Source organism: Elgaria multicarinata, chromosome 3 (genome assembly GCF_023053635.1).
Source record: "Elgaria multicarinata webbii isolate HBS135686 ecotype San Diego chromosome 3, rElgMul1.1.pri, whole genome shotgun sequence".
Lineage (NCBI taxonomy): Eukaryota > Metazoa > Chordata > Lepidosauria > Squamata > Anguidae > Elgaria > Elgaria multicarinata.
Genome location: NC_086173.1, coordinates 165,332,414 through 165,443,457, shown reverse-complemented (window position 1 = coordinate 165,443,457; position 111,044 = coordinate 165,332,414). Strand labels below are relative to the sequence as shown.

Below are 111,044 nucleotides of genomic sequence, written 5' to 3'. Positions count from 1 at the left end.
AAATTTCACTAATCTGAGATTACATGCGGGCCAGTACTGGTACTGCAATTGAGCCTACTATCAGTTTTATATTATTATCTTGTGTTATTCTTCTGATTGCGGTGAGATGGTGTATGGACATGCTATTATGTTATTATGTTAATATGTTATTTTGCTACTATTTTATCTGTTTGCAATTGGCCTAGTTGGCTAACAAGCAATAAAGATTGATTGATAAGACGAGAAGTACAAGACGTCACAGATACCTTCACGTTCTTACTTTAGTTTTAGTACAGGCACATACACATTTGAACCAATCAAAACGGATTTGAAAAGATTTCCACATCCCATGAGCTTATATGGTTGGTTCCATGTGGGTTCTTTGATGGAAATTCCGCTTTCCTTCTGACTGAAGCTTTGGACATGCTCCGATCCTTTGACAATCCTCAAGGCTTGTATGGAGTTTGCCGCTCTTCCCGCATTTCTATAGTTTCTCTCTTATATGAATGCTTTTGTGTGATTTTAGTCTCCTGCTATCACTGAAACCTTTTCCACACTCAGAACATTCATATGGTTTTTGCCCTGTGTGGGTTATTTGATGTACCCTAAGGTGTGATGACTGATAGAAGCTCTTTCCACACTCCATGCATTTAAATGGTTTCAACCTTGTATGGGTTCTTTGATGAAAACTAAGGTCAGCAGTCGTACTGAAGCTCTTTCCACAGTCCAAGCATTTAAAGGGTTTCTCCTCTGTGTGAGTATTTTGATGTAAAATAAGGGTTGAACTCACATAGAAGCCTTTCCCACACTCCGTACATTTATATGGTTTCTCCCCTGTGTGGGTTTTCTGATGCATCTTAAGGTTTCTCTTCTGACTGAAACTTTTTCCACACTCGATGCAGTTATATGGCTTCTCGTCTCTATGGGTTATTTCATGTGCATGAAAGTTTCCCTTAGTGCTGAAGCTCTTGCCACACTCCTTACATTGATATGGTTTCTCCCCTGTGTGAGTTCTTTGATGAAAAGTAAAGCTTCCACTACTGCTGAAGCTCTGTCCACATTCCTGGCATTTAAATGGTTTCTCTCCAGTGTGGTTCCTTTGATGGAAATTAAAGTTTCCCTTCTGGGTGAAGCTCTTTCCACACTCCAGGCATTTATATGGTTTCTCCCCTGTGTGGGTTCTTTGATGTACAGTGAGGTGTACACTCCGAATAAAGCTCTTTCCACATTCCAAACATTTAAATGGTTTGTCCCCTGTGTGGTTTCTTTGATGTAAAGCAAGGCTAGTGCTCAAACTGAAGCTCTTTCCACATTCCACACATTGATATGGTTTCTCCCCTGTGTGGATTCTCTGATGTCTTTTAAGGCTTCCACTATTGCTGAAGCCTTTTTCACACTCGATGCATTTATATGGTTTCTCTCCTGTATGGCTTCTTTCATGGATAGTAAGACTTCCACAATCACTCAATCTCTTTCCACACACCATGCATGTATATGGTTTCTCTCCTGTGTGGGTTCTCTGATGTCTTTTGAGGCTTCCAATATTGCTGCAACCTTTTCCACACTCCATGCATGTATATGGTTTCTCCCCCGTGTGGGTCCTTTGATGTATGGTAAGGTGAAAACTTCGAGTGAATCTCTTTCCACACTCCAAACACTTAAAAGGTTTCTCTCCTGTTTGGTTTTTTTCTTGGGCACTTCTACAGATCTTTCCGCACTCTATGGATTTATGTTTTTTTTCTCCTGTGTGAATTTTGGAATGACTATTTAAAGTTGATTCATCTGTGAATATCTTCCCCCATACTGGACGTTTGCTCCTTCTCTTCCTTTTGTGATCTTCTGGGTTCAGGATATCGTAGGCATCAGTAACCTGAGAAGTAGAGGATTTTTTCCTACTCTTCTTTGATTGGTTTCCTTTATACCTCTTTTGTCTGCTTTGATTTCCAGGTGTATGTTCTCTAACATTGTCCTTGGTTGTTTCCAATGACACCACACATGGTTTTCTATAAATTCCTGTCTCTTTCCCATCATCTGTTTTGCGGGAGAAAAGAAACAGAAAATTGTGTTAGGACTTCAGACTAGAAACTGAGGGTCTGATCAATGATCAAGACCAATTAGCTCCTCTTTATTTTGACATCAACAAAACTGGTATCAAAATAGGAGATCCAGATCAATTAGATGCTTCTCTAACAAGCTGAAAATAAGCCAACAGTGCGATATGGCTGCAAGAAAGGCAAGTGCTATTTTGGGCTGCATTAATAGAAGTATAGCTTCTAAATCACGTGAGGTACTGGTTCCTCTCTACTCGGCCCTGGTTAGGCCTCATCTAGAGTATTACGTCCAGTTCTGGGCTCCACAATTCAAGAAGGATGCAGACAAGCTGGAGCGTGTTCAGAGGAGGGCAACCAGGATGATCAGGGGTCTGGAAACAAAGAACTATGAGGAGAGACTGAAAGAACTGGGCATGTTTAGCCTGGAGAAGAGAAGATTGAGGGGAGACATGAGAGCACTCTTCAAATACTTCAAAGGTTGTCACACAGAGAAGGGCCAGGATCTCTTCTCGATCCACCCAGAGTGTAGGACATGGAATAACAGGCTGAAGTTACAGGAAGTCAGATTCCAGCTGGACATCAGGAAAAACTTCCTGACTGTTAGAGCAGTACGACAATGGAACCAGTGACCTAGGGAGGTGGTGGGCTCTCCCACACTAGAGGCCTTCAAGAGGCAGCTGGACAGCCATCTGTCAGGGATGCTTTAGGGTGGATTCCTGCATTGAGCAGGGGGTTGGACTCGATGGCCTTGCAGGCCCCTTCCAACTCTGCTATTCTATTATTCTATGATTCTATGAAGAATATGGCTAGGTAGACATTTTTCTCCCTCTCTCATAATACTAGAACCCAGTGGGGTCATTGCATGAAGCTGATGGGTGGTAGATTCAGGTCAGATAAAAGGAAGGACTTCTTCACACAGTGTAGAGTTAAACTCTGGGACTCACTACCACAAGATTTCGTGATGGCCATCCATTTGGATGGCTCTAAAAGGGGGTTGGATGAATTCCTGGAGGACAAGGCTTTCAATGGCTACTAGTCCTGACGGCTGTGTGCTACATCCTGTATCAGAGGCTGTAAGCCTTATGTAAAACAGTTGTTGGGGAACATGGATGGGAGGATGCTGTTGCACCATGTCCTGCTTGTGAGTGCCTTTTAATGGAAATTGTTTTATTGTAAAGTGCCAGGATGCCAGAAATGGCAAGGTGGCGCTATAAAAATGTTTTTAAGTAAAATGAAAATAATAAATAGTTGACAGCTGTTTGGCCACTGTGTGAACAGAGTGCTGAACCAGAGAGACTCTTGGGCCACAGCTAGACCTAAGGTTTCTCCTGGGATCATCCAGGGTTCGCCCCTGGACGATCCAGGGATAGACCTTAGGTCTAGCTATGGCCCTAGATGAACAGGTTTGACCCCTGGATGATCCAGGGATAGACCTTAGGTCTAGCTATAGCCTTGGTCTGATCCAGCAGGGCTCTTCTTATGTTCTCAAGAAAGAGGCAGGGTTCCTTACCCCGCGAAGCCACATTCCCATAATTCTCCAGCATGACTTCTTCATCCAGCGGCCTTTGGCCTGGGTCCAGCACAGCCTCCTTGTCCTCTTTGAAATGCACAGACATATCCTCAAAGGCCACGAAATCCTGGGAAAAGAAGAAAGAAAAAGCTTTTCTGCTCAGCAAAGCTCTGGGTGATTGTGCTGCACTCCTGGCAATATGCAAGCAAACAGAAAAACACTGCTATGGAGAAATCACCAAAAAACGCAAAACGATGAATCTTTAATTACAGATTAGTGGTGGTGGTGGTTGCTTTTCTCTCTTCCTTACAAGGGACTTGAGTTCCAAATAGTGCCTGAAACAAGTTGGGAGAGGATGATCATAGAATCATAGAATAGCAGAGTTGGAAGGGGCCTACAAGGCCATTGAGGCCAACCCCCTGCTCAATGTTGGGTTATTGCCAGAACTTTTCTCCTTCTGGAACTCTGTTTGTGCTCAGAAAACAAACACACATCACGCAGGTCTTACACAGCAGAGCTGGTTTATTTCCTTCAGGCTTCTGTGCAGTTCAATTCAGATCAGTTCAGATCAGCACACTGAGGCATACACAGAGAGCAGTGATCATAGAGCAGTGATCAGTAAGCAGTGATCAGTTCCATTTTACACAAGTGAGAAACTATATACACATCTTACACAATTCTTATCTACATTACATACAGCTGTGATGAGGCTAACTTAGAAACTTGGCAAGGTTCCCAGAACAGCCTCTATCTCAAGGTAATTGCCCACAGATAGACTTTCTCTGTTTAACCCTGAGATAGCCATACACACACAATTTTAATGACTAAGCAAGTATTTCTTTTCATATACTTAACAGTCCTCCTCTTGCGCATGTTGTTTAAATTGTGTTACAATCTGAGACCCAGCTTTAAAAGCATCTCTTTGTGTTTTACCATTGATACTGGTTTTGTGAATAAATCAGCCAACATCATTTCAGATGGACAATATTCAAGCTTAATCCAGCCCTTCTGAATTATATCTTTCACATGAGAATAACGAACATCCACATGTTTAGTTCTTGGTTTACACTTTTCAGATGTAGCCATACTAATACATGCCTGATTATCCTCAAATATGGTTACTGGTGTCTCAATTTCCAACCTTAGATCAGCAAATAATTGTTTATACCACTCAATCTCATTACAAGCCAGAGATAAGCTGATATATTCTGCTTCTGCACTAGAGGTTGCTACACAATTTTGTTTTACTTTGAATACCCATTTACAGGTAATGGCTTTACGACCTTCAGGTAAAGGTACTAGCTCCCACGTTTCATTTTTTTCCATTGCTCTGATTTCCTCTGACATTGCTTCATGCCAGCCCTGAGCTTCTGTAGGTTCCATTTCCTGAATTTCCTCAAATGAAGTAGGTTCATAGGCTATTAGTAAAGCTCTATGAGAAACCTGTTTGCTTTGGTATTCATCTGAGTAACGAATTGGAGCTTTGCGTTCCCTTTCTGATCGTCTTGGCATAGTTACAGGCATAGTTTCCTCCTCTACAGTTTCTTCCCCCTCCCTCTCTTGCTGAGATTGTTCAGGAATTTCTTCTGTTTCTACAGCTTTCTGTTCTACAGGCAAACTTACATACTGTTTTGTTTCCTGCATTTGTTCATGAAAAACTACATCTCTGCTCACAATTACACTTTTGTGATATGGAGACCACAAACGATAGCCTTTTGTTTGTGTATCATATCCCAACAGTTTACATTCCAAACCTCTTTGAGCTAGCTTTCCTGGTCTGTTTTCTTTCTGAACATGAGCAAAACATTTACTTCCAAAAACCCTTATATGTGACACTCTAGGTTTTCTTTTGTAAAACATTTCATATGGAGTTTTTTCATGTACAGAGTGGTAAAGCCTGTTTAACAAATAATTTGAGGTGGACAAAGCTTCTGCCCAGAACAGATTAGACAATCCTGACTCTTTCAATAGAGCTCTTAACATGTTCTGCAAGGTTCTGTTTTTCCTTTCTGCAACTCCATTTTGAAATGGTGAATATGGAGCAGTAAGGTCATGTTGTATACCCTCATCACTGAGGAATTTTTTAAATTGGTTGCTAAGAAATTCACCTCCCCGGTCCGTTCTTAGATTAGCTATAGGTTCTTTAAATCTATTTTTACTCCACTTAACAAAGGCTTTAAACTTTCCAAAAGTTTCACTCTTCTGTTTTAACACATACACAAATCCAAATCTACTGTAATCATCAACAATAGACAAGAAAAATCTGTTTCCTCCTTGACTTGTCTCAAAAGGACCTGCAAGATCTGCATGAATTAATTCAAAAATTCTTTTTGTTGTTCTCTCACTATGTTTTGGAATGTTTGACTTATGACACTTGGTTTCACTGCATACCTTACATTCTACATAGTTAGAACATGGTTTGATTTTCACCCCTTCACACAATTCTGGAATCTTAGAAATTGTTTTATAGTTAGCGTGACCAAACCTTTTATGAGTTAAATGGATACACTCTTGGTGTGGTTTGCAATTGGCTATTGTTTTTGTTGTGACTTTGCTGGCTACAACTTCATTTTCTGTACAAGTATTAATCACATACAAAGATTCTTTCATTATTCCCTGCACACACACCTTGTTTCCCTGTTTTATAGTACAATTTTCTTCAGTAAAACAAACCTCATACCCCATTTCTGTTAACTGAAACACACTTAGAAGGTTTGTTTCTAATTCTGGTACATATAAAACACTTTGTAGTTCAACTCCCAGACAATCAAAATATACATTACCCACACCACAAATCTGGATTTTTATTCCATTTGCAAGGGTAACACACTTTTGCTCTGAAGTAGAAGTTTCCAAGGTTACAAATGAAAGTTTGTCTTTTGCCATACTTATTGAAGCCCCAGAGTCCAAAAACCAAGGATTCATTGTCTCTTTGACTCTTGCTAGAAGACACTTCTTTGTTGATTCAGTTTCATTCATGTTGTTTTCTTCTCTCCACTTTGCTGTCAACAGCTTTTTCTTCTTGTTGCAATCCCGCCTTAAGTGTTCTGTGGAACCACAGTTAAAGCATTTCCTTGCCTTTAATGCAGCCACCACATCAGAAGATTTATGGCTTTGTTGAAATTCAGCCACAGGATGTTTAAGGCTCTGTTGTTTTGAAGCTTGTCTTCTTTCATAGGTTTCCAGTAGTTTTCCAGCTACATACTCGAGGGTTAAATTTTTCTCCTCTTGACTTTCCATCATGGTGACAACCGCGTCGTACGATGAATCAAGGCTTGACAAAATCACATAGACTTGGTGTATAGTTGTAAACTCCATCCCTCGTGCCCTGAGTTGATTGAAGATTTCTCTCATGCTTTTCAAATGGTTTGACATAGACTCCCCTGGTTTCAGCTTCATTCCATACAGTTTCCGGGTTAGAATTACTTTACTGCCCGCTGTTTCTCTTTGATATACAGCTTGTAGCGCATTCCAGCACTCTTTTGATGTATTCAAAAACTGAATGAAGGAAATCTGAGAGTCTTCCACAGCTAATGCAATAACTGCCATTGCTTTTGCATCGTCCTTAAACCATTTAGCATTCTGTGGATCTGCTCTATCTGGTGGATCCTCTGTGACTACATACCACAGTTCAGCCTGAATCAGATACATTTGCATTTTGTAAGACCATAATGCATAGTTAGAGTCATTCAGCTTTTCCAACAATTGATGCAAACCAGACATATTAGCTCCTGCCATTTCCTCTGCTTTAGGAATTGGTATCTCACCGTCCTCCTGCTCAGAGTCCTCCTCAGAGTCAGCCGACTGAGATTCTTCCTCACTTTGCAGCACTGGCTTTAGCTTGATGTCTTCCTTCATCAACAGTTTTCTGTTTTAGCAGACTCCTGGTTCTGGTTCTGATACTGCACCGTTCCCACCAAGTTCTGGTTCTTCTGCCTGGATTAGGCTGGCGTAGGCTTCCTGGACTGGACTGGGCCCATAACCTTTGTTGGGTTATTGCCAGAACTTTTCTCCTTCTGGAACTCTGTTTGTGCTCAGAAAACAAACACACATCACGCAGGTCTTACACAGCAGAGCTGGTTTATTTCCTTCAGGCTTCTGTGCAGTTCAATTCAGATCAGTTCAGATCAGCACACTGAGGCATACACAGAGAGCAGTGATCATAGAGCAGTGATCAGTAAGCAGTGATCAGTTCCATTTTACACAAGTGAGAAACTATATACACATCTTACACAATTCTTATCTACATTACATACAGCTGTGATGAGGCTAACTTAGAAACTTGGCAAGGTTCCCAGAACAGCCTCTATCTCAAGGTAATTGCCCACAGATAGACTTTCTCTGTTTAACCCTGAGATAGCCATACACACACAATTTTAATGACTAAGCAAGTATTTCTTTTCATATACTTAACACTCAATGCAGGAATCCACCCTAAAGCATCCCTGACAGATGGTTGTCCAGCTGCCTCTTGAAGGCCTCTCATGTGGGAGCGCCCACAACCTCCCTAGGGAACTGGTTCCATTGTCGCACTGCTCTAACAGTCAGGACGTTTTTCCTGATGTCCAGCTGGAATCTGGCTTCCTTTAACTTGAGTCCATTATTCCGTGTCCTGCACTCTGGGAGGATCAAGAAGAGATCCTGGCCCTCCTCTGTGTGACAACCTTTCAAGTATTTCAAGAGTGCTCTCATGTCTCCCCTCCATCTTCTCTTCTCCAGGCTAAACATGCCCAGTTCTTTCACTCTCTCTTCATAGGGTTTTGTTTCCAGACCCCTGATCCTCCGGGTTGCCCTCCTCTGAACACGCTCCAGCTTGTCTGCGCCCTTCTTGAATTGTGGAGCCCAGAACTGGACGCAATACTCAAGATGAGGCCTAACCAGGGCCGAATAGAGAGGAACCACTGCAATGCAGTACCTCCCACTCCCAACTCAGACAACCTATCCAGAAGGATACCATGGTTGATGGTATCGAAGGCCGCTGAGAGGTCCAGGAGAACCAACAGGGTCGCACTACCCCTGTCTCTCCCAGCAGAGGTCATCCCACAGGGCGACCAAGGCAGTTTCCGTTCCAAAACCAGGCCTGAAACCCGATTGAAATGGATCTAGATAATCCTTCTCCGTGAGCCCCTGCCAAAGGAAGTGAGGCACTAGGAAGTGGCTACTAGGAGGAGGGCTTTCTCCGCTGTGGCACCCCAGCTGTGGAATGAGCTCCCCAGAGAGGTCCGCCTGGCGCCTACACTGTACTCCTTTCGTCGCCAGCTGAAGAACTTTTTATTCTCTCAGTATTTTAACACTTAATTTTAACTTAAATTTAAATTTTACTGTTTTAACTCTGTATTTTAATCTTATATCAATTTTGCTTCTTGGTTTTATCCTGGTTGTGCTTTGTATACTGTATTTTGTAATTGTGCTTTTAACCTGTTGGTTGTTATATGATGGTTTTAATTTTTGTGAACCGCCCAGAGAGCTTCGGCTATTGGACGGTACAAAAATGAAATAAATAAAGAAAGAAAGAAGTAAAATAAGTTTTCATGGACTATTGCTCACTTTATTAGAAATATTAAAGGAAAATTCTTACATACTTCTTTCAAATAAATCAACCTATCAAATATCCGAAGTACTTCGCCCTTCACTGAGTCTCCATGGTCTATTATGTGACAAGGGAGAGCGTCCACTCCGTTGTAGTGCACGGATTGTGGCCCACACCACCTGCCTCATAGAAACGCTGCCAACCACATATTCTTTTTGGTGCCAGGTGGGGTTACCTATTTGTTTACCCAGGTGTTTCAAAGTGGTTTATTAAGCTGGTGAATGTGAGAATGTCAGTGCCCCTCCTCACCCCTCCACTAACAGGAGGGAAACTGAGGGTGGTCTTTTGAGATGAAAGTAGGGTGACCCTATGGAAAGGAGGACTGGGCTCCTGTATCTTTCACAGTTGCATTGAAAAGGGGATTCAGCAGGTGTCATTGCTATGCAGGCAGCATCTGGTGAAATCCCCTCTCTCTCACAACCATTAAAGCTGCCTTCGTTTGTATGTGGTCACTTTAGCATAGCTCCTGCAGCTTTAATGGTTGCAACTGTTAACGATACAGGAGCCCTGTTGGCTACAGAATCGGACTCAAAGAGTGCTTATCAATGGAACCTTCTCAAACTGGGGAGAGGCAACGAGTGGGGTGCCGCAGGGCTCAGTCCTGGGCCCAGTGCTCTTCAACATTTTTATTAATGATTTGGATGAGGAGGTGCAGGGAACGCTGATCAAATTTGCAGATGACACAAAATTGGGTGGGATAGCTGATACCCTGGAAGACAGAAACAAACTTCAAAGTGATTTTGATAGGCTGGAGTGCTGGGCTGAAAACAACAGAATGAAATTTAATAGGGATAAATGCCAAGTTCTACATTTAGGAAATAGAAACCAAAGGCACAGTTACAAGATGGGGGATACTTGGCTCAGCAATACTACAAACAAGAAGGATCTTGGAATTGTTGTAGATCGCAAGCTGAATATAAGCCAACAGTGCGATATGGCTATAAGAAAGGCAAATGCTATTTTGGGCTGCATTAATAGAAGTATAGCTTCCAAATCATGTGAGATACTGGTTCCTCTCTATTCGGCCCTGGTTTGGCAGAACACGGAATAATGGGCTCAAGTTAAAGGAAGCCAGATTCTGGCTGGACATCAGGAAAAACTTCCTGACTGTTAGAGCAGTATGACAATGGAATCAGTTACCTAGGGAGGTTGTGGGCTCTCCCACACTAGAGGCCTTCAAGAGACAGCTGGACAACCATCTGTCAGGGATGCTTTGGGGTGGATTCCTGCATTGAGCAGGGGGTTGGAGTCGATGGCCTTGTGGGCCCCTTCCAACTCTGCTATTCTATGATTCTATGATTCTCATAGTGTCACCCTTGATGAAGGCCACCCAAGGGCAACTGTCCTCCACCTCTGCCCCAGGGCACCTCCGCTCCCCAGGGGAGGGCAAGAAAATCGTGCCATGGGGAGAATGACATTTGGGGGCAGGGGCTGGATCAGCGTGGCTGCTTATTTTTCCATTTGTTGTTCGGGAGTGCTGCTTCTTCCCCTCCCCAACGCAAGGCTGCTTCCTCTGCACCGGGGCGCCCCCGACCCCGTATCCCACCCGGACTGGGCTGACCGCGCGTGGGGTGCTTCGGAGAAGAGCAGGCAATAGAAACCCACGTAGCTCTCTGCAGCTGGCTTGCATGGATCAGCCCCCGATTCCCAGGAGGGCGTTAAAGAGGTGTGTGTGGGGGGGGTGTTGTTCTTCCCTCTTTCCCCCACCAATCCTTCCTTCCAGGAAACCAGCTCCTTGCCCGCCCCCTTCCATCACCCCAACCTTGCACCTTTACCGCTTTGCATCGTCCGATCCACGTATCTGCAGCACCCACGACGCCTCCCCATCTCAGCCCACCACTTTCCTTTCCTTTCCTCCTCCTCCTCCTCCCACTGTTAAGATTTCCTGCCTCTCTAGGAACAGAGCTCAGTTCTCCATGGGAGGGAGCAGGGGTGGAAAGTGCCTCCCCCTCCCCGCTTCTCCCCTCCTCTCCTCTCCCCTCCCCGCTTCTCCCCTCCCCACTTCCCCCCCGCTTCTCCCCTTCCCTCCCTGCTTCTCCCCTCCAAACTTCCCCCCGCTTCTTCCCTCCCCACTTCCCCCCCCCGCTTCTCCCCTCCCCTCCCTGCTTCTCCCCTCCATACTTTCCCCCCCGCTTCCCCCCTCCCCACTTCCCACCCGCTTCCCCCCTCCCTGCTTCCCCTCTCCCCACTTCCCTCCCTGCTTCTCCCCTCCAAACTTCCCCCAGCTTCTCCCCTCCCCACTTCCCCCCCGCTTCTCCCCTCCCCTCCCTGCTTCTCCCCTCCATACTTTCCCCCCCGCTTCCCCCCTCCCCACTTCCCACCCGCTTCCCCCCTCCCTGCTTCCCCTCTCCCCACTTCCCTCCCTGCTTCTCCCCTCCAAACTTCCCCCCCGCTTCTTCCCTCCCCACTTCCCCCCCGCTTCTCCCCTCCCCTCCCTGCTTCTCCCCTCCATACTTTCCCCCCCGCTTCCCCCCTCCCCACCCGCTTCCCCCCTCCCTGCTTCCCCTCTCCCCACTTCCCTCCCTGCTTCTCCCCTCCAAACTTCCCCCAGCTTCTCCCCTCCCCACTTCCCCCCCCGCTTCTCCCCTCCCCTCCCTGCTTCTCCCCTCCCCGCTTCCCCCCTCGCTTCTCCCCTCCCCTCCCTGCTTCTCCCCTCCCCGCTTCCCCCCTCGCTTCTCCCCTCCCCTCCCCTCCCTGCTTCCCTTGCAAACCTTTCAGCTGCCTGCATTGAATCTTAGCAAGGATTCCGCGAGCTCCTTCCTGGCTGCTGCTTTTGTCTCCCAAAAATAAAGGGGGGGGGGACAAGCTGGAAGGGAAACTTCCGTCTGCAGGGGAGGGGGGAAAGACAGCACCAAACCCCCACCTACCCACCCACCCCACCCTCGGCTCAGAAGCCCCGAAAGGGAGACGCCTGGTCGGCCGGTTCTTCTTGCTTACAACTCAGTTTTCTTCCTCTGAATTTCCTAAGGCGGATGCTTTGGACTACATTAGGGTGACCCTATGAAAAGGAGGACGGGGCTCCTGTATCTTTAACAGTTGCATAGAAAAGGGAATTTCAGCAGGTGTCATTTGTATATATGGAGAACCTGGTGAAATTCCCTCTTCATCACAACAGTTAAAGTGCAGGAGCTATACTAGAATGACCACACTTAAAAGAGGGCAGGGCACCTGCAGCTTTAACTGCTGTGAGGAAGAGGGAATTTCACCAGGTTCTCCATAAATACAAATGACACCTGCTGAAACTCCCTTCTCTATGCAACTGTTAAAGATGCAGGAGCCCTGTCCTCCTTTTCATAAGGTCACCCTAGACTACACTTCCCACAATCCCCGTCCATCGGCCCTTTCTGGGAGTTGTAGTAGAAACCCTACAGTGCAATCCTATGCACGTTCCCCCCTCCCCTGGTCTATACATGTATAGCATTGCACTCTATGGGCATCAGCTCCCCCCCACCCCATTCTAGTGATGACATCATTTTGAGAAGGGCAACCAAGGCTACTCCTGTCAGATCACAGAATAGTAGAGTTGGAAGGGGCCTACAAGGTCATCGAGTCCAACCCCCTGCTCAATGCAGGATATACTGTTGTTTTATACTTTGAATGGTTTTAATTTTTGTGAACCGCCCAGAGAGCTCCGGCTATTGGGCGGTATAGAAATGTAACAAATAAATAAATAAATAAATAAATAAAAATCCACCCTAAAGCATCCCTGAAAGATGGTTGTCCAGCTGCCTCTTGAAGGCCTCTAGTGTGGGAGAGCCCACAACCTCCCTAGGTCACTTATTCCATTGCTGTACTGCTCTAACCGTCAGGAAGTTTTCCCTGATGTCCAGCCAGAATCTGGCTTCCTGTCACTTGAGCCCGTTATTCCGTGTCCTGCACTCTGGGAGGATCGAGAAGAGATCCAGGCCCTCCTCTGTGTGACAACCTTTTAAGTATTTGAAGAGTGCTCTCATGTCTCCCCTCAATCTTCTCTTCTCCAGTTCAATTTCTCCTTCCAGTTTGCAGCCACATAGGCAAGATTTGGGACAGGAGAGGAGGCCGGTCAACTAAACACGGGAGTGGTGGTATGGCCTTGAGTTTAACTGGCGCTGCTGTAGCGTCTCCTCAAAAGGCAAAGAGGTCGTGGCAGGCAGTGGCACAGCCAGATTTCTCCGCACCAAAGTAAGAACGCAAGAAGGGCCCTGCTGGATCAGACCGAGGGTCCATCTAGTCCAGCACTGTGTTCACACAGTGGCCAACCAGATGTCGACCAGGGCAGGACATGGTGTAACAGCACCCTCCCACCCATGTTCCCTGGCAACTGGTGCACACAGGCTTACTGCCTTGCATACTGGAGATAGCACAAAGCTAGTAGCCATGGATAGCCTTCTCCCCCAGGAATTGACCCTGGAGGGGTCAATTCCCATCCCAATTGGTGGCCATCACTACATCTTGTGGTAGTGAGTTCCGTAGTTTAACCCTGCGCTGTGTGAAGAAGTCCTTCCTTTTATTTGTCCTGGATCTCCCACCACTCAGCTTCGTGGGATTGACCCCAGTAGGTCATGGGAAAGGGAGAAAAATGTCTCCCTGTCCACATTCTGTGCACCATGCACCATTTTGTACACCTCTATCGTGTCTCCCCTCAGCCTCCTTTTTTCCAAGCTATTAGCCTCTGTGGTGGGACCCAAAAGGGCGGGTCCCTGTGGTTCGCCGAGTGGTGGTCACAGACTCTCAAGACACAATTTCTCTCACTTTAGAAGGTTTATTACGAGCAGCACTGCAGGGTGACAGTCTAAGAAGACCTGAGGAACTGCCCAATCATTTCAGGAAAGGCTAACATATTTATAGGGTCAGTTCCCCTCAGATACAATGGCAGAACCTTCCCACCAATCATAATACAGTTCTGCGATACAATAACCAATGAGAAGGAAGGCATTTAGGCATGTACAGAGTGCAAGTACTTCTCTGATTAGAAAAACAATACACAAATGGGTATTGCAGTAGTTACAGGAATCAAATCTCCATCTGTTTCCTTTTGCGGTTAGCTTGCCTTGGAAACATCTTACTCCACCCTCTAGCTGCCGGTGTTGACACCGTCTTGTGACATGATTTCAACATCAGCTCTGAGTTGTGAAAGTAGTAATTAGAATGTAAGCCTATGCGGCAGGGTCTTGCTATTTACTGTTTTACTCTGTACAGCACCATGTACATTGATGGTGCTATATAAATAAATAAATAATAATAATAATAGTTGCAGTCTTAAAAATATGTTGTGGTTACGCAGGAAGCCATGAGCTAATGATCTATAGAGCCATTTTCCTATACCTGTGGGCATGGGTAAAAGAACCACCCAGCTTGATTTGGACACCTCCACTCTGACAGTGGCAACAGTACCTCCTGCTATACTGTATTTCTTTGATTCTAAGACACACTTTTTCCCCTAAATAAACAGCTCTAAAAATGGGGTGCGTCTTAGAATCAATGGCGTCTTAGAATCGAAGCAACATGGTAGATGCAAAAAGGCTCTCTCCTATTAAAAAAGGGTCTGAAACATCCATTCTCTCTAGCTTTATTGCTTTTAGAAAGCTGAGCAAGCAGGGCTTTTAAAGATTGCTTTGCAGGCTGATTGGGGCCTACAGCGCGCCCCGTGCAGCTCTGGCCCTCGTCAGCCGTGCCGGGAAGACACGCGGCTCCAAGAGTCAGGAGGCTCAGCCCCCCCAAGCACCGGGTCCCCCCCAGCCGCCGTGCTGGGAAGCGCACGTCCCGCCTGGAACTCCTCACACCCGCGGGTGCCTACTCCGAGAGAGGCTCGGAGTGTGGCAACGAGAGATAGGGTCTTTTCGGTGGTGGCCCCCAGACTGTGGAATGATCTCCCTGACAAGGCTCGCCTGGCACCAACGCTGCTATCTTTCCGGCTCCAGGTTAAGACTTTCCTCTTTGCCCAGGCATATGGCGGCACATCCTAATTACCCACATGTTTAGTTTTTAATCGGTTTTTAATGCTTTATGTGTGTATGTTCTGTGTTTTAGAGTTTTAAATTTTGTATACTTGTTTTTACCTCAATTTTTAGAATTTCTGTAAACCGCCCAGAGAGCCCTGGCTATGGGAGCGGTATATAAGTGTAATAAATAAATAAATAAATAATAAATAAATAAATTTTATCAACAGCACCCTCTCACCCATGTTCCCCAGCAACTGATGCACACAGGCTTACTGCCTCAAATACTGGAGATAGCACACAACCATCAGGGCTAGTAGCCACTGATGGCCTTTGCCTCCAGGAATTTAGCCAACTCCCTTTTGAAGCCATCCAAATTGGTGGCCATCATTACACCTTGTGGTGGTGAGTTCCAAAGTTTAACTCTGCGCTGTGTGAAGCAGTACTCCCTTTTATTTGTCCTGGATCTCCCACTAATCAGCTTCATGGGAAGACCCCGGGTTCTAGTATTTTGAGAGAGGGAGAAAAATGTCTCCCTGTCCACATTCTCCACACCGTGCATCATTTTGTACCCCTCTATCATGTCTCCCCTTAGCCTACTTTTTTCCAAGATAAACAATCCCAGCTGATGTCACCTTCCTTCATAGGGGAGATGCTCCAGCCCCTTCATCACTTTAGTTGCCCTTTCCTGCACTTTTTCCAGCTCTATAATATCCTCTTTTAGGTGTGGCAGCCAGAACTGTACACAGTATTCTAAGTCTGGTCGCACCATCGATTTCTATAAAGGCAGTACGATACTGGCAGTTTTAGTCTCAGTTCCTTTTCTTATAATGCCTAACATGGAGTTTGCCTTCTTTACTGCAGCCGCACACTGACGCTCCCACTACATCTGAAGACCAAACACTTCTGCCTGCTCATTTGGGAACCCTAAGGGATGCCAACCTCCCCCGTGATGTAACGACATTTCAAATAAAAGTAAATCCAACCTTCAAATTAAACAGGGTTAGACCAAACGGGGCTTTGCAACATCTGAAAGGAACCTTCCATTTGCAGCTTCCTCGAATTTTAGAGATTTCCCTATTCTCCCACTTCATATCAGAGGATCCCTGTTGCGCACTCTTCTCTGGGTCCAGCCCAGTATTCAGGCGGTTTATACAAGGAAACGCAGAAAAAGAATAAGGACTTCCCAACGTTTCAAAGCAATGTTTTGCATTGGGTTCGCGAAAACTAATAAACAATGACCAATTTCAGTATTTATTTTTTGCCCTTTTCTAGCATAATAAAAGCGCAATCCTACACATGTTTCGACAGAAAAATGTCCTACAATTCCCAGCATGTGCCAGCAAGCATTACGCAACCTGGTGCCGCCCAGATGTTTTGGATCTGAACTCCCATCAGCCCCAGCTGGTATGACCAAGGGTGATGAGTGCTGGGAGTTGTCATCCAAAACATCTGAAGGGCCACCAGGTTGGGGAAGGATGGATTAGAGTATTTAATCATCGCAGCGTAATCTCACAATTTCTTGTGATTTGTGTGGGGTTTGAAACTTTTCCCACACTCTGAACATTTCTAGAGTTTCTTCTCTGTATGAATGCTTTCGTGAGATTTTAGGTTCTCACTATCACTGAAATGCTTTCCACACTCGGAGTATATGGCTTCTCCCTTGTGTGGGTTCTTTGATGTACCCTAAGGTGTGATGACTGATAGAAATTCTTTCCACACTCCAAACATTTATATGGTCTCTCCCCTCTGTGGGCTCTCTCATGTACAGTGAGGTGTTGATTCTGACTGAAGCTCTTTCCACACTTCAAGCACTTAAAAGGTTTCTCTCCTGTGTGAATTCTTTGATGGGTAAGAAGACGTACGCTGTCTCTAAAACTCTTTCCACAGTCCACACATTTATATTGCTTCAACCCTGTGTAGTTTTTTTGATGAAAACTAAGTTGAACGCTTGTACTGAAGCTCTTTCCACATGCCAAGCATTTAAAGGGTTTCTCCCCTGTGTGAGTGCATTGGTGTAAAATAAGAGTTGAGCTCACATAGAAACCTTTTCCACACTCCATACATTTATATGGTTTCTCTCCTGTGTGGGTCCTCTGATGTATATTAAGGTTTCTCTTATGACTGAAGTTTTTTCCACACTTGATACATTCATATGGCTTCTCATCCCTATGAGTTCTTTCATGTGCATGAAAGTTTCCACTAGTGCTGAAGCTTTTTCCACACTCCTTACATTGATATGGTTTCTCTCCTGTGTGGGTTCTTTGGTGTGAAGTAAGGCCTCCACCACTGCTGAAGCTCTGTCCACATTCCTGGCATTTAAACGGTTTCTCCCCAGTGTGAGTTCTTTCATGGAACCTAAGGTTCACCTTCTGACTGAAGCTCTTTCCACACTCCAGGCATTTATATGGTTTCTCTCCAGTGTGAGTTCTTTGATGTGCAGTAAGCTGTTGACTCCGACTGAAGCTCTTTCCACATTCCATACATATATATGGTTTCTCCCCTGTGTGGGTTCTCTGATGTAAAGCAAGGCTGGTGCTCACACTGAAGCCCTTTCCACATTCCATGCATTTATATGGTTTCTCCCCAGAGTGCGTTCTTCGATGATTAGCCAGATGTCCATTATCACTGAAGCTCTTTCCACATTCCATACACTGAAATGGTTTCTCTCCTGTGTGGGTTCTTTCATGTAAAGTAAGGTGTTGATTCCGACTAAAGGTTTTTCCACATTTCATACACTGAAATGGTTTCTCCCCTGTGTGGGTCCTTTGATGTGAAGCAAGACTACTGCTCACACTGAAGCTCTTTCCACATTCCACGCATTGATATGGTTTCTCCCCTGTGTGGATTCTTCCATGTAAAGTGAGATGCAGACGTCGACCAAAGTTTTTCCCACATTCCATACATTGAAATGGTTTCTTCCCTGTGTGGGTTCTTTGATGTGACGTAAGACTCCCAGGATCACTGAAGCTCATTCCACACTCGATGCACTGACAGGGCTTCTCACCTGTATGGGTTCTCTGATGCCTTTTAAGACTTCCACTACTGCTGAAGCCTTTTCCACACTCGACACATTTATATGGTTTCTCCCCTGTGTGGGTTCTTTGATGTGAATTAAGACTCCCACTGAACCTCTTCCCACATTCCATACATTCATATGGCTTCTCTTCTGTATTGATACCTCTAAGTTCAGTAAGTTGACTGAAGCGTGCTGGTTCCCTTTGATTTCCAAATGTATCTTTTCTGACTTCATGCTGGTTTGCTCCCAATGACACCACAGATTCATTGTCCTGCCTCTCACCTGTTTTGTGGGGGAGGGGGGGAGAAATACAAAATCCTGTTAGAAATTCAAGGCAGAGACCAAAGATCTTAACAGGGTTAAGATCTAGAGAGCTTCGGCTATTGGGCGGTATAAAAACGTAATAAATAAATAAATAAATTTGGTGGGGATGCGAGAACCTCTTCTTGCTGACGACCTTTAAATCCTGTAAGTCGTTTCTTTTAAAGCCCTCTCTGTCATGCTTTTCTGCTCTCAGGTAATGACATTTATGTTTAGTCCAGACTCTGGCTTCTCAAGCTGACATATATATTTATATAGTTAGTTGGGTTAGTATTATCTTATCTTTTTTATTTTATTATCGTTGACATTAAAAAAAGTCACTGACTTTTAGAAAATGTTTTATTGGGTTCTCCTTTTTTGTTGTCAGTCACGTTGCATGGTGTATAATAGCCCCGTTCAGAAGGCACCTTAAACCATGGCTTCAATCACGGTGGTTAAGCCAAAATGCCAGGCCGTGTTCAGAAGACACCTTAAACCATGGCTTTAACCACAGTGGTTAAGCCAGAAAGCCAGGCCGTGTTCAGAAGACACCTTAAACCATGGCTTTAACCACAGTGGTTAAGCCAGAAAGCCAGGCCGTGTTCAGAAGACACCTTAAACCATGGCTTTAATCATGGTGACTAAAGCAGAAACCCTTATTCACCATGGTTAAAGCCATGGATTAAGGTGTCTTCTGAACAGGCCCACAATGTTTATTTTATTTATAAACTGAAAGAACAGGTACATACAGTCTCACTATATATCGATGAACCTACCTGTCAGTCTCTCCAGGACAAACACCTCTTCTTCCTTTGCTTCAAGCCAGGAGATGAGATCAGGTTTGGGCATCAGAGGCCCTTCTTCATGGGAGAACAGAAACCTATTATTACTTATGGCACTCGCGACTCCAAAAAGTATTCAGTAAACTCAAAATACATTCACTTTGCTCCCCACTCCGCAATCCGCTCAACCCACAAATACAATGAAAGCCGGATATTTTAAAACAGGGAAGTAGCAGGAGAAGATAGGATGGGCCTGGAATCATTCATCTGGTGGCTGAGGCTTTCCGAAAAAGGACTGAAACACATAACTATATAGCGCAGGTGAATTCAGCACTGTTCCAATTGCGGCTGTATCTCAGCACAGAGAAGAAAAGATCTAGCTAGAGAGATCCTGGCTCTCTTTTGGAGGAGGTGGGATGCTGTAAGCCAGCATCTGCTGCCACCAATCGACGCTTGGCTAGGGTGACCATACGGGAAAGGAGGACCGGGCTCCTGTATCTTTATCAGTTGTATAGAAAAGGGAATTTCAGAAGGTCTCATTTGTATGCATTTATATGCCAAGTGTAGGGTGACCATATGGAAAGGAGGACAGGGCTCCTGTATCTTTAACAGTTGTATAGAAAAGGGAATTTCAGAAGGTCTCATTTGTATGCATTTATATGCCAAGTGTAGGGTGACCATATGGAAAGGAGGACAGGGCTCCTGTATCTTTAACAGTTGTATAGAAAAGGGAATTTCAGCAGGGGTCATTTGTAAGCATTTATATGCCAAGTGTAGGGTGACCATATGGAAAGGAGGACAGGGCTCCTGTACCTTTAACAGTTGTATAGAAAAGGGAATTTCAGCAGGTGTCATTGTTATGCATGCAGCACCTGGGGGGAGTTCCTCTTCGTCAAGACAGTTAAAGCTGCAGGAGCCCTGCCTAGCATGACCAAATACAAAAGAGGGCAGCTTTAACTGTTGTGATGAAGAGGGAATTTTATCAGGTGCTGCATGCCTGCAAATTACACCTGTTGAAATTCCGTTTTCAATGCAACTCTTAAAAACACGAGAGTCCTGTCCTCTTTTCCCATATGGTCACCCTACACTTGGCACAGGGACCATGAGGTATGCAAAGAGCCCCAAATCCCTGCAAAGCCAAAGGAAAGGCAGTCTAGGTTTAGACAGAACCCAGGCCTCCTTGGTGGTGAGAGTAAAGAGACTAACATGAACTCAAGGCATTCAGCATCTGTCGAGAAAAGGGAAAGAGTTCCTTACCCAGTGAGGCCACGTTCCCATAATTCTCCAGCATGACTTCCCTGTACAGCACCCTTTGGCCTGGGTCCAGCACAGCCCACTCCTCCTCTGTGAAATGTACACACACATCCTCAAAGGACACGAAACGCTGAGAAAAGAGACAAAAGCATTCTCTGCTCACCAAAGCTCTTGGTAATTGTGTTGCCCTCTTAGCAAAAAACAAAATATACTAAAAATTCAAGGCTGGGGAAGAAAGAAAAAAACACCATTATGAGAAACCAACAAAAACTCACAATGCAATAAATCTTTATATACCAATTTTTTCTTTACTTCGCTCTGGGAGGGCTTGCTGCCTTTCTATTTTCATGGGTGGGGGGGCTGCTTTCTGCCAGCCAAAACAAGGCCTCTCTCTGCCTGGGATGCTTGGGTCTCATCCCCAGGAAATACCCTGCGAAATTTGCCTCTCTTTGTGGATAACTTCCCCATGAGGCCTACAGGAGATGTGGGGGCAGAGGTTCCCTCTTCAGGGTATAGAATCCTAGAATAGTAGAGTTGGAAGGGGCCTATAAGGCCATCAAGTCTAACCCCCAGCTCAATGCAGGAATCCACCCTAAAGCATCCCTGGCAAATGGTTGTCTACCTGCCTCTTGAAGGCCTCTAGTGTGGGAGAGCCCACAACTTCCCTAGGTAACTGGTTCCATTGTCGTACTGCTCTAACAGTCAGGAAGTTTTTCCTAACGTCCAGCTAGAATCTGGCTTCCCGTAACTTGAGCCCATTATTCCGTGTACTGCACTCTGGGAGGATCGAGAAGAGATCCTGGCCCTCCTCTGTGTGACAACCTTTTAAATATTTGAAGAGTGCTCTCATGTCTCCCCTCAATCTTCTCTTCTAAAGACTAAACCTGCCCAGTTCTTTCAGTCTCTCTTCATAAGGCTTTGTTTCCAGACCCCTGATCATCCTGGTTGCCCTCCTCTGAACACGCTCCAGCTTGTCTGCGTCCTTCTTGAATTGTGGAGCCCAGAACTGGATGCAATACTCTAGATGAGGCCTAACCAGGGCCAAATAGAGGGAACCAGTACCTCATGCAATTTTGTAGCTATACTTCTATTAATGCAGCACAAAATAGCATTTGCCTTTCTTGCAGCCATATCACACTGTTGGCTTATATTCAGCTTGCGATCTACAACAATTCCAAGATCCTTCTCGTTTGTAGTATTGCTGAGCCAAGTATCCCCCATCTTGTAACTGCATTTGGTTTCTATTTCCTAGGTGTAGAACTTGGCATTTATCCCTATTCAATTTCATTCTGTTGTTTCCAGCCCAGCACTCCAGCCTGTCAAGATCACTTTGAAGTTTGTTTCCATCTTCCAGGGTATTAGCTATCCCACCAAATTTTGTAGCCAAACCACTGAATAAACGAAGGGCATGTCTACACCTCCCAGCGATCCGGGAGGAAGAGGGCAGGACCTCTCAATACGCTGATTGCGAGATTCTCCCCGTGTTCACACACGGTGCGTTATGTCCAGGGAGGAAGGAGGACATCGTGCCCGCCATTTTAAAAAAACCACAACCACAGGACCTGGAACGCACCTGAACAAAAACTCAACGTTACTGTAACAAAAACAATCTTGAGCAGATAACATAAAAGTTATAGACAACTGCAATGTTGTACAATTGTAATAATAATCAATAGTAGCTGCTCATTAAGAATCTGTTTGAGGCGTTTGGCCGGGTTTTCAAGAGATTGCACATGGAGTGGTGGTTTGAATTCTCCCCTTTTTTTCCACAGCATTAGCCCTATGGTGTGTCTTTGATGAAGCAACTCGCAAAAACAGGATTTTTTAAACCAGTAGCCTGTTAAAAAGGTCCATAAAGACGGAATAGACTGATTTGTGATTTTACATTGTAGATTCCTTTTTTTAAAATTTATTTAAGATTTTTAACACTATACACAAACATCAAATTAACTAACACATACACACAATCAATAACAATACATAATTTTAATAATAAAATACTAATGAATAATACACACTGTAGATTCCTATTGTAACGACATTATATGGTATTGTTCATTAGGTTTTTGAAATATTGAAAAGACCTATTTGTGTCTCAATACTGTTGATTATTATTTATTTATTGCATTTGTATTCCGCCCCATAGCCTAAGCTCTCTCTGAGCAGTCCACATTATTATTACAATTGTACAACATTGCATCTGTACGCCGCCCTGAGAGTCTGTACACTGCCCTGAGATCTTAGTGATATAGGGCGGGATAAATATTTTAAATAAATAAATAAATAAATAAATGTCTATAACTTTTATGTTATCTGCTCAAGATTGTTTTTGTTACGATAACATTGAGGTTTTGTTCTTGTTATAAAACCTTCGGTTTGTTATAACCGTTCACCCCATCTTTGACTTTCATATTTGTACTATAGTAGTTATGTGCCTTGGGCACTGTTTTGGCTGTATCCAACGCACAATCTTCTCGGTGCTGGGTCAAAACGTACGTGTTTACCCAGACGTTTTAAAGTATTTTACTAAACTGGAAGACCGGTAAGTTGACGAATCTCTCCGGGAATGCCGCTGCCCGTTTGTGGAATGGCTTGCCGGGAGAGATTCGTCAACTTAACAGTCTTCCAGAATTTAAGAAAGCCATAAAGACTGATCTCTTCCGTCAGGCCTACCCTGTTGAATTTTATGATGCCTTTTTTAAGCAATCTGCTGCTTTTAATGATGCACTGGTTTTAAATGTTTGAATTAGTTTTATGTATTTTATGCTGTTTTCATTTGTGTTGTACCCCGCCTCGATCCAGAGGGAGAGGCGGGTAACAAATAAATTTATTATTATTATTATTATTATTATTATTATTATTATTAACGTGAGTAATGTAAGGTCTCCACTTTGTGTATTTCCTGCGTTTGATCGCTGTAGTTAAAACTGAGGGGTGCCAGATCTGTGGCCTTGCAAACCCAAGATGGGCAAGGCGGTTTGGTGGTCAGTGTCCACCCCCATCCTTCTAATAACAGGAGGGAACCTGAGGATGAAGGAAACCCAAGGGTGGCTCCCCTCCACCTCTGGAGCATAAAAGCAGGGCACCTAAGAAAAGGGTGTTTCCTCTACACCCGCACACCTAAGGGTGACCTGATAGCGTTTCCAGAGGGGAGGGGAGGGAAATTGTGCCGTGCAAATAATGAAATGAGGGGGTGTGTGCGCGCACACACTTTGCATCTGCATAAGCTTGGCTGCTTTAGGGGGGCCTCTCCCCAATTTGTTTTTTTGCACGTGCTTTCTTCTTCTTCTTCTTCTTCTTCTTCTTCTTCTTCTTCTTCTTCTTCTTCTTCTTCTTCTCATTAATATACCGCCCCATAGCTGAAGCTCTCTGGGCGGTTTACAAAAATTAAAAACAGTGACCATTAAAAACAAATACACAAAAATGTAAAGGCATAAAATACAAACAAAACCAGACAATCTCCGCCACTCCACCCGCTGAGCGAGGCTGCAGGCTGTGCTCCTCATCCCGAACACGGGCCCCATATCCCACCCGGACTGGGCTGATCTCCGGTGGGGCGTGCGTGGCGTGCTTCAGAGAAGAGCATATAACTAGGGTGACCCTATGAAAAGGGAGGACAGGGCTCCTGTATCTTTAACAGCATTAAAGGGGTGGGGGTGGGGGTCTGCCCTGCCCCGCCCTCTTTTCCCCACCAATCCTTCTAGAAAACCAACTCCTTGCCCGCCCGCTTCCACCATCACCCCAACATTGCACCTTTACGCACGTAACTCTCTGTGCCCCGCTTTGCAGCTGGGTTGCATGGCTCAGCCCCCCAGCCCGATTCCCAGAAGGGCGTTAAAGGGGGGGGGTTCTACTCTCTTTTCCCCACCAATCCTTCCAGAAAAGCAACTCCTTGGTCCCCCTCCATCACCCCAACGTTGCACCTTTAGTACCTCTCTTTGCATTGTCCTCTCCATGGATAAAACACAGTCCCCCCCCCCACACCCACCCCAGGCCTCTTTCCTCCTCCTCCTCCTCCTCCCACTTTTAAGATTTCCTGCCTCTCTAGGAACCAAAGCTCAGTTCTCCACTGGAAACCTCCCCCTGCGGGAGGGGGGGAGGAGAAAGTGGGGGGTCAGGAAAGCCCCCTCCCCACCCCATGCACAGCAGCCCTTAAAGGGAGACGCCTGCTTGCCCACTTCTCCTGATTTCCACCTTCCCCTTTCCTCCTCGGAACTCCCTAAGACAGGAGCAAGCAAGGTCCAAATGCTTTGGACTACAACTCCCACAATCCCTGCTCTTTGACCCTGATGCTTGGGGATGACGGGAGTTGAAGTTCAAAACATAAGACGCATATGGATTTAATAATGTGTACTATGTTTTCTAATAAATTTTATGTATTTTATACTTGTTGTTGTTCCCCGGCTCGATCCAAACGGAGCAGCGGGCAAGAAATATTATTATTATTATTCATAATAATAATAATAATCCCGTGCATGATTCTTTTGCAACTAAGAATCTAGTGCCCCTCCTCCCTCCCAATCCCCTTTCCTTTTGTGTTACTTTTTTTTTTTCAGATTGTAAGCCTGTGGGGCAGGGACTGTCTTAAGAAAAGTTTTTGTAAGCCACCTTGAGAGCCTTTTTGGCTAAAGGGCGTGATAAAAGTGCTAAAACAAATAAATAATAAATTAGGGTGACCCTATGAAAAGGAGGACAGGGCCCCTGTATCTTTAACAGTTGCATAGAAAAAGGGAATTTCAGCAGGTGTCATTTGTATGCATGCAGCACCTGGTGAAATTTCCTCTTCATCACCACAGTTAAAGCTGCAGGAGCTATACTGCAGCTATACAGTGACTAGATTTAAAAGAGAGCAGCGCTCCTGCAGCTTTAACTGTGGTGATGAAGAGGGAATTTTACCAGGTCACCCTAATACAACTGTTAAAGATGCAGGAGCCCTGTCCTCCTTTTCATAGGGTCACCTTAATACAACTGTTAAAGATGCAGGAGCCCTGTCCTCCTTTTCATAGGGTCACCCTAATACAACTGTTAAAGATGCAGGCGCCCTGTCCTCCTTTTCATAGGGTCACCCTAATACAACTGTTAAAGATGCAGGAGCCCTGTCCTCCTTTTCATAGGGTCACCCTAATACAACTGTTAAAGATGCAGGAGCCCTGTCCTCCTTTTCATAGGGTCACCCTAATACAACTGTTAAAGATGCAGGAGCCCTGTCCTCCTTTTCATAGGGTCACCCTAATACAACTGTTAAAGATGCAGGAGCCCTGTCTTCCTTTTCATAGGGTCACCCTAATAATAAATAAATGATTAGGTGGCGGGGGGGGGGGACCCTGCAACTCCCAGCATTTCTCAGGCAGGCTGGGAAATCTCAGATTTGTTTTCCTGTCTGAACATACGTAGGGTTGCCCCATTGCTATTTTATTGTTTTACTCTGTACAGCACCATGTACACTGATGGTGCTATATATATATATATATATATATATATATATATATATATATATATAAATAAATAAAAAACGTAAGCAGAAACATGCTGGACTAGACCAAGGTTCCAGCTAGATATTCTAGTCCTACATTGGCCTACGTCCATACTACCTTGAACACGCCCGATCTCGTCTGATCTCGGAAGCTAAGCAGGGTCAGGCCTGGTTAGTACCTGGGTTAGTCCTAGATTGGCCAAGCGTCTGCCTGTGAGAAACCCCTAAGTAGGGTATGGGTGCAATAGCACGGCTAGGTCACGCAGCCATCATGCTCTTCGCATTGATTGTCACTGGCCCCGTTCAGACCACACGCTAAACTTCGCCCCTTAACCACAAAATGATTAAGGGAATGCATTAAGGTCAATGCATTCCGATAACCATTTTGTGGTTAAGCAGCAGGGTTAAGCGTGTTGTCTGAACAGGGCTGCTATGGCTGAACCCATGGTGGCTACCTAGTTACGGTTTAAGCACACTCACTAACCTAGGGTGACCCTATGAAAAGGAGGACAGGGCTCCTGTATCTTTAACAGTTGCATAGAAAAGGGGATTTCAGCAGGGGTCATTTGTATATATGGGGAACCTGGTGACATTCTCTCTTCATCACCACAGTTAAAGTTGCAGGATCCCTGCCCTTTTGACCAGATACAAACGAGGTCAGGGCTCCTGCAGCTTTAAATGCTGTGATGAGGAGGAAATTTCACCAGGTTCCCCATATATACAAATGACACCTGCTGAAATTCCCTTTTCCATGCAACTGTTAAAGATACAGGAGCCCTGTCCTCCTTTTCATAGGGTCACCCTAATAAACCATTTGCTGCAAAAGGATTTCTGGCCTACTACCGTAGCTTAGTGTGTTGTCTGAGCAGACCCACTGTTTGCTCTTAAAGAGCTTTTCTCTCTCTACGATCTGGTCAGGGTGGCGGTATAAAAGGCATGAGCTCCAAAAAATAGACAAGGTGCAAACCCTGAATTTCAAATCGATGATGAAGAAATATGCCCCCCTTTCCTTGTAGTGTAAAGCTCTTTTTGCCATTCGCTAAGGGCATGTCTAGACCATGACTTATCCCAGGGATCGCCCCGGGATCATCCCGGGATCATCAGCCCCGGCTTTAATCCCGACTTTCCCCACGGTCTCGGGATCATCCTGAGACCGTGGGAGATGTGGGCGGCCATCTCAGTTTCGTCCCAGCTCCTTGCGAGTGAACACGAGGAGCCAGGAACCGGGCACAGAGCTCCTCAGGCACTCCGGACCCAATTCAAAGTGCTGGTATTAATATTTAAAGCCCTAAACAACTTGGGGCCGGGCTATCTGAAGGAAGCCTCCTCCCATATGTACCTGCCCGGACCTTAAGATCATCTACAGGGGCCCTTCTCCGTGAGCCCCTGCCAAAGGAAGCGAGGCAGGTGGCTACCAGGAGCAGGGCCTTCTCTGCTGTGGCACCCCGGCTGTGGAATGAGCTCCCTAAGGAGGTCCGCCTGGCACACACACTATATTCTTTTAGACGCCAGGTGAAGACCTTTTTATTCTCCCAGTATTTTAACAGGCTATAAATTAATTTGAACTTTGCTGTTTAAAATTTGTGTTTTTGCATTGCTGCTGATTTTATCTTGGTTGTGCTTTTGTATTGTATTTTATATTATGGGTTTAGACTGTCGTTTTATACTTTGAATGGTCTTAATTTTTGTGAACTGCCCAGAGAGCTTCGGCTATTGGGCGGTGTAGAAATGCAATAAATAAATAATGCCCATCGCGAGGGGGGAGTGTGATCCTTTTTTTAATTTTAAAAAATTACTTTTCCGTTGGAGCGCTCGTGCACTCATCTTCTGTAACAAAAAGAAAAAATAAAATAAAATGGTGGCCACGACATCCCTCGTTCCTCCCGGGATGTCGCACGCGCCATCTGTTCAAAAGGAAGGATTTCGCAATCAGAATACCGCAAGATCCTCGACCCTCCTCCCGGAACATTGAGAGGTCTAGACATGCCCTAAGTCTTATGAGGAGCATTGGACCTTGGCAACATTTCATTTACAAACAAACCTTTTCGTTTATTTATTTATTTACTTTATTGTGAATTTAACCAGAACAGAACAGAAAACAAATCGGGGTGGTGGTGGTGGATTTACAAATGTTACATGCATAGGAGACACCATTCATAACAAAAATAAATAAAATAAAAGTGAGTTATGCATAGGTTTCAAGAAAAGCAGACCCAGTATCCATGTATTTATCCACTCGGATGTGGCGTCTATATGCCACCCGTTCAAATGTTGATAGCGTTGTTTGGGGGGGCTGTTGGAGCTGTTCTCTGTATTGTGGTGCATGGTCCTTCATCCATTGTTGCCTCAAAGTTTACGTCTCCCGCCCCCATAAGATTCAGTTTAAAGCCCTCCTGATCAAGTTCTTCATGCTGTGGCCGAACACATTCTTTCCAGCCCTTGTGAGGTGCAACCCATCCCTTGCCAGCAGTCCATCTTCCAAGTAGCGTAGCCCATGGTCCAAGAATCCAAAACTCCCAAGTCGGCACCACCTTCGTAGCCAGTCGTTCACCCAGAGAATTTTTCTTTCCCTTTCTAATCCTCTTCTAAGAACTGGGAGGATGGATGAGAAAACTACCTGGGCCCCAAAGTTCTTCAGTTTCCTTCCCAGAACTTCAAAGTCTGAAATGATTTCTTCGTAGCTCTGCTTGGCGACATCATTTGTTCCCACGTGGATGAGAAGAAAAGGGTATGTGTCCGTGGACTTTATGAGTTTCGGTAACCCTTCAGTAACATCTCTAATCTGTGCTCCAGGGAGACAGCACATCTGGCGAGTCCATGGGTCTTCACGACATACTTTGGTTTTAATCCCATGCAGCAGGGAGTCTCCCACAACGGCTACTCTTCTCTTCTTCTTGGTCGACCGACCTTCTGCCTCTTGTTCACTGTTGCCTGGTGTCCCCTCTGCAGACTGTCCTCCAGTCTCAGTCTCCAGTAGCTGAAAGCGGTTGCTTAACTGCTCTTATTTATTTATTTATTTATTTATTACATTTTTATACCGCCCAGTAGCCGAAGCTCTCTGGGCGGTTCACAAAAATTAAAACCATCATAAAACAACCAACAGGTTAAAAGCACAAATACAAAATACAGTATAAAAAGCACAACCAGGATAAAACCACACAGCAAAATTGATATAAGATTAAAATACAGAGTTAAAACAGTAAAATTTAAATTTAAGTTAAAATTAAGTGATAAAATACTGAGAGAATAAAAAAGTCTTCAGCTGGTAACAAAAGGAGTACAGTGTAGGTGCCAGGCGGACCTCTCTGGGGAGCTCGTTCCACAACCGGGGTGCCACAGCGGAGAAGGCCCTGCTCGTAGTAGCCACCTGCCTCACTTCCTTTGGCAGGGGCTCACGGAGAAGGGCCCCTGTAGACGATCTTAAGGTCAGGGCAGGTACATATGGGAGGAGGCGTTCCTTCAAATAACCTGGCCCCAAACCATTTAGGGCTTTAAATGTCAATACCAGCACTTTGAATCGGACCCGGACCTGGACTGGCAGCCAATGAAGTTGTAGAAGTACTGGCGTAATGTGATCTCGCCGGCCAGTCCCTGTTAGTAAACGGGCTGCCTTGTTTTGTACCAGCGGAAGCTTCCGGACCGTTTTCAAAGGCAGCCCCACGTATAACGCATTGCAGTAATCCAAACGAGAGGTTATCAGAACATGGATCACTGTAGCTAGGCTATCTCTGTCCAGATAAGGGCGTAGTTGGTATATCAACCTAAGCTGATAAAAGGGGCTCTTTGCCACTGAGTTCACCTGTGCCTCAAGTGACAGTCCTGGATCCAAGAGCACCCCCAAACTACAGACCCGATCCTTTAGGGGGAGTGCAACCTCGTCCAGGACAGGGCAAATATCAACTCGCCGGACAGATGAACCACCCACTAAAAGTACCTCTTCAGTGAGAGCAGGAACCCAAAATCCCACAAAAGCATTCATACAGAGGAAAAACTACAGAAATGCTCAGAGTGTGGGAAGTGTTTCAAAGCCCCCACAAACTTTTGAGATTATGTCATGATGACTAAATACTCTAATCCATTCTTCCCCAACCTGGTGCCCTTCAGATGTTTTGCATGACAACTCCCAGCACTTATGACGATTGGGGCTGATGGGAGTTGAAATCCAAAACATCTGGGGGGGCACCAGGTTGGGGAAGGGTGGGTAATGCTTGCTGGCACATGCTGGGAATTGTAGGACATTTTTCTGTCAAAAAATCCATAGGGTTGCACCCTTACTGTGCTAGAAAAAGGCAAAAAGTGATTTCAAGGATAAAAATAGAACTGTATGAAGAAAGTCCTACAGACACAACTTCTCTTCTGGCAGTGTGAAAAGCAAGTATATTTATACACAGCAGCGTCTTAACCAGTTAAAAGTTAGCAAAGATCTAAAGCGAAACAAAGACAGTTCAGAAAAAAACTTCTTCATTATACCTTATCAACAGGTGGCCCAGAATTCTACTAGCAATGTCAGATTGAACTGGATGGTCAGTCCTCCTCATTAAGCTAGCTTATTTGTCTTCTACTAAATGAGGTACTGGTTCCTCTCTATTCAGCCCTGGTTAGCCCTCATCTAGAGTATTGCGTCCAGTTCTCGGCTCCACACTTCAAGAAGGATGCAGACAAGCTGGAGCGGGTGTAGAGGAGGGTAACTAGGTTGATCAGGGGTCTGGAAACAAAGCCCTATGAAGAGAGACTGAAAGAACTGGGCATGTTTAGCCTGGAGAAGAGAAGATGGAGGGGAGACATGATAGCACTCTTCAAATACTTGAAAGGCTGTCACACAGAGGAGGGCCAGGATCTCTTCTCGATCCTCCTGTTAGAACAGTACGACAATGGAACCAGTGACCTAGGGAGGTTGTGGGCTCTCCCACACTAGAGGCCTTCAAGAGACAGCTGGACAGCCATCTGTCAGGTACGCTTTAGGGTGGATTCCTGCATTGAGCAGGGGGTTGGACTTGATGGCCTTTTAGGCCCCTTCCAACTCTACTATTCTATGATTCTAAGTGCTTTCCATGCTCAGATTGTGTATATGGCATCTCCCTTGTATGGGTTCTCTGATGTCCCCTAAGTGATGAGGATTGATTGAAGCTCTTCCCACACTCCAAACATTTATATGGTTTCTCCCCTGTGTGGGCTCTCTCATGTGCAGTAAGGTATTGATTCTTGGTGAAGCTCTTTCCACACTCCCAGCACTTAAAAGGTTTCTCCCCTGTGTGAATTCTTTGATGAATATGAAGTTGAAATCTCATACTGTAGCTCTTTCCACACTCCAAGCATTTAAAAGGTTTCTCCCCTGTGTGAGTACGTTGGTGTACATTAAGGACTGAGCTCGCATAGAAGCCTTTTCCACACTCCATACATTTATATGGTTTCTCCCCTGAGTGGATCCTCTGATGTATTTTAAGGTATCTCTTATGACTGAAGCTTTTTCCACACTCGCTGCATTGATATGGCTTCTCATCCCTATGAGTACTTTCATGTACATTTAAGTTTCCACTATTCCTGAAGCTCTTCCCACACTCCTTACACTGATAAGGTTTCTCTCCTGTGTGGGTTCTTTGGTGTTTAGTAAGGCCTCCACCCCTGCTGAAGCTCTGTCCACATTCCTGGCATTTAAATGGTTTCTCCCCAGTGTGGGTTCTTTGATGTGCAGTAAGGTTCGCCCTCCGAGTGAAGCTCCTTCCACATTCCATACATATATATGGTTTCTCCCCTGTGTGGAATCTCTGATGTAAAGCAAGGCTGGTGCTTTTGATGAAGCCCTTTCCGCATTCCATACATTGAAATGGTTTCTCCCTTGTGTGGGTCCTTTTATGTGATGCAAGACTACTCCTCACCCTGAAGCTCTTTCCGCATTCCATACATTTAAATGGTTTCTCCCCTGTGTGGGTCCTTTTATGTGACTCAAGACTACGGCTCACCCTGAAGCTCTTTCCGCACTCCACGCATTGATATGGTTTCTCCCCTGTGTGGATACTTTCATGATAAGCTAGACTTCCACTATCGCTGAAGCTCTTTCCACATTCCATACATTTAAATGGTTTCTCCCCTGTGTGGGTCCTTTTATGTGAAACAAGACTACTTCTCACACTGAAGCTCTTTCCGCACTCCACACATTGATATGGTTTCTCCCCTGTGTGGATTCTTTCATGTAAAGTGAGATACATTCGTCGAGCAAAGTTTTTTCCACATTCCATACATTGAAACGGTTTCTCCCCAGTGTGGATTCTTTGATGATGAGCTAGACTTCCATTTTCACTGAAGCTCTTTCCACATTCCATACATTGAAATGGTTTCTCCCCTGCGTGGGTTCTTTGATGTCTACGTAGACAATTATTTTTACTGTAGCTCTTTCCGCATTCCATACACTGAAATGGTTTCTCCCCAGTATGGATTCTTTGATGATTAGCTAGACGTCTACTATCACTGAAGCTCTTTCCACATTCCATACATTTATATGGTTTCTCCCCTGTGTGGGTTCTTTGATGTGAATTAAGACTCTCAATACCACTGAACCTCTTCCCACATTCCATACATTCATATGGCTTCTCTTCTGTATTGATACCTTTAAGTTCAGTAAGTTGACTGAAGCGTGCTGGTTCCCTTTGATTTCCAAATGTATCTTTTCTCACTTCATGCTGGTTTGCTCCCAATGACACCACAGATTCATTGTCCTGCCTCTCACCTATTTTGCGGGGGGGGGGGGGGAGAGAAACACAAAATCCTGTTAGAAATTCAAGGCAGAGACCAAAGATCACAACAGGGTTCGAACCTGAACAGCTCTTTCTCTTATTTCAACATCTCCAAAATTCTACCCTTTCCTTGCTGAAATCTCATTTAGGTTTCAAATACCCTAATTTCTCAGGCAATAAAATGAATTCCCTTTGGGACCGTTTCCTGTTTGAGTTCACTTGGCACAGATGTGCTTGTTTTTTCGCCTCCTATGGTATCAAGTACCATATGATTTTGCAATGAGAAATTCTGTAGAGATGTGAAGACCCAGAAAAAAACCAGAAAAATCTGGAGATAACCGTTTCCCCCCTGATTTTTTCCTGAAGTCTTTTTTGTTTTCCCCCCCCAAAATTGGAAAACATAAAGAAAAATTGGATTATGGGATATTTTATTTCAGCATGATGAATGAAATGTTTAAGACAAGGTGTTCAGATATTTACTTCTCCAAATGATTTCTAAAAACTGTACAGTATCAGATTATTACAATGTCTGTGCACCAAGGACAAGCAAGTCCTAGGTTGCAAACTGAGACTACAACTCTCCAGTGCAAGAGCAAGATGCATTTCTGCCTCTAGGGGGCAGCACTGCCACTGAAGCAGAGACTAAAACTGATAGTGATAGCTGCAGCTCAGGAAATGAGTCTGATTAAATTTCATACATATTCATTGAATCTTGGTCCCCCGCTTTTTTTCAATTCTTTTTATGGGAATGGGTGCTTTATGTCTGCTTGACACTGTGGAGACATAAATAATTTTCTTTGTTACTAATGTTGATGGTTTCCTCTGTTGTTGTTGTTTTAAATGTTTTTTGCCTGCTCATAAACTGGCAGAACCAAAGAAGTCCCTTACAGTCCAGGTGTTCCTAACAGTTCAGGAGCTTGTAGCTCCATTTGTTACCAAAAAATTAAAAAAAGTTTTAAAAAAGTAAATTCAATTTGTAATAATTATTTGAATACACTGCACTTTTAATATACCAAATATAATAATTTTATGCCAAACTAACTTGGACATAATTACATTTTATGTTCGGAAAGTAACAAAGTGACTTTCATTCTGTAAAAAGTGCTAATATTGCATTATTTCAATTTTTCCAAAAATCCCCCCCACCCCCAAATGGGAAAAATGGGGGTTTTTTTCCCCCCTGGCTTCAAAATTTCTGGAAATTTTACATCTCTAGTATGGTGTGGGCTCAGAAAGGGAAGAAAAATACCAAAATGGGAAAAACCCTGAGTCCCTATTAATTAGTTGTAGGTGGTCAGATGGTGGTTGTTCAACCGGTTCTGGATGGGGTTGCATTCCTCCTGAAGCAGCAGGTTCATAGCTTAGGGGTTCTTCTAGAACCATCTCTGTCATTTGAGGCTCAGGTGGCCTCGGTGGCACAGAGTGCTTTCTACCAACTCCGTTTGGTGGCCCAGCTATGCCCCTATCTCAGCCTTCCTCAACCTGGGGCGCTCCAGATGTGTTGGACTACAACTCCCAGAATTCTGGGAAATGCAGTCCAACACATCTGGAGCGCCCCAGGTTGAGGAAGGCTGCCTATCTGGACAGGGATAACCTAGCTTCAGTTGTCCATACTCTGGTAACCTCCAAAATCTGAATAAAATCTGAATAAAATATATTTAATCTAGCTTTTGGAGGGGATCCTGATTTCATCTCTTTTTCTTGCTGATGACTTTAAAAGACAGTAAGAATTTTCTTTAAAAGAAAATGTTTTATTGTATTTTTATTGTTGTAATCCATTTTAGATGTCACTTCTAGTAAGCTGGGATATACAGAGCAGTATCCACTGGTAGTCCTACACAGAGTGGGCCCATTGAAGTGAATGGGCCTGGTTTACATAGGTCTATCACTGGATACTGCCAAAACGGAAATAATACACACACATGCACACACACACTCATGATATATCTACGGACTTACCTGTAGTTCTCTCCTGGAGAAACCATTCTCCCTTCTCTTTAAGCCAGGAGATGAGGTGATTTTGGGGCATCAGAGGCCCTTCTTCAAGGGGGAACAAAAACGTAACTTGTTATTTATGGCATTTGCGACTGCAAAGATATTCAGAAATGCCAAATGACGCCTTCTGTGTCCTCCAACCACCATCCCAAAGAAAAGACAACGTCTCAGTTCAGACAACACGTTTCTCAACGGTGGTTCTAGAACTCCATGGCGGAGTTTTCACACCACCGTTGAGAAATCTGTTGTCTGGCGGGGAAACTCCACGTAATGGTGGAGCGTTTTTGGAAAACACTTCACGCGGAATATCCACGCTGTGCAGAGGAGAGTTCCTGCACAACTGTTGTGTGGTGGGCTCCATGGAATTTTCCGTTGCGTTGACTTTTCCCACTGACTACAGAGTTCCCTGGCAAGAGCGGCGAAAGGAGCAAGTGCCGCTCTAGGAGAGCCGCTGGGACTGTTTTTTTGCAGCAATGGCTGATGGGATACTCTCTGGAGGACCGTGGGAGGAAAGAGGGTGGAGGAACTGTCAATCAAACATCACGATGGATTTTACTCAACTCCATGGGAGCTCACAGTCACACAACGGTGGAGTTAGAATGTGTTGTGTGGAGAGCACCCCCTATCAACTCAACCGTTGAGTGGAGTTTTCACACTGCGTGGGCTGACGTGTTGTCGCAACTGAGCCAAAGAGAAGCAAGGCAAGATATTTTAGAATAGGAAAGCAACAGGTGGGGAGGGTGCAGGATGGACCTGGAATTCTCCATCTGGTGTTTGCTGCATGTCCGGCTAAGACTGAAGTGCCAGGTGGGTAACCGTGTAGACGCAGCCTTCCTCAACCTGGGGCGCTCCAGATGTGTTGGACTACAACTCCCAGAATGCCCCAGCCAGCTGGCTGGGGCATTCTGGGAGAGGCAGTCCAACACATCTGGAGCGCCCCAGGTTGAGGAAGGCTGGTGTAGAGGGAAGCTGTGGCATTACCCCACAGTTCTGTTCCCTTAGGTATGTCTGGGCTTTGTGCGTCTAGTGAGTGCAGAATGTTGGACGGAGTGGGTGTGGCTGATGATGCTGTGAAAGGGGGAGGAGTCTAAATGGGGGAGTTTCGTTGGTTAGTGGGTGGGGAGTTGGGAGTGTCAGTGAGCATTGTCAGTGGTGTGGAGAGTGAAAGGAGATACGATTTTAAGAGACTTAAGATTACTGTCTTTATTAAAACTAGTAGATTAAGCAGGTTAACTTGAATTTGGAGTATCTAAGAGCTTCATCACATCGGCGTTATACTGTGCAATCACGGCGAATTGTGTGCAAAGGACTCTGAAGGGAGGGCCACTGGCAATGGCCAAGGGAGGGTCACTGGCCATGGACGCCCACTTTGGCCACAACTTTACTGGTAAGTAGTGAGAAGAACGGGAATTCAGATCTTTCAGCCTCTATCGAGAAAGGGGAAAGGGGGATCCTTACCCAGAAAGGCCACGTTCCCATAATTCTCCAGCATGACTTCCCTGTACAGAGCCCTCTGGCCTGGAGCCAGGAGACGCCACTCCTCCCGGGAAAAATGCACTGCCACTTCCTCAAAGGACACGGGAACCTGGAAAAAGAAGAACGGGTTCTCATCACCAAGCTGAAGGGAAGAGCCTGGAGAAGAGAAGACTGAGGAGAGACATGATATTTATTTAATTATTTATTACATTTCTAGGGCCAGGATCTCTTCTCGATCCTCCCAGAGTGCAGGACACTGAATAACGTGCTCAAGTTACAGGGAGCCAGATTCCGGCTGGACATCAGGCAAAACTTCCTGACTGTTAGAGCAGTGCGACAATGGAACCAGTGACCTAGGGAGGTGGTGGGCTCTGCCACACTAGAGGCCTTCAAGAGGCAGCTGGAGAACTGCCAGGCTAAACAAGTCCATTCCTTTGAACGTTGTAGCAAAGAAGGAAGCCCTCAGTCCGTCCCTTTCAGCTCCCCGCAACGATCCCTCCCTTACCTGAGCTGGGGTGCCAGGAATATTGAGTCTCCTTACAAGAAAAGAGTCCAGGCACCAGGACCCTCTTGGCGGCCAGATCTGGTTTTCTCTCCTGGGTGGGAGAGTTGGCCTTCCTGCCTGCGGAAAGGAGGGTGCTCCTGTCTGGGACGCCAGTCGTGTCTCCTTCCCAGGAAGTAGCCCAGCAGGAGCAAATCATAGAATCATAGAACAGCAGAGTTGGAAGGGGCCCACAAGGCCATCGAGTCCAACCCCCTGCTCAATGCAGGAATCCACCCTAAAGCATCCCCGACAGATGGTTGTCCAGCTGCCTCTTGAAGGCCTCTAGTGTGGGAGAGGCCACAACCTCCCTAGGTAACTGATTCCATTGCCGTACTGCTCTAACAGTCAGGAAGTTTTTCCTGATGTCCAGCTGGAATCTGGCTTCCTATAACGTGAGCCCATTATTCCGTGTCCTGCACTCTGGGAGGATCGAGAAGAGATCCTGGCCCTCCTCTGTGTGACAACGTTTTAAGTATTTGAAGAGTGCTCTCATGTCTCCCCTCCATCTTCTCTTCTCCGGGCTAAACATGTCCAGTTGGTTCAGTCTCTCCTCCAATGGCCAGGCCTGGACATCTCCTTCTCACAGGGGAATTGCCCCCATTGCCGGACGAAGGGATGATGCTCTCTACTTGGGAGGTGGGGGTGGAAGCTGGGCCGCTCTTTGTGGCCAGTTCCGGTTCTCCCCTTCATGGGGCCCACAGCAGACATGCAGTAGAAGCTTCCCTTATCAGGATCATAACAACTTCCCGGTAAACAAACTCTGAGCCCCTCTGCTAGCGTGGTATAGAAGGTTCGCACTGTGAAAGCCCCCTTGCTTTGAAGCAGGCAGGAGCGGAGCTGAGGAAGCCTCCTTCCCTTGCAAGGGACCACGCCAGACATCATTTGCATAAGCCCGCCTCCAGAGCAAACGGGAGGAGGAACCCACCCTTGGGTCACCTCCGCCGCTGAAGGACAAGTCTCCCTCACCTGAACTGAGAGCAGAGCAGTTCCTTCCACTTCACTGCAAAGAGGAGCGGATCTGGGACTCTTCAGAGACGTTTTTCTGCTGCCTGTGATGGTGAAAAAAAGTATACAGTGGGTGTCATGCCTGGCCCAGGGCTACGATGATTCCACCCAGATGATGCAGCATTTGAAGATACCTACAGCGTCCCGGGAGAGGCCACACAAGGGCTTGTCTGTGGACGAGGTTCTGGAAAGACCAACACAGGGCTTCCTGCCTCACCTGCACCTGCCTCACCTGCAGCATCGGAAGGGAGACCAGCCCCAGATAACGTCGATCGCAGAAGGTGCAGTTGCCGGCAGCCACCCGGCAACAAAACACGCAGCTCCGGGCCCAGAGAATATAAGAAGAACCATTCTAAATTTATTATTATTCCTATCCAGTGGAATTTTAGGATGTTTTTAGGATGTTTTTAGGATGTTTTAACAATGTATATTATGTTTTAATTCAGTTTTATGAATGTTATATTTGTCGCTGTTCCCCACCTCGATCAGAATGGAGAGGCGGGTAAGAAATATTATTATTATTATTATTATTATTATTATTATTATTATTATTATTATTATTCTGGATCAGACCGAGGGCCCATCTAGTCCAGCACTCCGTTCACACAGTGGCCAACCAGCTGTCGACCGGGGACCAACAAAGCAGAACACGGTGCAACAGCACCCTCCTACCCATGTTCCCCAGCAACTGGTGCACACAGGCTTGCATAGTTTGGATAGGGAAGAGTTTGGATAGGGTTTGTGAAGAGACAGGTACTGACTAGGATTTGTGTTACGGGATTAAAGTGGTAATTAAGTCGTGGGGAGAGGATGTATTAGCTTTTAGTGATTTATTTACAGTTTAACATCTTAATGCTGGAAGTAATAACTATTTCTATGTTTTATAAAATCCTATGCCAACAGCTCGTGACTACAAAAGGGCAAAGTAACAGGGACGCTATAGAGGTTAGAATAAAAGCCATTGTGTCCTCACATCTCATGAAATAAAGGTATTGGGTGAGGTAAAGGTCCTGGTGGCAGCGGTACTGTGCGTGGTGAAAGGTGTTGCATGCTGTGGGAAAGGAATTATGGAGAAGATATTCTCACTGGTAAAGAGACAGGAATGCCACAGGGACCTAGCAATGTCCAGGATTGAGGCAGGTGAGACCGAGAAGTGTGTGTGGGGGCTCCTCTCCACATCTCCTCACACACAGCTTGTCCTCCTGTTTGTCTAGGACTTTCAACACTCTCCCCTTAGATGCCACAGGGTGGCCAACCCTTGACAGAGAAGCCCTTATGTGTAAAACAGACTCTCTGCAGGAAAAACAACGGTGAGGGACCAGGTTATCTGAAAGACCGTATTCTCCCTTATGAGCCTGCCCATGCTTTGAGATCTTCTGGAGAAGCCCTTCTTTCAGTCCCACCATCTTCACAGGCGCGCTTGGTGGGAACATGGGAGAGGGCCTTCTCGGTGGCTGCTCCAGTGCTCTGGAACTCTCTTCCCGGGGAAGCTAGACTGGCTCCCTCCTTGGTGGGCTTCTGGAAGCAGGCAAAAACTTGTTTGTTCCGACAGGCCTTTGGAGAATAATCTGGCCCTCCATCTATGTTAAGATCTTGTAAAATTGTTGTGTGTTTTAAATGTTTAATGTTTTAATATTGTATTTTTAAAATTTATTTATTTAAATTGTTGTTCATTTCTTTCCCTAGGTTTAAAATGGATATGTTTTTAAATTTTGTAAGGCCGCCTTGAGCAAAAGGCGGGATACAAATAAATATTATAATAATAATAATAATAATAATAATAATAATGTGAAACCACCAAAGACCGCCTTGCAGGACACTTCAAGATTTCACATCATCATCATCATCTTCATAAATAATAATAATAATAATAATAATAATAATAATAATAATAATAATACAATATAATATTTATTTCTTACCCGCCTCTCCCTTTGGATCGAGGCAGGGAACAACATTAGTACAAGAATCAACACATCTTAAAAATTCTCGATTTCGCATTCATTTGAGGAGGCCTGCCGGAAAAGGCAAGTCTTCAAATCGGTCATTATGAGTTACGTAAAACACATCTGTGGAAACCGACCCGCCTGCTCAGGGAAGCAGGCAAGAGACATTTTCGCCACAAATCAAAGCACATTGCCTGCTGGTCCATGCCGGGCAAATTGCTGCTCCTCTTCTTCCAACCAGGAGATGAGGCGAGGCGGAAGAAGCAGAGGCCTTTCTTCACGGGGAAATCAAAAGAAACATCCTCGTTACGTTAAATTGTTAGGGATTCCAGACTAGCCTGTCTGAGCTCCACCCCATAAGACAGGATGCGCAACTGCGGAGATCCAGGAGCTATTTTTGGAAGGGGGGGATTAAAATTAAATCACTCCGTAGTCCTCAGTGGCGCTAAAACAGATACATTTAGCTTGTTTGCAAGTTAATAGTGTCCATTTCAGCACTCCATAGGTGTAGGGTGACCCTATGAAAAGGAGGACAGGGCTCCTGTATCTTTAACAGTTGTATTGAAAAGGGAATTTCAGCAGGTGTCATTTGTATATATGGGGAACCTGGGCCAGATCTACACGTCGTTGTGAAGGCGCTTGCGTGCGTCTGGAGTGCGCCCCGAAGCTCATCGAGACACACAGGCTTACTTTCAAATCGCAGTTTCCCGGCTTTTGAGCGCTGTTATTTACTCCGTCTTAAGTGAATTTAAGGCGTTCCTTCTTCCGACGTGTGTAACAATTATTCGCTCTTTCCTCCCTGCCCTGCTCCGCCCAGACTTATTTTGTTGCCTTTCGACTTCCGATACTATTTCAGGTGCGAACAGCAGCATTCATCTTTAATCATCAACTTTCCCGCGAGCGAGGAGAGGGCAGGTGGGTGGGTTCCATTTTCCTCATTCCTTTCCTCTTTTGCCTTTCCCATTTTTAATTTTTTTTTAGTTGTTAATAGGGATGCGCATATGTGCTTGATCGGTTTACTCTTCACCTTTCCCGCGCTCGAGAAGAGGGGAGCTGTGTTCTCATTAACTTTTTTCTTTAGAAGAAAATGCCGATGTTTTTATGTCTGCTGATGAATGCATGTTCTCTTTTTAATGTATTCTTCCCCCTGCCTCATGGCATAATTTCTTAAAGTAAGAACAGATACTTCTGTTATCCCCCACCCCCCACCCTTTTCAAAAACTGCACTTTTGCACAGAATTTTTCTTAGCAGAACTGCTTTTGCTGCCTGGTCAAGCTCACTTCACTTCTGCATGTTGGAATGTAAATAATGTTAAGTTTCTCCCCTCCACACACAAACCCACCAGACCCCTCCTTAGATTACTCTTTAATGTCAATGTTTTTATGTCTGCTGATGAATGCATGTTCTCTTTTTAATGTATTCCCTCCCCTGCTTCATGGCATAATTTATTTAACTCTAACGTGGAATGCAATGCTTGCTTATAAACCTTTTGCATGCCTTTCTTCTAAGTAGAACAGCTTGTGTACACTGCTGTCATTTTCAATTTCATTTCTTAAAGTAAGAACAGATACTTTTGTCACCCCCACACACACCTTTTCCAGCCCATTCCACCCCACCCCACCCCTCCTAACATTACCCTTTATCAAACATGTTTTCTTAATAGAACTCCTTTTCTTCACTGGTCAATTTCCTTTTTCTTTAAATCACAGTGTTCCTTTTTGGCTGCTGAAGTTTACATTTATCTCTTAGAAGTGATATTTCAGTTCAGGACTTTACCTATTCTGTTAAGTCTCCCACCCACCCCCACTCCTCTCCCAACAACCTCCCTTGCATTTCCCTCATGCTTGTAATTGTTCTTCATATTTTAGGTAACGGTTGTATGAGGACAGTTATTCCAAGTACAATAATTTTTAACGTGAGTGTGGTTTTATTTTTTGTGACATATTTAAAAACTTCATTCTGTTAGCAATACTGCTAAGTTATCATTTACCTAACATTATAACCAAATAAAGGAGTTAAAGAGTTTCAGCAGGAGATATATTTATAAATTAATAATATTGTCAATATTTTTATTCTTCGTAATCCCTAGATCTGAGAATGGCAAGTGGCAGTAAGGGACGAGGCACCTCATGGCGTCACCCAGAAATTCTGGATTTGCTTGATGTATGGGGGGGGGGAAAAATTCAGGAGCAACTGAGGGCAAGCCATCGGAACATTGATTCATTTGAAGCCCTATGAAGAGAGACTGAAAGAACTGGGCATGTTTAGCCTGGAGAAGAGAAGATTGAGGGGAGACATGATAGCACTCTTCAAATACTTAAAAGGTTGTCACACAGAGGAGGGCCAAGATCTCTTCTCGATCCTCCCAGAGTGCAAGACATGGAATAACGGGCTCAAGTTAAAGGAAGCCAGATTCCAGCTGGACATCAGGAAAAACTTCCTGTTAGAGCAGTGCGACAATGGAATTAGTTACCTAGGGAGGTTGTGGGCTCTCCCACACTAGAGGCATTCAAGAGGCAGCTGGACAAGCAACTGTCGGGGATGCTTTAGGGTGGATTCCTGTATTGAGCAGGGGGTTGGACTCGATGGCCTTGTAGGCCCCTTCCAACTCTGCTATTCTATGATTCTATGATTCTATGATAGCACATAAACTACAAAAGAGGGGGCACAACCGAACAGCTGTAGAGTGCAGGAGGAAAAGCAAAGCTATGAGACTTGACTATCGTAGAGTGATCATGCACAATGCAAAGTCAGGTAACAATGCAACCACCTGTCCCTACTTCTCACAGCTACACAGCATTCTCAGGGGTGATGCTACAATGAGACCGAAGCGTGTAGTTTCAAGTTTAGAAATTACAAGGACCATGGTGTCATCAGGCAGCTCATCCGGAAGTTCCTCGAACATGAGTTATGGTTCCTCACAGGAAGAAGATCATGTCCCTGTTGAAACTTTGAATACTGAGGACCTTTGCAATGGCGAGTAATGTTATTTGTATTCGTATATTTCTCCCTTAACGAAAGGAAAACTGTTTATTAAGTATTGGTTGTTTTTGCTATTCACAGATGAACAGGTCAGCTTGGATTCGGATGCAAATATCAGCTCTACATTGACAGATCAAGAGCAAGCACCAAGTACTGTGGATCAAGGGATCCACAACCTAGGGAGGTTGTGGGCTCTCCCACACTAGAGGCCTTCAAGAGGCAGCTGGACAACCATCTGTCGGGGATGCTTTAGGGTGGATTCCTGCATTGAGCAGGGGGTTGGACTCGATGGCCTTGTAGGCCCCTTCCAACTCTGCTATTCTATGATTCTATGAAGGTTTGCATATGTTAGAGATGGGCTGCCAAAGATTTAGGTTTTCAACCTGTTAGGGCCTGGGTAGCATTGGCTGCGAGTAATCATATGTTTGCCAATGCAATAATGATATTTATTACTTATTTTCACAGAAACAGCATCAACCAGCAACACTGCAGCTGATGGACAACAGCAACCATTCCAGCTCCCTGAAAGTGGTAAATCTAAAATTATACCCTCCATTATCACTTATGGTGCAGCATTTACTTTAAAGTAACAGTATTGGTTGAATATGCTGGAAAAGCACTTGCTAGATACCTTAACATGAAATTTTTATAGTAATTTGAATTATTCTCTTAACAATTTTCTAAGTAATGATAAGGCCAACTAACAGACGCTGACTGCAGCCAGGAAATCAGAAGGCTTTTACTTCTTGGGAGGAGAGCAATGACAAATCTTGATAAAATAGTTAAGAGCAGAGACACCACACTGACAACAAAGGTCCGCATAGTTAAAGCAATGGTATTCCCCGTAGTAACCTATGGCTGCGAGAGCTGGACCATAAGGAAAGCGGAGCGAAGGAAGATAGACACTTTTGAACTGTGGTGTTGGAGGAAAATTCTGAAAGTGCCTTGGACTGCAAGAAGATCAAACCTGTCCATACTCCAGGAAATAAAGCCAGACTGCTCACTTGAGGGAATGGTATTAAAGGCAAAACTGAAGAACTTTGGCCACATAATGAGAAGACAGGATACCCTGGAGAAGAGGCTGATGCTAGGGAAAGTGGAAGGCAAACGGAAGAGAGGCTGACCGAGGGCAAGATGGATGGATGATATTTTGGAGGTGACAGACTTGACCTTGGGGAAGCTGGGGGTGGTGACAGCCGACAGAAAGCTCTGGCGTGGGCTGGTCCATGAAGTCACGAAGAGTCGGAAGCGACTGAACGAATAAACAACAAACAATACCTGTAAATTTTCTTTTTCTTTTTCTTATCAGACCCTGGGATTCCAAATACACAGGCCACTTTGTTGCCTGCCACAAGGCTTGCGATGATTCGAAATCGCAAAACCAGACGTTCAGCTAATGATATTGCTCAACGTTTAATGCAGCATTCTTCAACAGAAAGTGCAAAAACAAGAGCTATGATGCAAAAAGATGCTACTTTTTTTAATGATTTTTTACGGAAGTCGGTGACAGCAGATAAGGAATATAGACAGGACAGGAAGATGCTTATCAACTCCATAACACATCACGCATCAATCTTGGAACGCCTTGTCGATAAAATTCCTGATGCCAACAGCATGTTGTGGCAGAGGAATATGCAGGCAGCAGAAATTGCTGAGATTCAATCTGCTGCTCTAAATCTAGATGTTGAGATTCTTAACAATGATAAAAATATTCCTAATTACGCCTCATCTGTTACATCTACCCCAAAAAGAGGTGTAGCAGATGCTGTACGTCCCAGAAGGCTGATTAAACCTCCAATTGTGTTTTCACCATAACTGTGAAATTAGTGAGCAAATCACTTTAAACTTGTTAAATGTTTATGGAGTTGGTTACTCCTTTGGTTAAACGGTTGTTCTACTGTAAATGTTTTAAAAGTTTTTGTTTCAAGTTTAAAGTTAGGGTTTTAATGGCTAGAAGTCAAAAGTGTTATTGTTACTCTTTACAACTTATCCATAACGAGATTGTAACTACCGTATTTCTTCGATTCTAAGACGTACTTACCCCCCCCAAATAAACAGCTCTAAAAATGGAGTGCGTCTTAGAATCGATGGCGTCTTAGAATCGAAGCAATACGGTAAGAGGAAAAGAGGAAGCTCCTGCAGCAGCCGCGAGCCATGCAAGCGAGGAGGAGCTGGGAGGGTAAGCGCCTGGGTTTTTGTTAGTCCTGAAGGTGCTTCGGAAATCCTAAATTTATTCAGAAGTCCCATCGGTTTCCACGGGACTTACTCGCGTGTCGTCGTCCCCTGGTGCACCGACAAGTAAAGAGCCGGATCCTATGGAGAATTTGGAGCGCCTTAAACGGAACCGATCGAACAGACGCGGGACTGGAGAGAGAAGCGTTTTAGCTCCTTAATCGCGTCTTCTCCTCTCTCTCCCCACCTGAAAATATTGTTTACTCTTTGTTTCTACACCCCCCCTCTTCCCGCGCAAACGGCGGTTTCTTCTCGCACAGAGGGATAAAAGAAAAGGACACAACCATTAGAAGAAAGCACGGAGGGCGGGGAGGAGGTTGGCTGGGCGGGGAGGGAAGTAGTATTTCTTCGATTCTAATACACACTTTTTCCCCCAAATAAACATCTCTAAAAATGGGGTGCGTCTTAGAATCGATGGCGTCTTAGAATCGAAGAAATACGATATTAAAACTTCAAAAAACGATGAAACAGCTTTATGTTTTGTTTGCAACAATATCTTTTTTACTGACTGGAAATATAATTTTTTTTAACTGGAAGTTTGATTCATTTCTTTATAATCACATAATAAAGTTATTTTTTAAATAAAAAAAACATACAATTTTTTTTAACAAATAAAATATGATGAAAAAATCATTTTGGAGGGGCTTGTGCTTGTCCACCCGCTTGCAAGCCGATGGCCCATCTCAGTTCCAGCATCTCCTCCTCTAATATTGTGATTCTCCTTTCCAAGCGACGCACTATGAATAGAGTAAGTAGAATCGTAACTATTCCATGCAGGAAATAGGTTATTCGCAATTTACACTTTAAAATCGTTTATGAAAAAGCGTATTTACTCGTTTTGTGAAAAGACGCCTCCAGCCGGAGCACAGCCCGCAACACTTCCTGATTGCTTTGACTCCCTGAGGAGTCCCCAGACTGCTGAGCTGCAGGACGTTGGATTGTTGCTGATGTGGACTGTTTGCCTGAAAGGGGAAGCATGTACTTTTAGCAATGAAATCAAGTCATCATCAGTCATTACCTTGGTGTGTTAAATTATTCTATAGTTTATGGGATTCAGTGATAGACCTGGGTCATCAGGAACTGGTGGTGACAGAGGATCTTCCCCTTCCTCTGTAGCTGCAGTGGCTTGCTGCTGGCGGCGAGCTGGCAGCATGTCTGAAAAGTAAACAAAGTAGTAGTACATTTGAGTGCAGGATATTTATGAATTTTCATGTTTTCCACTAGCAGGAAGGAAAGGAACCTCTCGTGCAAGCACTGAGTCATTACTGACTCTTGGAGGGACACCAGCTTTCGCTGACGTTTTCTTGGCAGGCCTTATAGCGGGGTGGTTTGCCGTTGCCTTCCCCGGCCGTGATTCCACTAGCAAGTCATAGTTAAATTATTATAATTTTTAAAAAATAATATAGTAAAATATATTTATATTAACACTAATAAAAAATTCAAATGCACTTTCATAACTAAAGAGGAAGCACATAACTTTAAACTATAATTTTTTTAAAAAATTGTTGTATTACTTTATCAAATTTACACTGCTGTTTTTTAAGGTACTTTTAGTGTATATATTTAATATAATGACACAACTCTATAAATATAGAATTATCAATGGCCGTAACATTACACTACCTAGTTTGTTAGAGTTATGCTGTAACAACTGCTGATACAGTCAGGTTCATAGACACATCTGAAATATTTATTTAACAGAATTAAACTGCAATGAATGTAGTGCAGGGAATCTAACTAGTTTTATGAATAAACTTGGAAGTATTTTAAAATGCAAAATGGGTTTATATTCCTTAACAATAAAAACTTACTTGCTGGTCGCCTTTCCATCCAGCCTGGCTGCCTTGCTTGCAGCCATAGCTTGTGCAGGGCAGCGTAATGGGGGGGGGGTCTCTGCCGCCTTGGGGGTGCCCCTTGATGCAGCTCCATGGCCTCAAAAAATTTAGCCTTCAGGACTTTGAACTAGGTCTGGGCCTGAAGGGCACTTCTGGGGTACCCTTCCGAGGTAAGTGCTGTAGCTGCTTTTTTAAATATGGAGATAGTCTCCAGGTTCAAGCTCCTCATAAGGCACTCAGCCTTCCCTGATTTTAGGAGCTCTTCAAGTAAGAGCTCCACTTCCTCTGGTTGCCAGTAGGCCGCTCTGCGAGGAGCCATGTTTGTTTTTTCCCTAACAGAGAAGGATAAGGTTTACTTCCTCAATTGCGCCCCCTATAATCCCTAAAAATTAATTGCACATAATCGGACATGCGCATTGATATTAATTGAAAAGGGAAGTACACCTGCCAATACAAAAGTTTTTAATTCTATATGAAACAACGTAACACATAACATGAAGTTGCGAAGAGAGTGAACGAATACACAGCAACAACATTTCCGTTATATTACACTTTAATTTTAGCGACGCAACTCCCTATTATGCCACAAGTATGTTCAAATAGCATCCCTAACTTCGATTCCCTCCGCTCCTCGCTCGTTTTCATTATCAACATAGGGTTGTCCTAGGGTCGCAAGTGTTACTCGGTTTTGTGGTCCGTCACTGTTAATGATTGCGTAACCTCTGGCTTCACAGATTTAGCTTAGAAGAAAAAAAATTACCTTCCGAACATCGCCAAGACAGACTGTCCGACAAAGTAGAACTAGCTCCATTGCCAAGCACACTTCAACGAAGACTTCGCCAACTGTCGAACGGCCAACCCCAAACTGCTCTGCTGCATTTTTATAGAACCCCGGGTTAGCCAGCTTCCAAATAGCAATCGCAACACGCTTTGTGACGGAAAGTGGCTCCCTCATGGCCGCCTGGTTCCTCTGGAGTGCTGGAGTCAGCTCAGCAACGATTTCAAACAGTGTGGCTCGACTCATCCTGAAGCTCTCGATCCACCTTTCATCGTTCCATACTTTCAGAACTAAATTCTCCCACCAGTCCTTGCTATTGGGACGGACCCAGTAGCGTCTGAAAACAGCAGGGAGACGAATGAACTCGGTGCCTAACACCCAAAAGTTGGTGTCCTGCTCAAGCTGCTGCAAGAACAGCATCCTCCGTCTGCGGTGAATTTTGATGATTTTTCGGAGTTGCGCCCGGCGATGCCGGTACTCATCCTCGAGCACAGACAGTGCTCGAAGAGCACATAGCAGTAAATTGATAGAAACAGCCATGGTGCTGACTAATTCCGTTTAGCTATCCATGGACTCCATCTTCTCCACAACAAGCACAGCGACCCAAACAGGGAATTCTGGGATTTGAGGAATTTAAAAAAAGGGGGGGGAGCAAGGGAGAACGTCACAAGCATCCCCCAAAGCCAGCCTCTAAGAAACGCCCACTTGGGACAGAAGGGACAGAAATTTAGAAGAGTGTGAACCGCTCCGACGAAACGAAACGAAAGAAAAGGCGCATGAGGCAGTAAAGAAAGAGGCGCTTCATTTAGGTACGTATTAAAAAACGGCGCACGGAAGCGCCTTCACAACGATGTGTAGATCTCCTCCTGGTGAAATTCCCTCTTCATCACACCAGTTAAAGCTGCAGGAGCCCTGCCCTCTTTTAAATCTGGTCACTCTAGCATAGCTCCTGCAGCTTTCACTGTTGTGATGAAGAGGGAATTTCACCAGGTTCGGCATATATACAAATGACACCTGCAGAAATTCCCTTTTCTATACAACTGTTAAAGATACAGGAGCCCGGTCCTCCTTTTCATAGGGTCACCCTACACAGGTGCTACAGAGCACTAAAATTGACAAAATCAGTTCTGTTCTGGTGTTTTAAATGTGTTCCTGCATTTTAACTCTCTGCACTGCTGCTGGGTTATGTTTTGGTTTTATTTTGATACTGCAGTTTTAAACTTTAAAAAATTGTTTTATTTAAAGTGATACAAAAAGGGAATTAATGCAAACAATCCCCTAACAATTAATATCAAACTAACAGTTATGTGAATATGTATAATATACAAAGAAGAAAAAAATAAGAGTTGATTGTGTTTCATGGGGGTGGGGTGGGGTTGTGGGGTTTTAATTCTTGTGAAACGCCCGGAGAGCTTCAGTTATTGGGTGATATAGAAATGTAATAAGTGAATGAGTGGATGGGTGAATAAAATTAGCTTGTTTAGAAGCTAAATTTGTCCACCTTAGCACGCCGTAGCTCCATTTTGTCTTTCCAGTTTGGGGAGCAGTGGGGCCATACCGGGGGTGGGGGTGGACCCGGGGTCATCCCATGAAGCTGATTGGGGGGAGATTCAGGACAGATAAAAGGAAGGACTTCTTCACAAAGCACATAGTTAAATTACAGAATTCACTACCACAAGATGTATGGCTCTAAAAGGGAGTTGGATAAATTCCTGGAGGAGAAGGGCAATCAATGGCTAATAGCCCTGATGGTTGTGTGCTATGCCCAGGATCAGAGGCAGTAAGCTTTATATAAACCAGTTGCTGGGGAACATGGGTGGGAAGGTGCTGTTGCACCGAGTCCATCAGCTCGTTGGCCACTGTGTGAACAGAGCGCTGGACTGGATGGACCCTTGGTCTGATCCAGCATGGTTCTTCTGACATTCTTAACATGGTCCACAACCTTCTGATGTTCTTAACGTGGTCTTGCCAACCCTGCCTTAAGACCAAAAAAGTATATGCTGGATGCTTTAAAACAGGAAGACACGGGGGTGGGGGGGGGCATATTGTGGATCTGGATTCATCCATCCGTTGTCCACTGTCCACTCATCTCTCTGCAAGGGAAGAGAAAGCTCAGTTTGGAGGGATGGGCCTGCATGGACCAGCTCACCTCCTCCAAACAAGAATCCTGGTTTGATGCCCCCTCCTATGGGCCTGGCACAGAGCCATCAAGTAGGGCGCTGCATTATCTTCAAAGAGATTGTGAATCCTTGCCAGACTAGAAACATAGAATAGTAGAGTTGGAAGGAGCCTACAAGGCCATCGAGTCCAACCCCCTGCTCAATGCAGGAATCCACCCTAAAGCATCCCTCACAGATGCTTGTCCAGCTGCCTCTTGGATAAGACCATGCTGGATCAGACCAAGGGTCCATCTAGTCCAGCACTCTGTTCACACAGTGGCCAACCAGCCATCGGCCAGGGATGAACAAGCAGGACATGGTGCAACAGCACCCTCCCACCCATGTTCCCCAGCAACTGGTGCACACAGGTTTACTGCCTCGAATACTGGAGATAGCACACAACCATCAGGGCTAGTAGCCATTGAATGCCTCCAGGAATTTATCCAACCCCCTTTTAAAGCCATCCAGATTGGTGGCTTTCACTACACCTTGTGGTAGTGAGTTCCATAGTTTAACTATGTGCTGTGTGAAGAAGTCCTTCCTTTTATTTGTCCCGGATCTCCCACCAATCAGCTTCACGGGATGACCCCTTTGGGTTCTAGTATTTTGAGAGAGGGAGAAAAATGTCTCCCTGTCCACATTCTCCACACCATGCATAATTTTGTACACCTCTATCGTGTCTCCCCTTAAACCCCTTTGTGGACTGATCAAATAACAAATGGGGAGGTACTATGTAGGGTAAACAAAGAAACAGAATTAATAAATTCCCTCAAAAGAAGAATATTGCACTATCTGAGGAGAAAAATGCCATATGTTCCAACTTATTAGATAAGGGAAGACTGAAGGGGGGGAAACCGTGGGAAGAAGACAATCACGGCTAAAAAATTTGAGGGAATGGTACAGCTTTACGTCTATACAATTATTTACAGCAGTGGCTTCAAAAACAAAAATCACTGTAATGATAGCTAACGTCCGATAGGAGAATCATAGAATAGCAGAGTTGGAAGGGGCCTACAAGGCCATCGAGTCCAACCCCCTGCTCAATGCAGGAATCCACCCTAAAGCATCCCTGACAGATGGTTGTCCAGCTGCCTCTTGAAGGCCTCGAGTGTGGGAGAGCCCACAACCTCCCTAGGTAACTGATTCCATTGTCGTACTGCTCTAACAGTCAGGAAGTTTTTCCTGATGTCCAGCTGGAATCTGGCTTCCTTTAACTTGAGCCCGTTATTCCATGTCCTGCACTCTGGGAGGATCGAGAAGAGATCCTGGCCCTCCTCTGTGTGACAACCTTTCAAGGACTTGAAGAGTGCTCTCATATCTCCCCTCATTCTTCTCGTCTCAAGAAGGCACCTTAAGAAGAATACTGCCAAACAGCCAAAGCTCTCAGAGTGGTTCATGAAAATTAAAACCATGAGGTAAAGCATAAAATATAAAATATGGACCACAGTATAAAACCACAATATAGAAGTACAACCAAAATAAAACTCCAGAGGGACAGATTAGAACCAGAGGCACTGCTACTGCATTTCTATCAGTCAAGAGCAACAGGGATCCTTACCCAGAAAAGCCACGTTCCCATAATTCTCCAGCATGACTTCCCTGTACAGCTCCCTTTGGCCTGGTTCCAGCCAAGCCCACTCCTCCCTGGTGAAATGTACAGATACCTCTTCAAAGGACACTGGAACCTGGAACCAAAAGAATCATAGAATCATAGAACAGCAGAGTTGGAAGGGGCCTACAAGGCCATCGAGGCCAACCCCCTGCTCAATGCAGGAATCCACCCTAAAGCATCCCTGACAGGTGGTTGTCCAGCTGCCTCTTGAAGGCCTCTAGGGTGGGAGAGCCCACAACCTCCCTAGGTCACTGGTTCCATTGTCGCAGTGCATTTCCCATTAAGAAAAAAACCACCCCCAAACACACAGGTAGCCCTGTTTGTCTCTTAGGAACCTAGACAGGGATGCCAAAACATTATGGGTAGCATCCAGTGATGGTGGTGGTGGTGAGGAATCCCACAGATTCTGCTGCACAAATGGGACCCATCATTTAAGAACATAGGAAGAGCTTTGCTAGATTAGACCATGGGTCCGTCTAGTTCAACATGTTCACACAGTGGCCAACCAGTAGCCGACCAGGAACCCACAAGCAGGACGTGGAGTAACACCATCCTCCCACCCATGTTCCCCAGCAATGTATTTTTATGTTCATCTCTGTGAACCCCACCCCTAGAGAGCTTGGGCTATGGAACGGTATTGAAATATAATAAATGAATCCTTTTACAACTTCATTGGCGGCCAGTCCAGGTCTGGGCCCGATTCAAAGTGCTGGTATTGACATTTAAAGCCCTAAACGGTTTGGGGCCAGGTTATCTGAAGGAACGCCTCCTCCCATATGTACCTGCCCGGACCTTAAGATCATCCACAGGGGCCCTTCTCCGTGAGCCCCTGCCAAAGGAAGTGAGGCAGGTGGCGACTAGCAGCAGGGCCTCCTCTGCTGTGGCACCCCGGTTGTGGAACGAGCTCCCCAGAGAGGTCCGCCTGGCGCCTACACTGTACTCCCTTCGTCGCCAGCTGAAGACCTTTTTATTCTCTCAGTATTTTAACACTTAATTTTAACTTCAATTTAAATTTGACTGTTCTAACTCTGTATTTTAATTTTATATCAATTTTGCTGCGTGGTTTTTATCCTGGTCGTGCTTTTTATACTGTATTTTGTATTTGCGCTTTTAACCTGTTGGTTGTTTTGTTATGGTTTTAATTTTTGTGAACCGGCCAGAGAGCTTCGGCTATTGGGCGGTATAAAAATGTAATAAATAAATAAATAAATAAATAAATAAAACGAAATAGGAGAGTTGTCTTTAAGTTTGTGCAACTAAAAACGTTCCTGGGAACAAATGTGCAGAATTCCCCCGTGATTTTCGACTGGACAGCCCTGACACCTTTCAAATGTAATAATAATAATAATAATAATAACAACAATAATAATAATAATAATAATAATAATAATAATAATAATAATAATAATTTGTTACCAGTCTCTCCCGCTGGATTGAGGTGGGGTACAGCACAAATACAAACACCATAAAATACATATAATTGATTAAAACATTTAAAAGTAATACGTTATTAGGGAGCTTTGGCTATTGGGCGGTATAGAAATGCAATGAATAAATAAATAAATTATTAAAGGCAGCAGCAGCAGGTCCTCTGGGTGGAATCTACTAAAGTCAGCAAAGACTAGGCTGACAACCATAACCCAGAGGCCCTTCTCTTCTGCTGCTCCCAGACTGTGGAACAGCCTGCCGGAGGAGACTCACCAACTTAACAGTCTACTAACATAGGGTGACCATATGAAAAGGAGGACAGGGCTCCTGTACCTTTAACAGTTGCATAGATAGGGGAATTTCAGCAGGGGTCATTTGTATATATGAAGAACCTCGCAAAATTCTCTCTTCATCACAATAATTAAAGTGCAGGAGCTATACGAGAGTGGCCAGATTTAAAAGAGGGCAGGGCTCCTGCAGCTTTAACTGCTGTGATGAAGAGGGAATCTCACCAGGTTCCCCATATATGCGAATGACACCTGAGGAAATTCCCTTTTCATTACAACTGTTAAAGATACAGGAGCCCTGTCCTCCTTTTATTATAGTCACCCTAACTAACATTCAAGATGCAGGCCTATCCAGTGGAATTTTAGGATGCTTTTAGGATGCTTTTAGGATGTTTTTAACAGGGCATACTATGTTTTTAAGCAGTATTTGATGTATTTTATGTTTGGTGTTGTTCCCCACCTCAATCCAATCAGAGAGGCGGGTAAGAAATATATTATTATTATTATTATTATTATTATTATTATTATTATTACGCATCTTAAAATTTCAACAGGGTAGGCCTGCCGGAAGAGATCAGTCTTTATGGCTTTCTTGAATTCTGGAAGACTGTTAAGTTCATGGATCTCCTCCGGCAGGCCATTCCACAGTCTGGGAGCAGCAGAAGAGAAAGTTCTCTGGGTACTAGTTGTCAGCCTTGTTTTTGTTGGCTGGAGTAAATTCTTCCCAGAGGACCTGAGTGTGTGCAGCGGATTGTACGAGAGAAGGCGATCCCGCAGGTAGCCTGGACCCAACCCATGTAGGGCTTTAAAGGTGATAACCAGCACTTTATACTTCGCCAGGAAACTAATTGGCAGCCAATGAAGAGATTTTAAGACTGGTGTAATGTGGTCACTCCTAGGTGTACCGGTGACCAGCCTGGCTGCCATATTTTGAACTAGTTGCAGTTTCCGGACTAGACACAATGGTAGCCCTATGTACAGCGCATTGCAGAAGTCGAGCCTCGAAGTTACCAGCGCGGGCACAACCGTCTTTAGACGCCAAGCGAAGGAAGCAAAGTTCCTTTGAACCTCATAACGAAAACCAAAGCATTCTGGCTGCCTCTTGGGAGTCATGACCCAACAATCCCTCCATTACCTGAGCCGCCTCCATAGGTTCTGAGGTTCTTTCCACTTCACCGCAAAGAAGAGAGGATCCAGAATGAGTCCTGGACGTCTTCCTGCTGCCTGTGAGGAAGACAAGCAAAGGATAGTGGAATGCTTATGATGCTGTATACATGTTTCCTAGGGCAGTTTGCTATTATAGAATCATAGAGTTGGAAGGGGCCTACAAGGCCATCGAGTCCAACCCCCTGCTCAATGCAGGAACCCACCTCAAAGCATCCCTGACAGATGGTTCTCCAGCTGCCTCTTGAAGGCCTCTGGTGTGGGAGAGGCCACCACCTCCCTAGGTAACTGATTCCATTGTTGTACCACTCTGTCAGGAAGTTTTTCCTAATGTCCAGCTGGAATCTGGCTTCCTTTAACTAGAGGCCATTATTCCGTGTCCTGCACTCTGGGAGGATCGAGAAGAGATCCTGGCCCTCCCCTGTGTGACAACCTTTTAAGTCTTTGAAGAGTGCTATCATGTCTCCCCTCAATCTCCTCTTCTCCAGGCTAAACATGCCCAGTTCTTTCAGTCTCTCTTCCTAGGACTTTGTTTCCAGATCCCTGATCATCCTGGTTGCCCTCCTCTGAACACGCTCCAGCTTGTCTGCGTCCTTCTTGAATTGTGGAGCCCAGAACTATCTGGAAACCAGATGTCTCTCTCTCTTCGCATTTAATCTAGAAATGCTCATGGTGGTTGAACCTCGTATCTCCACCCACCCAGCAGCTTCTTCGCTATCCCTGGGAAGTTGCTACTTCATTTGTCCACATAAAGAGAGGGAAAAGCTACAGGGACAGACACCTTAGTTTCCTGTTCTACCTGAGATCTCCATTGTACATGAGTGAAAAAAATATGACATGCCCATGTATGCAGCATGAATATTTTAATATCTGCACCTACGCCACATAATTATTATGGTTATTTATTTATTATTGCTTTTATATCCCACGTTTTTTCCTCTAATGAACCCAAGGCAGTGTACATAATCCTCCTTCTCTCTATTTTATCCTCACAACAACAACCCTGCGAGGTAGGTTGGGCTGAGAGTCTTTGACAGGCCCAAAGTCCCCAGTGGGTTTCCACTGCTGGGTGAGGACTAGAACTCGGATCTCCCAACTCCCAGTCCAACCCTTTAGCCACTACACCACACTGGCTTCATTTGTATATCACCCAATACCCAAAGCTCTCTGTCTAGTTCACAACAACGCACAGATAAAATACAACATTTTCAAGAAAAGAGAGAGAGAGAATTTAAAACAATTTAAACGGCTTAAAATAATTTCAATAAAACACTAGACAGGTTCAGACAGCTGGTATCAATGCCCCATCATATGCCATTAAATGCCTGGTAGTAGAGGACAGTCTTACCCTGGCACCGAAAAAAAATACACCTGCGTTGGCACCAGGCGGGCCTCAGTGGGGAGAGCATTCCATAATCAGGGGCCACTTCTGAAAAGGCCCGCTCCCTTATTCTCTCCATTTTAGTAACATATGTATAGAATGTAGTAGTGCAGTGGTTAGGGTGACCATATGAAAAGGAGGACAGGGCTCTTGTATCTTTAACAGTTGCATAGAAAAGGGAATTTCAGCAGGTGTCATTTGTACATATGGAGAACCAGGTGAAATTTCCTCTTCATCACAACAGTGAAAGCTGCAGGAGCTATACTAGAGTGACCAGATTTAAAAGAGGGCAGGGCTCCTGCAGCTTTAACTGTTGTGATGAAGAGGAAATTTCACCTGGTTCTCCATATGTACAAATGACACCTGCTGAAATTCCCTTTTCTATACAACTGTTAAAGATACAGGAGCCCGGTCCTCCTTTTCATATGGTCAGCCTATTTATAGGTCAAAACCAGCACCTTGAATTGGGCTCGGAAACGCATAGGCAACGTATTTTCTGTGGACTTGCTGCCATAGAACTATAGATTTCGCCTCTTCATAAAAACGCTTTAATAAGATTTTAATAACAAACAAACAAATAAATAACAACAACCAGAAACTCTGGAAGTTAATTACTTTCTTCCCTTGGCCACTCAGAAAACAACAACAGGCTTCTCCCCACCCCCTAATGTGCTTTTAACAATTAAATCCCAGCGCTTCACCTGTTGAACTACTGCCTTTTGCACTAACTGTTGTCAAAGCGCTGTGTCATAGACAGTGGTTGAACAGGTGAAGCAGTGCCATCCTTGCATCTCCCTGCAAAGGCAAAGCTAGGGTGACCACGTGGAAAAAGAGGACCGGGCTCCTGTATCTTTAACAGTTGTATTGAAAAGGGAATTTCAGCAGGTTTCATTTGTATATATGGGGAACCTGGTGAAATTTATTTATTTATTTATTGCATTTCTATACCCCACAATAGCCAAAGCTCTCCGGGCGGGTTACAAAAACTTCCTCTTTATCGCACCAGTTAAAGCTGCAGGAGCCCTTCCCTCTTTTAAATCTGGTCACTCTAGTATAGCTCCTGCAGTTTTAACGGTTGTGATAAAGAGGAAATTCCACCATTATTATTATTATTATTATTATTATTATTATTATTATTTATATAGCACCATCAATGTACATGGTGCTGTACAGAGTAAAACAGTAAATAGTAAGACCCTGCCGCATAGGCTTACATTCTAATAAAATCATAATAAAACAATAAGGAGGGGAAGAGAATGCACCAAACAGGCACAGGGTAGGGTAAAACTAACAGTATAAACAGTATAACAGTATAAAGTCAGAGCAAAATCAAGTTTTAAAAGCTTTAGGAAAAAGATAGGTTTTTAGCTGAGCTTTAAAAGCTGTGATTGAACTTGTAGTTCTTAAATGTTCTGGAAGAGCGTTCCAGGCGTAAGGGGCAGCGGAAGAAAATGGACGAAGCCGAGTAAGGGAAGTAGAGACCCTTGGGCAGGTGAGAAACATGGCATCAGAGGAGCGAAGAGCACGAGCGGGGCAATAGTGTGAGATGAGAGAGGAGAGATAGGAAGGAGCTAGACAGTGAAAAGCTTTGTAGGTCAACAGGAGAAGTTTATATTGGATTCTGAAGTGAATTGGAAGCCAATGAAGAGATTTCAGAAGTGGAGTAACATGGTCAGAGCGGTGAGCCAAGAAGATGATCTTAGCAGCAGAGTGGTGAACAGAAACCAACGGATTGATGTGAGAAGAAGGAAGGCCAGTGAGAAGAAGGTTGCAGTAGTCCAACCGAGAAATAACCAATGCATGAACAAGAGTCTTGGCAGAAGAGACAGACAAAAATGATCAAATCCTGGCAATATTATACAGGAAAAAACGACAGGATTTAGCTACTGTCTCAATATGAGGAATAAAGGAGAGCGAGGAATCAAATATAAAGCCAAGACTACGAGCTTCATTGACTGGAGTAAGTGTAACATCATTGACAGTAAGAGAGAATGGGAGATGAGGAGAAGGTTTAGGAGGAAAAACAAGCAATTCAGTCTTTGCCATATTAAGTTTCAAACGACGATGAAGCAACCAAGCTGAGATATCTGAAAGACATGCCGAGATACGATCGTGAACATCAGGAGAAAGATCCGGAGATGAAAGATATAATTGTGTATCATCGGCATACAGATGATATTGGAGGCCATGGGATTGAATAAGATTACCCAAGGGCAACATGTATAAAGAAAACAACAACGGGCCAAGCACTGAGCCTTGCGGAACCCCTACTGAAAGGGGAAAGGCATACAAATGACGTGAATGCTAAAAAGAGAAATCAACTCTGGTGCTTGAAAAATGTGTTAAAAACTATTTTATTCTTTAAATTCTCTCTCACTCCCCTCTGGGATTCGATCATGGAGGAAGGGCCTCCCTCTCTAACTGTGGTGATGAAGAGGGAGCTTCACCAGGTGCTGCATGCCTACAACTGACACCTGCTGAAATCCCCTTTTCTATGCAACTGTTAAAGACACAGGAGCCCTGCCCTCTTTTTCATAGGGTCACCCTAGGCAAAGCAGCACCCGTTAGATGTCTGCCTGCATATGGCAAAGGATTAATAGGTCTTCCCTTCCGCCCCCTTTGCTGACTCACCGAACGCTGCTCCGTCAGCCAGATGTCAACGCAGGAACTCGCGAGCCGCTGATTGGTCGCTTCGCAGCACGTGGGCGCCCAAGCGTGAGTGGCACCTCTATCCCCCGCCTTTACCCGTCTTCCATTGCTCCAACCCCAGAGATAAGAAATGTGTTAGAGTGACACGCCATTGCAGTCCTAATGTTCCGCTCGCAAATGGAGCTGGTTTTTTAAAAAAATTATTATTATTATTTGTGAACTGTCCAGAGAGCTCCGGCTATTGGGCGGTATAGAAATATAATAAATAAATAAATAAGATAAATAATATAGCACCATCAGTGTACATGGTGCTGTACAGAGTAAAACAATATGTGCATGCGCGTCGTATCTTCCCCGCAACTCCCTTTTTGCTCCTGGCTGCTACCGCGCAGGCAAATGGAGCCACTTGCCCAGAAATCAACCGGCCAGACTGGGAATCCGGGATTCTTTCCCAGCCGATCGGGACATTTCAGGATCCCACGGAAATCGGGACATTCCCGGTTTTTCGGGAGTTAGGGTGACCCTATGAAAAGGAGGACAGGGCTCCTGCATCTTTAACAGTTGGATAGAAAAGGGAATTTCAGCAGGTGTCCTTTGTATGCATGCAGCACCTGGTGAAATCCCCTTTTCATCATAACAGTTAAAGCTGCAGCAGCCCTGCCTCCTTTTGTATCTGGTCACTCTAGTCTAATCCTGCAGCTGTAACTGTTATTATTATTATTATTATTATTATTATTATTATTATTATTTATGAAGAGGGAATTTCAGCAGGTGCTGCATGCATACAAGTAACACCTGATGAAATTGCCTTTTCTACACAACTGCAAAAGATACGGGAGCCCTGTCCTCCTTTCCATATGGTCACCCTACTTATGGCAACCCACTCCATGCCAAATATCAAATCCTTGGTCCCCTGTCATCATTGACCCCCACACTCCATCACTCCAGTGACATGCCTTTACAGGCTATCAAGGGCTACTAGCCCTGACGGTTGTGTGCTATCTCCAGTATTGGAGGCAGTAAGCCTGTATGCACCAGTTGCTGGGGAACATGGGTGGGAGGGTGCTGTTGCACCATGACCTGCTTGTTCATCCCTGGCCGATGTGTGAACAGAGTGTTGGACTAGATCAGCCTTCCTCAACCTGGAGCGCTCCAGATGTGTTGGACTGCACCTCCCAGAATGCCCCAGCCTGGCTGGGGCATTCTGGGAGTTGTAGTCCAACACATCTGGAGTGCCCCAGGTTGAGGAAGGCTGGACTAGACGGACCCTTGGTCTCATCCAGCATCAGGGCACTTCTTATTTTCTTATGCTCTTACCTCTTTGCCCTTCCTCCTCCTCCTCCTGCAATTCCTGCATTGAGCAGGGGGTTGGACTCGATGGCCTTGCAGACCCCTTCCAACTCTGCTATTCTATGATTCTATGATCCTCCTCCTCTCCAAGGTCTATTTCCTCCTCCTCCCCACTATTTCAAAACTTCCTGCCTCTCTAGGAAGCAGAGCTGGGTTCATTTAACCATAGGACAGCCAAATGGCAGAAGATGCTCCTCCCTGCCTGCAAGTCTAATTGCAACTTAACCACATAAGAACATCAGAAGAGCGCTGCTGGATCAGACCGAGGGTCCATCTCGTCCAGCACTCTGTTCACACAGGGGCCAACCAGCTGTCGACCAAGGACCATTATTCCGTGTCCTCCCAGAGTGCAGGACACGGAATAACGGGCTGAAGTTAAAGGAAGGCAGATTCCAGCTGGACATCAGGAAAAACGTCCTGACTGTTAGAGCAGTACGACAATGGAACCAGTGACCTAGGGAGGTTGTGGGCTCTCCCACACTAGAGGCAGCTGGACAAGCATCTGTCAGGGATGCTTTAGGGTGGATTCCTGCGTTGAGCAGGGGGTTGGACTCGATGGTCTTGTAGGCCCCTTCCAAGTCTGCTATTCTATGATTCTATGATTCTATGACCAACAAAGCAGGACGCAGTGCAACAGCACCCTCCCACCCATGTTCCCCAGCAACTGGTGCACGCAGGCCTTAATGCCTCCGATACTGGAGGCAGCACATAACCATCAGGGCTAGTACCCCTTGATAGCCTTCTCCTCCAGGAATTTATCCACCCCCTTTTAAAGCCATCCAAATGGATGGCCATCATCACATCTTGTGGTAGTGAGTTCCATAATTTAACTCTGCGCTGTGTGAAGAAGTCCTTCCTTTTATCGGCCCTGAACCTCCCACCAATCAGCTTCGTGGGATGACCCCAGGTTTTACTATTTTGAGAAGGGGAGAAAAATGTCTCCCTATCCAAATTCTCCGCACCATGCATAATGTTGTGCACCTCTATCGTGTCTCCCCTCAGCCTCCTTTTTTCCAAGCTTAACAATCAGTTGATGTCACCTTCCCTCCTAGGGGAGATGCTCCAGCCCCTTCATCATTTTAGTTGCCCTTTTCTGCACTTTTTCCAGCTCTATAATATCCTCTTTTAGGTGTGGTGACCAGAACTGAACACAGTATTCTGTGGTTGCACCATAGATTTGCATTAAGGCAGTATGATACTGGCCGTTGTATTCTCAATTCCTTTTCTTATAATGCGTAACATGGAGTTTGCCTTCTTTACAGCAGCCACACACTGGACTAACATTTCCATCGAGCTGTCCACCACAACCCCAAGATCTCTTTCTTGTTTGGTCACCACCAGCTCAGATCCCATCAGGTTATACTTGAAGTTGGTTTTTTTTGCCCCAACGTGCGTCACCTAACACACATCCTTCACTTGTCTCCCTCACAGGTGGCAGGAAGACATCCAGGACTCATTCTGGATCTTCTCCTCTCTGCAGTGAAGTGGAAAGAACCTCAGAACCTATGGAGTCAGCTAAGGTAATGGAGGGATTGTTGGGTCATGAGGCAGCCAGAACGCTTCCGTTTTCGTTGTGAGGCTCAAAGGAACTTTGCTTCCTTTGCTTGGCGTCTACAGCTGAAAGGTGTCAGGGCTGTCCAGTCGAAAATCACGGGTGAACTGTACACAGAACTGTACACAATATTCTAAGTGTGGTGGCACTTAGAACCACGGTTTAGCCCTCCTTGTGTACATTCTCTCTGCTCCTACCTGGACAAAACAGTCTCACCTGCACCTTCTCCTCTGCCTGGCTCAAGAGGTAGCATTCTGCCAAGGCTACTGCCTGGGAACTGGTCTCTGCTCTGCATTCTCTGACCCAGCTCTCAATTTTGGGGGGGAAGGACAGCCAGGAACTGCTCTAGGATCACAAACATAGAATCATAGAAAAGTAGAGTTGGAAGAGGCCTATAAGGCCATCTAGTCCAACCCCCTGCTCAATGCAGGAATCCATCCCGGGGTCTGTGAGCTTCCTGGCAGCGAAACTTGGTCATGCGAGCAGAGAAGGCCCTCCTCCTGGTAGCCACCTGCCTCAGTTCCTTTGGCAGGGGCTCGCGGAGAAGGACCCCTGAAGATGACCTTGAATGGTGTGAGGGCCTTCTTCTGCTCTCTCCCGGCAGGCCTTTCCAGTAGAATTTTAGGATACTTTTAGGATGCTTTTAGGATGTTTTTAACAGTATATGCTATGTTTTAAATCAGTATTTTATGTATTTTATGATTGCTGTTGTTCCCCGCCTGTATCCAATCGGAAAGGTGGGTAAGAAATAAATTACTACCCTATTTCTTCAATTCTAAGACGCACTTTTCCCCCCATATAAACATCTCTAAAAACGGGGTGCGTCTTAGAATCACGGGTGTGTCTTAGGTTTTTTTTTTCTGTTGGTGGTACTGAAATTAGTGTGCGTCCTGCAATCGATGGCGTCTTACAATCAAAGAAATACGGGTATTATTATTATTATTATTATTATTATTATTATTATTATTATTATTATTTCTGGGCCTTGAACATCCATTTTCCCTGTGCCCAACACAGCTCCCGGCAGGGCTGAAGGGTCCCCTTGTTCTCATGACACTTTCATTCCTAGGGCCAGAATTGCGCAAAGAGGCCCTTGCTTCGTCTCACATGACCAGTGAGTTCTTTCCTGGCTGTGTTACATGTTTACGAGTTCCTCCTGAGAGTAAGAAAATAGGCTGCAAGTATTAGACATATATCAAAACGTTGAGATGTTGGGCCTTTTCGGACAACACGCTAAGCTATGGTTAGACTGCTAATCCTCTTGCAGCAAATGATTAGTGAGTGTGTTGACAACATGGTTATGTAGCCACCGTGGTTAGTAATGGTTTGAATGACATGTTAAGTTATGGTTCACATGACATGCTAAGCCATAATGTCTAGCTCAAAGCGCTTAACCACCGTGGCTTCGCATGTCATCTGTCTATGTATGCTCTCTCTGAAACCTCCACCTGCTTTTTTCTTTAGAAAAAAAAATCCATTGGGAAGAAGAATCCTGCATCACTCTGAAACTTGCATACTGTTTCACGAAGACAACCTGAATGCAATAAACCAGGCTTTCCTGACTGGGAATGACACACCCAACACACCCGTGGGTGTCAACTTGGGGAAAGCTAAATGAAGCCTTCCGGCAGCCTGGCCCAACATGGTACTTTCCTTCAGATGTGTCCACAGGTCCCATCAACCCTAGTCAGCATGCAGGTCGGGGATGATGGGAGTTGTGCTCCAACACCTCTGGAGGACACTTTGCTTTAGGGTGGATTCCTGCATTGAGCAGGGGGTTGGACTCGATGGCCTTGTAGGCCCCTTCCAACTCTGCTATTCTATGATTCTATGACACTAGATTGTGGAGAAAGTGACCTTACAGAGCCTCTCCCTGTTCAAGGATCAATTTAGAAGGAGAAACCTAGGGTGACCATCTGGAAAGGAGGACAGGTCTTCTTTATCTTTCACAGTTGCATAGAAAGGGGAATTTCAGCAGGTGTCATTTGTATGCAGGCAGCCCCTGGTGAAATTCCCTCTTCATCACAACAGTGAAAGCGGCAGGAGCCCTGCCCAGAGGGACCAGATATAAAAAAGGGCAGGGTTCCTGCCGCTTTCACTGTTGTGATGAAGAGGGACTTTAGGGTGACCCTATGAAAAGGAGGACAGGGCTCTTGTATCTTTAACAGTTTCACAGAAAAGGGAATTTCAGCAGGTGTCATTTGTATATATGGGGAACCTGGTGAAATTTCCTCTTCATCACAACAGTTAAAGCTGCAGGAGCTATACTAGAGTGACCAGATTTAAAAGAGGGCAGGGCTCCTGCAGCTTTAACTGTTGTGATGAAGAGGGAATTTCACCAGGTTCCCCATATATACAAATGACACCTGCTGAAATTCCCTTTTCAATACAACTGTTAAAGATACAGGAGCCCTGTCGTCCTTTTCATATGGTCACCCTACTTTCACCAGCCTACATGGGAGGGTGTTGCTGTTCTATTCTTTTAACTATGTACAGCACCATGTACATTGATGGTGCTACTGTATATAAATAAATAAAATAAATAAAAATAGTAATAATAATAAAGGTGCTGCATGCGTACAAAGGACACCTGCGGAAATCCCCTTTTCTGTGCAACTGTTCAAGATACAGGAGCCCTGTCCTCTTTTTCCAGATGGAAAAACACCTAAAGGGAGACTTGTTTTTCTCATTTCTTGCCTGGTGCAGGAGAAAAGGTTGCAGGGAGAGAAGAGACTGCAAGGAGAGAAAAGCTGGGCTGGATCCAGAGGAGATCCCCGCGCAGCCTTGCCAGGATCACCCCTGGAGCAGGGATCCTCCTTCTCCACTTTTTGCTTCCGCAGGGCAGGGAGAAAGTGGGACGTCCCCGGCTTGCTTCCCGAAGAAAAATTGGCGGAGAGTCCATCTCAGGGTTAAAGCGAGGGAGTCGAGAGGGCTGGAGAGGCCCTGAAACGCCTACTTCCTGCTCCTCTCCCCACCCCACTCCCAGCCCCCCACACACAAGGGGCCTGCGAGCTTCCCAGGCGCTGCAGCCCCCCTGCCCGCCTCCGAAGGATCTGGTGAGTGCAAAGCGCAATGGCGAAGCCCCAGGGGTGGGAGGGGAGAGGTCAGGCCTGGAGGGGTGGGGAGGGGGATGCATGGGGGGAGGGAGACACCTGGGGGGGAGAGAGCTGAGGCCCCCCTCCCCAAAGATCCCCCCTCCCCAAAGGCCCTGGGCGGTGGGGCTGACCCATCTGGGGGACCCTTGCAGAGGCCTGCGTCTTGGAGCACCTTTCTTTCCTCCTCCCCTCTGCTAATGTGGGGTGGGCTGTGGGGGGGGAGGGAGACACCTTGGGGGGGGGGAGAGAGCTGAGACCCCCCCTCCCCAAAGATCCCCCTCCCCAAAGGCCCTGGGCGGTGGGGCTGACCCATCTGGGGGACCCTTGCAGAGGCCTGCGTCTTGGAGCACCTTTCTTTCCTCCTCCCCTCTGCTAATGTGGGGTGGGCTGTGGGGGGGGAGGGAGACACCTTGGGGGGGGGAGAGAGCTGAGACCCCCCCTCCCCAAAGATCCCCCTCCCCAAAGGCCCTGGGCGGTGGGGCTGACCCATCTGGGGGACCCTTGCAGAGGCCTGCGTCTTGGAGCACCTTTCTTTCCTCCTCCCCTCTGCTAATGTGGGGTGGGCTGTGGGGGGGGAGGGAGACACCTTGGGGGGGGAGAGAGCTGAGACGCCCCCTCCCCAAAGACCCCCCTCCCCAAAGGGGCTGGGCGGTGGGGCTGACCCGTCTGGGGGTCCCTTGCAGAGGCTTGTGTCTTGGAGCACCTTTCTTTCCTCCTCCCCTCTGCTGATGTGGGGGAGGGAGACACCTTGGGGGGGGGAGAGAGCTGAGACCCCCCCTCCTCAAAGATCCCCCTCCCCAAAGATCCCCCCTCCCCAAAGGGGCTGGGCGGTGGGGCTGACCCATCTGGGGGTCCCTTGCAGAGGCCTGCGTCTTGGAGCACCTTTCTTTCCTCCTCCCTTCTGCTAATGTGGGGTGGGCTGTGGGGGGGGGAGGGGGGAGGGAGACACCCGACACCACCTTCCTGGCCTGGAACAAAAGACTCCAAATAAAGCAAACCTAAATCAAAGGTTTCAGCGCCATTCTTCTGGCTGGTGCTTTGGGGCACTGCGGTCCACTCCGGCTGGTTCTGTTGCGCGGGGTGTGTGTGTGTGTGTGTCCTAAAGAACCCCAATGAGAAGCCAGAAGGGGACTGACCGGCTTCAGCCTGGGCCCCCCCCCGTCCGGCCAGCTGGGGAAAAGAACCTGAGAAGAGCCCTGCTGGATCAGACCAAGGGCCCCATCCAGTCCGGCGTTGCGTTCACGCCGAGGCAGGCCAGCTGCCCACCACGGGGAACCCATGAGGAGGGTGACCCTATGGAAAAGAGGGCAGGGCTTTTGTATCCTTAACCGGGGCATAGAAAGAGGGGTTTCAGCGGGGGTCCTTTGTACGCACGCAGCGCTTGGAGTGTGCAGCTGACATTGGAAGAGTGTCCAGATGTTTCGATTCATGCAAAATGCAGCAGCCAGGCAGACAACCGGTGCGTGGCATCGTGACCGTATATCATACCAATACCGGCCCCGTTTATAGAATCATAGAATAGTAGAGTTGGAAGGGGCCTATAAGGCCATCCAGTCCAACCCCCTGCTCAATGCAGGAATCCACCTTAAAGCATCCCTGACAGATGGTTTTCCAGCTGCCTCTTGAAGGCCTCTAGCGTGGGAGAGGCCACAACCTCCCTAGGTAACTGGTTCCATTGTCGTACTGCTCAAACAGTCAGGAAGTTTTTCCTGATGTCCAGCTGGAATCTGGCTTCCTGTAACTTGAGCCCGTTATTCCATGTCCTGCACTCTGGGAGAATCGAGACGAGATCCTGGCCCTCCTCTGTGTGACAACCTTTCAAGTATTTGAAGAGATGGCCCCATTCAGACAACTCGCTAAACCATGCTGTTTAACCACAAAATGGTTAATGGAATGCATTCTGCTAACCATTTTGTGGTTAAGCAGCATGGTTTAGCGTGTTGTCTGAACAGGGCCACCGAAAGATCTGTAGTGGTTATGAGTTGTTTTCCAGGCGCAATTAAAGGTGCAGGTTTTAGCCTTCAAAGCTCTAAATAGCTTAGGGCACCAAAGTGGTGCCCATCGGTGCCAGCAGGGACTGCCAGTGACGTCCATAAAGAGCCGGTGTAGTGGCTAGAGTGTCGGACTGGGAGTCGGGAGATCTGGGTTCTAGTCCCCACTCGGCCATGGAAACCCACTGGGTGACTTTGGGCCAGTCACAGACTCTCAGCCCAACCCACCTCGCAGGGTGGTTGTTGTGAGGATAAAGTGGAGGAGAGGATAATTATGTATGCCACCTTGGGTTCCTTGCAGGAAAAAAATTGGGATATAAATGTAATAATAATAATAATAATGCTACCCCCCTCCCAAGACGCAGCTTTTTAAATTTGGCTTTTAAGTTATTATGGCTTTTCCGGGTTTCCAAGGTTTGATTATGTTTTTGTTTGAGAATGTTTTTTATTTTTTATTTATTTATTTATTTATTGCATTTATATGCCACCTTTTTTCCTCCAAGGAACCCAAGGTGGCATACATAATCTTCCCCTTCTCCATTTTATCCTCACAACAACAACCCTGTGAGGTAGGCTGGGCTGAGAGTCTGTGACTGGCCCAAAGTCACCCAGCGGGTTTCCATGGCCAAGTGGGGACTAGAACCTGGATCTCCTGACTCCCAGTCCGACACTCTAACCACTACACCACACTGTCTCTCCTTTTATGTTTTGAAATTGGTGGAAGCCTCTTTTGGTTGGTTTCAAGAAAGGCGTTGCAGGAATACCATAAATAAATAGTCCTAATGCGCAGGGTGGATAAAAATCAATGTTTTCTTAAAAATAAAAAAAATAAAAAATGGATTTTTAAAATTTAAATTGGATTTTTTTTTATTTAAATCGGATTTTTTTAATAAAATGCTTTTTGAGGAAAAATCTCTCTAAAGATAGTTTTCTATCTAAAGCTATTTTCTATTTAAGATACATTATGGTCCAAAGGTTATTCATCATGAAATAAGGATTAGTTTTTAATTATGTAGCGTGAGGCTGCAATGTTTAAATTTTTGGGTAAATGAATTCCAGTCATCCATTTACAATGTCTTGCTCTTCCAGAGGTTTCTGTAACATTATTGGGTGTTTTTTATGTCTAGAAGATATTATCCTAGATATTATCTTCTGTCTAGAATTGGTTTTACAGTTCTCAAAACTGTGAATTTGTGTCTGCAGAGATCACAATCCCATTGTGCCTTTGCAAATCCATGTACACAGAATCAAACCCCCCTTACCTCTTATAGAAATATAGTAAATAAATAAATAAATAAATAAATAAATAAGTGCTAAGTTTCAAAAAAATCAATGAATAGAGTGCACTTTTTGGGGGGGAAGTCACATGATTAAATTGAGTCTTTCTGAGTAGTGATTTAAATTGTGATTTAAATCATGATTTAAATCAGATTGATTTAAATCATGATTTAAATCAAATTGATTTAAATCATGATTTAAATCAAATTGATTTAAATCAATTCCACCCTGCTAATGCATCTGGTGGGCATCAAGCTGAGGAAGGCTGATGCAAAGAATAAATAAAAAATGGTCAAATTGAGGATTTGTGAAGCAGCCAATATGTACACCAGTTGCTGGGGAACATGGGCAGGAGGGTGCTGTTGCACTCATGCCTGCTTGTGGGTTTCCCATAGCCGGCTGGTTGGCCGCTGTGCTCACAATGCTGGACCCTTAGTTTGATCCAGCATGGTTCTTCTTTTGTTACGGATTGATTTCTACAAATTCCCATCTGTTCTAGTGATGTTTAATGTTAACATGATCATAGAAACATAGAATTGTTGAGTTGGATGGGACCACAAGGATCATCTCCAGCCTTTCTCAACCTGGGGCGCTCCAGATGTGTTGGACTACAACTCCCAGAATGCCCCAGCCAGCTCTGCTGGCTGGGGCATTCTGGGAGATGCAGTCCAACACATCTGGAGTGCCCCAGGTTGAGAACCACTGATCTAGTCCAACCCTCTGCAATGTGCAGGAAAACCAGACAAACTATCCACTAGACGTGGCTGTCCAGCCTCTTCTTAAAATCCTCCAGAGATAGAGAACCCACAACCTCCATAGGTAGACCTGTTTTACACATCTAACCGTCAGGAAGTTTTTCCTTGTCTTTAATAGAAATCTAGGTAGCTGTAACTTGTACCCATTATTTTGGGGCCTGATTTCTGTGGCCACAGAAAATAGTTCTTGATCGTCTTCCCTGTGGCACACTTTTATGTATCTGAACACTTCTTTTCTCCAGACTGAACATCACAAGTTCCTTCAGCCTGCCCTCATAGTGCATGTCCTAGAATCATAGAATAGCCGAGTTGGAAGGGGCCTACAAGGCCATCGAGTCCAACCCCCTGCTTAATGCAGGAATCCACCCTAAAGCATCCCTGACAGATGCTTGTCCAGCTGCCTCTTGAAGGCCTCTAGTGTGGGGGAGCCCACAACCTCACCAGGCAACTGATTCCATTGTCGTACTGCTCTAACAGTCAGGAAGTTTTTCCTGATGTTTCCTAATTTCCTTGTATCATTAGGATATATACTTGTGAATCTGGAGGGACTGAAACCAGTTTCAAACCAGTTCATGTTTGTAGCACGGATGGAGAGAGGAGAAGGGATCCAACAGAGGCTTGCTGGAGAGAGGGCAGAGCGGACCTAGCTGTTGAGGGTACGGAGACTCACGAGGAGGGAGAGTTGTGGAATGGCCATTGCTTAGGTCGCCAACCTTTTTGGACCTGTGGGAATCGCCACAAAATGGCGTCCATGGAAGACGTGACCAGTCAAATAATGGCTGCTATTGCGAAGTGCAAGTCAACGAGGGGAGGGATGGGAAAATAGGAGCCAGTGTGGTGTAGTGGCTATAGTGTCGGACTGGAAGTTGGGAGATCCGGGTCCTAGTCCCCACTCAGCCATGGAAACCCACTGGGTGACTTTGGGCCAGTCACAGACTCTCAGCCCAACCTACCTCACAGGGTTGTTGTTGTGAGCATAAAATGGAGGATTATGTACGCCGCCTTGAGTTCCTTGGAGGAAAAAAGGTGGGATATAGATGCAATAATAAATTAATAAATAAATAAATAAAGGTTCTGGTAGTGGAATTAGTGTCTTTCTGGCCTCGATTCACCATTAAATCCAATAGGAGGAGAAGGAGAAGAAGACAACAAGGGAAAGAGGGTGGAGGGGACTGAAAGAACGAGGGTGTAGAAACAGTGAGGTAAAATAGGGTGACCCTATGAAAAGGAGAACAGGGCTCCTGTATCTTTAACAGTTGTATAGAAAAGGGAATTTCAGCAGGTGTCATTTGTATGCATGCAGAAGCTGGTGGGATTCCTTCTTCCTCACAACAATTAAAACTGCAGAAGCCCTCCCCCTTTTGTATCTGGTCAAGAGGGCAGGGCTCCTGCAGCTTTTTGGGGGATGTAGAGGGAATTTCACCAGGTGCTGCACGTATACAAATGACACCTGCTGAAATTCCTCTTTCAATACAACTGTTAAAGATACAGGAGCCCTGTCCTCCTTTCCATAGGATCGCCCTAGGTAAAAAGGTGGGGGGAGAAATCGCAGTCTAGCGAAGCTGGGAGCGGAGCGATACAGCAAGATGAGAGTGAGAGAGAAAGAAGAAAGCTGAGGACAGGGAAGATGAGAGAAAGAGCAAGGAGAGGGCTTGGGGAGAGAAAGAGCAAGGCCAGAAGCTTGGAGTGGAGAGAGAGAGAGAGAGAGAGAGAAAGGGAAAGGCCTGTGTAGACGGAAGAAGATTGGGTGAGGCAAGGAAGCCATCTCTTCCTGCTCGCTGAACGGCAGCTGGTTCAGGAAAAGGAAGAAGAAATTAGCACCCTAATATTTTGCAGTTTTTTAAAAGGATAAAAATAATGTTTTGAACGGGGCAGTGTGTGGAGTGTTTCATGGGAATAGTTGGAGGTCCCCACGGCTGCCACGGTGCCTGTGTGCTCCTCGTTGGGGACCCCTGGGTTAGGTTGGTGCAGTGCTGGAGATGCCTCATCAGCCTTCCCCAATCCGAAGCCCTTGAAGTGTTGTTGGACTGCCACAACTCCCATAATTCCCAGCCACAACTGGGCATGTTTAGCCTTGAAAAGATTGAAGGGAGACATGAGAGCACTCTTCAAAGACTTGAAAGGTTGTCACACAGAGGAGGGCCAGGATCTCTTCTCGATCCTCCCAGAGTGCAGGACACGGAAGAACGGGCTCAAATGACAGGAAGCCAGATTCCGGCTGGACATCAGGAAAAACGTCCTTACTGTTAGAGCAGTACGATTTTCTGACAATGAAACCAGTTACCTAGGGCGGTTGTGGGCTCTGCCACACTAGAAGCCTTCAAGAGGCAGCTGGACAACCCTCTGTCAGGGATGCTTTAGGGTGGATTCCTGCATTGAGCAGGGGGTTGGACTCGATGGCCTTGTAGGCCCCTTCTGACTCTGCTATTCTATGATGCTATGATCACTCCTGAAGTAATCTTCCTCGGACCCAGAAAATCTTAGTAACTACAGGCCAGTAGCAAATGTTCCATTCCTGGGCAAGGTCCTTGAGCGGTTGGTTGCGGGCCAGCTCCAGACATTCTTGGATGAGACTGATTAGCTGGATCCATTTCAATCGGGTTTCAGGCCTGGTTTTGGTACGGAAACAGCCTTGGGATCCCTTCCAACTCTACTATTCTGTGGTTCTATGATATTACCTTGGCTGTTTCCAGAGCAAGACGAAGGTTTGGGCCTGTGCCCCCTAAGAGGAAGATCTGCCTCCACCATGCCAGAGGGTGGCACTAGACCAGAGGGTGGCACTCCACCATGCCAGAGGGTGGCACTAGACCAGAGGGTGGCACTCCACCATGCCAGAGGGTGGCACTAGACCAGAGGGTCTAGTGTCCCTCTGAGACTTGGTTTTTGTCTGCCTTCCATGTAGGAAATAGCCCCAGTCAAGAGCCAGGATCATCCAGGGTTCTCTACACCGCATCTTCCTGCTTGGGACATGTGATACGTCCACAGAGGAGGACTCGAGACCTTTGGAAGATGTGGCCTTCCCCTCGCCTCAAATCCAGCCAGTCCTCGCCTCCAGAAAGAAATCGGCCGCAAAGCAAGGAGATTGTGTGTGTCCTGTTGGAGGCTGAGCAGCAGCAAAGAGCCAAGATGGAAGAGGAAGAGGCGGCAGCCCGGGTGGAAGGGAAAAGTCCCGGGAGCAGCAGGGAGTCCTGGGAAAGACAAGTGCAGAAGATCCTGGGGGAGGACAAGCCGAGCTCCGACGTACAGCGCCAGCGCTTCAGGGCGTTCGGCTACCAGGAGGCCGAGGGGCCCCGAGAGGTTTGCAGCCGACTTCACGACCTTTGCCATCAGTGGCTGAAGCCAGAGAAACACGCCAAAAGCCAGATCGTGGACTTGGTGATCCTGGAGCAGTTCCTGGCTGTCCTGCCCCCGGAGATGGAGAACTGGGTCAGAGGATGTGTGCCAGAGACCAGTTCCCAGGCGGTGGCCCTGGCAGAGGGCTTCCTCCTGACCCAGGCACAGGTCAAGAAGCAGGAAGAGGAGCAGGTGAGAGCAGGCCGTGCCAAATGGCTGAGAATATATTGAACGTATATTGAATATATTTGAATATATTGAGCAACTACGTACCACGAGTTCCACTGTAAATTTTAAAATGCGTTTGAAAACTCATTTGTTTTCAATAGCTTTGGGTATTTTAGCTTGATCTACTGTTCTTATTACTATGATTATTCTCTTATTTCGGCTTTGTGAACCCCTTCCCCCCCCCTTCAAGTGTTTTAATGTGATTTTAGATTGTAAGCCTCTAGGCAGAGTATCACTGTTTTATTTGTATATTTTGTACAGCACAAAGTACATTGTTGGTGCTATATAAAATAATAATAATAATAATAATAATAATAATAGTAATAGTAATAATAATAATAATAATGTCCCCCAAACACCAACCAATTATTTTCCAAATAGCATCCAAGGAAGGGATGTCCCAATCCACCACTCCCTGCAGCAAATTCTGTTTCAGCTGCATTCTATGGTGGGTGGGGCTAGGGTGACCCTATGAAAAGGAGGACAGGGCTCCTGTTTCTTTAACAGTTGCATAGAAAAGGGCATTTCAGCAGGCGTCATTTGTAAGCATGCAGCCCCTGGTAAAATTTCCTCTTCATCGCAACAGTTAAAGCTGCAGGAGCAGCTTTTGTAACTGGTCAAGAGGGCAGCTTTAACTGTTGTGGTGAAGCAGAAATTTCGCCAGGGGCTGCCTGCATACAGATGACACCTGCTGAAATGCCCATTTCTATGCAATTGTTAAAGCTACAGGAGCCCTGTCCTCCTTTTCATAGGGTCGCCCTAGCAAAGCCATCCTGCTGGATCTTATAGATGTCTTTCCTAAGCCTCACAATCTGTCGTGAGATGCATATTCCCTTCTCAAGAGAAGCAGGGGGCGCTTCTCTTTCGCTTCTCACAGGAGGGAAGAGCAATATCCTTAGGGTGACCCTATGAAAAGGAGGACAGGGCTCCTGTATCTTTAACAGTAATACAGGAAAGGGAATTTCAGCAGGTGTCAATTGAAGTGGGTGAAATTCCCTCTTCATCACAACAGTTAAAGCTACACTAGCTATAGTAGAGTGGCTAGATACAAAAGAGGGCAGGGCTTCTGCAGCTTTAACTGTGTTGATGAGGAGAGAATTTCACCCTCTTCAATTGACACCTGCTGAAATTCCCTTTTCTACATTACAGTTAAAGATACAGGAGCCCTGTCCTCCTTTTCATAGGGTCACCCTAAATATCCTTCTCTCAAAGGAGGAGATAACGTCCAAAGAGCTGTGGCTGTACTTGCTCGGTACCAATTAGGTTGTGCGAGAGGCCCACTAAAAACCTGCCCGTTATGCAAGGATACCTTACCTTAGTTAACTAAAATCACCCAGTATGTTAAGCTGTACAGGTCTCTTATACGTTGCAGATCAGCATATCCAGCACCATCAGTTCAGACCTGATTCCTCGCCATTTCTTCCGGTGTCACTATTCATTGCATTGGCCTTGACCTGCACCAACCTTTCGTTTTCCTAATCGCTTGGTCTCCCAACTCCCATTCCATGTGCAGGAGCCATCAGAGGTGGCCATAGATTTCTCCGAGGCAGAAGAGGTTCCATCGGACACGACACAGAGGCTGCTGTTCAGGGGTAGCTTGGAGGACGGCAACGCAGATGCTTCCTCTCTGGGTAAGGATTGCAATGGGCTATATTTATGGTTTAATTTGTTTTTAGCTGTGTATATTTACAGATTTATACTGTATGCTTTTATTTATTTATTTATTTATTTATTACATTTTTATACCGCCCAATAGCCGAAGCTCCCTGGGCGGTTCACAAAAATTAAAACCATAATAAAACAACCCACAGGTTAAAAGCACAAAGACAAAATACAGTACAAAAAGCACAACCAGGATAAAACCACGCAGCAAAAATGGATATAAGATTAAAATACAGAGTTAGAACAGTAAAATTTAAATTTAAGTTAAAATTAAGTGTTCAAATACTGAGAGAATAAAAAAGTCTTCAGCTGGCGACGAAGGGAGTACAGTGTAGGCGCCAGGCGGACCTCTCTGGGGATCTCATTCCACAGCCTGGGTGCCACAGTGGAGAAAGCCCTCCTTCTAGTAGCCTCCTGCCTCACTTCCTTTGGCAGGGGCTCACGGAGAAGGGCCCCTGTAGATGATCTTAAGGTCTGGGCAGGTACATATGGGAGGAGGCTTTCCTTCTAATAACCTGGCCCCAAACCGTTTAGGGCTTTAAATGTCAATACCAGCATTTTGAATCGGGCCTGGACCTGGACTGGCAGCCAATGAAGCTGGAAAAGGACTGGCGTGATGTGGTCTCGTTGGCCAGTCCCTGTTAGTAAACGGGCTGCCCTGTTTTGTACCAGTTGAAGCTTCCGGACCGTTTTCAAAGGCAGCCCCACGTATAACGCATTGCAGTAATCCAAACGAGAGGTTATCAGAGCATGGATAACTGTAGCTAGGCTATCTCTGTCCAGATAAGGGCGTAGTTGGTACATCAGCCTAAGCTTATCTGTACGCCGCCCTGAGATCTTATTGATATAGGGCGGGATATAAATGTTTTAAATAAATAAACAAAATAAAATATTTCAACACGGCCTCCCTCTCCCAAATATACCTACGGTAACGTTTCCCTTAAGGAGCCTATGTATGGAGGAAACTCTTTATTTTATTTTATTTATTTTATTACTGCATTTATATCCCGCCTTTCTTCCTCTGAGGAACCCAAGGCGGTGTGCATAATCTTTGTAATTTTGCATTGCTGCTGTTTTTATCTGGTTGAGCTTCTATATTGTATTTTATATTATGGTTTTATACCTTGAATGGTTTTAATTTTTGTGAAGAGAGAGCTCCGGCTATTGGGCGGTATAGAAATGTAATAAATAAATAAATAAATGGGGGATAAAATACTTTCCCACTTTCTTTGTCTTAGGGAATGGAACGAGACTTGGAGACAGTGCGGTGATGCCGGGCGTATCTTCTAAGCCTCCTCCTCTCTGTGGTGGAATGGGAAGGGCTTGTGTGCGACCAGAACAGGTATGGCAGAGGATGTTGAGAAGGCAGGCAGGGCATACGGTGGGCGCCTCTGTTCCCTGCGTGCCTCCCTGGTCCTGAAAGAAGCTGCCTCTTTCCTTCCCCTCCTTTCAAAGCTGCCCACTAGAATCATAGAATAGTAGAGTTGGAAGGGGCCTACAAGGCCATCGTGTCCAACCCCCTGCTCAATGCAGGAATCCACCCTAAAGCATCCCTGACAGATGCTTGTCCAGCTGCCTCTTGAAGGCCTCTAGTGTGGGAGAGCCTACAACCTCCCTAGGTCACTGATTCCATTGTCATACTGCTCTAACAGTCAGGAAGTTTTTCCTGATGTCCAGCCGGAATCTGGCTTCCTGTAACCTGAGCCCGTTATTCCGTGTCCTGCACTCTGGGAGGATCGAGAAGAGATCCTGGCCCTCCTCTGTGTGACAACCTTTTAAGCATTTGAAGAGTGCTGTCATGTCTCCCCTCAATCTTCTCTTCTCCAGGCTAAACATGCCCAGTTCATTCAGTCTCTCTTCATAGGTCTTTGTTTCCAGACCCCTGATCATCCTGGTTGCCCTCCTCTGAACACGCTCCAGCTTGTCTGCATACTTCTTGAAGCCTCTTAGAAAGGCTTTGGACATTGTTGATGAATCTCTGGTTCCAGGAGGAGAACCACTACCCCAAACACACCTTTACTGTTCATAGAATCATAGAGTTGGAAGGGTCCTACAAGGCCATCGTGTCCAACCCCCCTCTCAATGCAGGAATCCAAAGCATCCCTGACTGGTGATTGTCCAGCTGCCTCTTGAAGGCCTCTAGTGTGGGAGAGCCCACAACCTCCCTAGGTAACTGGTTCCACTTCAGAAGCAGAACTCCCCTCCTCCTCTGGGTATGGACTCCCAGTCACCTCCTCTGAAATGGTTGGCTTTTTCTCATCTTCTCTCTCTGGGAGATCTAGCTACCAACCCCTGCTTCTCTTTTTCGTTTTCCCGAGCAGCTTGGCACACTTCAAAACAGAGCACTAGTCTGCAGCCACTCAAGATTTTTATTTTCTAAGTTTGCACGCCTGGGACTTTACTTTGTGGCGTGTCAGCTGCCCAGTTAAAATTAAAAGAAAGGGGGAAAAAACCAAATCTGGAACCAGGAGGGCACCACCAGAGGTGTCCAGGGCACCTTGGTGCAGAAGGGCACCACATTGTGTGAACCGCTGCTGCTAACGTAGGGTGACCCTATGAAAAGGAGGACAGTGCTCCTGTATCTTTAACAGTTGTACTGAAAAGGGGAGTTCAGCAGTTGTCATTTGTATATATGGGGAACCTGGTGAAATTTCCTCTTCCTCACAGCAGTTAAAGCTGCAGGTGCCCTGCCCTCTTTTAAATCTGCTCACTCTAGTATAGCTCCTGCACCTTTAACTGTTGTGATGAAGAGGGAATTTCACCAGGTTCTCCGTATATACAAATGAGACCTGCTGAAATTCCCTTTTCTAGGCAACTGTTAAAGATACAGGAGCCCTGTCCTCCTTTTCATAGGGTCACCCTAGCTAACGCATCCTGTTTACTTCTTCTTTCAGAGCCTGGTGTCCTTCGAGGAGATGGCCGTGCATTTCACAGCGTTTCATGGAGCAGGAGGAGTGGAGTCCGGAAGATCCAGGCCAGAGGGCTCAACACAAGGAAATCGCAGGGGGGAACTGTGGAGTTGTGAGACTGCGGCCTCTCTGGGTAAGCTTCCATCTTTGGGTCATATTAGCATCTGTTTTCCCACTGGGGTGAACCTGAAGCCTTTGGAAACCCACAAGCAGGTCATGATGTGGGGCAAGAGCCCCCTCTCTCATTACTGTTCCCCAGACTGCTGTTAAGGGACGTGGCGTTTCTGATACTGGAGGTAGCATATAGCCATCATGGCCAGTGGCCATTGCTAGCCTTGGCATAGGTCCAATCCCCTTTTAAAGCCATCTAAATTGGGGCGGGGGGGCATCAGGGGTCTGGAAACAAAGCCCTATGAAGAGAGACTGAAACAACTGGGCATGTTTAGCCTGGAGAAGAGAAGATTGAGGGGAGACATGATAGCACTCTTCAAATACTTAAAAGGTTGTCACACAGAGGAGGGCCAGGATCTCTTCTCAATCTTCCCAGAGTGCAGGACACGGAATAACGGGCTCAAGTTACAGGAAGCCAGATTCCGGCTGGACATCAGGAAAAACTTCCTGACTGTTAGAGTAGTATAAAACATTTAAAACTAATACATTATTAAAAGCAGCACATTATTAAAAGGCAAATTTAAAATTCCACTGGACAGGCCTGCTGGAAGAGATCAGTCTTTACAGCTTTCTTAAATTCCAGAAGACTGTTAAGTTGACGGATCTCTCCCAGCAGGCCATTCCACAGTCTGGGAGCAGCAGAAGAGAAGGTCCTCTGGGTATCAGTTGTCAGCCTTGTTTTCGTTGGCTGGAGTAAATTCTTCCCAGAGGACCTGAGTGTGCGGGGCGGATTGTACGGGAGAAGGCGATCCCGCAGGTAGCCTGGACCCAAACCATGTAGGATTTTGATAACCAACATTTTATACTTTGCTCGGAAACTAATTGGCAGCCAGTGAAGAGATTTTAAAACTGGTGTAATGCGGTCACCCCTAGTCAAAAGAGCCAGGAGTGATTTCTCTATTTCTGTCCCCACAAAGGGCTCCCGGTTCCCAGATCTGACCTCATCGCCTGGCAGGAAGAAGAAGAAGAAGCATTTATCGAGGGTTCTGAGGAACCAACCGGTAGGTGCTTAGGTGTGGCGGAACCCTTGGTCAGGTGTGGCAGGCTGTGCCTTCTCCTAGCAGACATTTATTCCGGCTAAATGTCGCCCACTTCAGAGACCTGTCAGAGCAACAGACGCAGAATAAATGGAGAAATTCTGGGAAAGGGCGTGGTTTAAAGAGATGAATTTATTTTCTAGATTGTGGATTTCAGGTATTTATTTCGACCACCAAAAAGCCGGAGCAGGTTACATACAGTCAGTTAAACAAGATAGGCTTATAATCTAAAAAGAATGACACACTAGGAAAAATAAATGGGGAGGGAAGAGGAAAAAATAAAATTAGAAAAAAGTCTTTCAGCAAGGGTTGTGAAATGGCCCTGCTTCCCACTCTCATCTTCCTCAGTACCAGCTTTTGGAATAAGATGGGGAAATATCTATTGAATAGTCAGCCTTAAGGATCCCAACCTCCTCCTCTTCCTCCTTTTCATCATCATCAATTCTTTCTCACTCGTGGTGGTTTTTCTAGACAGACGGGCTTTGCCAGGTCATGCTGTCTTTTGCTGAGTCAGGAATTTCCTGACAATTGAGCATGTTTTAAGTATGACTGCTTTCTGGATGTTGGTGTGGATGTATTTTGGTACACCCAGTTTCTGAAGGTTTTTGATGCGATGCCGGTGACTGATGTGACTAATGGAATAATTGTGACCTTTTCCTGTTGCCATAGTTCCTTGACTTCCATGGCCAGTGGTACATATTTTTCTCTCTTCCTCTTCCTTGTCTGCAACATTTTTGTCATTCGGTATTGCTATGTCAATGAGGTACATGTGTTTTTCTTTTTTGTCCGTAACTGTTATGTCTGGTCGGTTGCAAGGTATTGTCCTGTCAGTATGGATTGTTCTGTCCCAGTATATTTTATGATTATTGATGATGATGATGATGATGATGATAATTTGTGGCATTTTTATACCGCTGAATATAATAAAATCTCCCAGTGGTTCACAATATTAAAAATACAATATTAGAAACACACCATTAAAAGCATAAACAATTGAAGGAGCAGCAAAATTAGTTTCCTTACAGCCCAGGGGAAACCTGGGTGAAGTGGTGTGTTTTTAGGGGGATGTTTAAAGGCGCCATGGTTTCTACCTCCCAAACTATATGAGAGAGGGTTTCCAGATGATGGGTGCCGTTACAGAGAAGACTACCCAGTCTTATCGACTTTGACTAGGAGTAGTTGGGCTCAGGTTACAGGAAGGCAGATTCCGGCTGGACATCAGGAAAAACTTCCTCACTGTTAGAGCAGTACGACAATGGAATCAGTTACCTAGGGAGGTTGTGGGCTCTCCCACACTAGAGGCCTTCAAGAGGCAGCTGGACAAGCATCTGTCAGGGATGCTTTAGGGTGGATTCCTGCATTGAGCAGGGGGTTGGACTCGATGGCCTTAGAGGCCCCTTCCAACTCTACTATTCTATAATTCTAGTTTCCCAAGGTCTCAGGTGGAGAGGTCTTCTCAGCTCTGCTAACTGAATATCTTCATTTGGAGATGTCAGTAAATGATTTTTTCTCAAAACTGTAGTTCGTTGGATTTGTTCTCTGATTTGAGGGTTCATTCATCCCTCATCAGATTTCTCTCTTGATTCCTTTAGATGATGAGAGGGAGAGTAACGAAGAAGGTGAGCAGCAGAGAATAAAAGTGGAAGAAAAACAGAGGTGGGGGAACAAAGCCATTGTTTTTGAAGGTACTGACTTCCATGAAATTCCGATCCTGGAGGAAAGCTATGAAGGAAACAACGGAGAGAAACTGTTGATATGCTCTGAGTGTGGAAAGAGCTTCAGTCATGAGATATATTTTACTAAACATCAAAAAATTCACGCAACAGAGAAAACATATACATTCTTGGAGGATGGAAAGCAGACCAATCACTCCTCAGATCTTAGCTTGCATCCAAGATTCCAAACAGCCAAGGACCCTTATAACTGCTTAGTGTGCGGAAAAGGTTTTAGTGACAGCAGAAACCTTAAAAGACATCAAAGAATTCATACAGGGGAGAAGCCGTATAAATGCCCAGAGTGTGGAAAGGGCTTTAGTCGCAGCCCAGAACTTAAAGCACATCAACGGATCCATACAGGGGAGAAGCCTTATAAGTGTGCTGTGTGTGGAAAGAGGTTCAGCCAGAGCTCAAACCTGAGTAAACATCAAAGAATTCACACAGGGGAAAAGCCCTATAAATGTCCAGAATGTGGAAGGAGTTTCAACCATAGCACGCACCTCAAAAGACATCAAAGAATTCACACAGGTGAGCGGCCCTATCAGTGCTCCGAGTGTGGAAAGAGCTTCAGTCAAAGCGTAGTCCTAAAATTGCATCAAAAAATTCACACGGGGGAGAAGCTGTATAAATGCACGGAGTGCGGAAAGAGTTTCAGCAATAACGGAAATCTTAAAAAACATCAAAAAATTCACAGAGGAGAGAAGCCAAATAAATGCTCTGAGTGCGGAAAGAGTTTCAGCAGTAGTGGAAACCTTAAAATACATAAAAAAATCCATAGAGAGGAAAAGCCCTATAAATGTTCTGAGTGTGGGAAGAGTTTCAGTCAAAGAATGATCCTTAAATTACATCAAAGAATACACACTGGGGAGAAGCCCTATAAATGCCCTGAGTGTGGAAAAAGCTTCAATGATAGCAGAAGCCTTAAAGTGCATCAAAGGATTCACACACGGGACAAGCCCTATAAATGCTCTGAGTGCGGTAAGGGTTTCAGTGTTAAAAAAAGCCTTAATGTACATCAAAGGACTCACACCCAGGAGAAGCCTTATAAATGCACTGAGTGTGGAAAGAGTTTCAGCGACAGCAGAATCCTGAAAGTGCATCAAAGAATCCATACAGGGGAGAAGCCCTACAAATGCTTAGAGTGCGGGAAGAGCTTCAATCAGAGCCCGCACCTCAAAAGACACCAGAGGACTCACACAGAGGAGAAGCCCTATAAATGCTCGGAGTGTGGAAAGAGCTTCAATCAGAGCACACACCTCAATTCTCACCAAAGAATTCACGCCCGCGAAAAGCCCTTTAAATGCTCGGAGTGTGGAATGAGTTTCCTTCACAGTAAACACCTTCACTCACATCAGAGAATACACACAGGGAGTAATCCTGTCAAGGTGGGGAGATCTTCAGTTTGAAGAACACATCCCTTCGTTTTATAAGATGCTAACCCAGAAGAACACATATGAATACTTAGAGTAGAGTTTATTTGTCCGATCAAACTATAATAACCAGCAGAGAATTCACACTAGGGACCAGCTAGATAAAAGTGTGGCAGAATATTCCGTCATCATGGTGAGGGGAGCAGTTAAATTCAGGGGGAGCCAGGGTCTGACTAGTGTCTGAGTAGTCTTGTGAATGGGCCCTGGTCCGGTCACCTGTGATGACTAAACCTTGCCTCCCAGTGACGATTTGAGTTCAAACTTGCCACAAGGATAGGTCCATAAGCACAGCTGCCTGCTCAAGGCGCATTTTGCAAGAGTCTGTAGTGCAGCCTAATATTATATTTAATAATCAATAAAGGTAATGAATATTGGGTTTGTGTCTTGAAGTCCTGTGTTTGGCGAGTGTGTGGGTATGTGTTAAAATAAGAATATAAGAACATAAGAAGAGCCTTGCTGGATCGGAACCAAGGATCCATCTAGTCCAGCATTCTGTTCACACCGCAGCTGACCAGCTGTCGACCAGGAACCTACAAGCTGGACACAAGTGCAACAGCACCCTCCTACCCATGTTCCCCGGCAACTGGTGTATATAGGCTTACGGCCTCAGATACTGGGGTGATAGCACATAGCCATCAGGACTAGTAGCTGTTGCTAGCCGCCTTCTCAAGCAAATTATTAGCTTTGTACAATAATGTTTAATTAAAGCATGGTGGTGGCTTTTTCCTCTGCTCTTTGTCAAAAATTGCTGTTTGATCCATTTTGGCCTGTGAATTCGTGGAGCCCGAATAAAAGGAAAAAGGAGCAGGCCATCAGCAGACTCTGATTAAAATCTCGGTCTCTGTGCCTTATTTATTTATTTATTTAAGGTGATCCTATGAAAAGGAGGACAGGGCTCCTGTATTTTTAAGTGTTGTGTAGGAAAGAGAATTTCAGCAGGTGTCATTTGTAGGCATGCAGCACCTGGTGAAATTCCCTCTTCATCACAACTGCTAAAGCTGCAGGAGCCCTGCCCTCTTGACCAGATACCAAAGAGGGCAGGGCTCCTGCAGCTTTAACTGGGCGGTTTGTAAACCTCCCAGAGAGCTTCAGCTATGGGGTGGTATATAAATGTAATAAATAAATAAACTGTCATGCTGAAGACGGAATTTCACCCGGTGCTGCATGCATTCAGATGACACTCGCTGAAATCCCCTTTTCTAGGCAACTGATAAAAATACAGAAGCCCTGTCTTCCTTTTCATATGGTCACCCTGATTTATTGCATTTCTATACCGGCCTGTAGCCGAAGCTCTCTGGGCAGTTCACAAAAATTAAAACCCTAAGTACAATTCAAAGTATAAAGCAAACAACAATATAAAAACATAGTGCTTGTTGTATTGTTTCAACCAAGGGTTACAGCAAGCATAGTAAAAGCAATGCTAAAACAAATCATACATTCTTCAAGGTCAGAAATTTTGCTCTATACATTTGAGCTGTTAAGAGCGTACGAACGTACGATATAAAAGCACAACCAGGATAAAACGCGAGCAGCAATGCAGAGATTAATACACATTTAAAATACAGATTTAAAGCCACAAAGTTAAAAACTAAGATGATATACTGGTAAAATACTGGGAAAATAAGGCCTTCACCTGGCATCAAAAAAATTATAATGTAGGTGCCAAGTGAACCTCTCTAGGGAGCTTGTTCTGTAGCCCGGGTGCCACAGCAGAGAAGGCCCTCCTCCTGGTAGCCACCTCCCTTAGAAGCATCTGTCTTTGCTTGCTTTTCATCCCTTCATTTATCATTTTTCCATACTGCCCCATAGCTAGGGTGACCATATGAAAAAGAGGACAGGGCTCCTGTATCTTTAACAGTTGCATAGAAAAGGGAATTTCAGCAGGTGTCCTTTGTATATATGGAGAACCTGTTGAAATCCCCTCTTCATCACAACAGTTAAAGTTCAGGAGCTGTACTAGAGTGACCAGATTTAAAAGAGGGCAGGGCTCCTGCAGCTTCATCACAACAGTTAAAGCTGCAGGTGCCCTGCCCTCTTTTAAATCTGGTCACTCTAGTATAGCTGCTGCACTTTAACTGTATAGCTGCCTGCATACAAATGATACCTGCTGAAATTCCTATTTCTATGCAATTGTTAAAGATACGGGAGCCCTGCCCTCCTTTTCATAGGGTCACCCTAGGCAGGAAGGCACTTTCCCCTTTTAGAAGTATGGGAAGTCGGTGGGAAAATGCCCGAGGTGATTTGTCTTATTAAAATTGGCCTGGAATTCTCACAAGGAAAAAAACTACACATTAGATCACAAAGACTCCAGGAGACAAAGCCCCAATAAAGGCTGCAGGATTTTTCTCTAACGTAGAAAAGTCCTCTGAAAACACTGGAGTACTAGCAACATTCTAGCTTCAAAAGGAAACCGAGTATGCCTGACATAACTTTGCCAGCAGTTCCTCACCTAGGCTTTCATGCAGCAGAAAAACCTTGAGCGGCTGCTTAGAATTTGGTTAAATCAATGAAAGCCATGACAGGTCGCAATAACTTTTGTCAGTGGTTTTCACCAAAATAGGAAAGGAAGGTGTGATTTGCCAAACTGCAGCTTCAACAAGGCAAATGCTATTTTGGGCTGCATTAACAGAAGTATAGCTTCCAAATCACATGAGGTACTGGTTCCTCTCTATTCGGCCCTGGTTAGGCCTTATCTAGAGTATTGCATCCAGTTCTGGGCTCCACAATTCAAGAAGGATGCAGACAAGCTGGAGAGTGTTCAGAGGAGGGCAACCAGGATGATCAGGGGTCTGGAAACAAAGCCCTATGAAGAGAGACTGAAAGGACTGGGCATGTTTAGCCTGGAGAAGAGAAGATTGAGGGGAGACATGAGAGCACTCTTCAAATCCTTAAAAGGTTGTCACACAGAGGAGGGCCAGGATCTCTTCTCGATCCTCCCAGAGTGCAGGACACGGAATAACGGGCTCAAGTTAAAGGAAGCCAGATTCCAGCTGGACATCAGGAAAAACTTCCTGACTGTTAGAGCAGTACGACAATGGAATCAGTTCCCTAGGGAGGTTGTGGGCTCTCCCACACTAGAGGCCTTCAAGAGGCAGCTGGACAACCATCTGTCAGGGATGCTTTAGGGTGGATTCCTGCATTGAGCAGGGGGTTGGACTCGATGGCCTTGTAGGCCCCTTCCAACTCTGCTATTAAGTATTGACCTTGGGGGAGCTGGGGGTGGTGACAGCCGACAGAAAGCTCTGGCATGGGCTGGTCCATGAAGTCACGAAGAGTTGGAAGCAACTGAACGAATAAACAAAATGTACCTTTGGCAATTTGCATTGGACAGGTTTGACGTAGTGCACAATTTTAGCCAGCTGTCTAAAATTGCGCACAACAGGCGTTCAACAGTACATTGTTGTACATTGTACATTGTACAATGTACAATGTACATTGTACAATGTACATTGAACAGGTGTTCAAATGTACATTGATGGTGCTATATAAAATAATAATAATAATAATAATAATAATAATAATAATAATAATAACAGGTGTCACTTTTATAAGCAGTGGAACGTCGTGGTTTATAATGGCCGAACATTTTTGAGGTGGTGGGGGGACTGTCCTCCTTTTCATATGGTCACCCTAACAATAAATAAAAATAAACACTGGTGTTACTGCTAGAAGTGTAACAGGAAGTGGTTTTTATCAGTCACATGTTTTGGCCTACAACTCCCATCACCCCCCCCCCCACCATTGCTTGTAAAGACTAGGACTGATAGGTGTTATAGGCCAACACATTTTCAAGGCCACAAGTTGCTCACCCCTGTTCATGAGTAACGAATCCACGGTGTGTGATTATTAATCATGATTCCTTCTAGTGGCCAAGTTGACTGACCAGTAGGGCAGCGAAACAGGGACACCGCCAGACATGGGAGGTGTTTCTGCATACACAGGTATGCGGTCAAAAGGCAGGCCAGGTATCATCCTTTTAAAAGCGTATCTTGAGCCTGGCTCTTAACGAAAGTTTCTTTGGTAAAGTTTGCCGAACTCGGTCTCTTCCCTCTTTGCTGACACACAGGAGAATATGGCAATTGCATTGTTGAGTTGTGGCAAACATGTTTTTCTCCAGCTACGCCTCAAGCGATGCGGAGTTCGGGAGGTTGCCGAGGCCATGCTCCTTCCCCTTGTAATTATTAAAATCAAGGCCCTTTATTTCTCCCCGGCTCTCCAAAGAGCTCCCTAAAGACCCCCTTTGAGACCAATAATGTAAACATCAGATTCGAGGGCGACGTGAGGCCCAGAGTCTCGGGGGGCTTTTAACTCCTGTGCCGTCGGGCAGCAACAATATTATTATATTTGTGACAGCCGTCTCCCTCGTGACGGAGTGTCACACCTGAATTCCAGCCACGGCTTCAGACCCCAAGGCAACGCCTTGCGTTGCCTTGGGGTCTGAAGCCGTGGCTGGAATCCAGGTGTGACACTCCGTCACAAGGGAGACAATTGTCACAAGCAGCGCTAATGATATTGTTGCAGCCGGTGTGATGCTGACAGTAAAATGCCTCTTGCGTCTGATCAGGCAATTCAAGCGAACCAGGGGATTATCACAGGCCAGGAGTTCACCTCATTAGCGGGGCCGTGTCTCCAAAATATGCTGAATTTCAACCACACACTTTTGCTTACCCCCGCCCACCCCCTTAACCAGGCTTAGGGTACATTCCTATGCATGTTTGGACAGAAAGAAAGCCCCACAAACTCCGAAAATCCACCAGCCAACCCTTTCGGCTAGGGAGTTATGGGAGTTGTAGGACTTTGTTCCATCTAAACATGCATAGGAATGCACCCTGAGTTACCATGGGCAGCCTGTAATTTCTGGTCATCTAGGGTGACCCTATGGAAAGGAAGACAGGGCTCCTGTATCTTTAACAGTTGTATAGGAAAGGGATTTCAGCAGGTGTCATTTGTATGCATGCAGCACCTGGTGAAATTCCCTCTTCATCTCAACAGTTAAAGCTGCAGGCGCCCTGCCCTCTATTGTATCTGGCCACCCTAGCTAAAGAGGGCAGGGCGCCTGCAGCTTTAACTGTTGTGATGAAGAGGGAATTTCACCAGGTGCTGCATGCATACAAACGACTCCTGCTGAAATTCCCTTTTCTGTACAAATGTTAAAGATACAGGAGCCTTGTCCTCCTTTCCGTAAGGTCACCCTAGATAAAACACAGCCCCTTCTTTGGCAGACAAGATTAATTTGGGCTTGTTCAGTTGTAATAATATATTATTGGACAGTTTGGTTTTCCTATCATTTCCCAGCAAAATGCACTTTTTTTGTTTTAAATCATTTTATTCCTACAGTTACAATGGTGCCATGACAGGTGTTAAAACTCTACATATGCTCAGAAGAAACCTGTCTTCCTTCTAGATGCCAAACATTTCCCCCTCATTCTTATAGCAGCATAGCTGACAGGTGTATTATGGGAATTGTAGTCCAGTTTATCCGGAGGGAGCCCGTTTGGGGTAGGTTGTGTTACAGGATCCAGGATCTGCCTTCCGCTCTCATGGAAGCAGGCCCCCACACCTGATTTTTGGGGATCCCCCCCTCCACAGCACACCCCATTCAGCAGGGTCTGCTGACACTCTGTGTAACATTTTCAGGGGTGTTGATGGAGGAGCTGCCATGGGAAGGAGCGGATGGGGAAAGGGCCGACCTAAGGTATTTTGCTGCCTGAGGCAAAAAACAAAATGGCGCCCCTCCCGTTCCATGTACAAAAGCCAACCGAACTAGTGGATGATTAAGTCCTCAATACTTATGTTGGGACAGCATCCTCCACGGCACCTGGAGACATCAAGCTAACAACTTAGGAGGTGCAGAACAGGCTTCATGTCACACAGGTCACCTAGGATGACCATATGTAGGGTGACCATATTTTGGAAACCAAAGAGGAGGACAACATAGTCAGCCCCCAAGGGGTGTGTGTCCGGCACCAAGGGGGCGTGCCCATCCGAACATAGCCTTGGTCACATGTCTGATTTTACAGCACCTTTAAGACAAATCTGTTCTACATAATATCTTAATGTTAAAATCGCTGAAATAAAGAACAAGTGAGAGATTCAATGTATCTGAAATTAACTTCACTCACTCCTACTTTTGTAGGTTTTGCTGTACTTTGAAGCTTTTGCTGTACTCTGTGTGTCACATTCTCCCCTTCCCTCAAATATCTTTTCTGACTGTATCTTCACTCATTGCAAGCTGCTGTTGTTGTTAACAGGGTTTGCTACTGGCCGGCCGGATGGCTGGCTTTTTTAAATTTCAATTTTTTAAAAAAGCTTGTGTATAATTGTCACATCTTTCTCTACTCTAACATTAATCTTGGTGTTGTGGCAGTGAACACTACTTTGCCCATTCACACTTCTCACTTATATGCATTAGCTTCTCAAGGCTTGTGTGTTGGAACCACTTCGTACATCCAGACTTAGAGCTCCTGTCTACTTCCTGCACGAACATGAGACTCTGAGACCCTCTTCCTAATGCCCTGCGTTTCATGCCAGCACCATGGGGCTAAGTTATAATAGATGTCTCTGGGTTGTCTGTGCAGCCTCTGTTGTCTCTCACTCTAAGTCACTGCAGACAAACCAAAGCCTCCAGCTTCAAACAATCTCTCTCTCTCTCTCTCCCATAGTCTCCCAGTGGTTCAGCTAGGCTGCACACTTGTGGGTCGGGATATTGCTTATTGCTTGGTCATGTCTGGTGACTCTTACATCATCATCATCATTATTATATCCCCTTTTGCCCAATACTTTAAAAACCTCTGCCACCAGCCGCCTCCACCTCCTCTCCTCTTTCACAACTTTGATGCACTCTTAAAACACTGGCAAGCCAGCCTCAGGGCCAAGCTACAGGTGCATCTGGGTTGCCTTCAGCCTCTGCCTGCCTTATGCAGCTTGCCAACATTTCCAGCCTCAAATAATACCCCACCCCACCCCACCCCTCTCTCTCTGCCAAAGTCTCCCAACGGTCCAGCCAGGCTGTGCACTTGTACCCTGTGGCTGGGGGTAGGGCAACAGCTTATGGCTTGGTTGCATCTGGTGACTCTTGTTTTTTTTAAAAAACTCCACCACCAGCCACCTCTGCCTGCACCAATACTAGACTCTGAGACACTCTTAAAAAGGCTCTGTGTGGTACAGCAGCCTCTCAGGGCTCAGCTACAGCCATCTCTGAGTTGTGGCTTCAGTCCAACTCTGTCTCTAAGAGATATGCCAGCCAGCCAAAGCCACAAATCTATCTATTTTTCTCTGGTGTGCATTTCAAATGTTCCGCATTGCATCCCAGCAGTGCAGTCAGAGCCTAGCTCACAAGTGTACAAAGTGAAGTGGAAGGGAAGTGGTAGCGAAGCAGGGAGGCAGCAGGGAGGCAGGGCGTTGGACTCGATGGCCTTGTAGGCCCCTTCCAACTCTGCTATTCTATGATTCTATGAAAAGGAGGACAGGGCTCCTGTATCTTTAACAGTTGTATTGAAAAGGTAACTTCAGTAGGTGTCATTTGTATTGATGGAGAACCTGGTGAAATTCCCTCTTCATCACAACAGTGAAAGCTGCAGGTGCCCTGCCCTCTTTTAAATCTGCTCACTCTAGTATAGCTCCTGCAGCTTTAACTGGTGTGATGAAGAGGGAATTTCACCAGGTTCTCCATATATACAAATGACAGCTGCTGAAATTCCCTTTTCTATGCAACTGTTAAAGATACAGGAGCCCTGTCCTCCTTTTCTCAGGGTCACCCTATACCCAGGTGAATTTTTAACCAAAGAATTTTAAGGTGCTGTGATAATTATTTTAATATTTTATTGGTTTTATATGCTCTTTTAACTAATTTTATGTATTATATTTTATTTAGTGTTGTTCCTCCTCACCTCAATACAGAGGGAGAGGCGGGAAATAAATACATTATTATTATTATTATTATTATTATTATTATTATTATTATTATTATTATTAATTATTTTGTCTTGGTTGCTTCCATGGTCCTTTCCACCCTTTTATCCTCACAACAACTTGTGAGGTAGGCTGGGAGAGGGACTAGATCAGTGGTTCCCAAAGTGGGCGGTACTGCCCCCTTGGGGTGGGTGGGATTGCATAAGGGGGCGTTAAGAGGCAAGGGGGCAGCAGGGAGGCACTCGAGGTGGTCATTTCCAAGAAGCGCCTCTCCAGAAGGTCTTAAAACCCAGGGACATTTTTATGGGAGAAAGAAGTTTGGTCCCAAGCCATATAGTGGAAGAATCCACACATGTATTAATACCGTTTAAGAAGAGTCCTTTTAACGGTGAATGGAAATGTTTCAAAAGCACCAAAACGCTAATGAAGAGACATACCCTGCTTGGTGTGCCCTGCCATGCCGGCTGCAAAACAGAGGCGTTCGCTCTCTTTTCCCTCCCTCCCTTGGCAAGCCTGCGGTGGGTGCTTCAGATTTTGAATAAATATTTAATTAATTGTGACTGTTTTGGATGTTATTGTTATTATCTTCGTTAGTGGGTCATTGAAAACCGCTATTCTGAGTCATTTTTATAGTGTAGGGTAGGGGGCACTGGGCATAAGTTTGTGGAACCAAGGCGGCGGTGACCTGAAAAAGTTTGGGAACCACTGGACTAGAGGAGGGCAACCAGGATGATCAGGGGTCTGGAAACAAAGCCCTATGAAGAGAGACTGAAAGAACTGGGCATGTTTAACCTGGAGAAGAGAAGATTGAGGGGAGACATGAGAGCACTCTTCAAAGACTTGAAAGGTTGTCACACAGAGGAGGGCCAGGATCTTTTCTCGATCCTCCCAGAGTGCAGGACATGGAATAACGGGCTCAAGTTAAAGGAAGCCAGATTCCAGCTGGACATCAGGAAAAACTTCCTGACTGTTAGAGCAGTACGACAATGGAATCAGTTACCTAGGGAGGTTGTGGGCTCTCCCACACTAGAGGCCTTCAAGAGGCAGCTGGAAAACCATCTGTCAGGGATGCTTTAGGGTGGATTCCTGCACTGAGCAGGGGGTTGGACTCAATGGCCTTGTAGACCCCTTCCAACTCTGCTATTCTATGATTCTAGAGCAAGGTCATTCAGTGAGCTTCTGTATTCGAAATCTGAACACAGGACATTTCTGGTCCAGGCTTTACGATCACCTTCAGAGGCATCTTTCGTACTCCAGCAGCATGGAGGTCAAGGAAAAATGTGACTTAAAATGGAAAAATTGAACAAAGCAGCCATTATTTCATTTATTTATTTATTTATTTAATTACATTTATATACCGCCCCACAGCCGAAGCTCTTTGGGCGGTTTATTAATCCCATTTATATCCTGTCTTTCCACCGAAAACAGCAATTAAGGCAGCTAACAAGAATAAAATGCAGATAACTGCAGAATCTTGATTACAACATCAAAATCAATTAAGAAAACTCTGCAAGAAAAAGAAATAAACAGCAGCAATAATACCTACATGTTAACCATTAGCTGCAATACAGCCATTGGCGTGTCTCATCACATGGGGAAGAGAAGAATGGATAGGAAATGGTACGAGAGTGAAGTGAAGCCATATGGCTCAGGTCCAGGTTATCTGAAAGACCGTCTTCTCCCTTATGAGCCTGCCTGTGCTTTCAGATCTTCTGGAGAAGCCTTTCTTTCAGTCCTGCCATCTTCACAGGCGTGCTTGGTGGGAATGCGGGACAGGGCCTTCTCAGTGGCTGCTCCAGTGGTCTGGAACTCTCTTCCTGGGGAAGCTAGACTGGCTCCTTCCTTGATGGGCTTTCGGAAGCAGGCAAAAACTTGTTTGTTCCAGCAGGCCTTTGGATAATAATCTGATTCTTCATCTTTGTTAAGGACTTGTAAAATTGTTGTGTATTTTAAATGTTTATGTTTTAATATTGTAAAAAAAAAAGTTTTGTACATTTCTTTTCCTAAGTTTAAAATGCGTATGTTTTAAATTTTGTAAGGCTGCCTTGAGGCCTAGTATTGGGCAAAAGGCGGGATACAAATAAATAATAATAATAATAATAATAATAATAATAATAATAATAATAATATCACAAGCCATTGGTTGATGAAAATAATTGAATTATGAATGAGGAAGGTTTTAAATGATTAAAAGACGTTATTCTTTTGCAATAACAGGTCGTCTCTCCATGGATCTATCCCTTCTGGTTATGGGCAGAAGGCACGTTTCTGCAAGACAAAATTTATTCAGCACAGGTGACCAGACAATCGCCTGTTCACAACTCTGTTTGCAAGACGCTGGGCCCAGTTGATGTTCATCTCCCATTCGCTTAGACTGTTTGATGTCATACAGAATTCCCCACATGCTCAGCATTTGCAAAATTTTATACCATAGGAATTTTCTATTGGTTGTTCTCCCCTATCCCTCCTAATTATACAAAACCATTGGGAGAGGTCATCCGAAGGTTTGGGATAAAGTAGGGTGACCCTTTGAAAAGGAGGACAGGGCTCCTGTATCTTTAACAGTTGTATTGAAAAGGGGATTTCAGCAGGTGTCATTTATTTATTTATTTATTTATTTATTTATTACATTTCTATACCGCCCAATAGCCGGAGCTCTCTGGGCGGTTCACAAAAATTAAAACCTTCAAAGTATAAAACAACATTATGAAACCATAATATAAAATACAATATAAAAGCTCAACCGGATAAAACTGCAGCAATGCAAAATTACAAATTTAAAACACCAAGTTAAAATTTATTTATGGACTGTTAAAATGCTGGGAGAATAAAAAGGTCTTCAGCTGGCATCTAAAGGCATATAATGTAGGTGCCAGGCGAACCTCCTTAGGGAGCTCATTCCACAGCCGGGGTGCCACAGCAGAGAAGACCCTGCTGCTGGTAGCCATCAGCCTATCTTCCTTTGGTTGGGGCTCGCGGAGAAGGACCCCTGAGGATGACCTTAGGGTCCGGGCAGGAACATACGGGAGGAGGTGTTCCTTCAGATAGCCTGGCCCCAAACCGTTTAGGGCTTTAAATGTTAATACCAGCACTTTGAATTGGGCCCGGACCTGGACTGGCAGCCAGTGAAGCTGGAAAAGGACTGGCGTGCATTTGTATGCATGTCGCACCTGGTGAAATTCCCTCTTCATCACCACAGTTAAAGCTGCAGGTGCCCTGCCCTCTTTTAAATCTGGTCACTCTAGTATAGCTCCTGCAGCTTTAACTGTCGTGATGAAGAGGAAATTTCACCAGGTGCTGCATGCATACAAATGACATGAATGCTAAAAAGAGAAATCAACTCTGGTGCTTGATAAACGTGTTAAAAACTATTTTATTCTTTAAATCCAAAAATGCTCGGACGTATCGCCCTTCGTCAGGAGCTATAATAAAATATACAGGGTTTTTTAAAAAAATAACAAAGCAGGAACAATACCCATGCATTAATGAAACATTTCATGTAGAAAACTCAGCTACTCCTATGTCCAGATCAATAGGAGAAGATCGTGATCGCGTATAATCAAAAATAATTAATGGGGAGGTGATAAGATAAATCAGAAAAGCCTAGATTTTCGAAGTGTAAAATTTGTGGACTAAGGTCAGCCAATTACATTATGTAATCCTGAGGAGGGATAAGGACAAAAATTTCCCTAGAAAAACCTTTAGTCTCCACGACTACAAAATCTAGAGATAGCAGTAGCTGAGGTTTCTACATGAAATGTTTCAGTAATACATGGGTGTTGTTCCTGTTTTGTTATTTTTTTTAAAATAAACACCACCTGTATATTTTATTATAGCTCCTGACGAAGGACGATACATCTGGATTTAACTATGAGCAGAGCATTTTTGGATTTAAAGAATAAAATAGCTTTTAACACGTTTATCAAGCACCAGAGTTGATTTCTCTTTTTAGCATTCACACTTATTGGTGCGTTTCCCCCCCTATATCGGCATACCTGCCTACAAGTGACACCTGCTGAAATTCCCTTTTCTATGCAACTGTAACTGTTCAAGATACAGGACCCCTGTCCTCCTTTTCATAGGGTCACCCTAATGGTCACCCTAGGATAAAGTATTCCCCAGTATGTGGATCACACAGCTCTCATTTCCGTCTACTAATTCCAAGGAAGTGGTGGGAACTCTAAATAGGTGTCTGAAGGCAATTCTGGATTGTATGAGATGGTGGAGTATTTAAACAAAATTTTTTTTTACAGAAGATACTAGCACAATTCTTTTGGAATTTCACATCCTTCAAAGGTTTCAGTGATGCTTTTATTTTTTATTTAAAATGATTTTTAGGCTACCTTTAAAGGGTAGAACTTTGCCATAGCCCAGTAAAAAGGAGGCATGGTCTGGGCTACCCTTAAAGATTGTTCAAAAATGAGCTGGCATAAAATGCAGTTATGAGAATGCCATGAGGGGCTACATGGACTCCTGATGCTATGTCGACCTTCATAGAATCATAGAATAGCCAAGTTGGAAGGGGCCTACAAGGCCATCGAGTCCAACCCCCTGCTCAATGCAGGAATCCACCCTAAAGCCTCCCTGACAGATGGTTGTCCAGCTGCCTCTTGAAGGCCTCTAGGGTGGGAGAGCCCACAACCTCCGTAGGTAACTGATTCCACTGTCGCACTGCTCTAACAGTCAGGAAGTTTTTCCTGATGTCCAGCTAGAATCTGGCTTCCTTTAACTTGAGCCCGTTATTCCGTGTCCTGCACTCTGGGAGGATCGAGAAGAGATCCTGGCCCTCCTCTGTGTGACAACCTTTTAAGTATTTGAAGAGTGCTATCATGTCTTCCCTCAATCTTCTCTTCTCCAGGCTAAACATGCCCAGTTCTTCCAGTCTCTCTTCATAGGGCTTTGTTTCCAGACCTCTGATCATCCTGGTTGCCCTCCTCTGAACGCGCTCCAGCTTGTCTGCGTCCTTCTTGAATTGTGGAGCCCAGAACTGGACACAATACTCTAGATGAGGCCTAACCAGTGATACAAGTGAACCTTGTATCACTTGCACCGGCTACATATTCATTTCCGGACACTACTTAAGAGTATTGATGTTATCTTTTAAAATAGTGCGGCCAGGTTATCGGAAGAGCTGCGTACACCCAGATGAACCTCCCCTCGGCCTATAGTCGGCAGCAGAGGTCCTGTTCTCCGGCCTGCCACTAGGGAAGATCAGGTTAGCAGGGCCTTTTCATGGTGGCGCCCCATCTTTGGAATGCACTTCCTCCAAGGTCTTGCTTGGGCCTCTCTTTGGTGGCTGTTAAACTCTTTTTTTCCCCATTCAACCAAGCTGCCTCTTCTCTGAGTTCAAATCTACATTGTGGGATTTTTAAAAAAACTGCTGTTTTTATTATGTTTTTAATCCTAATTCAGGATCAAGATTGCTTTAATACCACTGCTACTGTCTAATTACATATATGCTTTCTAACACTGCTTCTGAATTCTTCGGCAGGAAAAACTGGGGGCTAAATGTTGTCTTTGCCCCAGGGTGCCTCTGAATCTGTGCTGCGTTGGTTACATGACACAGCCACTAATTTGGAGCCACCCAGGGCAAAGAGACGGAGAGCTGCAACAGAAAAGTTGGCGACTTACCCTGACTTTTCCTGCACGAGTGAGGTCAGTGCAGTTCTTCTATCATCCGTCTCGCTCCGGCGCTGCGTCGGGGCATTCCCGGGTGGAAGGCGACCTCCCATTGGTCGCCTGAAGCTGTGGGAGGAGGCGGGGTGGTGACCCTAATGGCCACCGGAAAGACAGTGGGGACTATTTGCCGCCACCGTACACCAGCGACACCGTGGGGCTTACTGGAGCAGCACCAACGCAGCGCCGTGAAGGCAGCCCCATGGCACCCGCCTGAACTTCTTCCTGCACTACAAACATTTTTTCAGTGAGCAACATTCCCCTATGGGTATTGTTTGACGCGGCCTGAACTGCATGCTGTGAATATGAAGCCCATTTCACCCTCAGGGCATTGATATGTCTTCTCACCTGTGTGTGCGCTCCTTGACGGAAAGCAAGGCTATTCCTCTGACTGAAGCTGGTTTAAATTGTTTCTCCTGCGTGGGTTCTTCGATGTCTCGTAAGGCTTATGTTCTGACTGACACTCTTTCCGGACTCCAAGCATTTATATGGCTTCTCCCCTATGTGGATTCTTTGGTGTAAAGTCAGGTTTGTTCCCTGATTGAAGCTGTTTCCACCCCGCAGGCATTGATACGGTTTCTCCCCTGTGTGGGTTCTGTGATGTCTTGTAAGGCTTCCGCTCTTGGCGAAACCCTTTCCACACTCGGAGCATTTATACAGCTTCTCCCCGGTGTGAATTCTTCCATTTGTGCTAAGGTCTGATTTGCTAGTTAAGAGTTTTGCACGTAAAGGGATATTCCCTTCGTAACGTTCTTGCGACTCTGGAATTTCATGGAAAGCAGCGTCGTCAGAACCAACGGGTTTCTTCTTCCTCTTTGGTTTTTCTCCGGGTTTCCTTTTCTGCCGTTCGCTCTCCCTTGCATTACCTGCAGGAATAAAAAGAAAAACCTCAGGAGGAAGGAATGGATCATTTATTTTATTTTATTTAAAACATTTGTATCCCGCCCTATATCACTAGGATCTCAGATAAAATTGTACAATATAAAACAATAAATATACACAGCTAAAAACAAATTAAACCATGAATCAAGTTAAAGGAAGGAAAGGAAAGGAACCTCTCGTGCAAGCACTGAGTCATTACTGACTCTTGGAGGGACGCCAGCTTTCGCTGACGTTTTCTTGGCAGGCCTTATAGCGCGGTGGTTTGCCGTTGCCTTCCCCGGCCGTTATTACCTTTCCCCCAGCTAACTGGGTACTCATTTTACCGACCTCGGGAGGATGGAAGGCTGAGTCGACCCGAGCCGGCTGCCTGAAACCAGCTTCCGTTGGGCTCGAACTCAGGCCGTGGGGAGAGTTTCAGCTGCAGAAACTGCTGCTTTACCAACCAATATATAATTTAAAAGCAGTAAAAACAATTAAAATGGTTTAAACAATGTGCAAAGTGGATGAATTTAACCATTAAAGGCTTTGTTGAAAAGCCATGTCTTTACTTGGCGCCGGAATAAAATCAGTGTTGGCGCCAGTCGGGCCTCCAAGGGGAGGGCATTCCACAGTCGGGGTGCCAGCACAGAGAAAGCCCTCTCCCTTGTCCCATCATAGCGAATGTCTTGCATTGGTGGGATGTGGAGGAGGGTTCCTCCAACAGATCTTGAGTTTTGGGCAGGCATATATAAGGAGAGGCGCTCCCTCAAGCATTGAGGTCTCAATCCGTTTAGGGCTTTAAACGTCATTACCAACACCTTGAATTCCGACCGTAAGCGTGTAGGCACCCAAGTGCAATTCCTTTAAGACCAGTGTTATGTGGTCTCTGTAAGATGTACCCGCCAGCAGTCTAGCTGCTGCATTTTGCACTAGCTGCAACTTCTGAGTCGTCTTCAAGGGCAGCCCCACGTAGAGTGCATTGCAGTAGTCTAATCAGGAACTTACCAGTGTGTGCACTACTGTGTCCAGGAAAGGCTGTAGCTGGCAGATCAGCCAAAGCTGACCCCAAGTTCTCTGGGCCACAGAGTCCACCTGGGCCTCCAGTGACAAGGATGGGTCTAGGAGTACTCCCAAGCTATGCAGCTGCTCCTTCAGAGGGAGTGCAACCCCATCCAGAACAGGTCGCTTACCCAATTCCCAGACTCGGGAACCACCAATCTATTCTCTCTCATGGTGGTTATTCTAGACAGACATGATAGATTTTGCCTGTATTTTGAGAGCGGGAGAAAAATGTCTCCCTCTCCACATTCTCCACACCATGCATCATTTTGTACACCTCTGTCATGTCTCCCCTTAGCCTCCTTTTTTCCAAGCTAATCAGTTGTCTAGAAAAGGGGATCTTTAACAGTTGTCTAGAACAACTGTCAGGGATGCTTTAGGGTGGATTCCTACATCGAGCAGGGGGTTGGACTCGATGGCCTTGTAGGCCCCTTCCAACTCTGCTATTCTATGATTCTATGAAAAGGGGATTTCAGCAGGTGTTATTTGTATGCAGTGCAGGGCTTGGTGAAATTCCCTCTTCGTCACAACCGTTAAAGCTGCAGGAGCCGTGACCAGGTACAAAAGAGGGCTGTGAGCTGATCCAGCAGGGCTCTTATATTCTAATGACTCCAATCAAAGACTAACTAATATATTTTACAAAGGGACATTTCTCTCTCTCTCTCTCTCTCAAAATATTAGAACCCCAAGGGGTCATCCCATGAAACTGATTGGTGGGAGATCCAGGACAAATAAAAGGAAGTCCTTCTTTATACAGTGTATAGTTAAATTATGGAACTCACTACCACAAGATGTAGTGATGGCCACCAATCTGGATGGCTTCAAAAGGGGGTTGGGTAAATTCCTGGAGGAGAAGGCTATCCATGGCTGCTAGCCCTGAAGATTGTGTGTTATCTCCAGTATCCGAAGCAGTAAGCCTGCGTGCACCAGTTGCTAGGGAACATGGGTTGGAGGGTGCTGTTGCACCATGTCCTGCTTGTTCATCCCTGGCCGATGGCTGGTTGGGCACTGTGTGAACAGAGTGCTGGACTAGATGGACCCTTGGCCTGATCCAGCATCAGGGCACTTCTGATGTTCTTATTTTACATAAATAAACAAACCCAAGGAATATGGAACACCCACAGAACTTGTCAATGACAATGCTGCCAGTGCAATGATGCAGACAAAGAATAGTAGAAATTCCTGCTTCCAATATCTATCAGCCAAGGAAAGCAGAGAGCCTTACTAAGAGTGCCTGAATTCCTACAGTCCTTCCGCCTGGTCTGGATCCTTTGACGGGACCTGATCCGCATGCTCTGACTGAAGGTCTTTCCACCCAGCGACAGTGTATACAGTTTCTCCCTTGTATGGAGTTCTTGATGCTTACAGAGGTGGTTCCTCCGCCTGAAACTCTTTCCACACTCTGAGCACGTATACGGCTTCTCCCCCGTGTGGATCCTTTGATGCATTTTCAGGTACGTGCTACGACTGAAGCACTTTTCACAACCAGGGCATTTATAGGGCTTCTCCCCCGTGTGGATCTTTTCATGCAGCCTAAGGTGCGCGCGGCGGCTGAAGCTCTTCCCGCAATCGGAGCACTTATAGGGCCTCTCCCCAGTGTGGATGCTTTGATGCGATTTAAGGTGTGAGCTGCAAACGAAGCATTTTCCACACACAGGGCAGCTATAGGGCTTCTCCCCGGTGTGTATTCTGTGATGCCTTCCAAGGCTTTTGCTGTCACTGAAGCTCTTTCCGCACTCTAAGCACTTATACGGTTTCTCCGCGGTGTGGATTCTGCCGTGGGAGGTAAGACTCGAGCTATCGCTGAAGGTCCTTCCACACTCCGTGCATTGGTATGGTTTCTCCCCTGTGTGGGTTCTTTGATGTCTTGTAAGGCTTATGTTCTGACTGAAGCTCTTTCCACAGTCCAAACATTGATAAGGTTTCTCCCCTGTGTGGATTCTTTGATGATAAGTAAGGCTTGAGTTCTGGCTGAAGTTCTTTCCACACTCCAAGCATTTATATGGACTCTCTGCTGCATGAATTCTCCGATGCCTAATAAAGCTCTTTCTCTGACTGAAGCTCTTTCCACATTCTGAACATTTCAACTCCTCCTCCCCAATGTGCATTCTTTGTTGTGTGCTAAGGCTTGATTTGCTCATTAGGAGTTTTGCAACTTGAGGGAACTGAGCCCTTTTGTTTACTTTGTGACATTCAGTGACTGGAATTTCAGGGAACACGGCGCTTTCGGAAGCAAACAATTTCTTCCTCCAATTCTGTTTTGCTTCGGTTTTCCTCCTCTGCCGTTTGCCCTCAATTTTGCTCTCCCTGTCATCACCTAGAAGAATAAGGAGAGAAACCTGATGAAGGTGAAATGCAATCCAAAATAGTGGAAACAATATCAATTCCTGTGGAAGTAAACAGAATGAAAAAGACTTATTGGAGAAGCAGTTCGCAATAGTTAACTTAGCCTTATAGAATCATAGAATCATAGAATAGCAGAGTTGGAAGGGGCCTACAAGGCCATCGAGTCCAACCCCCTGCTAAATGCAGGAATCCACCCTAAAGCATCCCTGACAGATGGTTGTCCAGCTTCCTCTTGAATGCCTCTAGTTTGGGAGAGTCCACAACCTCACCAGGCAACTGATTCCATTGTCGTACTGCTCTAACAGTCAGGATGTTTTTCCTGATGTCCAGCTGGAATCTAGCTTCCTTTAACTTGAGCCCGTTATTCTGTGTCCTGCACTCTGGGAGGATCGAGAAGAGATCCTGGCCCTCCTCTGTGTGATAACCTTTTAAGTATTTGAAGAGTGCTATAATGTCTCCCCTCAATCTTCTCTTCTCCAGGCTAAACATGCCCAGTTCTTTCAGTCTCTCCTCATAGGGCTTTGTTTCCAGACCCCTGATCATCCTGGTTGCCCTCCTCTGAACACGCTCCAGCTTGTCTGCGTCCTTCTTGAATTGTGGAGCCCAGAACTGGATGCGATACTCTAGATGAGGCCTAACCAGGGCCGAATAGAGAAGAACCAGGACCTCATGTGATTTGGAAGCTATACTTCTATTAATGCAGCCCAAAATAGCATTTGCCTTTCATGCAGCCATATCGCACTGTTGGCTCATATTCAGCTTGCAATCTACAACCCAGTACTATCCAGATGTATTGGATTCCAACTCCCATCATCTGTGCTAGCTGCTGGTGATGTGAGTTGTGTTCCAGCATACCTGGAGGACCCCAGATTGGTGAAGGTTAGTTTAACCATTACTTGAAGGGTTCTGGGTATGTCAACTTTAGTGGTCTGTTGAGACTCGCAACTTATTTATTATATTTATTTATTACATTTATATCCCGCCTTTTTTCCTCCAAAGAACCCAAGGCGGCGTACATAATCCTCCTCCTCTCCATGTTATCCTCTGTGAGGTAGTTTTGTCTGAGAGTCTGTGACTGGCCCGAAGTCACCCAGTGGGTTTCCATGGCCGAGTGGGGGCTAGAACCCGGATCTCCAGACTCCCAGTCCAACACCTTAGCCACTACACCATACATTTTAGGACTAAGTAAACAGAGGCTCCAAGGAAAATGGAGATCAGCCCTTGATGTCCTCCATGACACGACCTACAGGGCATTGATCCAGACAAAGAACAGCAATGCCTGATTCCAGGATCATCCAAAGGCAAGGATACCTTACCTAGAGAGGCCACATTTCTGAAGTTCTCCACCATGACTTCCCATTGCAGGGCCCTCTGGCCTGGATCCAGCAGAGCCCACTCTTCCTCCGTGAAATGTACAGACACCTCCTCAAAGGTCACCGGACCCTGAAAGAAGAAGAAAAAGATGACATTTCCCCCCTTCCAGACATGGTCATCATTCAAAGTGACAGTCAAAGTGAAGTGGAAGGAGGTTCTCCTGCACGATTCCAAGCTGAAACCCTTCTGAGTGGACAACGTTTGCAGAAGCAGAGGAGACGCAAGGGAGTCATATAGATGCAAGGGGGATGTCCAGGAGATATAGGCATCCAGACGGTCTCCTACCTGACCTGGTGGCTGTCCAGCAACTGTTTCTGCTCCCCCACGAAAAGGCCTGGGCTGACGCTCCAGGGACATTTCCCCGCCTGTGAAGGAGACCAAGGAAGTGAGAAGATACCAATTTCAATCAAGGAACTGAAATGCGATAGTGAACATAAGAACGTAAGAAGAAACAGGCTGGATCAGACAAAGGCCTTAGCTAGACCTAAGGTTTATCCCGGGATCATCCCCGTGCATCTAAATGACACACAGGGGATCTCAGGAGCAGGCAGGGACGACCCTGGGACGATCCCGGGATAAACCTTAGGTCTAGCTAAGGCCCCAGGGTCCATCTCGTCCAGCACTCTGTTCACCCAGTGGCCAACCAGCTGTCAACCAGGGGACCAACAAAGCAGGACACGGTGCAACAGCACCCTCCTGCCCATGTTCCCCAGCAACTGGTTTACATAGTCATACTGCCTCTGATACTCGAAGTAGCATAAAGTCACCAGGACTAGTAGCTATTGATAGTCTGTTCTGAATCTCCCACCAGTCAGCTTCATGGGATGACCTCTTTGTGTTCTAGGATGATGAGAGAGAAGAAAAATGTCTCCCTATACACGTTCTCCACCTTTATAATAAGAACATAAGAAGGGTCCTGCTGGATCAGACCAAGGGTCCATCTCGTCCAGCACTCTGTTCACCCAGTGGCCAACCAGCTGCCGGTCAGGGACCCACAAGCAGGACACAGGTGCAACAGCACCCTCCCACCCATGTTCCCCAGTAACTGGTGTACATATTAGGGATGTGCTCCGCTTCTCTTCGGTTCAGAGAAGCAGGAGCGAGGCGGCCTAATTCGCCTCCGGAAAAGGCGGAGGTGAAGAGAGTCAGGGGGGGCTGCGGATCGAGGCGAAGAGGATCGCCTCAATCCAGAGCTTCGCCTGCAGGTAAGTGGGGGGGGGGAGGGTGACTCATCTGGCACTGCCAGCGCCACCATCCATGCGGCGGTGGCGGAGCCAGGTAAGGGAGCAGGGAGGAGGGACGCTTACCTGCGTCTGTCGCGGGCTTCAATTGAGGCCCCGGTTGAAGGCGGAAGTGAAGGCCGAGGCCTCTTCCGGCTTCAACCGGGGCCTCAATTGAAGCCCGTGACGGATGCAGGTAAGGGGGCGGGGGTGGTGGCTTATCTTGCGCCGCCGCTGCCGCCGTCCATGTAGTGATGGCGGCAAAGCCGGATCTCGCTCCGCAGAGCGGAGCGGGAGACGGACGGAGCGGCACGAAGAGGATCGGGCCCGAAGAGGATCGGATTTTCCGGATCGGGCCACGAAGCGGATTGGGGGGTCCATGCACACCCCTAGTACATATGTTTACTGCCTCTGATACTGTGACTTCATCGTTCATAACCATTATTGCATTTCAATTCCTGGATTGAAATAAGTTTGTCTCTCTGTTGCTTTGGGGGACCGTTCGAGGCGCTAGTTTGAATTTCTATAAAATCTAGCTCTATAGAAACCAAACTCCTAGAGAGGCTAAAGGGAAGTGTCTCCCCTCTCACAGACATTCAAAGGGAACAGAGAGCCAGTGTGGTGTAGGGGCTAAAGTGTTGGACTGGGAGCCAGAAGATCCGGGTTCTAGTCCCCACTCAGCCGTGGAAACCCACCAGGTGACTTTGGGCCAGTCACAGGCTTTCAGCCCAGCCTACCTCACAGGGTTGTTGTTGTGAGGATAAAGCGGAGAGGAGGAGGATTATGTACGCCGCCTTGGCTTCCTTGGAAGAAAAAAGGCAGGATATAAATGCAATAATAAATAAAATAAATAAACATAAAAGCAGCATTTCAGGCATATTCTCGATTCAAGCCGAAATAGACCCTGTTAGAACCCTTACCCAGAGATGTGGCAGCGCTGTCACCCTCTTGCACGATGCTCTCGACCCAAGGCCTCTGTCCGGTGCCTGACGTAGCGTGTTCTACCTCAGGGATCTCAGCAGCCACCTCTGAAAGTCCCTGCACCTTAAAAAAAATAGAGGATCTGAGGCAGGGCATGGTGAGGAGGCGAGGAAATGGGCAGGCAAAGGTTTGGAGCAACATCGCTCAATCTCCTTGACCTCATGCCTCTTTCAAAATGTCAGACCATACAAAGAGCCCTACTGGATCAGACCAAGGGTCTATTAGGTCCACCATTCGGTTCACACAGTGGTCAACTAGCTGCCCGCGGGAAACCCACAACAGCAACTTCCTGCCCATGTTCCCCAGCAACTGGTATACATAGTCGTACTGCTTCTGATACTGGAAATAGCATACAGACATCAGGACTAGTAGCCATTGCTAGCCTTATCCGGTGTGAATTTGTCTCATCCTCTTTTGAAGTCATCCAAGTTGGTGGCCTTCACTACACAAAGAGTAGGGTGAGGATCTCTTCTCGATCCTCCCAGAGTGCAGGACACGGAAGAACGGGCTCAAGTTACAGGAAGCCAGATTCCGGCTGGACATCAGGAAAAACTTCCTGACTGTTAGAGCAGTACGACAATAGAACCAGTGACCTAGGGAGGCTGTGGGCTCTCCCACACTAGAGGGAAGGCAGAGTGTGGGAAGGAACTCTTTTGCCCGTGGGCCTTGAGGACTAGCTGGGGGCAGGCCTGCCTCCCAAAATGCAGGAGCTATACTAGATTTAAAAGAGGGCAGGGCTCCTGCAGCTTTATCTGTTGTGATGAAGAGGGAATCTCACCAGGTGCTGCCTGCATACAAATGACACCTGCTGAAATCCCCTTTTCTATGCAACTGTTAAAGATACAGGAGCCCTGTCCTCTGTTCCATAGGGACACCCTAAAGAGAACCAACTGGCTACCCTCATTGTAACCCTAGGGGTCATTTACCCAGAGGGCAGCACAACTATATACGTGTGGGGCAAAGACAGGCTTAGATCAGTTCCATCATCTTCTCTCTAACTGCCAAGTCCCAACTGCCCCTCCCCAACTGCCCCAACCCAACTGCCAGTGAGGCTGAGCTCCCTCCCACTCCCCTCCGGGATTCGATCATGGAGGAGGGGCCTCCCTCTTTAACTGTTGTGATGAAGAGGGAATTTCACCAGGTGCTGCGTGCATACAAATGACACCTGCTGAAATCCCCCTTTTTCTATACAGCTGTTAAAGATACAGAAGCCCTGTCCTCCTTTCCATATGGTCACCCTACCCCACCCCCTGATGTCCACCAGTACTGCAACTCCCATGATTCCTAGCCACCACGGCCACTGTTGGCCTGAGGGATTTGGTACCACCCATCTTTGGATGTTACCCAGGATAATTCAGCGACCGGTGGGAATTTTTAGGACTCTTGCTAGAACGCTCTCACCTGCTGCACTTCCTGTTTTTCGTCCTCCGCCTGGCTCAGGAGGAAGCCTTCCGCCAGGGCCACCGCCTGGGAACTGGTCTCTGCCCCACATTCTCTAACCCAGCTCTCCATCTCCGGGGGCAGGACAGCCAGGAACTTCTCCAGGATCACCAAGTCCACGATCTGAGTTTTGGTGTGCATTTCCGGCCTCAGCCACTGACGGCAAAAGTTATGCAGTCGGCTGCAAACCTCTCGGGGCCCCTCGGCCTCCTGGTAGCAGAACCCCCTGAAGTACTGGCGCTGTACATCTGAGCTCATGTTGACCACACTTTGGACCATCTGCACAGTCTTTTCCCAGAATCCTCCGCTGCTGCCAGTCCTGATTTCGTCAGGGGCAGCCAAGCCTCGCTCTGCCATCCTTGATCTGAGGCGGCTTACTGAAGCATCTGCATCTTCTTCTGCTAATTTCTCTCTTAAGGCAAAGACTGGCCAGATAGGTGGAGATATACGAAGTCCTGCAAAGTCAAGAGCCTGCTTTCAGCTCTGGAGGACGGTCGGTATTCTACAAGCATAGGAGGAGGTTTGCAGCTAGTGACCGGGTCTTCTTTCTGTAGGAATGGCAGGTAAAATGCTAAGACTCAGCAAGAAAGAGGAGCAGAGGTGTTGAATCTCTTTTAGCCCGAGGGTCCAATTCAGTTTTTGGGAAGCTTTGGGGGCCTGCATCCCATTAGTGGGTGAAGCCAAAGGCAAAAGGAGTGAGAAGCAAAAGGGGGCAGGCCCCAAATACTAATAAAGACCAGCATATTATATAGGGTGACCATATGGAAAGTAGGACAGGGCTCCTGCATCTTTAACAGTTGCATAGAAAAGGGAATTTCAGCAGGTGTTATTTGTATATATGGAGAACCTGGTGAGATTCCCTCTTCATCACAGCAGTTAAAGCTGCAGGAGCCCTGCCCTCTTTTAAATCTGGTCACTCTAGTATAACTCCTGCAGCTTTAACTGTGGTGAGGAAGAGGGAATTTCACCAGGTTCCCCATATATACAAATGACAACTGCCGAAATCCCTTTTCTATGCAACTGTTAAAGATACAGGAGCCCTGTCCTCCTTTTCATACGGTCACCCTAATATTGTAGCTTAAAGCCCTTACTTAGGGTGACCACATAAAAAGGAGGACAGGGCTCTTGTATCTTTAACTGTAATGTAGAAAAGGGAATTCTACACTGGGTGACTCAGGGCCAGTCACAGACTCTCAGCCTGACCCACCTAACAGGGTTGTTGTTGAGAGAGAAAAAACGGAGAGGAGAGTTATGTATGCTGTCTTGGGTTCCTTGGAAGAGGGGGAAAGGCAGGATATAAATGACCCCAGAACCGTTGTTTTAATTGACTCCAGAATCGTTGTTTTAAAAGGATATTGCTGTTTTTATGTTCTTGCTGGTTTTAAATTTTCTATACTTGTTTTTAATGTTCACTGTTTTTAACTTCTGTAAACCGCCCAGAGAGCTTCGGCTACGGGGCGGTATATAAACGTAATAAAATAAATAAATTCAATAAATAAATACTACTACTACTACTAATAATAATATATTTATTTGTTACCCGCCTCTCCCTCTGGATCGAGGCGGGGTACAGCACAAATAAAAACACCATAAAATACATAAAACCAATCCAAACGTTTAAAACCAGTGCATCACCAAAAGCAGCACACCCTTAAAAAAAGGCATCTTAAAATCCAGCTGGGTAGGCCTGCCGGAAGAGATCAGCCTTTATGGCTTTCTTAAATTCCGGAAGACTGGTAAGTTGACGAATCTCTTCCGGCAGGTTATTCCACAAACTGGGAGCGGCAGAAGAAAAGGTCCTCTGGGGAATAGTTGTCAGCCTTGTTTTTGCCGGCTGGAGTAAATTCTTCCCAGAGGAACTGAGTGTGCCGGGCGGATTGTACATCTCCTTCCCCCTTCAGACTACGTTGTAACGCAGGGACGGGCGATTCTCAGCAGTTTTGGACTACACCTCCCAGAAGCCCCAGCCAGCCTGACCAGTGCTTGGGGATGATGGGAATGGTAGTCCAGAATGCCTGGAAGGCCACATGCCCAGAGAGCTCTGTCTGTTGGGTGGTATAGAAATGTAATGAATAAATAATAAATAATAAATGTCTCTTTCCTCTGCTGTAAGGCAAGGCAGTTTGAAGAAGCAGTACAACAATGGAATCAGTTACCTAGGGAGGTTGTGGGCTCTTCTCCCACACTAGAGGCCTTCAAGAGGCAGCTGGACAAGCATCTGTCGAGGATGCTTCAGGGTGGATTCCTGCATTGAGCAGGGGGTTGGACTCGATGGCCTTGTAGGCCCCTTCCAACTCTGCTATTCTATGATTCTATGAAGAGCCATGCTGGATCAGACCCAAGGGTCCGTCTCATCCAGCGTTGGGTTCTGACAGTGGCCAACTAGCTGCCCGTGGGAAACCCACGAGCAGCAGGACACGAGTGGGAGATCCACAGGGCAGAGTCCCAAGTCCTGTTCGAGAGGAAAGAGTAGGGAGGGTTTTGTGGCTTCTGTAGCGAGGGAGGAGGAAAGAAAGAAGCCCCCAGTGCTGGGGAGGAGCCCGGGATGGAGAATTCAAGAGGCAGCTGGACAACCCCTCTGTCAGGGATGCTTTAGGGTGGATTCCTGCATTGAGCAGGGGGTTGGACTCGATGGCCTTATAGGCCCCTTCCAACTCTGCTGTTCTATGATTCTATGATAAACCCACACAGGACACCTCCTGTCAATCCGCCTCCCCCTCCAAATCTTCTGGACTTCAGCTCCCGTCAGCCCCAGTGGCCAGGAATCCTGGGAGTTGTGGTCCAAAACATTTGGAGGGCACCTGGTTGGGGAAGGATGCTCTGGGATGAATGGGGGGGTGTCTCTCTCTCTTTTCTCAGCACCCCCTGCTCTAAATCACCCGGGCTGGGCTTCTCTACCCTGGGCTGGCTGACAGCCCCCTCCCCTGCCTCGCCACCAGCCCCAAAGGTGGGGTGTCTTGCACCCCAAAGCTCTTTGCAATGACCACCCCTCCCCTCTTGGGCTTCGTGTGGGGTGGGGGCGGGTCTCTCCCTCCCCAATCTGGAGCTGCCCCCTCCCCTCCCTCTCCAGACCCCCACCCCACCCGTTCCCAACCTCCGCTGCGCTCCAAGCACGCTTTGCGCTCACCAGACGCTCCCTAGACGTGGGCCAGTCAAAGCCCCCCTCCCTTGAGAGTATAGGGGTGTGTGTATGGGATAGGCAGGAAGTGACGCCCCCCACCCCACCTTCTTTCCCATGCCAAAACCTCTCTCTCGGAAGTCAGGCCCCCCCTCCCTTACTTCAACCCAGTGGAGGCTGGTGGCTCCGATTTCCGTGGGGCTGTAAATCCATTTCGAGTTTCAATCCGGATCAGCCAGAATGCTAAAGGAGCGCTCCAGGATACTGAACCCAAGTCCCCCAAGATAGGTTTAGCGCCTTGGGGAGCTCCTTTAGAGTTCTGGCAGGTTCTGACGGAAACCCGGGATGGATTCGTAGCCCAGCCAAAAATCTGAGCCACCTGCCTCCACTGCTTTGACCCTTGGATGAAAGGGGATACTGGGGCCCTTTTCCAGCAGTGCAGGCCAAAGTGGGGCTGGAAACAGGAGGGAGTTGCAAGCAGGGAGGCTAAAGGCCCCCCCCCTCCCGGGGGAACTGCCAAAGAGGCATCCTGGCGTTTCCCTTTTGCACAAACTTAAGGTGCAATTCTATGCACGTTTAGACTTTTGCTTTGTTAGCACTGGGTGGCAACACACAACATGTATTACAGCCTCCAAGTAGGAGCAGTCAGCTGTCTTTCTCTGGCCCATTAAGAACAGCAGAAGTGCCCTGATGCTGGATCAGACCAAGGGTCCATCTAGTCCAGCACTCTGTTCACACAGGGGCCAACCAGCCATCGGCCAGGGATGAACAAGCAGGACATGGTGCAACAGCAAGCTCCCACCCATGTTCCCCAGCAACAGGTGCACACAGGCTTGTTGTTGTTTATTCGTTCAGTCGCTTCCGACTCTTTGTGACCTCATGGACCAGCCCACGCCAGAGCTTTCTGTCGGCTGTCGCCACCTCTAGCTCCCCCAAGGTCAAGTCTGTCACCTCCGAAATACTGGAGATAGCACACAGCCATCAAGATGGAGGGGAGACATGAGAGCACTCTTCAAATACCTCTGCGTGACAACCTTTTAAGTATTTGAAGAGTGCTCTCATGTCTCCCCTCAATCTTCTCTTCTCCAGGCTAAACATGCCCAGTTCTTTCAGTCTCTCTTCATAGGGCTTTGTTTCCAGACCCCTGATCATCCTGGTTGCCCTCCTCTGAACACGCTCCAGCTTGTCTGCGTCCTTCTTGAATTGTGGCGCCCAGAACTGGAACGCTATCTCCAGTATTCGAGGCAGTAAGCCTGGGTGCACCAGTTGCTGGGGAACATGGGTGGGAGAGTGCTGTTGCACCATGTCCTGCTTGTTCATCCCTGGCTGATGGCCACTATGTGAACAGTGTGCTGGACTAGATGGACCCTTGGTCTGATCCAGCATCAGGGCACTTCTGATGTTCTTCATGATGGACAAGGTATTAAGATCCTTGGGTCTGATCCAGCATGGCTTCCCTTGTGTTCCTAGTGTCTCCTCTCTGGGTCTTAGATGCCACAGTGGCTCTTTCAGCACCTGGCCTTCAAACATTCCAATCTGGCCAGAATACCTCACCCCGACCTCTAAGAGGTGGGACTTGGAGAAGGGCCTTAGGTGAGCCTTGTAGTGTACAGGTACGTTCATGCCGGGAGAGGCGTTCCGTCCGGTATTGTGGTCCCAAACCATGTAAGGCCTTCTAGGTTAAAACCAGCACCTTGAATCGGGCTTAGAAACGTACAGGCAGCTAGAGAATTGGTCTTTGGGCCTTCTGGCCTGGTTGTTTTCATACTGTTGTTTTTATGTTTCTGATGTTTTTTTAAAATCTTGTATACTTTTTAATGTTTACAATTTTTAACTGTTGTAAACCGCCCAGAGAGCTTCAGCTGTGGGGTGGTATATAAATGTAATGTAATGTAATGAATTAATTAATAATCTGGCCACCGCATTTTGCACAGTCTGCAGTTTATTGCCTGTCTTCCAAGATTAACCCCACGTAGAGTGCATTGTAGTGATTTAGCTTAGTGGTTCTCACAATAAATAGCAGAGTTTGGAAAATGTTTCTTTTTTCTTCATTAATTCTTTAATGAAGGAGATTTCCATGTTTACAGAGCGGAGTTAATCCCGGTTGGAACTCTATGTCTGTTGTTGTCTGGTCCCCTCTTAGAATTTCTATCTCCTGACCTTCTGTTATGAATAGAATGTTAAAATATTGGTTACAAGATGAGAAAATAGAAAGAAAGGGGGAAAAACACGCTTGGAGATGTTTAAATCCTTGGGTCAAGGTCTTATTACTTGTCCTGGCACTGTCCTTCTTCTAGAATTAATTGTATTGTGTTTCTCTGCTTATCCTAGGAAAAATCATTTCTGTAGACATTGGTAATATAGTTATGTCGAATCACACATCTATTACACCGCTGTTTTGTAAATAGAGGTCAGAGGAAGAGACATTTAGCTCTTCTTGTAATTCATAACCATTTTGTTAAGGAAAAGGTTATAAAATGTAATTTCATAATATCAGGACTGTGGGTGGCATGGCAACATTTATTGCACGCATCTAAGTCTGTTTCATTAGAGCTTGTCAAATAGCATTGCACCCTATCCCTGAGTCATACATAGAGTAGATCCACTGAAATCAATGGGAGTGATGAACTAACGTAGGTCCCATTGATTTCAGTGGGTCTACTCTTAAGTTTGAGTAAGTCTGGATCCATCAGTATCAAATTAAAATTACCAAATGCAGCAAGCTAAGAAACAATGTCCTGTCTGGCTTTATTTATTTTATTGTTTTATTACGTACTGCACCATGTACATTGATGGTGCTTATAATTTCTTTAATTTTTTTTTGAAGGTACCCCTTTATTTTGTAATGGATTTTTTGCTGTAAAAATATCAGGGTGAAAAGATGTCTGTTAGGAAGTGACAAGTGTTTTTAGGAGTCAGTCAAACAAACACAAGTCCATCCAGTGGTGGTGTATCTCATGTCCACCAGTGTTGGACTACAACTCCCAGAATGCCCCAGCCAGCTCTGAATAAAGGGGACGCTTCAATAAGAGGCTCGAGGCAGAGGTTTATTTATTTATATTATTTCTTTCTTTATTTATTAAGCTCCCCCACTTGCCCGCTTTCCGTGGGGGGGGAGGGGGTCTCTCTCCCATCCAGCGCCGCCGACACCTTCTTCGCTTCAGCCCAGATGGCGAAGAGCCTCCGCTGGGGCTTCTCCTCAGGCCTGCTGGAAGAAAGGCTGAAACAAAACTAAGCAGGGATCTCCTCAGGCCCTCGCCCCCCACACTCCCAGACCCAGCGCCCTGGCCAGCGTCCTGGCCATACAGGGCTCCACCTGCCAGTTTGGCGGAAATTTGCAGCAGGTGAATATCCGTCGATATCCACGGCGTTGCCGTTGGCCAAAGATGGGGGAACGAGCCAGGATTTCCCTGCTTAGCAAGTCAGACCTGCCTTCTGCTCATGGCTCCCCTCCAGCGGTCTATGGGTCCCGGCTGAAGTGAGTCCCATGTGAGATCCCAGCCCCATTTTATACTTTCCCCCTCGGCGTCAGCCCTACACATGTCACAAAGCCCCCCCTCCAGTGTACACATGTCACAAAGCCCCTTTGTGTACACATGTCACAAAGCCCCCCCTCCAGTGTACACGTCACAAAGCCCCTTTGTGTACACATGTCACAAAGCCCCTTTGTGTACACATGTCACAAAGCCCCTTTGTGTACACATGTCACAAAGCCCCCCCTCCAGTGTACACATGTCACAAAGCCCCTTTGTATACACATGTCACAAAGCCCCCCTCCAGTGTACACATGTCACAAAGCCCCCCTCCAGTGTACACATGTCACAAAGCCCCCCCTCCAGTGTACACATGTCATAAAGCCCCCCCTCCAGTGTACACATGTCACAAAGCCCCTTTGTGTACACATGTCACAAAGCCCCCCCTCCAGTGTACACATGTCACAAAGCCCATTTGTGTACACATGTCACAAAGCCCCTTTGTGTACACATGTCACAAAGCCCCCCCTCCAGTGTACACATGTCACAAAGCCCCTTTGTGTACACATGTCACAAAGCCCCCCTCCAGTGTACACGTCACAAAGCCCCTTTGTGTACACATGTCACAAAGCCCCTTTGTGTACACATGTCACAAAGCCCCTTTGTGTACACATGTCACAAAGCCCCCCTCCAGTGTACACATGTCACAAAGCCCCTTTGTGTACACATGTCACAAAGCCCCCCTCCAGTGTACACATGTCACAAAGCCCCTTTGTGTACACATGTCACAAAGCCCCCCCTCCAGTGTACACATGTCATAAAGCCCCCCCTCCAGTGTACACATGTCACAAAGCCCCTTTGTGTACACATGTCACAAAGCCCCCCCTCCAGTGTACACATGTCACAAAGCCCCTTTGTGTACACATGTCACAAAGCCCCCCCTCCAGTGTACACATGTCACAAAGCCCCTTTGTGTACACATGTCACAAAGCCCCTTT

General features: G+C 45.9%; 4 protein-coding genes across 4 annotated transcripts; 1 reads left to right on the top strand and 3 right to left on the bottom strand.

Annotated features, from left to right (window-relative positions):
* Positions 1-463: 463 nt before the first annotated feature.
* Positions 464-59,485, bottom strand: LOC134395744 (zinc finger protein 208-like). The gene is made up of 11 exons (XM_063121907.1): positions 59,399-59,485; positions 58,064-58,190; positions 54,023-54,111; positions 51,119-51,245; positions 41,382-41,396; positions 33,412-33,427; positions 31,059-32,347; positions 16,691-17,989; positions 10,906-11,042; positions 3,541-3,667; positions 464-2,010 (listed from the first exon to the last, which is right to left on the bottom strand). Exons 3-11 carry the CDS (start codon positions 54,035-54,037, stop codon positions 464-466), a joined length of 4,572 nt encoding a protein of 1,523 aa, XP_062977977.1. The 5' UTR covers positions 54,038-54,111; positions 58,064-58,190; positions 59,399-59,485.
* A 4,480-nt stretch (positions 59,486-63,965) lies between these two features.
* On the top strand, positions 63,966-80,934 carry LOC134396314 (zinc finger protein 345-like). The gene is made up of 7 exons (XM_063122762.1): positions 63,966-64,039; positions 71,005-71,627; positions 73,177-73,294; positions 74,564-74,667; positions 76,220-76,367; positions 77,323-77,406; positions 79,035-80,934. Exons 2-7 carry the CDS (start codon positions 71,112-71,114, stop codon positions 80,561-80,563), a joined length of 2,499 nt encoding a protein of 832 aa, XP_062978832.1. The 5' UTR covers positions 63,966-64,039; positions 71,005-71,111; the 3' UTR covers positions 80,564-80,934.
* A 13,363-nt stretch (positions 80,935-94,297) lies between these two features.
* Positions 94,298-98,258, bottom strand: LOC134395743 (zinc finger protein ZFP2-like). The gene is made up of 3 exons (XM_063121906.1): positions 97,281-98,258; positions 94,749-95,040; positions 94,298-94,436 (listed from the first exon to the last, which is right to left on the bottom strand). Exons 1-3 carry the CDS (start codon positions 98,233-98,235, stop codon positions 94,298-94,300), a joined length of 1,386 nt encoding a protein of 461 aa, XP_062977976.1. The 5' UTR covers positions 98,236-98,258.
* Positions 98,259-98,268: 10 nt separating this feature from the next.
* On the bottom strand, positions 98,269-103,812 carry LOC134395742 (zinc finger protein 213-like; the record flags this gene model as incomplete). The annotated part of the gene is made up of 5 exons (XM_063121904.1): positions 103,417-103,812; positions 101,955-102,078; positions 100,100-100,179; positions 99,757-99,883; positions 98,269-98,411 (listed from the first exon to the last, which is right to left on the bottom strand). Coding segments are annotated over exons 1-5 (870 nt in total), but the record flags the coding sequence as incomplete, so codon positions are not given.
* Positions 103,813-111,044: the final 7,232 nt, after the last annotated feature.

Excerpts from the sequence above, each read along its gene's own strand:
- LOC134395744 (XM_063121907.1), bottom strand. Across the intron at positions 17,990-31,058 it reads GAATCAATACCTTACTGCAC|ATCAAAGAACCCACACAGGG; the intron begins ATGAGAGAGCCC and ends GTCTTACGTCAC. Across the intron at positions 3,668-10,905 it reads GGATCGGACGATGCAAAGCG|GATTTCGTGGCCTTTGAGGA; the intron begins GTAAAGGTGCAA and ends TTCTTTTCCCAG.
- LOC134395743 (XM_063121906.1), bottom strand. The coding sequence starts at position 98,235 with ATGAGCAAATCAAGCCTTAGCACACAACAAAGAATGCACATTGGGGAG. Across the intron at positions 95,041-97,280 it reads TTGGCTGATAGATATTGGAA|GTAATGCAAGGGAGAGCGAA; the intron begins GCAGGAATTTCT and ends TTATTCCTGCAG. Across the intron at positions 94,437-94,748 it reads ACCCACACAGGGGAGAAACC|GGGAATGTTGCTCACTGAAA; the intron begins GTATCAATGCCT and ends CAATACCCATAG.
- LOC134396314 (XM_063122762.1), top strand. The coding sequence starts at position 71,112 with ATGTGGCCTTCCCCTCGCCTCAAATCCAGCCAGTCCTCGCCTCCAGAA. Across the intron at positions 73,295-74,563 it reads CGCAGATGCTTCCTCTCTGG|GGAATGGAACGAGACTTGGA; the intron begins GTAAGGATTGCA and ends TCTTTGTCTTAG. Across the intron at positions 76,368-77,322 it reads TGAGACTGCGGCCTCTCTGG|GGCTCCCGGTTCCCAGATCT; the intron begins GTAAGCTTCCAT and ends GTCCCCACAAAG.